Raw genomic sequence first — 142273 nt, 5'->3', positions numbered from 1 at the left:
AGGTGTGTGCGTGTTTGTCTGTGGTGTTAGCAGACTCTTACATTGGAAATCCAGTGGGCTGGCAGTGTGGGTTAAGAGAACTCATTTGGGGAGATGGTAAAGGAGAGAGCTCTCCAGCAGCACTTCAAATCCCTCGTTCGAACATGTTTCTCATGTGATGTCTTTGGCTTAACACATGAAGTTAAGTTCACTGCAAGAAGTTACAGGGAACCAGGCGGAGGGCCTTCTTGGTGGTGGTGCCCTCCGTGTGGAACGCCCTCCCATCAGATGACAAGGAGATAAAGAACTACGCAACTTTTAGAAGACACCTGAAGGCAGCCCTCTATCAGTCAGGAGGTTTTTAATGTTTGATGTTCTATTGTGTTTTTATATGTGTTGGAAGCCGCCCAGAGTGGCTGGGACAACCCAGCCAGATGGGCAGGGTGTTGTTGTTGTTGTTGTTGTTGTTATGAGTCCTCCACACCCAGCGACATTATTATCATCACAATTACCATCTTTCCGCCAAGGAACTCAAGGTGACATGAAACACATGGTTCTCCTCCCTCTTTATTTTATCCTCACACATCCTGTGAGGTAGGCTGGGCTGAGAGTGAACAACTGGCCCAAGATCACTCACTGACCTTCATAGCTGAATTTGAACCCTGGTGTCCCAGGTTACAGTTCAACACTTAAACCACTACATCACACTAGCTCCCTGCCAGGTGCCGGCCATGGACACCAGGTGGCTTTCAAAGGGATTTGACAAATTCATGGAGGAGAAGTCTATCAGTGGCTTCAAGTCACAATGGTCATATACCGTCTCCAGGAAACAGAGGCAGGAGAGGACAGTTGCCCTCATGGCCTGCTTCTGAGCTTCCCAGAGGCATCTTGGGAGCCACTGTGGGCCACCGGGTGATGCACTAGAAAGTCTTTTGGTCTAACCCAGCAGAGCTTCTCTCACATGGTCACCATTAGCTCAGAGGGCTTTTAAGAAAGCCTTGCTAAAACAGGCGCATGGAGGTCTTTGCAATGGCTCTTTGCTGCAGTAGCAAGAAGCGGAATGGGTAGCACATCTTTGATTGCCCCTGAGTTGCATGATGGCCAAGCCAACAGCAGCTCTATCCATTTCGCTGCTGCTTAAGCGTTTCCTGGGGGCAGCTGGCTGGCCTCTGCCAGAGACAGCATAGACTCGATGGCTCCTTGGCCTGCCATCTTTCTCCCTTTCTCTTTAAAAATTGGCTGGGACAGGAGGCACGGGTGACAGAAGGGCAGGGGAATGAACGAGGAGAATGAACAGGGGAATGAACGAGGAGACTCACGTCTCCTCTCTGCAGCCTTGGAAGTGGCGGAGGCAAAACCGGTTGTCTCGGGTGTGCGATAAAAGGCTAATTTTTCACATCATGAGCTCGTCACCATACAAGGGGGTGGCGTGAAGCCTTTGTTGCACGCTCCCTTGGGATTCGTGAGAGGCACGCGATCTATAGAGCCTTCATGTCACTCCCTCGTGTGGCGATCTTCTTGCCGTTCTGTGGGGCTCCTGCACCTTCAAAGGGGTCTCTCTGACTCCTCAGACAGGACGGGTGCTAATTTGAACATTAACTAACAGGAGGGGCTGTTTAAGCTCCAGCCTCCCAGCTGCTGCCCTGCTCAGTCCCATCAGCCCTTGTGTGGCTACTGGAGCTCAGGCCCTCATGCATTTTTAACAGAAAACACAATTAGATCATGATCGACAGGCGCTCACAAGTGCCGTATTAATGGCCAAGGAGGCTATTACACACTTCCTTTGTCTGGGACCGTAATATACTGGGCTAGTTAGCTTGTGATGCATTAGGGCTGTTCCCCTGCCCCTCGGGCTCACACTCCCAGCTTCTTCCCTTCCTGCCGGCATTTTTGGAGAGGCCTGACGGTGACAAATTGTTTCTTGTTTCCATTCATCCCTCATTGACAGCCTGCCAATGGTAAATCTGGCTGTTCTGCTGATGTTTCAAGGACTGGCTTGGCGCTGGCATTTTATCACTGCTGGAAGCGCCCTCCTCTCTCTCTCTCTCTCTCTCTCTCTCTCTCTCTCTCTCTCTCACACACACACACACACACACACACACTTTGCTAGCTGCAGTTCGCAGCAAAGAGCTGGTGTACTTTTCCACTGGGCTGCCGAGAAGTCGTTTCGCGGAACCCGGGAAACCAGCATCAAGGGGACAGTATTTGCAGATGGTTAGCCATGCAAACGGCTGCCCCAAACCAGTGGTGTGAGCTTCCAGAGGCAAAAGCCCTTTATGCTTCAGTCAATGCGTAAAGAGCACAGGGAAGGGTGGTGTGGAATCTCTGCTACGGTGTGTGGTGTCCAGTTCATATCCCCATGCCCTCTTGTGGAGTGGGCGTAGCTCAGTGATGAGAGCATCTACCTTGCAACCAGAAGGTCTCAGGTTTGATCCCCACTGGAATCTCCAAGGGTTTAGAGAGATTCCTGCCTGAAATCCTGGAGAGCCGCTGCTTCCAGTCAGTGTAGGCAGTACTGAGCAAGATGGAACAATGGTCTGACTAATCATATGGCAGCTTCAGTGTTCCCGTGTGCACATTGTAGGAGTGGCCACTGAGACCATGTAACACTGGTCCTGAAAGACCTACACTGGCTCCCAGTACGTTTCCGAGCACAATTCAAAGTGTTGGTGCTGACCTTGAAAGCCCTCAACGGCCTCGGCCCAGTATATCTGAAGGAGCATCTCCATCCCAGGTCCAGTACTGAGGGCCTTCTGGTGTAGGGTTACCAGACATCCTCGGTTTCTGGGGACAGTCCCCGGATTTGCAAATCTGTCCCCGGGAAACGTGGCAGCGGCAGCCTCAGCAGCCTGGAGCCAGCCTGGTAGTACAGTTGGCTCTGGCTGGCTTCAGGAGCAGCTCGCTGCCATGGCGCCCACCATTTTTCGTCTCCGGAAGTCCCCATGTGATGTGTCTTGTGCGCAACACATCATATGGGGACTTCCAGAGAAGAAAAAATGGGCAGAGGGCAGCGAGCAGCTCCTGAAGCCAGCCAGAGCCAACTGCTGCTGAGGCTGCCTGCTGCTGCCACTGCCAAAGGGGAACCGGGGACGTCCAGCAGTACAGATCTCCTACTCCCTGCCCCCTTTGTTTTGACTAATCGGGGGAGGCTTGGGAGTTGCGGGTGGGTGGTGCGCTGTTGCCCAGTTTTTAAAAAACTCTGCGAAAAAAGGGCTTTGCACGTTTATACAATATGCATGTGTGCTTTTGCCCAGGGTCTTTTGCCTCACCATCCCCACTACTGACTCCCTGTTGCTACTCAGCTTCAAAAAAAAAAGTGTCCCCGGATTCATTGAAAAAAATCTGGTAACCATATTCTGGTGGTTCCCTCACTACAAGAAATGAGGTTACAGGGAACCAGGCAGAGGGCCTTCTCGGTGGTGGCGCCCGCCCTGTGGAGTGCCCTCCCATCAGATGTCAAGGAAATAAACAACTATCTGACTTTTAGAAGACATCTGAAGGCAGCCCTGTTTAGGGAAGTTTTTAATGTTTAGTGCTGTATTGTGTTTTTAACATTCGGTTGGAAGCCGCCCAGAGTGGCTGGGGAAACCCAGCTGGATGGGTGGAGTATAAATATTATTATTATTATTATGGTCAAGTCAATTTCTATGTGAGAATGGAGGTGTCTCATTTGGATTAGGAACCCTCGATCGCCTCACTGATGCTACTCAGACCTGCGATAATGTCACCAGAGGAGCTATGGGGACAGCCCCAGCTCTGACCCTAATCCTGCTGAGATTCACCCTTCAGCCCCCTGAATGATTTGGCAATTGGCTTCCCTGCACCACCAGGGAGCCATCAGATCGTGCTCTGCGTAACCAGGCCTGGCTCTCTCTCTCTCTCTCTCTCTCTCTCTCTCTCCCGCCCTGGATCCCCCTGAGCCATTCGTCCCCCTTCATCTCCCTTTTTAGCAGCTGTTGACTGCCATGCAATTTGTCAGAGGCAATTTAGCATTCCAGAAGTGCCTCGTGAGCCTCCCCCCCCCCCCCCGCATAAAGCTGCTACAGAGCAGTCATTATTATCCCCTTCCTCTGCCATTCCAGCCCTGCTTCTCCTGATTAAAATCATACCGTTCCACATCACCCACAGATTTCCGAGGGTCAAGTGGGGACCGGAGGGGAAGGGGGAGGGAGAAGCAGGTGCATTTCAAGAAGGCTTCGTCCAGTCCTCTGTCATCAGCAGCGGAGGTAATGGGAAATAATTTTGGTCCGAAAAAAGGAAGTCTCAGCCATCAGTCTCTCCCCAGCTGCCTGCTTGGCAAAGGCTGTTTGAAATCCTGAACTCTTCAAAATGGGAGATTTTCCAAGCAGTGGTGACATGGCATGAGGAAGTCGGGCTTTCAGTATTTTGGTCCCTTTAATGGACAATTCGTTATTATCTATAGTACAAGGCATGCTCTGACAATCCATTATTTCAGATACATGCTTAAGACTTAAAAATAAAACAAAACCCTCAGCCTCTTCTAGAAAGAACGTTTTAATTGTTGTCTGTTGACCATTTCATAGTGTTTACCTGTCATTTTAACTCTATTTACTTTGGCATATAATTTCTACCTTGTGCTTCGTTTTTTTGTGAACGGCTCGGTGCTGTGGGCTAAACCACAGACCCTAGGACTTGCCGATCAGAAGGTTGGCGGTTCAGATCCCTGCAATGGGGTGAGCTCCCATTGCTCGGTCCCTGCTCCTGCCAACCTAGCAGTTCGAAAGCACGTCAAAGTGCAAGTAGATAAATAGGTACCACTCTGGCAGGAAGGTAAACTGTGTTTCCGTGCGCTGCTCTGGTTCGCCAGAAGCACCTTAGTCCTGCTGGCCACATGACCCGGAAGCTGTACGCCGGCTTCCTCGGCCAATAAAGCGAGATGAGCGCCACAACCCCAGAGTCGGCCACGACTGGACCTAATGGTCAGGGGTCCCTTTACCTTTACCTGGTATACAGAATGGTCTGTACATTTCATAAGACAAATAAATCAGAGGACCCGATGAAGCTCAACATCCCCCTTGAATACCTGGAGGAAGCATCCTCATTTTAGATGAACCAAGAGTTCACCCTGTTTCCTCTCTTAATTTCAGGGAACAACCTTTCATCATGACCCAATAAAATGGCATGTACTCAGATGGTTCTGCGGTGCTCATGTGAGATCTCGCATGGCTATCTGGGTTCCTGCAAGATCTCACATGAGCATCCCAGAGGCTGGGTGACCCACCTTGCTTGGGTTCAACTTGCACAATTTCAACCAGCCTACCTTCAGCCGTGTATGGTTGAAATTTTGCAAGCTAAACATACATAAGATGTGATCGTACTGTACAGAATCATTTCCATTCCTTTCTGAGCAAGTAGTTCACCTGGTGTGCACCCATAGAAGTCTAAGGTGCAGATTTTCCAGTTCGTAGAGTGGATATTTCAACCTGAAACGCTTTGGGCTCTGTTTGTGGGACACCCAAGGTAAAGGGGCAATATGATGGACACCACTGCCTAGTTGGCTTTTAGAAACATAGAATTGTAGGGTTGAAAGGGACACAAAGGGTAATCTAGTCCAACACCTGCAATGCTGGATCCTTAATTTGAGAGGACAAGTGAGCAAGAAGCAAAACACAGATGGGGAGGACAAGTAGAGATCGATTCCAGGAAGAAGGTGAGGCTCCATAGGAAACAGAACTATAAGGAACAAAGGACTAAAGTTTGGTTTGGAGGGACAAGCATTTACTAGTACCTAGGGGAAAGGGGTCAAACATTTCCCCCTGCACATTTCCCTTTATTTTATTTTAATAAAGTTTGAAAAGATACACAAAAGATATACAGTGGTACCTCTGGTTATGTACTTAATTCGTTCCAGAGGTCTGTTCTTAAACTGAAACTGTTCTTAACCTGAAGCACCACTTTAGCTAATGGGGCCTCCTTGTTTCTAAATGGGAGGTTTTCAAAGAATAATAAATATAGTAGTTTAAATTCTGTTGCAGCATTCGAGGAACTTCAGTAATAGTTGCTAGGTAGATAGAAGAAATTAGATTTATTGATAATAAGTTTAATTATGAAAAAAATGTGTATTGGCAATAAGTAATATGAATTTGAAATATGGAATAGACAGGAAGTTGGGTCTTTAGTGTTAAGACCAATAGATGTTTTATTGTTTGCCAAGAAAATTATGTGTCTATGGTTATTTTTGTAATTTGTGTGTAATTTGGTATTTCTGGTTTTTTGTGTGGTTTTTTTCTTATTGTATAAATAAATAAAATAAAATAAAATAAAAAAGCTAACGGGGCCTCCTACCCCTGCTGCGCCGCCGGAGCACAATTTCTGTTCTCATCCTGAAGCAAAGTTCTTAACCTGAAGCACTATTTCTGGGTTAGCGGAGTCTGTAACCTGAAGCATATGTAACCTGAAGCGTATGTAACCCGAAGTACCACTGTACAAAAGTTAATATCCAATATCTTTTTAGGACATTAAAGAATCTCAATAAAAACCCAAACCAAAAAGAGGAAAAGAGAAAGAAAAGGAGAACATTTCTTTTTCTTTTGGTATAATCTCAGACCACCACCACCACTGTACCTTTTCCCATAAGGCTCCATGAGGTCTAGGAGCTTACTTTGTTCAGAATAATCACTGAGAGCCTAGAGAGGAATTCCGTTTCCCAAAACAAAGCCTGTTCACATGTAGTGGTATCGTGCAATCACAAAAGATCCATGGGGCATGAATCGTAAAACTGCCCACTGCCACGTTCACGTCTGATCTGGGCCAAGCCAAAAGGTCAAGGAGTCCTGCTGTTTCAACAAACCATCCTCTCGAAGGAAAGGCACAGGCCTCTCCTGCTAAATGAAGTTGTCTTCATCTATAAGGAAGAGAAGGTGCAGCACACAAGGATTCTCGAAGGCAGGTCCTTAACCACCAACCCGAAGAAAGCTTTTATCACTCATCCTGAGTGTCTCTAAGCATCAGCTGAAAAACTTATCATTCCTTCCTCTGAAGGAAATGGAAAAGGGAGACAAAGACTCTCTTTAGCTTTGCCAAAAGCCATCATTCTTCTACATTAAAGAGGCTGCAGTAGTCCTGAAGTTATGATCCTAGGGCAAACGCCATCTGAATTATAGGCAGAGCTGTGTGCATCAAACAATATTCTGAAGTGCAAGGAAAGGATGGGAGCAAGGAAATTCTGCAGCCTGAATGTGTGTGGGGTTTTTTTGAATTTGCATAGCTTATTCTGCTGTTTTGCATAATTTATTTGGCCTTGGGAAGGGGCAGAGAGCTCTGCGTGACCCTGAAGCTGCACATGCATCTCAGCCACTAGAAATCTCCTCCTCCTACCTCTTTGATCTCTGAGAAAAGAAAGTATTGGCCACTCACTTTCAAGCTCACCTTCATAGCCACAAGGACTAGAAACTTGAAAGTCATTTTAAAATCTTTTTGTAAACCACTTTGGGAGGCTGTGTACTTGAAAGGCACTACAAATCCTAGAAAGAAAACCAAAAGCTTAGTCTTGAGGATCCCAATCCTACCTAGACTTCTCCTTAATTCCCTCTCAGCAATAAGAACTTTTAAAAAATATCTGGACTTTGCAAGACTCCTTCTGCCATTTTCTAATTCCATCACAGTGGATTCAGTGCCAGGCTTAGGCTACCCTTGTTCCTGAAAATACCTATCCATTATCCTTAACACGGGATGACAGCCAGCCAGGATATGTCCCCATTGCCCATCAAATAGCCCAAGGCAACAGGTACTCCCAAAGCAGTAACAATACAGTTTTGTTTGGATATAATCTCTTCTGAAAGATTACCTCTAAATTGGAAGATTATGGGTCATCATCACATAAGGCTATTTGTTCTAGTTAGCTTGAGATGCCACACTGACAAGCAACAGGATGCGCCAGTGAGACGGTGCTGCAAATGAGTGCTGTGCCCTGCAATTCCCAATGCTTACGTTGCCCAAGGAACAGGCACACCAAGAACTCGCTGAGATCTCTTTCCCCGTTTTTGTTGAGCAGAAGTTCAGCACTCGGCAACCTGATCCAAAACATCCTTCATTGTTTGCTGGGGGTGAGGGGCTGGTTTCTGTACCAGCTGGAAAGCAACATTTCACCCATGAGACTGTGTAGTCAGTCCAGTGAATGAAGCACTGGGCTTAGAAAAATTGAGTCGAAAACTACCCTTCCTCATTAAGCCCTCCTGCAAAGTATTGCAAACAAAGCTGAGTGTTCTCTGCACCAAGCCCTCCTCCTAATTCCGCACAAAGGGATGCTAATTCTGCAGTTTGAATAAATTATGCAGATGTGTGTGGTCCTTTGCCTAGTGCATTCTGCTTCTACTGGCTATTAAAGGGAAGCGAGGAGCTGCAGGAAGCAATTCGGGGGGGCAGTCAGTCTGCCTCTCCCCCCTCTGGCTTCCCAGATTTTACCAGGCATTGTCCATATTTTCAAACTTTTCCAATTCAAATTGGAAGTGAAGATTCTTTGATAGCTAGTGTTCTGAAATCATGCTCTTTATTCAGCTCATAGTGGTGAGGAGGAATGAAAGTCCCCTCAAAGTATCTGCTTTATATAAATTATTTACACAATGGGCTGCACGTGATTGGCTAATTCCGGAATTCTCCTGTAGGCCAATCAGGTTGCGGATTCACTTCCATCTGGAGCTGGATTGGGCGGCTCCTGCAGACCAATCATACTGCTGCATTGTTCTAGGACCAATCAGACTGCTGCATTCTGAATCCTGCTGTTCTAGGACCAATCAGACTGCTGCATTCTGGATCCTATTCAACTCAGTACATAACATGTTCCAATCCATATTTGGCAGAAGTGAATGAGAAAATTCCCACGGAATACTGTGGTTCTGAGTGGCACTGTAGGGTTCTCCCCACCCCCCTCGTAAATAAAGAAATGACAAAACATGTTCCAAAGAGCACATGCTGGGAGAGCAGGGAAGGGTCATGCAGAGGGGCAAGCCATGTTTGTGCATGTGTGTTGCCTTCATTACCTGCTTGTAAGCTTTCCTGGGGGGACGCAGGTGGCGCTGTGGGTTAAAGCCTCAGCGCCTAGGACTTGCCGATCGAAAGGTCGGCGGTTCGAATCCCTGCGGCGGGGTGCGCTCCCGCTGCTCGGTCCCAGCGCCTGCCAACCTAGCAGTTCGAAAGCACCTCCGGGTGCAAGTAGATAAATAGGGACCGCTTACCAGCGGGAAGGTAAACGGCGTTTCCGTGTGCGGCTCTGGCTCACCAGAGCAGCGATGTCACGCTGGCCACGTGACCCAGAAGTGTCTCCGGACAGCGCTGGCCCCTGGCCTCTTGAGTGAGATGGGCGCACAACCCCAGAGTCTGTCAAGACTGGCCCGTACGGGCAGGGGTACCTTTACCTTTACCTTTAAGCTTTCCTGGAGCATTTGGGCAGCCAGTGCAAAAGACAAAATGCTAGTCCTTGTAGCTGTAGCTGTTTATTATGCCCTCAGAGAGATTGCGATCTACCTCAGTCGGTCATGGAACAGTTTTTCTCCCTCTCTTGTAACATTAGAGCTCATGGGCATCTAACATGGGCTCCCAGTACGTTTCCGAGCACAATTCAAGGTGTTGACCTTTAGAGCCCTAAACGGCCTCGGCCCAGTAGACCTGAAGGAGCATCTTCACCCCCATCGTTCTGCCCGGACACTGAGGTCCAGCGCTGAGGGTCTTCTGGTGGTACCTTCACTGCGAGAAGCCAAGTTACAGGGAACCAGGCAGAAGGCCTTCTCGGTAGTGGCACCCACCCTGTGGAACGCCCTCCCTTCAGATGTCAAAGAGAAGAACAACTACCAGACATCTGAAGGCAGCCCTGTTTAGGGAAGCTTTTAATGTTTGATGGATTACTGTATTTTAATATTCAGTTGGAAGCCACCCAGAGTGGCTGGAGAAACCCAGCCAGATGGGCGGGGTATAAATAATAAATTATTATTATTATTATATGTCTGGATTGCTTTGAAAGGGAAAACTTTGATTTGGTTTTAAATCTTAAAACGTTGATGGTTTTATTGTGTATATTTGATGCTTTTACTATCTTGTGTATATTTGATGCTTTAACTGCCTGGGATATATCGCCTTGAAGGGAAGTTTGGAAATAATAGGAGACGGCCTTTTTGTAAGGGTGAGTTGGCCCCCTAAAGCTCTGGGAGGAGGCTGTTGTAGTCCTTGAGTCTAAGTCCCTAGGAAATAAAAGCATCCAGTGCTCTAAACTCTCTTCCCCCGTCATCCCACAATTCTGTTGCATTGCTATTTTGACTGCCTGAGATAAAAGGGTCAGAGAGGGCCTGGTAAAATTGTTTTCTCAGGACACCGTGTCCTGGCTTCATTAGGCCTGTCAGCAGATTCAGGATTGCAAAAAATGGAATAAGTGCGTCCTCAGAGTTCAGCAACGCAGTTGAAAATGTGGTCCAGCGATGATCACCTCTCGCCTCCAAGGGAGGAAGCAATGAACCAGCGAAGCCCGTGGAAAAAGATGGGATGACTCACAACTGGCCTCAGACTGACTGTGCCCCACTTGGAAGTTCCTCACATCTCTGTCAATGACACAATCAAGGAGATCTAGCAGGAAGGGACCACTCTTCTGAACGAGGCCGGGAAAGTGCCAACAGAAGTTCCTTGAGGAGGACCAATCACGAAATGTTAAGAGAGAGTCCGTAGTGGAGCAGTGGTTAGAGTGTCATACCAGTCAGACAAGCAGATTCCAGCAGAACTGGCAGTGCAATGGGGACCAGACACTTGAGTTTGCGTAAACTTATAATCTCTCAATTGGGACGCGGGTGGCGCTGTGGATTAAACCACAGAGCCTAGGACTTGCCGATCAGAAGGTCAGCGGTTCAAATCCCCGCAATGGGGTGAGCTCCCTGCTCCTGCCAACCTAGCAGTTCGAAAGCACGTCAAAGTGCAAGTAGATAAATAGGTACCACTCCAGTGGGAAGGTAAACAGCGTTTCCGTGCGCTGCTCTCGTTTGCCAGAAGCGGCTTAGTCATGCTGGCCACATGACTCGGAAGCTGTACGCCGGCCCCCTCGGCCAACAAAGCGAGGTGAGCGCCGCAACCCCAGAGTTGGTCATGACTGGACCTAATGGTCAGGGGTCCCTTTACCTTTACTATAATCTCTCAACATTTAGGACCTGGGAGACCAGGGTTCAGATCCCCACTCAGCCATGAAGATTGGGCCAGTGCAATTGACTGGCTTCCTGCGGAGCATCCGGAAGCTTCCACATTAATGCCTTGTGCCACGTTCCCAGGCAGTCTGCTAAAGCTCCCAGCCCTTCCTTGATAACTTGAAACTTCATTGTTTCTCATCTGGGCCTTTTACTGATGAGGGTGAGTCAGCTTCCTCGTATGGGGTTACTGTGTTATTGGTGGTTTAAATATTTCAGCAGATGCATTGGGAAGTCATGAATAGGAAATGAGGGTCCTTATTCAAAACCAGCTCGGTGCTGCCACAGTTCAATGGCGTCTGCAGGTCCAGAGGCCAAAGGAAATGCAACGCACCCTCCACAAGAATCCCTCACAGCATTGCAGGAGATGTTGGGTGGGTAGAGGCTGCAGCTGTCAGATCGCATGCAAGCAGGGGATGATGGGAGTTGTAGTCCAAAGCATCTGGAGGGCACCGGGTTGGGGAAGGCTGGTGTGGCCACTGCTTCTCTTCTGCAAAACAGCCATGGGAAGGTGCTTCTGGAAAACAGTGAATCTATTCCTACTTCACATGGTCCAAGATTAAGCCAAGTCGTGGAAAACATAGGCAGTGGCTCAGCCTTGCTGCAGATTAAGCCCTGAACCCATCACCAAAGACAAACCATTATCTCTCCATTGGTGTCCCGCCCCTTTCATGTGGGGACCTACCTCACAGGGCTGTTGCATGGATTGTTGAGATATTGTACATAAATCACTTTGCAAATGGCACCATATATATTCTAAGGATTATTATAGAATTGTAGTTGAAAGGGACCCATGGGTCATCTAGTACAACCCCCTGCAATTGAGGAATCTCATCTAAAGCATCCCTGACAGATAACCTTCCAACCTCTGCTTAAAAACCTCCAAGGAATGAGAGTCCACAACCTCCCGAGGGAGACCGTTCCACAGTCCAACAGTTCTTGCCATCAGAAAGTTTTTTCATATGTTTAGTCAAGACAATAAAGATATTTCGTATATCGTAGTCGGAATCTTCTTTCTTGTAATTTGAAGCCATTGGTTTGAGTCCCACCCTCCAGAGAAGGAGAAAACAAGCTTGCTCCATCCTCCATGTGACAGTCCTTAAGATATTTGAAGAGGGCTATAATATCCAGGCTAAATATGCCCAGCTGCTTCAACCGTTCCTCATAAGACTTGATCATCCAGACCCTTGACCATCTTGGTCAGCCTCCTCTGTACACCTTCCAGCTTGTCAACATCCTTAAACTGTGGTGCCCAAAATTGGACACGGTAATTCAGGTGTGGTCTGACACTGCACACACACCTAATACACACCACGCTGTGGGTTAAACCACAGAGCCTAGGACTTGGGCCCAGAAGGTTGGCGGTTCGAATCCCCATGACGGGGTGAGCTCCTGTTGCTCGGTCCCTGCTCCTGCCAGCCTAGCAGTTCGAAAGCACGTCAAAGTGCAAGTAGATTAATAGGTACCGCTCCGGCAGGAAGGTAAACGGTGTTTCCATGCGCTGCTCTGGTTTGCCAGAAGCAGCTTAGTCCTGCTGGCCACATGATCCGGAAGCTGTACGCCGGCTCCCTCGGCCAATAAAGCGAGATGAGCGCCGCAACCCCAGAGTCGGCCACGACTGGACCTAATGTTCAGGGGGCCCTTTACCTTTAATACAGTGGTACCTCGGGATGTGAATGGGATCCGTTCCGGAGCCCTGTTCACATCCTGAACATAACGTAAGACACGTTTGTGTGTGCACGGGTCGTGGGTCACATTTTGCCACTTCCGCACATGCACGTGACGTAATTTTGATCGTCTGTGCATGCGCGAGCGGCGAAACCCGGAAGTAACATGCTCCTTTACTTCCAGGTCACCGCGGAGCGCAACCCGAACACGTATGACTGTACACAACAACTCATAAAAATTGGAGACTGCTTGTGGTTGTGGAGGAAGACGTGGCACTCTTCTCATGCTTAGTGGCACTCTTACCTTTATATTATCAGGTAACCCTACTTAGCAAGCCCTGCCACCACCTAGCAAGCAAGCAAGGAATACCTGCAGGGCTCCCCACGCTGCGGATAGCAGCCTGCTTCCCGGAGCGCAGGGCACGCTGCAAGCAGAGCGCCCGGCACTTCGGGCAGACATCAGGCAGCCCCACAAGCTCGGGGGACAGCAGGGAGGCGCGGCGCCGCCATCCCGCTGTTCCCCAACCTGGTTTGAATTCCCCGACCAAAAAACTAGGTGCATCCTATGGGACGAAAAATACGGTACCCACCTCTCCAGCTGGTTTGAGAAGGAAATTGCTTGCCAAATGATGGATGTGGAGCAGGATGAATGCTAGAGAGGCCTCAGAGGACCTCAAATGAAGGTTGTCTACTCCATTCCTTTAACAAGTTTTATCCAGCCTCCAGGAATCCTCAGAAAACAGCCGTAACTCAGTGGCAGAGCATCTTCTTTGCATCTGAAGGTCCCAGGTTCAGAGAGACCTCTGCCTGAAACCAATGGCTTAACTCATAGGCGGCTCCTTATAATACCTGGGACCAGGTGGTCCTAGTCAAAGGACTTCTTGCCCTTGTCTCTACCGGGATGAATCACAGACTTACAGGGAGGGTTTTTGCATCCTGCAGAGTGCTTGCCATGGACTTCCACTGCTATCAGACTCATCTTCTTCCTTCAGTCTTTCTCTGCTTCGAAACTTCTGCCTCTCCATAGGTTTCCAAAGATCTCCGCTGAGCTGACTGGCCAAATGTATTTGAAGGGTGAACTTGAAAGCACCCATTAATCAGTGGCTTTGCCTTCTTGCCAAGACCCACTGAGATAATTGAGTATTAATTGGTGGCAAGGCTTTGCCCAGGAAGCTTCTCACTAAGAGCCTGGGGCCTTCAGCACATAAGATGCAGTTTCTACCGCTGAGCTGAGAGACCTCCACTTTGGGCAGCAAAGCGACTTGTGTCAGCTCTGCTTACCATTCCTTCTCATACCCTACGTCTGTTTTGTTCTTTAAATGGATTGTGTGGCAGGTTAATCATGGGGGAAGCTCTTACACAGAGACGGCTGCCTTCTCATCCCTTCAGGCCTTGGAGTCAGTGTGGAAAAAAACACCCACCACTCTGTAAGATGCCATGGTTGCTCCTAGGATGAGCTGTTTACCGAATATTCCAGCTGATTTGTTTGCAAGGAGGTGATAGAGGTGGCTGTTTATTGGATGTTTGTTCTGACTTGTTAGTGGGGAGAATAATAATAATAATAATAATAATAATAATAATAATAATAATAATAATAATAATAATAAATTTTATTTATATCCCGCCCTCCCCAGCCGAAGCCGAGCTCAGGGTGGCTAACAACAATAAAATAGTACAACATTCTAAAATCATTTCATTATAAAATTAATTCAACTCAAATTGAGGGCAACCATTAGGCTAAAGTTCTGTGAAGATTGCCAAGGCCTGGTGGAACAGCTCTGCCTTGCAGGCCCTGCGGAAAGATGTCAAATCCCGCAGGGCCCTAGTCTCTTGTGACAGAGCGTTCCACCAGATTGGAGCCACAGCCGAAAAAGCCCTGGCTCTAGTTGAAGCCAGTCTAACGTCTCTGTGGCCTGGGACTTTCAGGATGTTTTTATTTGAAGACCGTAAGTTTCTCTGTGGGACATACCAGGAGAGGCGGTCCCGTGGGTACGAGGGTCCTAGGCCATATAGGGCTTTGCAGGTGTTGTGCCAAGCAATTGTCAGCCCACACTTCCCAATCCGTTTCCCCCCTCACTTTCCTTCTTGCAAGACGTCTGATTTTTCTTTCCTTACTTTGTATCTTTATATACTGATTAATATTAAGGCAATTGCTGAGCAGTTTACAAAATAACAAATATCGCACAGAGAGAGAGAGAGGCAGCATATAAAACAATAAAATCCTCCCACCTGCACAACAAAGCAAAAATACAGCAGCACAATTTTGAAGTGAGTTCATTTCCCCTCAGTGCCAACACCACTTTAACTGCCCGATCTGAATGTGCTGGTATGCAACTGAATCTCACCTGTGAAACCGTGACAGTCTGAAAATGGCCAAGCGCAGCCTTCGCCAACTTGCATGTTTCAGGCTGCCATTCCCATCAGCCCCAAAGCCGGCATGCTTGGCTGGTAAAGGCTGTCCAAGAGCATTTGCAACCTTAGGAACCTGCTTTCTGCCCACTTGGGAAGAAAGGGAACAGAATTGCCACACTTTGTACAGAAAGAGCAGCCAAGACACACAAGCCTCCTTAAAGGTAAAGGTAAAGGTACCCCTGCCCATACGGGCCAGTCTTGACAGACTCTGGGGTTGTGCGCCCATCTCACTCAAGAGGCCAGGGGCCAGCGTTGTCCGGAGACACTTCCGGGTCATGTGGCCAGTGTGACATCGCTGCTCTGGCGAGCCAGAGCCGCACACGGAAACGCCATTTACCTTCCCGCTGGTAAGCGGTCCCTATTTATCTACTTGCACCCGGAGGTGCTTTCGAACTGCTAGGTTGGCAGGCGCTGGGACCGAGCAGCGGGAGCGCACCCCGCCGCAGGGATTCAAACCGCCGACCTTTCGATCGGCAAGTCCTAGGCGCTGAGGCTTTAACCCACAGCGCCACCTGCGTCCCTCCTTACACTGAGTCAAACCAGGGTTTCATATCCCCTGGCAGTGCCTACTCCGACTAGTGGCAGTTCCCAAAGGGCCTCTATTATTATTATTATTATTACACTTATTAAATTTGTAGATCACAGTGCAGTTCACAGCATTAAAATGCAAAATGAGGACACAAAAGACATGACAAAAAACAAACCTGTAACCTTCTCCAACAAACATTTATTATTATTATTATTAGTAGTAGTAGTAGTAGTAATAATAATAATAATAATAATAATAATAAATTATTTATATCCCGCCTTCCCCAGCCAAAGCTGGGCTCAGCATTCTAAAATCAATTCATTATTATTATTATTATTATTATTATTATTATTATTATTATTATTATTATTTCCCAAGCCTCTCTGCTGCTCCCTGAAATTCTTGAACTAAAATGACTGCAGATGAAATCTGGGTCCTTCTAGATAATGTACAAAGCATGCGCTCCAAAGCAAAAGTCTTCTGCACACCTCCTCCTGTGACATTCCATGTGCTCTTTTAGCACATAGGTGTTCAGAATCAGGGGTGGGGAATCTTTGTATAGCTGCAGCTCATCTCTTCTCCCTTTTCTTATGGCGGCAGCTAGCTCTTTCTTCTCCCATAAGTCTCTTTGCTCCCTGATCCTCTACCAGCTCCTGGCACCAGCTCCCAAGCTTGGCACTGCTGCCCGGGCTGAACGTTGGCCAAGAGAGCAACTCATCATGAGTCAGACAAGCGCGCCTGCCTGCGAGCGCCTGATCTGACCGTTTCTGACAAAGTGCACCACCGGCGTCAGTGAAGCATTTCCATTACAGGAAAACAACAAACAGGCAGGCAGGCAGGCAAACCCCAAAGTGCTAAATATAGACTTTGAAGCTGGCTCTTGACCTGTCTGTCCCCTCACCTATGACTCCCACTGTGCACTGAGCAAATCAGAGAACTGTAGAGTTGGAAGGGACACCCCAGGGTCATCTAGTCCAACCCCCTGCAATGCAGGAATCTCAGCTAAAGCATCCATGACAGATGGCCATCCAACCTCTGCTCGAAAACCTCCAAGGAAGGCGGTTCCACTGTCGAACGGCTCTTACCGTCAGAAAGTTTTCCCTGGTGTTTAGTTGGAATCTCCTGTCTTGTAACTTGAAGTCATGGGTTCGAGTCCTACCTTCCGTGGGGTCTAGGAGGAACAGAGGGGCCGTGTGCCACGGGCAGCAAGTGCAGGTGGCAACAAGCAAAAGAGCTTGGGAGGTGGAAGAACTGTGTGAGAAGGAGAGAGAACCAAGAGAGGCAAAGAAGACAAAGAGGTATAGGGCAGAGAGGGTTCTCTCTCTCTCTCTCTCTCTTTTTGTGTGTGTGTGTGTGTGTGTGTGTGTGTGTGTGTGTGTGTGTGTGCCTGCATGCCTGCAATTCACACACTGATCACCAGTAAGCATTCATAATACAGTGGTACCTTGGATTAAGAACTTAATTCCTTCCAGAGGTCTTTTCTTAACCTGAAACTGTTCTTAACCTGAAGCACCACTTTAGCTAATGGGGCCTCCCACTGCCGCCGCCCCGCCGGAGCACAATTTCTGTTCACATCCTGAAGCAAAGTTCTTAACCCGAGGTACTATTTCTGCGTTAGCGGAGTCTGTAACTTGAATCGTCTGTAACCTGAAGGATATGTAAGCCGAGGTACCACTGTATTTCTGGATTAGCAGAGTCTGTAACCTGAAGTGTCTGTAACCTGAAGCATCTGTAACCCGAGGTACCACTGTATTTCTGGGTTAGCGGAGTCTGTAACTTGAATCGTCTGTAACCCAAAGGATATGTAAGCCGAGGTACCACTGTATTTCTGGGTTAGCAGAGTCTGTAACCTGAAGCGTCTGTAAGCCAAGGTACCACTGTACTGAATTGCAGCTCTCAAGTTCTTCATCACTTCTTAGTTCAAACTGTTCCACTCCCCTTTTCTGAGGTTTCAGTGCCAGCGCTGGTCAATAAGCAACCAATCTTGTGGAATATGGAAGGAACATTTCGGACTGAAGCCCTGGGGCAGATGACACAGTAAGGGACCAGTTAAAAAGCAGATTGCATGATGGGTGTTTAACTACGTTTATTAGGCATGTGGGGGTGGGGCTATTATTGTGATCACATTATTTATTTTGTGTTTTTATGCTGTAAACAGTCCTATTATCTTTGCCTGAAGGGCAGTATATAAATGTCATACAACAACTATAATGGCGGTACCATTTAATGTGCGCTTAGGTCTCTGAGCCACGAGAGATTTCAGGGGTTCCTGCAGATACCTTTTGAATGAAGTCACAGAAGACTTAAAGCATTCTGTGATATATTTATTTAGACATATCCATTGGTTGCGCATAGGTGGAAATTCGCGGCATTAATGGCACATCAGATTTCTAAGAGGGCCCTTGGGTAGCAGTGTACACAACTTAACACCACAATCCATAGCTATCCAGTCATTTATTTATTTTTAGAAAAAGCTGGCTTTTGGTGTGCTTCCCCAAAAACTAGCATTGATCCAAGCTGAGGGAAAGAATGACCTAGCTGCGTTTTAAGCCTCAGTGCAGATCCACCACAAAAATCCTGGGAATTGTAGTTCCCACCTCACAGTACTATAACTCCCAACCGCCTTAACAAGATACAGCTGCTGGGATTCTCTGGGAGAAGGTATGTCCTTTAAATGTGTGTTGGGTGTGCCTTAAATGTCTGGGGTGGATTTGCTGCCATTCTGCACATTGCACAGGTGGTCAGCCCCCTTCCCCAAAGGCCCTGGCCAGGGACTGACCACAGGTGGCTCCTGTCTTCAGTCTTCTCTGGCCTCATCGAGGCTGAATGTAAACAGGGTCTGGCTGGAAATGATTGCCTCAGTTTCTACCAGGACAGGGATGGGAGCATCCGCCCCTCCCTTATCACTGTATAAACTGTCAAACAAACAGTGAACAATATACAGAGCAGCTGGAAGCGTGGGAGGAAGGCTAAACTAAGTATTTAGGAATTTGGGAGAGAAGTCAGGCAGCGGCTGGGTGTGGAGGAGGGAGGGAGAAAGTACACTTAAGAGAACATCAACGAGGTGGAAAAACATTATTTGGAACATGTGTTCCTTGGGTTGAGTCTGGGACAAAAAGAAATAGAACTTTTAGTGTCATTGGCCTGCTCCTGTGGAACTCTCTGCCACTAGAGAAATAGCTCAGGACTGCAGTATCCCCAAGGACCACCTCTCTCCATATGAACCTGCCTGGACCATCATCTGAGGCCTTTTTTCATGTGCCTCCTCCACGTGAGGTCCAGAGGGAGCAACACGAGAATGGGCCTTTTCTGGAGTGGCTCCCCATTTGTGCGATCCCCCCCCCCGGAGGGTCACCTGTCACCTTGGTTATACACTTTTGGGCACCAGGTGAAAATATTCCTCTTCTGCCAGGCCTTTGGCTGATAAACACCCAATACACTTTAAAATGTGGCGTGGGTGGGGGGTTATTAGTTTATTTTTTCTTCCTGTTTTCATTACGTATTTTGTGTTCTTACCTGTGCATCTCCTCCTTGCTGCCAGACCACTACCCCTTTTGGTAGCCCCAGATAGACCTGACCCAGCCCAGAGTGACCAGGGGCTGCCTCAGCTTGACCCAGCCACATCCCAGGCAGACCCAAATTCATCCAGATGGTTCCTGGTACACAACGTTACTGCAAACCTTGATGTTTCCCTCTCATCTGCTGCCCCCCACTTTATGCTCTGGGGTGCCAATTTGGCTTCACAAACATCAGCAGTCACAGCCTGAACATCGGCTATAGAGTAGACGCTGCAAGCTAGCAGGTCGAAAAAATAAGTCCAGTCGTGTACGACTCTGGGGTTGCAGCGTTCATCTCGCATTACTGGCCGAGGGAGCCGACTTTTGTCTGCAGACAGTTTTTCTGGATCATGTGGCCAGCATGACTGAGCCTCTTCTGGTGAAACCAGAGGAGCACATGGTAATGCCGTTTATCTTCCCACTGGAGCGGTACCTATTTATCTACTTGCACTTTGATGTGCTTTCGAACTGCTCTAAGAAGAAGAAGAAGAGGAGTTTGGATTTGATATCCCACCTTTCACTCCCCTTCAGGAGTCTCAAAGCGGCTAACATTCTCCTTTTCCTTCCTCCCCCACAACAAACACTCTGTGAGGTGAGTGGGGCTGAGAGACTTCAGAGAAGTGTGACTAGCACAAGGTCACCCAGCAGCTGCAGGTGGAGGAGCGGGGAAGCGAACCTGGTTCACCAGATTACAAGAATACCGCTCTTAACCACTACTCCACACTGGTAGGAGCTGGGACTGAACAACAGGAGCTCACCCCATTGCGGGGATTTGAACCGCTGACCTTCCAATCAGGAAGCCCTAGGCTCAGTGGTTTAGACCACAGCGTACAAGTAATGAATTATTATTAGGAAGTTAGAAGTCTGTGGGGTGGGGGTGTGGAATGGAGATGTCTTCTCCAGCCTACTCTCTTTGTACCCATAACAGATCTTGGCAGGCAGGAATGAGCAGGGGGATGGTGTGTTGTTGTTTTTTGCAGCATGGAATAAAAGTATGATCACCAGCAAATGCCTGCACATTGGACATAAGTGTTCATCGAGGGACCATAACTCCATGGCAGAGCACATGCTCTGAATACAGAAGCGCAGTCCCTGGCAGCAGGTAGGGTGCATAGCCACCACCAGTGACAGCAGATAGTAGTGGCCTGGCTGGACCAATAGTCTGACCCGATGTGAAGCACCTGCAATGCCCAGTGGGAAACTCAAGCCCTCCTACTTCCCCACCCATCCCTTCAAGGGTTTTAACCATGCTCAGCGCTGCATTACTCTGTAGTCTCATGTAATAATATAAGAAAATGCAATGAGGGTGCTGGATCAGGCCAGCAGCTCATCTCGTCCACCAGATCCCTGTGCAAAGCCCACAAGCAGGATCTGAGTGCAAGAGCAGCTCTCCCCTCCTGTGGTTTCCAACAGGTATTCAGAAGCATCGCTGCTTCCAGTTCTGCAGGCAGGTCCTAGCCATCATGGCTAAAAGCCATCAGCAGCCCTCCCAAGTATGAATTTGTCTAATTTCAAGCCATCTCGGTCTGTGGCTGCTTCTGCCTCTTGTGGAAGTGAGTGGACATAGTTTAGCTATATGTCCGCTTTTCGAAATATACAGAATTGAGGGTGAGGTTGAAAAACACGTCCTCCCTGCTCTGTTGACTTGCTCTGCTGTAAGCGCAACACAAAGGCTAGCTGGGTGGAAAGGGTCCTTGACAAGCGATGCCCCATGGCTGTCAGGGGCTAATTAACCACGATGGGCACAGTCCATGCTCTTGCGCAACACCTGTTCCTTTCAGTGGGGCTTGAAGGGCCATAGCATGCAGAATGTCCCAGGTTCAGTCCCTGAAGGCATCTCCAGGTACAGCTGGGACAGACTCCAGAAAGCCTCTGCCAGTCTGTGTAGACAGTACTGTAGCAGACGGACCGATGATCTGACTCGCTATTAGGCAGCTTCTGACCTTCCTTGTGTAGAAGAACCCCACCCCATCAAGGATGGTGTCCTGAGAATTGCCCAGGGCCCTAGAACACCTGGTTAAGCTAGAAGAGCCTCTTTTCCTTGGCCTTAGCAATGTGCTGATCCAGGCCAAATATTTGTGAGCATTCACAACACCTGCGGCGCCATTCATGCGCTGCAGCTGTGACACAATCTCGAAACCGCGAGTTGCTGGTGCCATTCCACAGCCCGCTCTCCCATCCTGCTGAAGAAGACACGACATCCTGCAGATCCAGTTTTTGCTTGAGAGCGAGAATGACAGACAGTTAATCAAATGCCCAATCTCATTCAAGCTGCTTCCCTTTAGCCCTTATCTCTCCTGTTCGGAGGCTTCAAGGCTTGCCCTTTTGCTAGGTTTTCTTCCTCTGGTTAGCAGAGAAAAAGCGTCTTTTTCTCCCTGCTTACGCTTAATTTCTTTTACATCCTGCAGGAAACTTGTAGAACCTATTGCCTACTGCATCCTTTCAGTTTCGGCTCAGGGGATCTGGGCAGCCTCTGGAGAGGACTAAAGATTACTGGGAAATTATTTTCCCATCATTTCTGCAAACCCCCCGGAGAATCCCCTTTGAAACCTTCACTTCACGGTCCCTGAGAAGCAGAAGTGACATGACGAGGGAGGCCCATTTGGGTTAGGGGGTCACACAGGCCTGCAATGATGACAAAGATGAAAACAAAGGCAGAGGAGGAAAGTAAAAGAAGGCAATATTCTGTTCTCCTTTTATTTGATTTCTTGCTCTGCACTCTCCTAAGGCTCCGAGTGGGTTACTAAACGGCAGCATAACAAAGGCTGAAAATGCATCTTGTGTGTGTTTTAAAACACATCATCTTTATTAAGACACTGGGAGGACTGATCATCTGTCTCCTTGGTGTGCCAGAATTATTAAGGCTGCAATCCCATGCACATTTAACCTGGGAGTAAATTCTATTGAATACAATGGGATTTATTTCTGTACAGAGAACACCCTGTAAGGCGCATATGTATGAGTTTGAAATCTGGCATTTGGTGGGCACATAAGGCAAGGCAGTCTAATTGCTAGTATTATTTTTTTTCAAAGGACATTTATGTATCTGTCGCTTGAAAAAGAAGGGGCATGAAATGTTCCCACAAATGTTTAAAGACCTTTCACACTAGCTAGGCAGCTGAAACACTGGGGGATTGGGAGGGATGGGATTCAAGCATAAGAACCTAAGAGAAGCTCTGCGGGATCAAGTCAATGGCCCATCTACACCAGTATCCTGATCTCACAGTGGCCAACTAGATGTCTCTTTTGGAAAACCCACAAGCAGGACTGGAGCACCAGAGCATTCTCCCCTGCGGTTAGGCACTCAGTAGCCTTAGAGCACAGCCATCATGAACTGTTGTCAACGATAGCCCTATCATCCCTGGACGGGTCCAATTCTCTTTTAAGGCAACATGGAGGCAGGGTGAAAGTGGCTTGAGAAGATCGGTAGTCACCAATCAACAAAAGTACCTGACAGTAGCCAGGAAAGGGAGGTCTCCTCAGAAAGAGCATCGTGCAAGTCACAGGAACCCTAGACTGGAGGAAGTCCAATCTCCCAACGCCAAGCATTCTCTGTAACATTGGCAAGAACCTACCTACTTACCTACCTACCCTCCCTGTATGTGGAACGGCGCAATCATTGGGGTTGGCGGTGATGACTCCAGACATCCTGCTGGCTCCCCAGTTTAAATGGCTAAATCCCCAGTAACCTTCTTACCTCCGAGGAAAAACTGGTGTGATTTGCACAGCACCGAGCACATGTGTGGCCAGGGCTACAGCAATCTGAACTGAACGGTCAAGGCAGCGGCAGGAGCCCCACCCAGGAGACTCTTAGCCTTTGTCAAGCCCCCCACCCTCCACACCTGCACGGGGAGATAGACCCCCCCCCAAAAAAATGATAGAAGAGTCTCCGAACCGGCATGAGGTGGGAGGGGCTGCATTCTTCCAACATCATGCATGCTCTAGATTGGGGCGGTGGGGGGGGGGAGAGCCGTGGCCCGTTGCCTCCCACCTTTGAAGAGGGGAGCAGGGAGTCTCCGGCAGGATTAGGCGAGGGGAGCAGGGAGGCGTGGCAGGCCGGCGGTGGGGAAGAGGAGGGAGAGCAGGGGCCGGTCTGGGACCCCTGGAAGGCGGCGAGGGAGAGGGTGGAGAGGGCGCCGCCCGAAGCAGCTCCGGAGGGAGCGCGTGAATGAGCCGTTAGAGGAATGAATGGGGGGCGGAGGGAGGCGGCTCTCGTGCTCCTCCAGACGCCCCCTTCTCCTGATCTAGGGAGGTGATCGAGAGAGGAGGGAGAAGGAGGGCGCTGCCTGCCTTCTTCCCTCCCTCCTTCCCTCCCCCACCTTCTCTCCTCCATCACCTCCTCCCCTTCCTCCCCCCACCCCAATCTGGCCACTCTCCTCCCTCTTTCCTCCCTCCCTCTCTCTCTCTCTCTCTCTCTCCATCCCTCTCTCCCTCCATCCGGAAGTCTCCGTCTCTCCCTCCTTTCTCCCTCCGCCTCTCCTCCAACATGGCCGCGAAGTCGGATGGAGGAGCGGCAGGCGCCGCCGCCGCCGCCTCCGCCTCGTCGTCGCTCGTGCGCCGGGAGGGATCCGGCGGCGGCGGCGGTGGCGGTGGAGGGAGCGGCGGCGGCGGAGGCAGCGGCGGCGGCGGCGGCGGGAGCTGCAGCTCGAGCTTGGCCCGGGGGTCCCGTCGAGGAGGGCCGCCGCCCCCTCCGCTGCCCAACCCGGGCAGCCCCGCCGCCTCGGGCTCGGCCGCCGCCGCCGCCCCGTCGTCGCTGCTGCTGCCGGGCCGCGAGTACAGCCTGCTGGACTGCTGCTGGGTGCTGGGCGCCCTGCTCGTCTTCTTCTCGGACGGCGCCAGCGACCTGTGGCTGGCCGCGCACTACTACCTGCGCGGCGAGTACTCCTTCTTCGGGCTCACGCTGCTCTTCGTGCTGCTGCCCTCGCTGGTCGTGCAGCTGCTCAGCTTCAGGTGGTTCGTCTACGACTTCTCCGCGCCCAGCCGAGCCTCGCCGGGGCCGCCCGCCGCCGCCTTCAGCACCAAGGACAGCGCCAGCACCAAGGACAGCGCCCGAGCCGGCCTCCAGCCCCCGCCGCCGCCGCCTCCTTCTCCGCGGGCTTCCTCCGGCGGTGGCTGCTGCCGCCTCTGCGTCTGGATCCTCCAGTCCCTCATCCACCTCCTGCAACTCGGCCAGGTCTGGAGGTGAGCAAGGCGAGCCCGGGGGGCTGCGAGGGGCTGGAGGAGGGGGCTGCGAGCACAAAAGGCAGGCCGAGCGGTGGGCTCCCTCCATGTGCGCACCGGGGGAGCGGGGCGGGAGGCGGAGGCAGATCGGGCTGGGATGGGAAGCCCTCCGGCTTATTCCCCCGGGCGCTGCTCCCCATCAGGGGAAGTTTTAGGGTGGTGGGGGACCGCGCCTCGTGAACCTCGGGGAGCAGAGGAGACTCGGCCGGCCTGGAGGGGGGCGGGGGCTCCGAGCCAGAGGGAGGGGGGAACCGTCCCCATGGCAGGAGGGAAAGAGAGCAGCCATGCAGCCCTCTGGCACGCCGGCAGTTCCTGGGCAAGCCGGCCGCCGCCTCCCTGCCTCTTTTCCCTTGCCCTGCCCAGCAGCACCCCCACCTCCTTCCCTTCTCCCCCAAAGGGCCTGATTCAGGCCAGGGAACCTCGGTGCTCCGTCTGCCCATTCTCTTGTTCAAACCAGGTAGTAGGAAATGAGCCTGTGCTTTCTTTAAGCTACAGTCCCTAAAAGGTGGGCTAGAAATCTAATGCATAATTCACTTTATTCTGCCAGGCCTCCCAGCTCTAATTTGTAGCCTGAGGCTTTAAGGGCTCCTGGACATAGAGAGACTTATCAGCCCTTTAGCCCTGCAAGGCAACAAATCTGAGGCATTTGCTGAACCATCTGGCTCCGAGCAGGGGCGGGGAGGTTAGCAGCACCTGGCTGGTCCCTATTATGTGTCTGAGGGACAAATCCCACTTCCAAGACCAGCTTCAAGGATGCTTAAAGGGGACTTGGCACCCTCTTTCTCTTCAGGGCCAAGCCTTGGCTTGGTACCGGAGAGCAGCATCGATTTTGTTAAACGAATTCTCACCAATGGGGAAAGGAAGGCGACAGTGGAGTCACTCTGATTTGGTGCTCTGTGTGGAGATGTTTTAAGTGCTGTACTAAATATGATTTATCTAAGGTACTGCAATGTGTGGTGGGGGGGGGGGAGGGGAGAGAGAAGGAGAGGAGAGAGAAGGATTGCCATGACATAACTGGGTGTCTCTGCTGTTAAACTGTATCCGTGCATCTCATTGACCAGAGGGAACGGGACCCATGAAATGAAAGGTTAGAGGGCAAGGCAATCACGGGTTCTTTCAAGGGGAGAAGGTGTCAGAAATAAAATTAGATTCTTCACCCCAGGAGACACGCGCGGGAGGGGGTGAGGAGAAGGTTAGAGGGTGCATCCCAGTCATACTTCACCGTCAATGACAGCCCTGTTAGGCAGGCATGGCAGAGAGAGGGAGGGGACCAATGCAGCGTCCACCGTCCCATTCTGCTCCCCAGAGAAACCCGAGAAGCGCTGCCTCCTCCTTTACTCCACGCCTCCGACTTTCTAAGAATCCACCAGAGTGTGCTGAGCTGTCCTGTTCATAACATGGTCCCCAACCCCGTCGGCTGCAGCCCTGGACGTTTGGAGGGCACCAGGCTGAGGAAGGCTGATCCGAGACGTTGTTTGCTTCCTTTTGCTGGCACTGGTGGTGGGGGGGGGGAGTGGCATGCCTAACCCGCCCCTCCCCCTCAACATCTGAGACTAGCAGATCATTGCTACATGGGAGCTGCTCTCAGACAACCGCTGCCTGGTTTGTCACAGTGCCTGTGATTCCATTGAAATGAAAGGCCCTCTCCAGTTGGAGACGAGGGCAGAAGCTGTGCGCGTGTTTTCCAGCCAGAGCTCTCCTCTTCACCCCCTCCCCGTCCCGCCCTCCTCTTCTTCCCTGCGTTTTATCCACAGCCCCACTCCCCGAGACCACCTTCAAAGGATCTGAGACCGGGGAGGAGCCAAGTAGGCCCCTGGGAGCCGGCTTGAGAGTGAGAGCGCAGATGGAGTAGGTGCGCTGAATGCCTCTCCAGCAACCACCTCCACTCCAGGGCTCTTAGATGATCATTTCCTGGCAGGTCTATTTCCTCAGGCCAGACTATTGAGCTGACCTTTCGCTCCCCCCACCCTCCCGCCCACTCCAGACAGCTCTCCTTTTCCTGAGCCTCACAGCTCCCTCCCTCCACACGGCACAACCGGTCTGTAATGGATCTTCCTGCAAGGGAAGTTGGAGCTGGGCTGGAGACAATGGTGAATTTCTGAAAGAGCCTGCTTAGCTATTCATCGATCGCTGCAAATTGGAGCTGCAGAAGGGAGTTCTCGCCCTTACGCTCCAGTGTAAGGTGAGGTCTCGTCTGGCTCCCAGGGATGCCATGCGGTGGGTGTTTTCCCCGCTCCTGCTGCCCGTGGCCTTACTCAGGAGAAGGGAGGAACGCAGAGCGCACATCCTTCATACGGTACAGAGCTCTGCCTCCTTGGCCGCTCCTCTCCCCATTCAAAAGAAGGCGAGCCACGTCCCCTCCCATTCATGATTCCAGCCCATTCTCATCGCAGCTGTTGACACGGGGAATTGACAAGGGAAAGCGGCAGAATGTGCTCTTCATGGAGAAATGCAGCCTCAGTGGATTTCATCGGTTTGCAACATCGCGCCAGTCTGAATTTTCCCTGACACTGGGGATTGCCACGTGTGGAGCTTGCAAAAGGCTCTGGCAGATTTCCTTTTGTGCAGCTCACCATTGAAAGCTTTTTGTGGTTTTGCTCTGTGCTGCTTGGACGTTGAGGAGCCCCACCCCCACCCCCCCACCATTATTCAGCTGCTCTAAGGACGGGCTCAAGTTGTTGCAGATTCATGAAGTACAGCTTGTCGGTTATGAATGGAGGAAATTGCTGATTGCTAGCTGAAGAAAATTACTGGGGGGAGGGGAGCATGATGATTCAGTTTGGGCATGGAGATGTAGCTGGGCCTTGACTTGAGCTGCAGGTCTTAACCCTGAGACCCCAAAGCATTTGTGATGCATTTGAGTGAGTTGCAATGAAGGTTGCTACAAGTGGTTTCAGCACAGAGTACCAGGTATTTATTGGGAGGGGGCTGGAGAAGGGAAGGGAAACACCCAGGGGCTGAAATCTCCTGAATTTCTTCTCTCTTGTGACTTAGTGGGTTCAGTCTGCATACAATGTACTGGCTTCAGAAAATCGTGTTGGTGCCCTTAGTCCCAGCTACTTCACACAGCCTGGCCTGGCCCCCCTAATCTGTTTTACTGCCACACCTGTGGTGCAGGATACGACCCCCCTCCAAAGTATCAATGGCAGCCCAGTTGGCTTCCATACATGGAATAGCGAGTGGGAGGAATCTGGTCCTTTGCTTCAAGCAACAAAACGCCTTGGGCTGGTCCTGTGTGTGCCCTGGTGCAGGATCCACCAGACTCAGACCACTGCTTTGGCATGGGAGCGCTGGTCAGAAAATAAACAGAACGGTGTGTACCCTGACCATCTGCAGGGCACAGCATGTGATATTGGACACTGGATTCAGCTTCCTATCTCCACTGTATGTCCAAAATATCTTAGTGGCCGCAGAGCTATGCTAGAAAGTGGGCGCGCAATGCCCACCGAAACCTCAAAAGCCAAAGGAGTGGCTGGATGAGACTCCCGTTTGCCAGGGGCAAAGCTTCAGTGCCTTTCTACAGCCCTTGGCCTTTCCTACAAACTATCAAAGCTGGTTTGAATCAGGCCAAAGAAAACAAACTGGACAAATCTACTCACTATTTGCAGGTTGCATAATTCAGCTTCTCTTGGATTGCCCAGGCCCAGGGCAATGTATTGTTTGTGTGGGTGACACTCAGCCCAGGCATGAATTGGTTTTAAGCCACTTGGGTTGATTATGTGGCATATTTACAATGCAGTCAAAGCAAGAATGCATGCTTGCTAGATAGGCACATGATAGGAGCTGAAGCTCAGGGACCTGTAAATTTCTGAGAGACTCTCACTGTGCCCTGTTAGGGGGAAGGCATAGCCATACATATACTGTAATCTCCTCACCTGGCCAGGCTGCTTCCTCTTTGCTCTTTGACCCCATTCCAGCAATCTGCATGTGCTCAGACACCATCTTAAGCTAGACTAAAGTATGTCTTTGTAACTGGGTTACCATTTTAAGCCTGCCTGAACAAAGCTGCTGTTCTCTGTTACTCTTCAACAAGTATTTTGAGAGAGTAAATGTTATTTTTACCTGTCTGTGTGATTATTGTTTTAAAGGGGGGGGGATACCAGGAGAATCCCTTCTGCTTTATTGCATCCTGGATTACTTAAACTAAAAGGCTAAAATTAGCCTATCAAAGCTTTCCTTTTAAACTGCAAAGGGATGAGACTCAGCTGAACTCAGGGTGAGGAAGGAAGGGTAATATCAAATAAATATATCCTCTCCTAGCATCTATACACATCTCTACAAATAAACCCGCTGAACTGCTGGATTATAAACAGGCATGGGAATTGGTACAGAAGTTCCCCATTTCTATTCTTCAGCCTGGCCCTCTCCCCTCCCTGATCTGCTCCACCAGGCAGGGCATTAAGCCAATTAAAGCTGTCCCTCTCAGAGAGGCCCTCCTGGCCACTGATGCTCTTGAGCTGTGTATCAGTCTCTTCCTAATCTTGGGATTTGTGGCACTTGCTCCACTGACCAGTTAAATGCGGTTTGCTAAACCCATTAGCAAGGCTGGATTTGGTGCAGGAAGTAGACAGTTGTTTCTAAGAAGTGATGAATTATTGCTAGATGAACTGTGCCCGGGAAGAGGAGAATGGGAGCCTGGGCTTCCTCCCGACCCCCTCCCCCTCCCCTTGCACCTCATAAGCTCCTTTATAGCACGGTTCTGGAGACGGCGCCTGTTGTGCGCAGCAGATATTAGGGCTGGTGCCACAGTTCTGTGACGAAAGGCATCCCTTGCACACCAGAGGTCCCGGGTTCAATATCTGGCATCTGATCATAGGAACTTTGGCTTGCAAGGCTGTTGCCTGCTAGCATGTACTGTGCTTGGCTAGATGGACTCATGCTTTGACTTCGTAGGAGGTGGCTTTGCTCAAACTCTCCCCAATTTCATCTCTGCAATTGCATGTGTGCGTGTGTACCTGTGTGCACCTGTGTACAAGGCCTGGCATCTTGCCCCTGAGCATAATTTTGCACCAAAACATTTTTCCTTCTTCAAAAAAATCGCAGAATCTGTTTCCACGCAAAACCAGCTATAGTGCTTGTGGGTTTACCTGGTTGCTGAGAGGCTGCATTTGTGAGGAGCCTGCAATTCTGAAATGAATTTTCTTAGAGGCTAATGTTGAGCCTCCCTGGGCCAAGTCACGCCTTGCACAATTCCTCCGTGCAGTCATTGTAGACCAGTGGTTCCCAAAGTGGCCAGTGTTGCCCCCTGGTGGGAAGTGGAATTACCTAGTGGGGCGCTAAGAGAGAAAGGAGCCGCTGAGGGGTTCTGGAGGTGCAAAGGACTATCAGAGTTTGAGAAGCTGGTATCACTGGATCAAGTTCATAAATTACTTTGAATTAGCTAAACTAGTTTCAATTGGGTTTTGAATAAATGTGCAATTAATTGTCACGCTTTTGAATATTATTGCGTTGTTATTTTCCTTAACGGATCGTGAAAACTGATGTTCTGAATAATGCTTTTTATAGGGTAGGTGAACAAGGGGGCCGTTGCCCCTTTACACTGGGTAAAGACGACACTGAGCTAGATGGGCTGACTCACTTCAAGGCAGTTCCCTATGTTCCTATATAGCTTGGTTCACGTGGGACCTTCTGTGCAGACTGATCACTGAACAGGCAGGTTTTCTGTCCATGGTACCGCCTTGGAACAAAAAGTGATGTTGAGCCATTGTCACATGCAATGATCCTCATAGAAGCTGCATGGAAATTCCTACAGGAAAGTGCCTTTCATGAAAGGAGGTGGTCTGCCTGCCTTGCCTTGCGTTCAGAAGCCTCTGTCGCACCAATGTGATGTGCTTGTGAAGATATAATTAACAACCTTAACATGATGAGCCCGTCAGCATCTGTCTGGGGCTGATAAGATTTCCAAGGTGGGGAGATCCCTTGTGCCTTGTTACAAGAGGTCAAAGCCCTGTTCTCATCATGTACATTGTAGAACTGTCAAGAGGGAAACAAAGATCCTCCAGGCATAGTCGGATGTTGGGGGACAATTTTTGCACAGGTTTTCAGGTGCTTTTCACCTATCACGTATCCCCAGTACACACACACCCCGCCGCCAATACTCAGTTGCTCAGGGAACTAGAAAGTTTGCAATCCAACTTCTGCAAGGGAAGCAAACATTGTCATCCTAGCTGGAATTAGATCTCACACTGGGGTTGGCCAAGGGGTGGGAATAGGTTAATGTTACAGAAGCCCCCCCCCCCCCACACAGAGCAATTTGAATTAGAAACAGGGTCCCATTTAGAGGAATAGGAGCTTTCTTTGTAAGCCAAATTGCTGTGCAAGGGTGATTTGAAGGGGAAAGGGCAGCATGCAAGGAGCATTATCCTTCTCTAGGTGTCACCAGCCCCCAAACTGCACGCTCCTGCAGCAATTAGGCTGGAGGGGGGAAGCTCACACTTGCATGAATGGGAGCTAAGCCTAATTGCTGTGTGTGAGCAGGGCTAAAGAGGGGAGGCCCCGCCAGAACTAGACACACCATGGTCCCTTCATTGCCACTCCAAATTTAAATAGATGGGGGGAGAAAATTTCCCCAGGGGGAGCTTTCTTGCCAACATAAAATAAAGCAGAGAGCTATAATTTTGGATATCTTATTAAACAGTGAAGGTGCCTGCGTTATGTCAATAGGCAGGGAGTTCCAGAGTATAGGTGCTGCCCCACTAAAAGATCCAGTTTTTTACAAATGCAGAATAGCTGTTATGTGGCAGTATTGACTCTGGATTCGGATTAGTGCTTTTGCTCTGACATTTTGTGGGTTGTATGTATTGACCTTTTTGATTGTGACCGCGAGTTTAGATTGCATATGTATCATTTTAGAATGACACCTATCTTGTAAGGGCACTGCTAGGAAGCAGAGCGTACCTTGAAATAATACAAAAAAGGAGAGCAGATCCAGGTTACAGCTGTACGGGAGTCTCTATCCAGTTCAAGAGCTCTTGAAACTTTGCGGGCCCAGCTGGAACAAATGGGCCATGAGCAAGAATCCGCCATGGGCCATTCGAAGCAACTACAGAGGTCCCCTGGGATGCCAAAGCGTCTTGTGGCAGCAGCCCTGACGGGTTGGTCAATCTGCGTGCAGTTGCACAGATCAAGCACTTCTGAATTGTTTCCCCCAGACATGCATTTCATGGTGTGAACAAGCACCCCCTGTCCACATACATGAGAGAGCCGTGTGAGAGTTCATAAGGGTTGCTTTGAGCTGTAGCCCTTGGTTGTCAAAGGCTTGGAAACTTAATGGGGGCTTGCAGGCTGCAGTCCTGTGCACACTTCCTAGGGGGTGAGGCCCAATGAGATCAGTAAACCTGCCTAGGACTGTGCTGTAGGAAGAGCTTCCACAAAATAAATAAATGAGTATTTTGCACAGCTTGCTACCTTTCCCTTCCAGTCCTTATCTGCTTTTTCATGCTATCCTTTGCACACACATACACACACACACACACACACACACACACACACACACGCACCCTCTCCCTCCCCTTCCTTCCTTCCTTCCTTCCTTCCTTCCTTCCTTCCTTCCTTCCTAGTTTACATTTCTGCAAAACCCAAACAGTACACTCTAAGCAGATCTTGCAAATAATGATGCACATTTATGCAGCAAAGGATGGCTGCACAGCTAATTGTGACTTCACATGGCTACTAAGAGTGTATTAACTTATGGTCTCTGTGTGTGGTTTGGGAGCTGCATGGTCAGGGAAAAAACAATACTGTCCAGGGTTGTAAAGACTGCGGAGAGAATAATTGGGTGGACTCTTCCCACCTTGGATCAAATCTACACTTCCAGGTGCCATAAGAAAGCTGCAGAGATAGCGCAGGATAGTGCGCACCCCGGAAATGTTCTCTTTCAGCTTCTGCCTTCTGGAAGAAGGTCCAGGGTTATAAAGACCGGACAAGCCGCCTGAGAAACAGTTTCTACCCAAATGCGATTTTGGTTTTAAACGCATTGTAAGGAGACTGTATGGGAGTACAGTGGTACCTCTGGTTAAGTACTTAATTCGTTCCGGAGGTCCGTTCTTAACCTGAAACTGTTCTTAACCTGAAGCACCAATTTATCTAATGGGGCCTCCTGCTGCTGCCGCGCCGCTGGAGCACAATTTCTGTTCTCACCCTGAAGCAAAGTTCTCAACCCGAGGTACTGTTTCTGGGTTAGCGGAGTCTGTAACTTGAAGCAAATGTAACCTGAAGCATATGTAACCCGGGGTACCACTGTATATTGTATTTAAAAATGGGGTGTCAGAGTTTTTAGGGGGCTAACCAGGCTGGGATAGCTGGGATAGCAGGGTTGTTGGGTTTTGAATGTCTTATGTAGATTTTTTTCAATTTTGTTGTTCTGTATGGGACAATGACAATAAAGATTATCGTATTGTAAGATAAAATCATGGAATTGTAGAGTTGGAAGGGACCCTGAGGATCAAACCTGCAACCTTGGCATCATCAGCACCACACTCTAGCCAACTGAGCTATCCAGGCCGATAGCCACAATGGCTACCATCTCCCTCCACAGTTGGAGGCAATATACCACTGAATACCAATTGCAAGGGAGGAGAGAGGCTGCTGAAGTGCCCAGGTCTTGCTTGTGGGATCCCCACTGGGGCCTCACGTTGGTCCTTGTGAGAATAAGACGCTGGACTAGATCCTTGGGTCTGATCCAGTAGGATCTTCTTGTGCTCTTCTGTCCATAAGGTGCCAAGATGCAAAATAGGACCGGATTCCCCATAGTTGTTCTGTACAGAAGAGGAAATTTCACTGAGTGTGGCTTACAATGCAAGTTGCACCTGCTGAGAGTCCCTCTTCTGCTCAGCTGTTAAAGGTCCAGACATCCTGTTGTCTTCTGCATGTGTGGCAACTCTTTGATGTTCAGGGTCTGATTGTAGTGGTGCAGGAGCTAAACTACTGCCAGTGTGAGAGCCAGTGTGGTGTAGTGGTTCAGAGCGGTAGTCTCGTAATCTGGGGAACCGGGTTCACGTCTCCGCTCCTCCACATGCAGCTGCTGGGTGACCTTGGGCCAGTCACACTTCTCTGAAGTCTCTCAGCCCCACTCACCCCACAGAGTGTTTGTTGTGGGGGAGGAAGGGAAAGGAGAATGTTAGCCGCATTGAGACTCCTGAAGGGGAGTGAAAGGCGGGATATCAAATCCAAACTCTTCTTCTTCTTCTTCTTCTTCTTCTTCTTCTTCTTCTTCTTCTTCTTCTTCTTCTTCTTCTTCTTCTTCTTCTTCCTCTTCTTCCTCTTCTTCCTCCTCTTCTTCTTCTTCTTCTTCTTCTTCTTCTTCTTCCTCTTCTTCCTCTTCTTCCTCTTCTTCTTCTTCTTCTTCTTCTTCCTCTTCCTCTTCTTCTTCTTCTTCTTCTTCTTCTTCTTCAGTGCTTTGACCACCTGCTGTGCCTCTGCCTCCCACCTGGCTAGGGCAAGAGTAGAACTGAGCAGAACTCGTCCTATATAGCAGGTGGGAGTGAGCAGAACAGTTGTGGAATAAGGCAGCAGCTGAATAAGTACACTACTATCTGGGAGTATTTTAAAAGGCAACAAGGAACTCCAGGTGAGGATCTGGCAAACCTATGCACTTTTACTTTCCAACGACTTTGTACCCAAGGCAGCCAATTTTGTGCACCACAAAAGGCAGCAAATTGTGAGTTATTTAAAGTATAATAATAATAATAATAATAATAATAATTTATTATTTGTACCCTGCCCATCTGGCTGAGTTCCCCAGCCACTCTGGGCGGTTTCCAACAAAGATGAAAAATACAGTGGTACCTGTGGATGTGAACGGGATCCGTTCCAGAGCCCTGTTCGCATCCTGAGTTGAACGTAACATGTGACTGCGTGTCTGTGCATGCGCGGGTCATGTTTCACCGCTTCCGCGCATGCGTGTGACATCATTTTGAATGTCTGCACATGCGCGAGCGGTGAAACCCGGAAGTAATGCGCTCCGTTACTTCCGGGTCACCGCAGAGAGTAACCTGAAAATGCTCAACCTGAAGCATATTTAACCCGAGGTATGACTGTACATTAAAATGTCACACATTGTGTTATTGTTGGGTGAGGACAATTTGGGTTTTCTATCTCATCTCCCAAGGGGGCCATATGCAAATTGTCCAGATTTCTATCTCCTACTGCAGGCTTCCTCAGCCTCGGCCCTCCAGATGTTTTTGGCCTACAACTCCCATGATCCCTAGCTAGCAGGACCAGTGATCAGGGATGATAGGAATTGTAGTCTCAAAACATCTGGAGGGCCGAGGTTGAGGAAGCCTGTCCCACTCAGTTCACAATTTCTCAAGTGAGAGGTGTCGGGATTTAGACCTGTTTGCAGATCAGACCTTGTGTTTCCACAGGCCCTGTGCCTTTAAGAAGCTGTGCAGCAGACAGAAATTCAACAGGTGCAATCTAGCTTCCTGCAGCCCCTCCAAATTGGAAAAGGCTTGACCTGCTGAATTTCTGCCTGATGTGCAGTTGTTAAAGGCATAGGACAGGAAACCTGCTAGGTGGGGAAATGGTGACGACCTCAGTCATGCCATGGAAGCATTTATCTCTAACCCCTTGACATTTGGCAGACTGGTAAGGGAAAGGTTCTCTGCACATGCACTGATGACACCCTGTGTCTGCTCCTTTACACTGCAAAAAAGAGGGCAAATTGTGGGGCACGTGTGAAAGAGGGCAAAGCTCTTGCATCCTTAACAGCTGTAAAGAAGAGGGCATTTCAGAAGGCATGGGTTGGCATACAAGCCTTTTGGCAGACAGGTGGCATAGAAATAAACTACATAATGATATGCATCCTGGTGATATCCTGGCTCAAATTAAGCTCTGCCACTGCTGCCATCTGAAAGAAAGTGCCACTTTCTTGCCTTTGCATGGAAATCGTACTGCTAGCCTGTTATTATGCTTGCCCTCAGTTTCCCACAAGGTGAGAAGTTGGAGACTGCCCAGACGCAGTGCTTGTGTGGGTTTGTTTTCTTTTCCCAGATCACTGGAAGCTCATGGTGTTTTGTAATGTTTTATTAGCAAGCGTTACATGCAGGCAAAAGGTGAAGTTGCAGCTTAATTCGCCAACAGATAGCTGACTTCATTGTTGCACATCAGATCTCCAGAGCGAGACACAACCCTATATCTCCCGATCCTCTCTTTCTCCCCCAAACTACAGCTGCCTGTCTCCTTTCCCTCCCTTTCAGCTGTATCACAGACTGAAGTCACCTCCGAACGAACTGTTTATTGAACATTCATCCTGACTCGTTGCACAAAGTTTGCAGGGTGGTTGTATAATGCCTGCTGTTGACTGATAATTCATTTTGATTGGGTTGCAAAGAGGTTATGTACACACCCTCACATCAATTGCTATCTCATATTTGCATTGCATTTCCTCTTTGCTTACAGCAAAATCCCCCCCCTTTTTTTAGGGAAGCAGGCTTGAGGCACAAGAGTGTCAGATCCGCTGTGTAACCTGAATTTGCCATTATGCAATTGAATCCCATCTGCAAAATAGTGGGAATCTGGAAGCAGTCTACAGATTACATCATTCTTAGCTGGGATGAGGGGAAGAAGACTGCGTAAGACCCTTTAGGGCCTCCAGGGATTTCTTAGTCATTTAGAAAGCACCCACTCCCTGTTTAAAGCTAGCAGTCTCCCTAACAAAAGGTGCTCTGCAACTTTGCCACCATCTAGTAAGGAAGTTTCAGCAATGCCTCTGGCCCCATTAACCTTCTCCTGTACAATGGCCCCATCTCCAACACAATGCACTGGTTTGAAAGCCTGTAAATTATAGTATTTGGAAGGCAGATCTGTATGGTGCACAGGAAAATATATAGATTTGGGGCAACTTAAATGTTTAAAAATGCATTTGCTAGGTGGGTAGTAAGGAGATCCTTACCCTCTAACCATACGTGCCGAATGGCTACAGTGCCTATTTTCTCACAGGGTGCTGGAGTGAACTGAATTTGTTCCGAAAAATGGGACTCACCTGCCAAGCGTTGCTGTTTGATCTCAGATACGTATCATTCTGTACTGAGCTGAAATACAGTCATACCTCATGTTACGTTTGCTTCATGTTACATTTTTTCAGGTTGCATCCTGTGGCGACCCGGAAGTACTGGAAAGGGTTACTTCCGGGTTTCGCCACTCGCGCATGCGCAGAAGTGCTAAATCATGCTGCGCACTTGTGCAGATACGGCGCTTCAGGTTGCGGACTTTTCATGTTGCAAACGGGCCTCCGGAACGGATCTCGTTCACAACCAGAGGTACCACTGTACTGAAAAGTGTAGCATTTGGGAATCATGGAATCATGGAATTATAGAGTTGGAAGTGACCCCAAAGGTCGTCTAGTCCAACCCCCTAAACTGCAAGAATCTCAGCTGAAGTATCCCTGGCAGATGGCCGTTCAACCTCCACTTAAAAACCTCCCAGGAAGGAGATTCCACCACCTCCCAAGGCATACCGTTTCACTGCTGAACAGCTCTTACTGTCAGAAAGTTTTTCCAGATGTTTCGTTGGAAGTGAGATATGGCAGTATATGAAGCTTACCTGACTTGCACGACTCCACTCAGGCTGCCGTTTTCATTGTGTATTGAGAATGATTTGTGCACATGACGGTTTCAGGACGGAATAGGTTTGACCCGGCTTTCAATACAGTCGTACCTTCGAAGGTGAACAGAATCCGTTCCGGAAGTCTGTTAGACTTCCAAAACTTTCGGAAACCAAAGCACAGAACCCACAGAACCCACATCGGACGTTTGGGTTCCAAAAGAATGTTAAAAAACCGGGACACTCACTTCCGGGTTTTGATTGTTCAGGAGCCGATTTGTTTGGGAGTCAAGGCGTTTGAGATCCAAGGTACAACTGTACTGTTTCGCTCCTGCAGAGGTTTTAGGGAGGGCATAGTACTTCATTTCCACATAGCTCACGTCCCACAACTTCCTGCTTGTAACTTTTCCTACCACAAATATTCTGTGTTTTGTTTCTTGCACTATAACAGAGGTGGATTTGTTGTTGTTGTTTAGTCGGTTAGTCATGTCCGACACTTCGTGACCTCCTGGACCAGAGAACACCAGGCACTCCTGTCTTCCACTGCCTCCCTCAGTTTGGTCAAACTCATGCTGGTAGCTTCAAGAACACTGTCCCACCATCTCGTCCTCTGTCCTCCCCTTCTCCTTGTGCCCTCCATCTTTCCCAACATCAGGGTCTTTTCCAGGGAGTCTTCTCTTCTCATGAGGTGGCCAAAGTCTTGGAGCCTCAGCTTCAGGATCTGTCCTTCCAGTGAGCACTCAGGGCTCATTTCCTTCAGAATGGAGAGGTTTGATCTTCTTGCAGTCCATGGGACTCTCAAAAGTCTCCTCCAGCACCATAATTCAAAAGCATCCATTCTTCGGCGATCAGCCTTCTTTAGGGTCCAGCTCTCATTTCCACACATCACTACTGGGAAAACCATAGCTTTAACTATACGGACCTTTGTTGGCAAGGTGATGTCTCTGCTTTTTAAGATGCTGTCTAGGTTTGCCATCACCTTTCTCCCAAGAAGCAGGCGTCTTTTAATTTCGTGGCTGCTGTCACCATCTGCAGTGATCATGGAGCCCAAGAAAGTAAAATCTCTCCCTGCCTCCATTCTTCCCCTTCTATTTGCCAGGAGGTGATGGGCCCAGTGGCCATGATCTTAGCTTTTTTGATGTTGAGCTTCAGATCATATTTTGCGCTCTCTTCTTTCACCCTCATTAAAAGGTTCTTTAGGTGGATTTAGGGCAGTGCAACTGTTTCCCCTGCACTAGGTGCCAAGCTAAGTGGGGACACCCCAGGGGGCTACATCTATGACACAGCATGAGCGGAATAGAAGATGAGAAGCGGGGGCATGTCAGATTTTAGCCTTGTGCAGGGAACTGCTGAAATTTGAAAAACCGAAGTCTGCCCCTGCACCATAGCAAAATGCAATAGCAAACCATAGCAAATGGCAATAATGACGTTACATTGGGGAAGCGTTGCAGAACAATTGCCAAATTGGAATTTTGTGTAGACGGTCCAGTACAAATCCACCACTATTATTGTGTGCAGAATGTTGTTTTGCAGAATACACCCACACAAAAATGGGCAACTGCTTGTGAGCTGAGGATTTATTTTCTTTTCACAAGTTTGGCAAACTTAACATCTCTGTATTCTGCTCTAATGTATCTGGGACGCAGAAGCGAGATGTTACGGGATAATGCACATGGCTGTCTAAAGTGTGTGTGTGTGTGTGTGTGTGTGTGTGTAGCTAAGTCTGTGAAGTCCAGGCCCCATAATTACCCAGCTGCACCATGCCTGGCTGAGGCTGATAAGAAATGTTGTCTGAAGCACATGAAGGGCACCAGGTTGGAGGAGGCTGTTTTAACATCTGCACATTATACTTCCACATTATGGGCTTGCCCACATTTCTTCTTGTCCTGGTCCTAGGAAGCATGGGTCTGAGCAGTTTTCCACTTCCCCTGTGTTTTCTAGGCACAGGGCCAAGCTGTTTTCTGTTTGCCTCACTGCCTCCCCAGGGAAAACCTGCTCTTTACTGCTGAATCGGAGCAAACATCAGTCCGTGGAAAACCCGATAGACATTGGCTCCGATCCAGCGGTAAAGATCAGGTTTTCCTGGGGGAAAGTGGTGGGACTGGCAGAAGTCAAGATGAGTCCTAAGAACTGTAATATAAGCTGCTGCTCGTCTCCGGTCAGAGACGGGCAGTAATTTTGGTTTTGTCATCGCGCCAGGGAATAACCGTCAACCAGCTCAGCAGTGGGACTTCCGAGAATGATTAGAGGTTATAGTGGACAGCAAACTGAAACTGAGTCAACCGTGTGGCTTCAAAGAAGGGGTGAGACAACCTCGGGGAGAGGGCTGGGAGTCTGTTAACTCTTCCTAGCCATGACAGCTAAATTGAAGCTGTATGGTCAGAGACAATGTAGCTCTCTCTGTGTGTCAGGTGCTGGAGAGAAGCAGGAGATTCACATTCATCACAGTCAGGCCTTCTTGAGAGATTCCTGAGGAATCTGGTTGGCTGACCTTGGAAAGAGAAGGGGGGGGACTAGATGGGCCTCTGATCTGCTCCATCAGGACCCTCCTCCTGCCTTTGTTTTCACATTTGAATAATGGGAAAGGCCAACCAAGTACAAAGTATAATGCCTGCAGGTTCCATAGAGTGCTTGCCCACTCACTCCTTGCTTGGACACCTCCAAACAACCTGTCTTCCTGATTTGTTTGCAGGGAGATTAGACATTGCCGGCTATTCAATTAGCATTCACTCTGATTTGTTTGCAGAGAGCCTGCATGGCCATTTCATCATAGAAAGAGCTATCTTGTACTTCCCCGTCGCTTTCCTAATTGCAAAAGGGCTGATCCTTTGAGGAAGTGGGCGTGTTGCACAAACTATAAATTGTGGAGCCTCAACTTGCTGGCATGTGACCGATTCCCACCCTGAAGTCTGCAAGTGTTCCTCTTAGGTGTTGACACTGTGCTCCCACAAGATATAAAGGTAAAGGGACCCCGGACCATTAGGTCCATTCGTGGCCGACTCTGGGGTTGCGGCACTCATCTCGCTTTATTGGCCGAGGGAGCCGGCGTACAGCTTCCAGGTCATGTGGCCAGCATGACTAAGCCGCTTCTGGTGAACCAGAGCAGTGCACAGAAACGTCATTTACCTTCCCGCCGGAGTGGTACCTATTTATCTACTTGCAATTTGACGTGCTTTCAAACTGCTAGGTTGGCAGGAGCAGGGACCGAGCAACGGGAGCTCACCCCGTCGCAGGGATTCGAACCGCCGACCTTCTGATCGGCATGTCCTAGGCTCAGTCGTTTAACCCACAGCGCCACCCGCGAGGAGTAGACAAATTCATGGGGGAGGAAGCGGCTGTTGCAGGCTGCATAGAGCTGCTCAACGTTGATGGAAGTTGTAGTCTAAAACATCTGGCGGGCACCAGGTTGGCAAAGACTGTAATCACCCTCCTCATCTGCCTTTTGAAAGAGTAACGCTCCTAACCGTGTGCAGTGACATTTCAGGTGCCTGAGCCTTTTGCTGCCTCTCCACAGTTCAGAACGGTATTGCTGTTTTCTTTCTACGAATATAGCGTGCTGAAGCTCATTGTCACTTGCCTGTCCCTGCAGCCATGTGGTGTTCAGCAGTGTGGACAGAACACAAGAGGGATGAGCATGTTAAAAAAAAAAATACCGTGCCCCATGAAGTGTGTGAAAAGAGCCTGCAATTCCTCACGTAGCTTACAGTGGTAGAGCAAGGAGCGTGTCTGCAAGGGGGGCGTTCAAAGCTGCGAGGCTGGAAGCATCATGAGCAAAAAAAGAAGAGCTTGCAGAATTAGGAAAAAGGGCCATTTTGTCCAGCACCTTATCCTTACCAGGTGCCTAAGGGAAGCCTAGAATCAGGCCCTGAGTGCAACAGATCTTTCCCTGCTTATGATTCCCTGTTATAATAATAATAATTTATTATTTATACCCCGCCCATCTGGCTGGGCTTCCCCAGACACTCTTGGCGGCTTCCATCAAAATATTTAAATACCATAATGCATCAAACATTAAAAACTTCCCTAAACAGGGCTGCCTTCAGATGTCTTCTAAAAGTCTGGTAGTTGTTTATCTCTATGACATCTTGTGGGAGGGTGTTCCACAGGGCAGGCACCACCACCGAGAAGGCCCTCTGCCTGGTTCCCTGTAACTTGGCTTTTTGCAGTGAGGGAACCACCAGAAGCCCCTCGGAGCCGGACCTCAGTGTCCGGGCAGAACGATGGGGGTGGAGACGCTCCTTCAGGTATACTGGACCGAGGCCGTTTGGGGCTTTCAAGGTCAGTGCCAACATTTTGAATTGTGCTCAGAAACACTTCAACCACATGCTGCCTCCAACCTTGGACATAGTCTTTGTGGCTGGTAGCCTTTGATAGCCTCATCCAACTTCAGGGCTGTCCCATGGAATAGGGAGCAAGCTTGTTTTCTACCACTCTGGAGGGTAGGACTCGAACCCACGGCTTCAAGTTACGAGAAAGGAGATTCCGACTAAACATCAGGGAAAACTTTTCTGACGGTAAGAGCTGTTTGACAGTGGAACAGTCTTGGGAGGTTGTGAACTCTCCTTCCATGGAGGTTTTTAAACAGAGGCTGGATGGTTTTACAACAATGGCCATTTGTCATGGATGCTTTAGTTGAGCATTGCAAGGGATTGGACTAGATGGCACTTGGGAGCCCCTTCCAGCTCTACAATTCTACAATTCCACGTTTCTATGAATTTGTCCAGTCCTTTATTAAAACCATCTTAGCTCCATCACAGTTGGAGACAGCAATGCTTCTGAAAGCCAGTGAAATAAATAAATTAAAGTCTTATATATACCAAACAAACACGTACATAAATATGTGAACCACATGTCTGAAGCAGCACAGGAGGGCAGTCCTGGAGCCATTTTGGCTCCCAAACTGACCAAATGTTTTCTCTGCAAGGTCAAAGGGAAATGGAAAAGGCTCCCCATTGTCTTTTCCTTCACAAATCCTGTCTAAAGGGTATGTCTGTGTATGAATAGGGTGAGCCTATTCAGGAACTGGGTATTTGTCACTACAAAAGACTGGCCAGGCTCCCCAGGGTATCCAATCAAGTGAGCATTAACAGGTAGCGTGCCAGACAGGAGATAAACCAGGACAGGAGATAAACAACGCACTCAGATTTCTGCTGTAGACCGCCCTTTCTGTGATGTAGGTATGATGTGTCTGGGGGTGGTCTTGGCCTCCAGGGTGGGCAATTTAAAATGTCTACTTCACACCTTTGTTCTGGGTTCCTCCTCCCTCCTGCGTGTGAGGGGAGCACCCTGTTGCAACAGATCAATAAAGATCAGGCTTATGAGCTGCTTTGCTTCTCAATATTCTCTGGTTGGCCTCTGTTCTTTTCTCCGACCGATGGAGAACCTACAAAGGACTCTACAAGGGATCTTGTGTCCCCCATAAGGGAATCAGGGCAGATTTTCGTTTATTACACCAGTTGCTGGAAACCACAGGAGGCGGGAGTTGCTCTTGTGCTCAGGTCCTGATTGCAGGTTTCCCATAATGGGCATCTGGTTGGCCCTGTGAGAACAGGATGCTGAGATGGGCCATTGGCCTGATCCAGAACTGTTATTCGTATAATCTTAATCTGAATGAATAACCATCTCTTTCAAAGTGCAAGCTGCCGCAACACCCTCCGTTTGCCACAAAGCAGACAATCATGGGCTTTGAATCTGTGGGGCTTTTTTTTACATATATTTTGCCACCAGCACTTCTCACTTTACCCCAAGTGCCATTTTAAACGTTGCATTCCAGAATAGACCTGTTGAAAAAACAAAAACGTTTCGTATTCCAGCCACTGCCTGGAGATGAGCCGCACAGCGAGTGGCCAGTTAAAGACCCTCATTATTAACCTTCTTCAGAGCGATATAAATAATCCAAACCAATCCAAGCATCTCTCTCCACAGCCAGCCACGCTCTTAAGTTGTTCCAATTACAGCCACCCATTTCTTAGTGTCGGGAAGAAGAAAAGCAAGCCCCCGTTGTAACTAAATTCATTAATCATCATCTAGGATTCCCTCCCCCTCCCCCGACTTCTGCTAAAAAAAAGAGAGAGACAGAGAAAAGGTGGTGGAGGTAGAGATAAAAACCTGCAGATCTAAACCTAATTGATACGGAGTAGAATTTTTCCTAAAAAGTAATTTGGCGATATTAGTCTATAATCCTTTATTTAGAACAAGGAGAGGAAAAATGGCCTTTGGGAGGGGGGGTGGGCTGCAGCCGTTTAAATCCATTATGCATCGTGCAAAGTCAGATAATTAGACAGGCCTCCGAGTGGCAAGTCAGTCTGAATGATGTCACGTCAAAGAGCATTGATTAAAGGCTTAGAGACCTCCCCCACTTGTCTCTCCCCCACCAACACCATCATAAAACAGGCAGCTGTGGGTTTGTTAGATCACACTTGTCAGCATGCAGACCAGAGGGAAGGTGATGGCTTCAGCACTAGATTTAGGGTGGTGCAGGTGGTTTCCCCTCCCTCAGGGCTTTGAGCAAAATGATAATATTATTTATGGTGAAAATAAAAAATATTTGGCGGTTCCAAATTTTGTGTAAAGTACCAAACTCCACCCCTGAGGGGTGAGGGCAGCGGGATTAAGTGGCCAAATCCTTGGAGGGTCTTGTTTTGTTATTTTTCTGTTATTTATTTTCTTCTTGCTTTGATGTCCAACCTTTCCTTCAAAAAAACTCAGCATGGCACAGATGGGTCTCTTCTCCCGATTCCATCCTCACAACCTTGTAAATTAGGTTCAACAACAACAACAGCAAAGAATTGTAAAGCTGCAAGCTACACCCCAGGGTCAGTATAGTCCAACCTCTCATAATGCAGAAAATGAGCTTGCTCCATCTTCCATGTGACAGCCCTTCAGATATTTGAACATGGCTGTCACATCCCCCCCCCCCCACTTAGTCTCCTCTTTTCCAGGCTGTTGTTGTTGTTGTTTAGTCGTTTAGTTGTGTCCGACTCTTCGTGACCCCCTGGACCAGAGCACGCCAGGCACTCCTGTCTTCCACTGCCTCCTGCAGTTTGGTCAAACTCATGCTGGCAGCTTCGAGAACACTGCCAACCACCTCCTCCTCTGTCGTCCCCTTCTCCTTGTGCCCTCCATCTTTCCCAACATCAGGGTCTTTTCCAGGGAGTCTTCTCTTCTCATGAGATAGCCAAAGTATTGGAGCCTCAGCTTCACGATCTGTCCTTCCAGGGAGCACTCAGGGCTGATTTCCTTCAGAATGGAGAGGTTGGATCTTCTTGCAGTCCATGGGACTCTCAAGAGTCTCCTCCAGCACCAGAATTCAAAAGCATCCATTCTTCGGCGATCAGCCTTCTTTATGGTCCAGCTCTCACTTCCATACATCACTACCGGGAAAACCATGGCTTTAACTATACAGACCTTTGTTGGCAAGGTGATGTCTCTGCTTTTTAAGATGCTGTCTAGGTTTGCCATCACCTTTCTCCCAAGGAGCAGGCATCTTTTAATTTCGTGGCTGCTGTCACCATCTGCAGTGATCATGGAGCCCAAGAAAGTAAAATCTCTCACTGCCTCCATTTCTTCCCCTTCTATTTGCCAGGAGCTGATGGGAACAGTGGCCATGATCTTCGTTTTTTTGATGTTGAGCTTCAGACCATATTTTGCGCTCTCCTCTTTCACCCTCATTTTCCCAGGCTAAACATACCCAATTCCCTCAACTGTTCCTCATCAGGCTTGGTTTCCAGACTCTTCATCAAGGGTCTGGTCAAGGGTCAGAAAACCAAGACATATGAGGAACAGTTGAATGAGCTGGGTATGTTTATCCTGGAAAAGAGGAGACTGAGAGGGGATATAATAAAAAAGAATAAAGGACCCCTGACCATTAAGTCCAGTCAAGAACGACTCTGGGGTTGCGGCACTCATCTCGCTTTACTGGCTGAGGGAGCCGGCGTACAGCTTCCGGGTCATGTGACCAGCATGACTGAGCCGCTTCTGGAAACCAGAGCAGTGCATGGAAACACAGTTTACCTTCCTGCCAGAGCGGTACCTCTTTATCTACTTGCACTTTGACGTGCTTTTGAATTGCTAGGTTGGCAGGAGCAGGGACCAAGAAACGGGAGCTCACCCAGTCACGGGGATTCGAACCGCTGACCTTCTGATCGGCAAGCCCTAGGCCAGGGGTCCGCAATTTTTTTCAGCAGGGAGCCGGTCCACTGTACCTCAGACCTTGTGGGGAGGACGGACTATATTTTTTTGGGGGAAATGAACAAATTCCTATGCCCCACAAATAACCCAGAGATGCAATTTAAATAAAAGCACACATTCTACTCATGTAAAAACACGCTGATTCCTGGACTCTCTGCGGGCTGGATTTAGAAGGCGATTGGGCCGGATCTGGCCCCTGGCCTTAGTTTGCCTACCCATGCCCTAGGGTCAGTGGTTTAGACGACAGCACCACCCACATCCAGGGGGATATAATAGCCATCTTCAAATTTTGTTGTGAACTGCCCTGTGATCTACTGAGGAAAAGCATAATAATAATAATAATAATAATAATAATAATATCTAAAGAGCTGCCACATGGAAGATGGAGCAAGTTTATATATACACCCACACACCCACACCCACATATATAGGCATTTTTATTACATTTTTTAAACATATCATTTCCAACAATCATTTAACATAACTTCTTATCTTATACAATATTTTAGGCTTCCGTCAACACCTCTGAAGATTTTTCATTCTTTATCACTTATTCTGCATTTCTTAATTTCTCTATTACTCTTAATTATCATTAACTAATAATTCTCCTCATAGTCTTTCTTGCAATATTTCAAATAGTCCTCCTTACAGAGCTTCTTGCAGTCCTACTAGCGTAATCTGTTCGTCACAATTAGTTCATATATTTACTCCAGTCTTCTAAGAATCTCTGGTCCCGTATGTTTCAAATCTTTCGAGTTAATTTATCCAATTCTGCATAGCCCATTAATTTCATCCGCCATTCTTCTTTCGTCTTCTTGCTTCCATTTTTGTGCCAATAATATTCTTGCTGCCATCATTGCATATAAAAACAACTTACAATCCTGTCTATTAATGTCATCTCCTACAATGCCAAGTAAAAATCCTTCTGGTTTCTTAATAAACGTATATTTCAACATCTTTTTCATCTCCTTATATATCATTTACCAGAAGTTTTTCCACTTTTTTACATTCCCACCACATGTGATAGAAAGTTCCTTCCTTTTCTTTACATTTCCAACATTTATTACTTATTTTATACATTTTAGCAAGTTTGTTTTCTCCTGCTTTCGAGGTTAAAACCCGAACCAATGGACTCAACTTACAAGAAAGGAGATTGCGACAGAACATCATGAAGGACTTTCTGATGGCCAGAGCAGTTTGACGGTGGAAGAGACGCCCTCAGAAAATGGAGGCCTACCCTTCCTTGGAGGTTTTTAAGCAGAGCTTGGATGGCCATTTGTCTTGGACTATCCTGAGCCTCCTGCATTGCACGGCGTTGGACTAGATGACCCTTGGGTTCCCTTCCAGCTCTGACCAAGGCAGAATAGAGAGCAGCTTTTACTTCCCTCGCAGCAGTTCAGTTTTAAATTCAGAAGCATTGCACCAACAAAGAAGTCATAAGCTAGCTAAGACCGTAGTGGCTAAGCCAACAAGCAACAGTGGTCACCAGCGCTGCAATTTTTTTTAAAAGAACCAGCGTCTGATGACCCCACTGTTTATTCCAGGGAAAGCGCTCGCCATATCTGTATTATACCTTCAGCCTTTATGTTAATTGTTATAATTAAGCTCCTTAGCCTCTGCCACCCCAACCACCATCCTTAATATGGAGGCAGCAATTAGCGGCAAGGGTCTTCTCTGTGGGATTCTGTTTGATCATCAGCTTTGGAGAATTAAATACTTTTTAAAGGGTTATTTTTTGTTTGTTTTTGAGAGAGAGAGAGAGAGAGAGAGAGAGAGAGAATGATTTGATTCCTTATTGTTCATGGAGCTGAAGCGGCCTTCATCATCCCACACAATATACTGTTGCCCTGTCAGCTTATTATTATTATTTAGGGAAGCTTTTAATATTTGATGCATTACTGTATTTTAATAGTTTGTTGGAAGCTGCCCAGAGTGGCTGGGGAAGCCCAGCCAGATGGGCGGGGTATAAATAATAATAATTTATTATTATTATTATTATTATTATTATTATTATTATTATTGCTGGTGGTGGGGGTGGCAGTATTATTTTGGATTGAAACGCAAACCGTGGGATCAAACACATAGCAAAATAGGGATCCGCTTCCCTTTCTGGTGAGCTGATGGGCAATGTAATCTTCTTCAGATGCAAGCTGGGCACCTGAAAGAGAGAAGATTTGTTCCCTGCAATGAAAACAGAATTGGGGTGGGGAAGGAGAGAGAGAGAGACAGGGAGCTAGCTACCTGTTAGATCTGTGATGTGTCAGAGACCGAACTGAGAGACCACGTGCGGATTTTCCCTAGGGGCTCCTTTTATGATTTCTCTCTTTCCCAACTTTCTTGTTGGAAGATTCAGGATGAATCAAATAAAGTCCTGCTTCATAAACTGTGGAACTCACCTCCACAGGAGGCAGGGATGGTCTCCAGCATTAAAAGATTAGCCAAATTCATTGAGGGATGGCTATTGGTGGCTACTAGCTAGCATGCCTGTTGCCTTTGTCCATGGAGTTTTCTTGGCAGGGATACTGGAGCGGCTTGCCGGTTCCTGCTCCAGGTGGATCACGTTTGGTCAAAACTCTCCACTATGACCTGTTCATCTTGGGTGGCCCTGCACGGCATAGCTCACAGCTTCTCTGAGTTGTTCAAGCCCCTTCGCCATGACAAGGCAGTGATCCATGAAGGATCACCATGAAGCCTAGACAGCATCTTAAAAAGCAGAGACATCACCTTGCCGACAAAGGTCCGTGTTGCTAAAGTTGCTAAAGTTATGGTTTTCCCAGTAGTGATATATGGAAGTGAGAGCTGGACCATAAAGAAGGCTGATCGCCGAAGAATTGATGCTTTTGAATTCTGGTGCTGGAGAAGACTCTTGAGAGTCCCATGGACTGCAAGAAGATCCAACCTCTCCATTCTGAAGGAAATCAGCCCTGAGTGCTCACTGGAAGGACAGATCCTGAAGCTGAGGCTCCAGTACTTTGGCCACCTCATGAGGAGAGAAGACCCCCTGGAAAAGACCCTGATGTTGGGAAAGATGGAGGGCACAAGGAGAAGGGGACGACGACAAGATTGTTGGACAGTGTTCTCGAAGCTATGAACATGAGTTTCACCAAACTGTGGGAGGCATTGGAAGACAGGAGGGCCTGGCGTGCTCTGGTCCAGGGGGTCACGAAGAATTGGACATGACTAAACAACTAAAACAGCACTTCAGGGACGCAGGTGGCACTGTGGGTTAAAGCCTCAGCGCCTAGGACTTGCCGATTGAAAGGTCGGCGGTTCGAATCCCTGCGGCGGGGTGCGCTCCCGCTGCTCGGTCCCAGCGCCTGCCAACCTAGCAGTTCGAAAGCACCTCCGGGTGCAAGTAGATAAATAGGGACCGCTTACCAGCGGGAAGGTAAACGGCGTTTCCGTGTGCGGCTCTGGCTCGCCAGAGCAGCGATGTCACGCTGGCCACGTGACCCGGAAGTGTCTCCGGGCAGCGCTGGCCCCTGGCCTCTTAAGTGAGATGGGCGCACAACCCCAGAGTCTGTCAAGACTGGCCCGTACGGGCAGGGGTACCTTTACCTTTACCTTTACCTTAAACAACTAAACAACAACAAAGCTAGCATGATTAAGCTCTGCCTCCACAACTGGAAACCTGTGCTGGAAACTACAGGAGGGGAGAAGACTCTTGAGCTTAGACCTTCTTGAGGGGCTACCACAGGCACCTGGAGGGCACCAGGTTGGTGAAGGCTGGTCTAGGGTCCAGATATTTTCCCTTGTAGGCTATCTGATCCTGTAAGACGCTGGCAAGTCAGTGCGGTGAAACAGTTAGGGGATCGGACTAGGACCTGGGAGAGACCAGTGTTTGAATCCCCACTGGGCCTTGACGTTTCTCTGCAGGGCCCTGGCCAGTCACAGTCTCACAGTCTAACCTACCTCACAGGGTTGTTGTGAAGGTGAAAGGGAGGGCAAGCCCATATATGCCATCTTAAGCTTGCAAAATGCAAGATGGTTCTTTTAAAATTAGATTCAGACGCAATACAAACACAAGTGGGTGAGATTACAGATTTTATTCTGAACAGCAAGTAAAATATACATTACCAAACAGCACTTCAATCTGCCACTGTGGAGCCCTGAAGAAGTGACCCCCAGGTAGCCTTCGATGCACAACACTGCGGCCAACTTCTGACTGCAGTGCCCCCAAACTAGGTATTTTATAGATCTGTGTCGTTAGGGCCAGTACAGGTTCAGCTACGAGCAGCCATACATCAAAGGCTTTTACTGACCAATGCTATTTACCAACAGACCACACATCAAAGACCTTTTTACAAGGGACATAGAAAGTAATAAAACACAGATCCAGGAAGAGTTAGGTAGATAACCTTCTGTCTGGAAAGTGTGGTCTGTTTCCCTGTTCTGCATGCACACACACAATGCAAACCTATCCCATTTTTAAGACTCTTTCCACCACCTGCTGTATCACTGGGTCCACTTAATCTGCAAGAACCGAACTTGCGCTGGCTTCTGAAAGCAGCTGTGTCGACAAAGGGACCATCCTCCCTTTTTTAAATGAAAAAAGTCCACTCTTAAGAATGTTTCATCTCGTAGCAGACATTGTTGTCCTTCTTACTGAATAGCCGTGACTCATGAGCTGACTCGGCAACATTTATTATCTGAATAGGCACTTGCAAAGTAGTATGGAAGCCAGGGCAGAATCCTTGCGCATTCACAAAATGGGCTTTGTATACATGAAGGAATGGGTTTCCCAAACCCAAGACTGACTGTGCAGGCAGTTTGAAACTGCACCAAAATCCCTATTTTCCCTTAGCTAAAATCCATTAACTTGAGCTCTGAGTCAATGTATAAAGAAAAACCCGGCTGTGCTCAAAGCCTTTATCTCCTTTATCAGTTTGTGACAGCAGGGATGACCCTGACTGCACCAGCAGAACAGAGAAGACACGTCAGTGTCCTGACCACAAAAGACGCCCAGACCTAAGTCCAGGAACAACGCCAGAAGCGTGTTCTCGGAGATGATGACCTCTTCTTCCAAGATAAGAGTAGGAAGAGGAAGATCCTTTTATGGTCAGAAGTACAGGAAGGAATTCCCTTTTATGGTTAAGAATACCAGAGCAAGAACATACATGATGTCAACCTGGGTACATAGGCTGACATGGTTGGATTTATATGGGAAGGAGGGAGAGGGTTCCTGGAGGATATATATATTGCACGGAACTTCTCATTTCTTTGGACTCACCACGCAAGTGCCTTCTGCTATCCGGAGAGCAGAATAAACTCTTGGAATCAACCTCGGTGTCATTTGACTTTCTTCCTCCTGTCCCGGAGCAACGCAGACCCAGTCGGTGAACTCTAATAAGGCTACAGTCCCTTTCCACTCTCCCCTGAGTGGTGGAATGATAGCCATCTTCAAATATCTCAAGGGCTGGTGATCTTTGCTTCATCCAGTACACTGATATGAGTTTGCATGTCTTCCCAAGTGATGTGTAAGATTTTTCCAAGACACTATTGATGAAATCTTTCGAGAAGTTGGAGATGGCATTTGTAAGTGGAGACTCAGCCTGATCCACCCCATACCTGAGCAGCATCACCTTTAAAAAAACACTTCTGTGTCATTTGGACTCTCACTGCAGTCTCGGTGATCTTAGGTCAGCATTCTCCAACCTGATGCCCGCCAGATTTTTTGAACCAACAACTGTCTGCAAGTGACCAAATCGATGGCTGCCATACGTCCAGATTTTTCCGGACGTTACCAGGATTTCAAAGGCGGAATTAACATCCAGGGGGAATTTTCCAGAAGGCGGCATTTTGTCCTGGATCAATCCAAAAAAAGCTGGAAAACTTTCAGCTTTTCCAAACAAAAACCCTCAACAAATGCTACCCGAAAATCACAACAGTCTGGAAGTGGCCTAGATAGGAGAAGCTTCCTGTGGTTAGGAAGATGTGCTCTGTGCATGATTCCAGGCACTTTATTAATATTTCACATGCTCCAGGGCATAGCTTGGGCATTGAAAGGTCACATGAAGCTGCAGGTTACGCCAGCTGCTAAATTTAGCAGCTTGAGCCAAACTCTGTATTAAATCTTAAGAGTTGGTTCCCCCACCCGCTACAACCTATCTGCTAAAGCCAGAGAAACTGGCCACTGGGTTTCCAGACCTCCACATGGCAGTAATTGGGACATAATGACACTGGAAATGTGACTATTAAAATCACATTATTTGCTGACAAGGCAGGCCCTGTTCACTTGTCAACACTAGCTGGGCCCTTTCGCGATTCACAGCAGGAGAGACTTGAAACCATCTCAGGAAAAGAGAGAAAGGGGTGTGGGGGGGTGACTGAAAGTTGGCTTATTAAAGCGGGGAGGGGGAAGTTAAAGGGGTTATTATGGGCTGCTTGCAAGGTGTCCCTTTTGTGCTTGGGGAGAAAACACCTTTCACTTGCTGCACGAATCTCTTGCTAAAAGCCATCCCAAAGCCGGAAGAAAAGGCTGGAGTTGTGTGTGAGCAAGAGCTGGAGAGGGAGAAATATTTGGCAGAATTTGCACAGAATACTCTGCAGTTAGCACATGCCATTATACGGCTCTGCAGATCACAGCCCAGTGTCATAGTTTCCCTTAAGAACATGCCTCTTCTTTTTCAATTTGTTCCTGGGTTTTCCGGACCATGTTTTCCTGTTCGTTCCTCCTATAATCAATAGGACGGCACTTTTCATGTGTCTCCACCTTCAGTCCTGCCCACTCAGAACAGGGAGCCAGAGAATCAGAAAACCAGATACAATCAGAAAACTGGATGAACAGACAATTGTTTGACAAATACAAAAGGAGCTGGGACATTTCCAATGCATAATATTAAAGGCAGAAAATAAAGCTGTGATTGGAGCCATCACAACCAATCAAAACAAATGAGTGAGACACACACACACATTTAGCTCATATATCGTTGAATTGTAATTTTTATACGAGTGCCAAACAGAAGAAAACAAAATAAGCACACAGAGAAAACCGGAAGCGCACTGCTTGGAGTTGGAGAGCCAACTGGGAAAAAGATTATGCAGGGGGAGGTAAGCAAAGGAACAAAAGAAGTTTGAGAGGACCATCCACAACACAGTTCCTGGGAAAGCAAATCCTGTTCTGGAGCTATTTTAGGACTGATTCGGAAGGGGGACAAATTTTCCTTTTGGTTTTCTATGGATTGACATTTGTTCCAATTACTGTAAGCAGTAAGCAGTCGGATCCCACCTGGAGGCCTGTGGCCAGTTCTAGGCAGCACAATTTAAGAAGGATAATGATAACCTGGAAGGTGCGCAGAGGAGGGCGACCAAGATGATCAAGGGTCTGAAAACCAAGCCTGATGAGGAGCAGTTGAGGGAGTTGGGGATGTTTAGCCTGGAGAAGAGGAGGCTGGGAGGAGATAATGATGTTGTTGTTGTTGTTTAGTCGTTTAGTCATGTCCGACTCTTCGTGACCCCATGGACCAGAGCACGCCAGGCCCTCCTGTCTTCCATTGTCTCCTGCAGTTTGGTCAAGGTTGGTGGTCTCTACAAATATCTGCCACCGACAGAAATTGGGAATCATGTCGGAGCCGCACCAGCTGGCAGCTCCCATTGCCTCTGTCTTTTATGTATCCCTGACCTCCTTATTAGATTACCACCATGACCTCTACATAGGGCAGCCCTTGAAGACTGTTCATGGCATATTGTGCATTATGCTGCAGCCGCCCTCTTAGCTAGAGCCGGCTGCAGAACGCAAGTTACAGGCAGTGCTGTTTCTCTGGAAAAAGAGGTGCTGGAATTCACCATGAACACCTTCCTTGTTCTCTTGTAGTAGCAATGGCTCCCACCTGAGAGGTGCCAGAACTGAGTTCCAGTGAGTTCCTGCTGAAGGAAAGGTCAAGCTGCAGCTATTTTGCTCCTCAGCACAGACTTCCAGTTAGCTTTGTTGTTGTTGTTGTTGTTTAGTCATTTAGTCGTGTCTGACTCTTCGTGACCCCCTGGACCAGAGCACGCCAGGCACTCCTGTCTTCCACTGCCTCCCACAGTTTGGTCAAACTCATGTTTTTTTATATACTCTTTAGCACATCCCCATTCTTTTAATAATTTCTGGTCCGATTGTCCCCTTATGAATGCTGTGAGTCTTGCCATATTCATATATCCATATATTCGCTTTTGTTGTTGTTGTTTAGTCGTGTCCGACTCTTTGTGACCCCATGGACCAGAGCACGTCAGGCACTCCTGTCTTCCACTGCCTCCCACAGTTTGGTCAAACTCATGTTCGTAGCTTCGAGAACACTGTCCCACCATCTCGTCCTCTGTCGTTCCCTTCTCCTTGTGCCCTCCATCTTTCCCAACATCAGGGTCTTTTCCAGGGAGTCTTGTCTTCTCATGAGGTGGCCAAAGTCTTGGAGCCTCAGCTTCAGGATCTGTCCTTCCAGTGAGCACTCAGGGCTGATTTCCTTCAGAATGAAGAGGTTGGATCTTCTTGCAGTCCATGGGACTCTCAAGAGTCTCCTCCAGCACCAGAATTCAAAAGCATCCATTCTTTGGCGATCAGCCTTCTTTATGGTCCAGCTCTCACTTCCATACATCACTACTGGGAAAACCATAGCTTTGACTATATGGACCTTTGTCAAAACAAAAAAATTCCTTCCAGTAGCACCTTAAAGACCAACTAAGTCAGTTCTTGGTATGAGCTTTTGTGTGCATGCACACTTCTTCAGATACACTGAAGCTCATACCAAGAACTGACTTAGTTGGTCTTTAAGGTACTACTGGAAGGAATTTTTTTGTTTTGACTATGGCAGACCAACACGGCTACCTATCTGTAACTGGATATATGGACCTTTGTTGGCAAGGTGATGTCTCTACTTTTTAAGATGCTGTCTAGGTTTGTCATTGCTTTTCTCCCAAGAAGCAGGCGTCTTTTAATTTCATGGCTGCTGTCACCATCTGCAGTGATCTTGGAGCCCAAGAAAGTAAAATCTCTCACTGCCTCCATTTCTACTGAGCCCAAATCAAAGGGATGACGAATGCCTGGAAAGTCCTGTCTGGTCTGAACTTTGCAGTCCAGCAGGAACATCTCCTGCCACCTCTTCCTCTGAGGTTTGGTAGCAGAGGTCCTTCCTGCCGTTGTGGGGGTTCTTGCCTTTATGGGGGTGAGATGGGGAGCTTAAAAGAGGAGCTCGGCCTTTATAGGACTCAGCACCAGCTCCTTGCAGACCAGAAGGCCCGCCTGGGATGGAGGAAGGCTCCTCCTCCCCAAGCCATTACCTCTCTTGCTTCCCCAACGTAACCTGTGCCTTGAAAAGCAGCTGTTGAGCTTGGCATCTTCCTTGGTGGCGACGGGCATGCCCTTGGCGCATCTCATCCAGCTGCTTCCTAGAGCACTGTGCCGCTGCAGCGTTCTGGACATATTTGAATGCCTGGGAAACTGTCCAAAGCCCATTAAATCCTCAATCTCCCCCCCCCCCCATTTCTCTCTGAATATTTGAAGTCTGGGATTAACAGTGTCTGTCACATGTCAGTGTCCTTGGTAATGCAGCCGTCCAGGGCGCCAGCTGACAGCTCAAGAGCAGGGCTTGCAGGCTGCCTCAGCCGCTCTTGACCCCGCAGCGGTTTTGAACCTGCCTTGCTGGTCCTTTTCTGTGCCTTGACTCTAGGGGGGAGGCTCCCCCCCCCCTGCCTTTTGCTGCCTCCCCTTTCCACTCCACATCCCCCAGCTGCTATGGGGCTATTCTGTTGCTGAGATGTATCATCTGGGTGAGATGCCCTCAGTTGGGTGAGGTGTCATGCAAGGACATCCGCTGCGGACCATTTTTCTATCGGATGCTCAGGAGTCACAATGGGAAGTAGCTGATTGTCAGGAAAGAGAAAAGGACCTAGCAGTACAGTGAAAGGCAGTGTGGTATAATGGTTAGAGTGTTGGGCTAGGAGCTGGGAGATCAGGGTTCAAATCCCAACTCACTGGGGGTGACCTTGAGGGCCAGTCAGAGCCTTTCAGCCTAACCAACCTCACGGGGTTGTTTTGCAGGTTAAATGGGAAGAGAACCACACGCCCCCCCCTTGAGCTTGTTGGAGGGAGAAAGGCGGGAAATAATTTCCATAAATAACACAAGTCTTTTTTAGCATTCCTGACATCGATTCTGCTTCTATCGCCCTTTGCCAACCTGATACCCTCAGTTCTATTACCCTTGACAGTGATGTAGAGTGGGTAGAGCTCTGTTGGAGCAGAGTGTGCAAAAGTACCTGTTCCGAATCTCCACCTTAAAAGTGCTTTGGGATCTTGTAGGTTCCAATGTAAAATAGGAATGGAAATGGACCAAGAGGAGTTTGAAAGGATTTCTTTGAAAGGTAATATAGGTGATCTGGGGGTCTTCCGAGGCCTCCCTTCTGTCTCCTGTGAAAGGTGCAAAATATGTTCATCCGTGGGAGAATGGTGGGAGAATAGGCATTTTTTTACCATGTCAATCATTAGATCGTCAACTCGTACCTCTGTTGGCTTGAAGAAGACGCATCCTTAAAGGGGGAGAAAATGATGGATTTTGTGCCCTTTCTTATTGGGGGGTCAGTTATCTCTGGAGCCAGGATGTCAGCTCTTAGGTTCCCAGAATCACAAGTGATTTCAAGGTTACAGGGGGACTGTTTCCCACAATGCAACACGAGCAAGACAAGTCCGCTCTCATGAACCAGAGAAAAAAGTCAGGTCACTACACCATGCTGAGGACAGGGGGAAACCAGTCTTTAAAAATGTAGCAGCAGCAGCAGCAGCAGCAGCAGCTGTTATACTAGGAACATGGCCTCATCTGTGGTGGCACCCTTGCAGGTGAAATGCTCTCCTGCAGAGAGGCTTGTAGATAATTTTAGCCTATTACTCCTTTTAATCTAAGCAGTTTTGTAGCCATGAGATATTTACAGGGTTTATTTTAAAGATTCTTTTAATCTATACTAGTGTTCTCATTGTTCCTGGGACACCCTGAGAATGTATTTGAAGGGTGGGGTATAAATCCCTGCATTTAATTAGTTGTATGGGAGGAGATGATTGGTACAACAATGGCAGATAGCTTTCCTTTAAGCCTTCCTCCTCTAGTTCTTATTTCAGTTCTAGTTCCTAACAGGCACACACACAAAAAAAAAACTAGCAGCAAATTAAGCCTCTCTGTTTATCGCCTTGTTTCTTTGATCCTTTTGGATACGCAGATTACGATATGCATCTTTACAGATTAAAATTTGCAACTCAAGTTTGTGCCTGCTTTCTTGGAAGAAAGTATCACTTACTCTCTGGTAGGGCTGCAGATCTGTGCTTATGCCATAAAAAAAGTAAAGGACCCCTGAAAGTTAAGTCCAGTCACAAATGACTCTGGGGTTGCGGCGCTCATCTCGTTTTACTGGCCGAGGGAGCTGGCGTTTGTCCGCAGACAGTTTTTCCAGGTCATGTGGCCAGCATGACTCAGTCGCTTCTGGTGAACCAGAGCAGCGCACGGAAACACGTTTTACCTTCCTGCCGGAGCGGTACCTATTTATCTACTTGCACTTTGATGTGCTTTCGAACTGCTAGGTGGGCAGGAGCTGGGACTGAGCAATGGGAGCTCACCCCATCGCAGGGATTCGAACCGCCAACCTTCCGATCAGCAAGCCCTAGTCTGAGTAAAATAAAAATGTGTTGGTCAGCCAAATGCAGCCAAAACCAAACTTTAGTCGTGTATGAGATGAATCCCACATGTATATTGTTGTGTGCGACAACCCTCCATGCGTGTAAAATTGCTACATAAACACGCAGCAATTTATATGCATAATTGCTACTTAATTTCCCTCGAGGATAACTCTGGCGGAGGGGATTTGTCATGCTCGGGATCTGTCTGCTTATTTAAGGTACTTATATCCCACCTTTTATTGTATAAGCCTCACAAGGCAGCTTATAGCAAGTAATAAATACTATGCTTATCGAACGCTCAAAACAAACAGATGAATTAAAAACTAAAATAAGAAAGTAGCATAAAACCACCAGTCAATCCCTCGCGACGTTTCAAAAACAGTTTTTTAAATGCACATGCCACACAACTTGCATAAGAGTCATGTGTGAGACATGTCATCATGTTGTATGACGCCGGCCTCCTCAATTGTGGGAACAAGCTGTTCTGCCTGGACTGTAGAGACCAATAGGGGAGAGACATGTTTTGTTGCAGCTGGGGAAGATGAAGGTGTCCAGTTGTTCTGATGCAGATGCATTTCTTTTCTCTGTGGTCATTCCCAGTGGTCATCCCTCCTCAGGTCACTGCTATGGATGCACGACCTGCCTGTCTCCAGGCACTGCAGTCTTCTGACGTTCTTATGTTACATTAAAAGCGATTATGACAAACCTAGACTGCATCTTAAAAAACATCACCTTGCCAACAAAGGGCCGTATAGTTAAAGCCATGGTTTTCCCAGTAGTGATGTATGGAAGTGAGAGCTGGACCATAAAGAAGGCTGATTGCCGAAGAATTGATGCTTTTGAATTATGGTGCTGGAGGAGACTCTGGAGAGTCCCATGGACTGCAAGTAGATCCAACCTCTCCATTCTGAAGGAAATCAGCCCTGCGTGCTCACTGGAAGGACAGATCCTGAAGCTGAGGCTCCAAGACTTTGGCCACCTCATGAGAAGAAAAGACTCCCTGGGAAAGACCCTGATGTTGGGAAAGATGGAGGGCACAAGGAGAAGGGGGCGACAGAGGACAAGATGGTGGGACAGTGTTCTCAAAGCGACCAGCATGAGTTTGACCAAACTGCGGGAGGCAGTGGAAGACAGGAGTGCCTGGCGTGCTCTGATCCATGGGGTCACAAAGAGTCGGACACGACTAAACAACAACAACAAAAGCAAATATATGGATATATGAATCTGGCAAGACTCACAGCATTCATAAGGGGACAATCGGACCAGAAATTATTAAAAGAATGGGGATGTGCTAAAGAGTATATAAAAAAAATTGTTCTGGAGTAAGCTTATTGATATGTAATGAATGATGCTTTGCAGGGTTAAAGAAAAATAAAAATGGTGTAAAAAGTATAAAGATAGAAGTAATCTACATTAGACACGACAATTTAGAAAGAGTAAAAATTTTGAGGTCTTAGAACAAAGGAAGGAAGTCAATATGTGTATATGTATGTAATGACTAGATTAGAAGATATGGTTTTATTTAAGGGACGCGGGTGACGCTGTGGCTCCATGTCACACCGACTAAGGAGCCTTGACTTATGGTGGCAGGCGGGAAAATGATCCCAGCTGACTCCTGTCTTGCCGGAGGCATCCAGACCCTCTTGCGGAGAAGGCCGTTTGGCAGGCCCCCTTGGTGTCTTGGAGCTGTGGGGCTGACAAGCTCCTGCAGCCCTCTTTAGAGCTGATGTATGGGGCGAAAGTGCTGGAATAAGGTTTTTCTCCTGGCCCTGGGTGGCTAATGGAGTCAACCGGGAGCGTTTTATGGATCTGATATAAAAGCCATCCATTTGGGTGACAGGTTTACTAGGTCAGGAGGGAGCTTTATAGCCCCTCTTGCTTAATCCTTCTCCTTTCGCAGTCATCATCTCTCCCCTTTCACAAAGGCAGGAATCCCTTTCGGTACAGAAGGGGCGCAGGAAACGAGGCTCTTTCCCTCTCCTCCTCCTCCTCCCCTTTCTCTCTCTGCTTCACAAAGTGCACAGTGAAACAATTCAGCTCACCCCCAAGAGGCAGTGAAGGCTACCAACCTGGGTGGCTTTTAAAGAGGAGGAGACAAATTCATGGAGGAGGAGAGGGCGATCAATGGCTTCGGCCTCAAAGGCCCAGTATACCTGAAGGAGCATCTCCACGCCCATCGTTCTGCCCGGACACTGAGGTCCAGTGCTGAGGGCCTTCTTGCGGTTCCCTCACTGCGATATGCAAGGTTACAGGGAACCAGACAGAGGGCCTTCTTGGTGGTGGCACCCGCCCTGTGGAACGCCCTCCCACCAGATGTCAAAGAGAACAACAACTACCAGACTTTTAGAAGACATCTGAAGGCAGCCCTGTTTAGGGAAGCTTTGAATGTTTGATGCATTACTGTATTTTAATATTTTGTTGGAGGCCGCCCAGAGTGGCTAGGGAGGCCTGGCCAGATGGGCGGGGTATAAGTAATAAATTATTATTATTATTATTATTATTATTATTATTATTATTATTACATGGAACCTTCCTTACACCAATAAAGAGAGGGGGGGGGAGAGAGACTGTTTGTATGTACAATGGCACCTCGGGTTACAGATGCTTCAGGTTACAGACTCCGCTAACCCAGAAATAGTACCTTAGGTGAAGAACTTTGCTTCAGGATGAGAACAGAAATCGGATAGTGGTGGCGCAGCGGCAGCAAGGGGAGACCCCATTAGCTAAAGTGGTGCTTCAGGTTTAGAACAGTTTCAGGTTAAGAACGGACCTCCGGAACGAATTAAGTTCTTAACCTGAGGTACCACTGTATTATGCGATGCTGGACTGTGCAAGCATAGGATTGGGTTCCTAGTGGCTTCAGGGGGTGGCTAAAATTTCCCAGGCCAGAGGCATTCATATTTATATGCATATGTGCAAATTTACAAAGAATCGGTAGAATTTACATTTCACAGCATGCGAACACATTGATTTCCCCTCCAAATCACACTAGATACATTTTCCGATTCATTTGCACTGCTTCCCAGATCACGCAGAATCAGTTCAATTTATTTAACCATTACTCCCAATTAATTCCCCATGCGGATGATCTGGATCCTGCTCCGCAATCAATTTCTCTTCATTTGCCCCCCGTTTGTGGATATTGCATCATTACCCCTCCCCCTAATTAAATTAAAGTCACAACAAATCGGGTGCTCACTGAGATTTCCTGCAAGTGGTGGAGGGGTTTTGTTTTATTATTATTTTACTCTGAGACAAGGTGGCCAGTGGTGGCCTTTCTTCTTTGATAATAAGAAGGACTTAAACCAGAGAGGGAAAGCCAGGCCACCACCATTGCTCTTCCCATGTACTTGCGGTTTTAGCGCTGCAAAGCACACGACAACGACAGCTCAGCAGCGCACTTGCCTTTGCTAAAGAGTTTAAAAGAAGAAGAAGAGGTGTTTTCATCACACAGCTGATGTGTGCTGTTAGCACTTGGCTCACACACAGAGAGAGAGTCACTGACAACAGGATTTAGGCAAGAGACCCAAAAGACCCAGGGCATAGATTCCAAGGAAGTTGCCTTGTTGTTTGGTTGGTTAGTTGCATTTATATATCACCTTGCTGTGGGTTAAACCATAGAGCCTAGGGCTTGCCGATCAGAAGGTCGGCGGTTCGAATCCCCGCAATGGGTTGAGCTCCCGTTCCTCGGTCCCTGCTCCTGCCCATCTAGCAGTTCGAAAGGACGTCAGAGTGCAAGTAGATCAATAGGTACAGCTCCGGCTGGAAGGTAAACGGCGTTTCCGTGCGATGCTCTGGTTCACCAGAAGCGGCTTAGTCATGCTGGCCACATGACCTGGAAGCTGTACGCCGGCTCCCTTGGCCAATAAAGTGAGATGAGCACTGCAACCCCAGAGTCGTCCGCGACTGGACCTAATGGTCAGGGGTCCCTTTACATTCACCTTTATCTTCCAAGGATTTCAAGGTGGTCGTTCTCCTCCTCCCCATCTCATCCTCACAACAACCCTGTGAGGTAGGACAGGCTGAGAGACGGTGACTGGACCAAGGTCAAGTCACCCAGTGAGCTTCATCGCTGAGTGGGGATTTGAACCCTGCATCACACTCAGTATTGTCTACACTGACCGGCAGTGGCAATTCAGGGTTTCTGGCAGGAGACCTACTTGGAGGCGTCATCAGCGATTGAACCTGGAACCTTTTGCTTGCAAGACTCGTTTGTTGTTGTTGTTTAGTCGTTTAGTCATGTCCGACTCTTTGCAACCCCATGGACCAGAGCACGCCAGGCCCTCCTGTCTTCCACTGCCTCCCGCAGTTTGGTCAAACTCATGTTCGTAGCTTCGAGAACACTGTCCCACCATCTCGTCCTCTGTAGTCCCCTTCTCCTTGTGCCCTCCATCTTTCCCAACATCAGGGTCTTTTCCAGGGAGTCTTCTCTTCTCATGAGGTGGCCAAAGTCTTGGAGCCTCGGCTTCAGGATCTCTCCTTCCAGTGAGCACTCAGGGCTGATTTCCTTCAGAATCGATAGGTTTGATCTTCTTGCAGTCCATGGGACTCTCAAGAGTCTCCTCCAACACCAGAATTCAAAAGCATCCATTCTTCGGGCAATCAGCCTTCTTTATGGTCCAGCTCTCACTTCCATACATTACTACTGGGAAAACCATAGCTTTTACTATACGGACCTTTGTTGGCAAGGTGATGTCTCTACTTGCAAGACTCATAGTCTACCACTAAGCAATGGTGCCCAGCCCTCCTTTCGTAACACCCTTGCACCAAGTCCTTGCTCATGCACACCTCTCCTTTTCATAGCCAGACAAGTTTAGTGTCAACTGAATAATTCAAGAGCTGCTGTTTGCCAGGAGCTCCTTGGCTGTCCAGAATGGAGAGAAATTCTAGCTAGGATTGCCCCACAGAGAGGGAATGAGGACTCTGTTGGCCACAACACCCCATTGGGTTGAGTGACCTTGGGTCAAGCTTTAAAAAGTCTCGGGTTAAGAACTTACCGGTAATTCGTTCCAGAGGTCCGTTCTTAACCTGAAACTGTTCTTAACCTGAAGCACCATGGGGCCTCCCGCTGCTGCCGTGCCAGTGCCGCACGATTTCTGTTCTAATCCTGAAGCAAAGTTCTTAACCCGAGGTACTATTTCTGGGTTAGCAGTGACTGTAACCTGAAGCGTCTGTAACCCGAGGTACCACTGTATAGTGGATGCTCGGGTTGCGAACGTGATCCATGTGGGATGTACATTCGCAACCCACAGCATTCGCAACCTGCATCTGTGCATGCGCAGGTTGCGATTCAGCACTTCTGCGCATGAGCAAAGCATGATTTAGCACTTCTGCGCATGCGCAACCACTAAAACCCGGAAGTAACCCGTTCCAGTACTTCCAGGTTTCGACGGTCCATAACCCGAGAAAACACAACCTGAAGTGGCTGTACCCCGAGGTATGACTGTAAAGTCCTTCTTAAAGTATGGAACTCCATTGTTAGACTGTGGAACTCCCTTCTGGGTGGCTTTAAAAGAGGATTAGACAAATTCATGGAGGAGGAGAGGACTATTGATGGCTACTAGCCAGGACGTCTATGCTCTGCCACCACAGTTGAAGGCAGGAGTGCCAACCTGGCCCTGCGACTGTGGGTACCATTGCACTGTGGAGAGCGTATTAACTTATGGTCTGTGCGTGTGGTTTGGGAGCTGCACGGCCAGGGGAAAAACAATGCTATCCAGGGTTGTAAAGACTACAGAGAGAATAATTGGGTGCACTCTTCCCACCTTAGATCAAATCTATGCTGCCAGGTGCCATAAGAAAGCGGCAGAGATAGCGCAGGATAGTGTGCACCCCGGAAATGATCTCTTTCAGCTTCTGCCTTCTGGAAGAAGGTCCAGGGTTATAAAGACCAGACTAGCCGCCTGAGAAACAGTTTCTACGCAAATGCAATTCTGGTTCTAAACGCAGCATAAGGGGTCTCTGTAGTATAGTGTATTTTAAAATGGGGTTTCAGAGTTTTTAGGGTTTTTTGAATGTTTTATGTAGTTCTCTAGTAGTTTTATGTAGTTTCTCAATTTCATTGTTCTGCATGGGACAATGACAATAAAGATATTGTATATCGTATCGTATATCTTATACCCAGGGCCATGGGTGCCATGCAGCGTGCATGGCCCTGGCACCAAATATTTGTGGGTGCCTGGCCCCTTCATGGGGAAGGTTGTGGGTGCTTTGGCCCCAGGGAGTTGGCACCTATGGTTGGAGGCAGTGATGCTTCTGAATGCCAGTTGATGGAAACCACAAGAAGGGAAGAGTTGTTCTTGTGCTCAGATCCTGCTCGGATCCTCCTTTCCCACAGGCAGCTGGTTGGCCATTGTGAGAACAGAATGCTGGACTCGATGAGCAATTGGCCTCATCCAGCAGGCCCTTCTTATGTTCTTAGTTCATGTACAGCCTTGGTGTTTTATGGCAAGAATTGGGGAGTCAGGGGTCCTGCTAAACTGGTGAAGCAACATGGAGAAGTCAGCTCTCTCCGGCAGAAAAACTGTTAAGAGGATGAGGCTATCAGGGGAAAAAACAAAACTTGAATCCATTCCAAACATGCCCTGAAACAAAATCTCCCCCAGTGCTCTCATTTGGAAATGTACCTTAGCTCAATCAAAACATGGTTTAATATTCACAGGACGAAAATAGTTCCTTGCTGGAGCGTAAATAGAAAGTTCAACCTGTTGGAAAATGCCCCCCTCCCCCTTCATATGTGCTGCAATCCACGCTTCACTGAAGTCAAGAGCAAAACCCACACTGGTTCTAAATTACAGTTTTCTGATGGCTTTTGTTTGTCTGTACGTCGTCCCCCCCGTCCTGCAGTCTGAAATGTTCCATTGTGTGTCCATCATGACAATTTAGAAAATCTGCCCACCCCACACACTTTTCCTCCCCAGTCCTTCCTCTTTTCTCTTATGCTGGCAGAGAATTCAGATTATTTTTTTGGAGAGAGAGAGAGAGAGAGAGAGAGAGAGAGAGAGAGAGAGAGAGTGTGTCTTCTAGTGGCACCTTAAAAACTTTCAAAGTTATTATGGGATGAGCCTTTGTGGATTACAGCCTGCTTCATCAAAAGCATTCAGTGCTGTCCTGCAGTACAAATATCTGTGTCTGGGTGGGGCAGAGGATGATAAACCATGAGGTCGGGGGGGGGACGCCAAAAAGTACAAGCCGGGATAGAATTTAATGCATCTGGTGAAGTGGACTGCAGTCCCTGAAGTCTTATGCCATTATCATAGAATCGTAGAGTTGGAAGGGATCAACAAGGGCTGTCTGATTCAACCCCCTGCAATGCAGGAATCTCAACTAGATCATACATGACAGATGGCCGTCCAACCTCTGCTTAAGAATCACAATCTCCCAAGATAGTCCTTTCCACTATCAAACAGCTCTTACTCTCAGAAATTTCTTCCTGGTGTTTAGTCAGAATCTCCTTTCTTGTCACTTGAATCTGTTGATTTGGGTCCTACCATGCAGAGTAGAAGAAAACAAGCTTTCTCCATCCTCCACATGACGATCCTTTTGATAGCTGAAGATGGCTATCATATCTCTGAAGAATAGATGCTTTTGAATTCTAGTGCTGGAGGAGACTCTTGAGAGTCCCACGGACTGCAAGAAGATCAAACCTCTCCATTCTGAAGGAAATCAGCCCTGAGTGCTCATTGGAAAGACAGATCCTGAAGCTGAGGCTCCAAGACTTTGGCCACCTCATGAGAAGAGAAGACTCCCTGGAAAAGACCCTGATGTTGGGAAAGATGGAGGGCCCAAGGAGAAGGGGACGACAGAGGACGAGATGGTTGGACAGTGTTCTTGAAGCTACCAGCATGAGTTTGACCAAACTGCAGGAGGCAGTGGATGACAGGAGTGCCTGGCGTGCTCTGGTCCATGGGGTCACGAAGAGGTGGACACGACTAAACGACTAAACAGCAACATCATATCTCCTCTCAGTCTCCTCTTTTTCTAGGCTAAACAAACTCAATTCCTCAAGCATTCCTCCTCATAAAACTTGGTTTTCCAGGCTCTTGATCATCTTAGTTGCCCACCTCTGCCCATGTTCCAGCTTGTCAGCATCCTTTCTAATATGTGATGCCCACTTCTGTGGATGCAGCCTAGAAGAGCATTAGCTTTTTTTGCTGCTGCACCACAGTGCTCCCTCAAAGACCTTAGAGCCCAGACAGATTTGTATGGGAGGTTTGGGATAATACAGTCCTTCGAATCTCTCTCCCTGCACTGCACTGGGCTCCAGGATCAGGTATAAATCTCACTTCTCTTTTTCTTTTTGTGGGAGAATGCTGCTGTTTAGAATGTTGTTGTTTAGTCGCTTAGTCGTGTCCGACTCTTCATGACCACACTGGACCAGAGCACGCCAGGCACTCCTGTCTTCCACTGCCTCCCACAGTTTGATCAAACTCATGCTGGCAGCTTCAAGAACACTGCCCAACCATCTCGTCCTCTGTCGTCCCCTTCTCCTTGGGCCCTCCATCTTTCCCAACATCAGGGTCTTTTCCAGGGAGTCTTCTCTTCTCATGAGGTGGCCAAAGTCTTGGAGCCTCAGCTTCAGGATCTGTCCTTCCAGTGAGCACCCAGGGCTGATTTCCTTCAGAATGGAGAGGTTTGATCTTCTTGCAGTCCATGGGACTCTCAAGAGTCTCCTCCAGCACCAGAATTCAAAAGCACCCATTCTTCGGCGATCAACCTTCTTGATGGTCCAGCTCTCACTTCCATTAGCCTGGGCCTAACCCGTACATACATGAAATGGTGTTCACCCCATCAGCTGTCACAGCGCCCCAAACAGTGACTTGCGACATGCAGATGGAGCAATATGTCGCTTGCAGAGAGCGTGCGGCTGAACTGGCCTGGAATCTTTAGCACTGTGACGACAACAACAGAATATTTGCACTTGACTCTGTGGAACCTTTTCGGGTTTGGGGAACCGTTCAGAAAGATGGGGTGCAGGGAAAGCATGGCAGCAGAGGTGCGGTGGAAGCAGGGGTGAGTGTGTCAGCATTTGCAATAAACACCTAAAAGAAAAGCCTTTTTTGGGTAGCAGCAGAACTACGTCTCCCCCAAACACCTACACGAAGTGCAGATTGACAGGCAGATGGTCGACACAGTCGTTGGCAGCAGGAGCCAAGGATCTTGTCGTCATCCGGCCCTGCGAGGAGTACAATGCTACAGCTCCATGTGGCTCTGGGAGACCAGCTGTTCCTGCCTCCTTCTCTTGCACATTTGATCAGTGCAATGAGCTGTCTATAAAATCTCCTCCCCATCACAGCACCCATTTGATGGGTGTTTCACTAGAAGTCGGGTGAAGGTTGGTTCTGGAGCTGGCAGATCTAGAGGGAGACAGGCAAACGTTCTACAGACGTCCTTCCTTCTCCACGCAAACTAATTTTCCGCCTACAGCTGGCCTGAGGGAGGATGTACCTGCAACAGGTATGAGTGCCCCCTGGAGGACAGGAGACAGCAGTGCAAAGGAAGTGCAGGGTGACCAACAGACACAAGCCTGATCTGTTGGTAACAAGTGATCGGAGCTGCCTCTTTCGCCACCTCCTGGAATGGCTCTTGTGCTTTTAAAGATGGCGGACTCTCCTTCACTCGAGGTTTGTAAACAGAGGCCGGATGGTCACCTGGCAGGGAAACTTTAGCCACGATTCCTGCATTACATTGGGCTAGATGACCTTTGGGGACATTTCCAACTCTATAATTTTATGATTCTAAAAGTGAAAGGGATGGTGAAAAAAAACACTCCTGCTTGTTGATTTTCTTAAGGAGAAACGGACCTGTCTCCCTGCCCTTCTGCCACCACTGCTGAAGCTGCTGCGGTGGGAAGTGGCGGCAGTTTGGGGTGAGATCTTGTGAGATTTGGGGGCGAGCTCGTGAGATCTCACTGGAAATGATGGGAGTAAACTCCTAGGAGCCAAAGTTCCTTCACACGCCCCTCCCCCCAAAAAACCCCCACAAGGTTTACTCACATCAAAAGTCTTGCTAGGATGCATATACATATACAGTGATGAAAATCAGGCAGGCAATAATCCTAAAATGTTACAAATAACCATAGTCCAGTTCAAAATGGCAATTGCTCTCTGGAGGAGAACAGAGATACTGTCTTCACCCATCGCAAATAGGAAAAAGTGAGTGGCAGGGAGGGATTAACCCATTGTATTTTCCCCCACCACCAGGTTTGGAAGTATGATGTCAAAGAGTCCCCTGAAACAGCAGGCTACCTTTGTCCCGGTTTGCGATTGTCTAGCAATCATGCCTTTGTGATTTTGTCTGCAAATCCTCCCACAGGGAGTTCGAGTCGGTGTCAGCAGTACGAAGCTAGACAAATCAGTGTTCTGTCTCATCATAAGGCACCTCTGTTGGCGCTGCTTCTTGTGGGAATGTTCAGAGATGCGGGAGAGGATATACTGATTATAGCCTTTCCAACTTGTGTTAACAAGTTCACAATTTAGCAGAGTAACATTCCCCCTTTTAAACTTACAGCAGATGCATTGGCTTAGACTCGCTAAAGCCTCTATAAGAACTGTTCTGGTATTTCCCCCTTATTCTCTTATAAAAGATAAGACACAACACAGTCTTCTACAAAAGTATAAAAAGAGTTTACTCACACATCATTCTGTTCACAATAGGATCCCAGAAGGCAGACTTAGTTTAGAAAAGTAGCATACACCTGGCAACTATCTCATAAGGAGACAGTCCCTTTGTCCTCTCTTGGCTGCCAAGAGAGCATCTTTGGCTAAACGGATGTTGCTTCTTCATTGCATGTAGTCACAGATAGAGAGATGGCTGCCCTGCCCTGTGCTTTTGTCATTACCTGCACAGGTGAGGCCACACCCACCTCTAGTCACATGCAGAGGAAGTCTGTCCCAGCCCAGAAGGAAACAGGAAGTTTACCTGCTGGCTGGACAAACATTCCTCCCCATGTGTAAACATGTTCACTCTAGGAATGTTGTACTTGACTGCTCTTGTGTTTCACATCCCCAGGGCCCGCCCAATCATCCAACTCAACCAGGATGCAGCTTCAGTACCTGAGAAGGCATTGGCTCACATTAACCCTTTGTTCCCTGGGCACTTCCCATTCCTCTTCTCTTACTCCTAGTAAACTCCTAGGGCAGGGACCCGGTCTACTTGCTTATGGGATTCGCATAGTGGTGCTGTCTGAACAATTGTGCAATAATTACCCAGAGTATAAATTGTTGCTATCTTGTGAGGGCTTTGTGTGACCGTGGAATGGCAGGATGTCCATTTACTTATTTATTTGAACCAAGATGAGCAGAAACGTGACCCCACCCACTTAGAAGCAAAGCTGGAGCTTCTCAGACAGCCTGGTAGAGCAAAGGTGAGGAACCTGAGACCCTGCTGGACTACAACACCAATCATCCCTGACCATTGTCCCATGTTGACTGCAGGGGCTGATGGGAGCTGGAGCCCAATGACACCTGAGTGTAACAGGTCCCCCACTTTTGCAGCAGACTTTCAAGGAGGGCTCCAACTAGACGGATGAGAGCTTCTTGCTCAGATTGAGCAACCAAACAGAAGTGGTAGAGGAAACTTCTCTGGCACCTGGGGCGGGGCAAACCTCCTGGCGGTGCATGCGCAATGCCCATACAGACGGCACACGTGCGGTGCCCAAATGGACGATGCTTGAGCTGCATGCTCATGCAGCAGCAGCCCGTATGGGCACTGCGCACCCTCTGTTGCTCTACAGCTGGGGGGGCAGCGGTCCATCTTGTAACACACACCCGGGTGGCACCCGGGGCGGACCCCCCCCCGCCCCCTTCATACGCCCCTGCCAAGCAGGAGCCAGCAGTTATCCGAGGCCAAATGCAACCATATTGGCTTAGTGCGATCACCCAATCCTTGCTGGGATGGGAACCGCACTACACATTCCAGCGAGCCGCCGTGGTGGCGCTCTGTGTCCCTGGACATCAGGCCAGCATCTCCCTCTAGAGGTGCAAGGAATAAGACTCCCGATCCCATTGCAATAATTTGCAGTTTGGTCCCCTCCAGGCTTTCTGTTCTCCAGTCTTCACCTGCTGTCTTCCGCATGCCCCCTCTCTCTTCTGCGCAGGTACCTGCGGACCCTGTACCTGGGTCTCCAGAGCCGCTGGCAGTCGGAGCATCGCCGGCGGCACTTCTACTGGAGGATGATGTTTGAAAGCGCCGACATCAGCATGTTGCGGCTCCTGGAGACCTTCCTCAAGAGCGCCCCGCAGCTGGTGCTGCAGCTCAGCATCATGGTGCAGCAGAACAGGATCGATCCTTTGCAGGGTGAGTGTAGCCTGTGGAGAAGCCCCCTCAAAGCCCATCTGAGGGCAGCAGCCCTCACCCAACTGGTGGTGATTTAAGTAGATTGCACCTAAGTACAGGGATGCCGGCAAAGCTGATTTGGAGGCCTTGTACTACAAACCCACTTTTCCCAAAGATGCGGTGTTTTTTTGTTTTTTTGTTTTGTGATAAGGAAATTGGAAAATGCGCTAGGAAAATGAAATATACTCGGAGTCGAGAGTGGATTTCATGCTCTTTATTCAGCTCATAGTGGTGAGGAGGAATAGAAGTTCCCCCAGAATGTCTGCTTTATATGCATTATTTATACAATGGGCCCCAAGTGATTGGCTAATTCCGGGATTCACCTGTAGGCCAATCAGGTTGCGGATTCACTTCCACCTGGAGCTGGATTGGGTGGCTCCTGTGGACCAATCAGACTGCTGCATCCTGGACCCTATTGTTCTAGGACCAATCAGACTGCCGCATTCTGGACCCTATTGCTCTAGGACCAGACTGCTGCATTCTGGATCCTATTCAACCCAGTACATAACAGAAAGTTTGGCTTTGATGCAATCTCATGGTGTAATTAATTAATTTAATTAAATTTATTTATTTACGGCTATTAGCCCATAAAATATGTACAAACATAAAAGCACAGAAACATAAAAACCAATACATCTAACAACAGAAGGGGAACACCACGATGCAAGGGTGGGTCATTGAGCAGTGACAAATAACAGCTTGGGGCCCGGAAAGATCCAAGGGACGGTTCACAGAAAAAGGAGAACTGGAGACGAGATCCGTCATGCACTCTCATCAAAACTGTCCGATTAGTTTTTGTTGTTGATGTTGTTTTTTGGTGGTTTTTGTGTGTGAGATAACCGCATTCAGGAATGCAGAGTTACAGAATGCAGAGTTAAAGAAGGATCTGTATCCTGCAAAAGCAGTGCGGCATGTGACTCAACAGGCCTGCCAACCAAGCGCAGTAAAGCAGGACCCAGGAATTTAGTCCTAGCTATGCTATGTAAGGGACAGTTGAACATTATATGTGGAAGAGATTCAAATGTTTTCCCGTCACACTCACATAGCGGAGACACCAAACCCTTGGAAAATCTGTGGCTCAGCAGGTTCGATGGAAAAACATTGAACCTTGCACGAATAAATGCAAGTCGATCTCATCTAGTCTCCCTAAAAACAAATCAGAACACTCTGTGAGCAACTTGTCTGTTGCTCCCGTTAATAGATTCACGACCAAGTGATGGGAGGAGGATTTGATTCAGTAACTGGGGAGCACAGCATCACTTTTGCCTTCCCCTAATTATGATAGGAACTGCGTGTGCTGAGGCTTATTTCTGAGCAAACATGGCTAGAATTCCACTCTTTCCCCCAGAGCCCTTTGCACAAATCCAGCTATCGTTTTTGGGCAGGTGATGCGTGACTGTAACAGCATTTGCACCTGAAATTGAGATTAACAATCAAGTCAATGCTGCGATTATTTCATTTCACCCCAAGCATTACCGTATTTTTTTAAAAAAAGAAAGAGAGAGGTAAAAAAATGTTATATATTCCACACCTTCAAAATTTTCAGAAATGTTGTATCTCTTCCTGTCCCTCGATCCTTTACCCTGTAGTACTCACTTTCTCCACCTTGCTGTTGCACCTGCAATTGTACACCTGCAATTTTACCTCTTTCTTTCCATTTTCAGGCTGTCACCTTCTTTCTTTTCTCTCTCCATCTTCCCCGCACCCTCTACTCATGCTTCCTGTTTCCACAAAAAAAATGACTATGCTGGGCCAGAGCATAGAATAATAGAAATGTAGGTTTGGAAGGGGTCCCCCAAAGGCCATCTAGTCCAACCCCTGCAATGCAGGAATCTCAGCTGGAGCATCCATGACAAATGGCCATCCAACCTCTGCTTAAAAACCTCCAAGGAAGGAGAGTCTTATTATTATTATTATTATTATTATTATTATTATTATTATTAATACCCCGCCCTCCACAGCCAAGACTGGGCTCAGGGCGACTAACAGCAAATATAAAAACAATTGATTAAAATACAACTTAAAAACAAGATTAAGTACAACATTAAAATGCAGCCTCATTTCAGTAGAAACTCAAATCAAAAACTTTTGGGGGATGAAAACGTTAATTCTTCAACAAGGCCAACTATCCAGACTGGTCCATGTGGGCCAGAAAAAAAACCAGGGAAGTCCCCATATAGGAGTTCCATCACAGAAGGAGAAAGGAAAAAGGAAAGAGGAAAGAGGGGAAAGGGATCAAGTTGATTCCAAGCCAAAGGCCAGGCAGAACAACTCTGTCTTGCAGGCCCTGCAGAAAGAAATCAGATCCTGCAGAGCCCTGGTCTCATGAGGCAGAGCATTCAACCAGGCCGGGGCCAGTGCTGAAAAGGCAATGGCTCTGGTTGAGGCTAATCTGACTTCCTTAGGGATCTCTAGGGTGTTGCTATTTATGGACCTTAAGGTCCTCCGTGGGGCAGACCGGGAGAGGTGGTCCCGTAAGTCTCTGAGGGAGGCTGTTCCACTGTAGAACAGCTCTTACTCTCAGAAAGTTCATCCTGATGTTTAGTCAGAATCTCCTTCTTGTCATTTGAATCCATTGGTTTGGGTTCTACTCCCTGGAGCCGTGGAAAACAACGGTCTCCATCAGCAGTTACCAGTCTCTTTCGTTTTAGGAAATGGGAAGTCCGGTGCAGTGCAAATGCACCTCTAGTGGATGTTTTTAAGAGGAGGCAAAACACAATGCTCTCCCCATACTTCCACAAATCTCTCCTGTGCTCCTCAGCTCCTCCACCCCTCGCCCTAAGCAGGTCAAATGCTTCCTAAGGAACAGATTCCTTCTCCCAGCAGTGGTCCGTCACAGGGAGGAGAGGGGCATGATGCTGAAGGTGAAAAAAGAGGATCTCCTGCCAGCATGTTTGCACCGCACTGGCTTCCTGATCATTACAGGGTGTCCCCCCTCTTTTCTTTCCAAACTGCTCCACCCTCCTACAGCTCGTCTCTCTCTGTGTGTGCTATAGATTTCCTTGAGGTGAGCATGATCAGCGTTACAGACGCAGCCACAAAGTTGTCACCCAATCCCCTCTTATCTATTGATTTCCCTGTATCCCATGTTTTCTCAAAGGAGCTCAGGGTGCACACACAATTCTCTCCCTCTCCGTTTGATCCTCACAACAACCCTGTGAGGCAGGTTAGGCTGGGGAGCAAGGACTGGCATCCAAGGTCACTCCCAGTGAGTTTCATGGCCAGCAGGTGGGGATCTGAACCCCAGCCTCCCCCAAACCCTAGTCCAACGCTCTAACCACCACACCACGATTGGCTCCTGTTCTTGGGATTTCCTCAACCACGACTCCGTTCTTCCTGCCTGTGTGCCTTTCTCACATGCACACAGGCTCAGGCTAGTACCAGCATCCTCCTGCTCATCCTTCCATGACTCCAGTCTCTCTCCATGACCTCTGTCTCCTGTCCTCCTCTTAGATCCACCCCTTTTCTCCTCCTGCCTCCACCTCCCTCTCTCTCTCCCCCTGCGATCCCTCAGTAAGACCATTTCTCTTCCCCCTAATTCCCGGCTTTCCCTTTCTCTCTCTCTCTCTCTCACCTGGGCAGGTCTCTCGGCTTCCGCCTCGCTGGTGTCCCTGGCCTGGACGCTGGCTTCTTACCAAAAGGTACTGCGGGACTCCCGGGAAGACAAGATGCCCATGTCCTACAAGGGGGCGGTGACGCAAATCCTCTGGCACCTCTTCACCATCGCCGCCCGGGCCATCGCCTTCGCCCTCTTCGCCTCCGTGTTCCACCTCTACTTTGGGATCTTCATCGTCACCCACTGGTGCATTATGACCTTCTGGATCATCCAAGGCGAGACGGATTTCTGCATGTCCAAGTGGGAGGAGATCATCTACAACATGGTGGTGGGCATCATCTACATCTTCTGCTGGTTCAACGTCAAGGAAGGCCGCAGCCGCTGCCGCATGTCCATCTACTACGTCATCATCCTGTCGGAGAACGCCGCCATGACGGGCCTCTGGTACTGGTTCAGGGACCAGAGCGGGGTCCCCGAGTCCAACGCCTTAATTATCGTCTGCGTGGTCACCTCCAGTTTCGCCTTAGGGGTCTTCTTCATGTTCATCTACTACTGCCTCTTGCACCCCAACGGAACCATTTTCGGGCCGCGCGGCGGGGGCTGCGTGTGCGGCGAGGAGCCCACAGCGGTCCCTTGTGGGGCAGGGCCCCCGGCCGACATCGTCACCAGCCCCCCTCGCTCCTTGCCGAGGACTACAGGGGCCGAGAGGGAGGGCGTGCCGGGGGACAGAGACAGCTGCGTGCCGGTCTTCCAGGTGAGGCCCAGTGTTCCCCCCACGCCCGTCGCCCGGGCCCCACGGACAGAGGGGCCCGTCATCCGCATCGACTTGCCCCGCAAGAAATACCCCGCCTGGGATGCCCACTTCATCGACAGGCGCCTCCGAAAGACCATCCTGGCGTTGGAGTACACCTCGCCCGCTACTCCGCGCCTCCAGTACCGCACCGTGGGGGTCTCTCAGGAGCTGCTGGAGTATGAGACCACCGTGTAAAGCGGAGTCCCCCCCTCCCGTGGGGGCCTGGAGCCACACCGCAGGGGCCCTTCCCAACCCCAAGGGCCATGCCTGGCTCCTCAGCAGCCAGAGCGAGCTGGCCTTGTGGTCCTCTCCCCGCCAACTTTAGGGCGAGGCGACGGAGGCCCAGACAGCAGCATCCTGACCCCAATGTCTCGTCAGCAACTTTGATTTGGTCTTTCTTTCTGTCCCCCCAACTTACACACACACAGCACTGACAATTCCTGGCCCCCAACTCCTCCAGAGACAGGGGTGAGCTTGATTGAGGCCAATTGGTGCTATCTCTTCTCCCCAAGCTCGCTGCCCAGCCGTAAGTTTGCTTCTCACCTCCCAATCCCCCTACCCATCCCTCAGGCAGGGTGTGCTGTTTCTCCTCCTGCCTTGAATGGGGGGGATGCCACCCACCCCCTTGATGCACCCCTGTGAAGGAGGCCCTGTGGTCTCTCTCAAAATACCTCACCTGTTCACCTGAGCCCAGGTAGCTAAGGCCTATCGAGTCCGTGGATTATTTGCTGACCTCTGGTTGTTGGGCAATGGGGAGAATAGGCCGCCTAAGAGTGGCTGAGCAGTGATGATGGGGTCAAAGTTAACCTGTGGGCAGGTGGCGGCGTTGATTCTGGGGATGCTAAGGGATGCTGGATAGTCAAAAGATGGGAAGGGGATAGGAGTGGCTCATAGGGGCTGAGAATGAGCCTTCAGGGGCTGTGTGATACCTGCTGGCATCCGTGTGGGTTTGATGTGAGGGTCCAGGGCCGCCTTCTCTTTCTGGTGCCCTCCAGAAGTTTTGGGCTACAAATCCCATCAGCCCCAGCATGATGGGAGTTGTAGTCCAAAACACCAGGAGGGTACCAGAGAAGGCTGGTCTGGGGCACATTGGTAATATAAACAGACCCTTCTGTAAACAGACCATGGGGCTGAAACGAGAGCAGATTTAGCCCTCGAAAACATGACCGCCCGTCTCGTTCCTCGTCCATCTCCGTTGGGTGTCCGGTTTCTCGCGACACGCGTCCCCTCATTTAAATATGTGTAGATTTGACATTGACAAGGAGGGCTTCCAGGAATGAATGGGTCTTCTTCCAAGCCCTGCGGGCATAAAAGGTGGGGCACACGCACCGTTAATACGCCAAGCCAAGGAGCCGGTCTCTAAGGACATGTTACCTACATTGCAGTCCTATCTTGGTTTCTATACCTCTTTTTCACTTCCCCCTCCCCAAAGATCCCTGGGGATTGTAGTCGAGTCAAGGTCACCGACGACCTTCTGATAAAGAGAGCACCAGCTTCCCCCTCTCGGAACTACAGTTCCCAGGGTTCCTTGGGGGAGGGGGAGGGGCCATTGCACCACTTTAGTCTGTAGTGTAGATATATATGCCTTAAAGGAGATGCTGTGAGTGTTCTAGCCAGGATCAAATGGGCTGTCGTCCCCCCCACTCAGCCCATTGAGGAAAGGGGTTCTCACCTGAGTGGGTTGGTAGCAGCAGCCGCTGCTTTGTGGCTTCCCAGATGATGTATTTTTTCCCAGCTGCCCGACAAAAAGCTCTGTTCAGGCCGATCGCAGCAGTGTTGGCCCCGTGGGTTGAGTGACCCAGAGCAGAAGTGTATACATTAGGTGGGTCTTCTTCTCCATAGCGCTATCAGTATACATTGGTGCTTTTTTTGGAATGACATGTAGAAAAGAAGAAGCGTCTATCTGTCATGGATGCTTTAGAGCCAGTGTGGTGTAGTGGTTAAGAGCGGTAGTCTCGTAATCTGGAGAACCGGGTTCGAGTCTCCACTCCTCCACATGCAGCTGCTGGGTGACCTTGGGCCAGTCACACTTCCTTGAAGTCTCTCAGCCCCACTCACCTCACAGAGTGTTTGTTGTGGGGGAGGAAGGGAAAGGAGAATGTGAGCCCCTCTGAGACTCCTTCGGGTAGTGATAAAGCGGGATATCAAATCCAAACTCCTCTTCTTCTTCTTCTTCTTAGCTGGGGCTCCTGCACTGCAAGGGGTTAGACTAGATGAACCACGGGGTCCCTTCTGACTCTATCATTTCATGATTCCAAGGGAAAGCTAGCAGCCACATGCTTACAGAATAATGTGTGCAAGACTTGATCGGGCTGGATGGTAAGCAGATAATGACATAAAGAGTCCCACTGGCCCGTCAAGTCCAGCACCCTGTTTTCAAAGCAGGATTTGAACCCAAGACCCCTCTCCCCTCCTGTGGTTTCCAGCAGCTGGTATGCAGAAGCAATGCCGTCTCCAACTGTGGAGTCAGAGCAGAGCCATCATGGCTTAATAATAATAATAATAATAATAATAATAATAATAATAATAATAAATTTTTATTTGTACCCCGCCCATCTTGCTGGGTTTCCCCAGCCACTCTGGCCAGTTTCCAACAAAGACCAAAAATACACTAAAATGTCACACATTAAAAACTTCCCTTCAGATGTCAGGTAGTTGTTTATCTCTTTGGCATCTGATGGGAGGGCATTCCACAGGGTGGGCGCCACCACCAAGAACGCCCTCTGCCTGGTTCCCTGTAACTTGGCTTCTCGCAATGAGGGAACCACCAGAAGGCCCTCGGAGCTGGACCTCAGTGTCCGGGCAGAACAATGGGAGTGGAGACGCTCCTTCAGGTATACAGGACCGAGGCCGTTGAGGGCTTTAAAGGTCAGCACCAACACTTTGAATTGTGCTCGGAAACGTACTGGGAGCCAATGTAGGTCTTTCAAGACCAGTGTTATGTGGTCTCGGCTCCCAGTCCCCAGTCTAGCTGCCGCATTCTGGATTAATTGCAGTTTCCAAGTCACCCTCAAAGGTAGCCCCACGTAGAGCGCATTGCAGTAGTCCAAGCAGGAGATAACTGTCTCTGGCGAGACAGTCTGCGGGCAAGTATCCCTTGATATTCGTTTCCTCCCTGTTTACCCGTTCCTGTCAATGTTTACCATCTAGCCTGATAAATGAGTTCTGTATTCTTGCACCATGCTGCTGGCCTAGTAAACCATCTGCCCTAATGAAGATTTGATTGTAAGCTGCTCAGGGCAGGGGAATGTCTCTTCCGCCTGTTCCAAAATGTCCAACAATGTGCATGGAGGGAGGGGGAGGCAACGGGGGAAAGAGGGGAGGAGAAATAAGCAAAATAGCAAATTGTGATGGTTCCCACATATTTAAGTTGGGGGCATGAGTTTTCTCCAAAGGCTTTTGGGGGGCAGAGGTTTAAATTTGAAACTCATGCCTGACCCCAAACCCGGACATACAGTGCAAATAAAGTGATCCCTTTTATTTGACTAAATTTCAATGCAGTCCTCAGCGTGGCCATTCAGCAGTCTGTCCCACTGAGAGCTGTAGCCTCAAGTCTGCAATCCTGAACATCAAGGGTAGAGAACCTTTGCCCCTCCATATGCTGTCAAACTATAACTCCCATCAACCCAGGCTGGCACGGCCAATGGCCGGGGTTGATGGGAAATATAGTTCAACAATAGCTCTTCACCTGCAATGCGTACTTTACTGGGAGCAAGCCCTACTGAATCCAGTAAATATGTCAAGGATGGTTCCAAATACAGCCGTTGAGCTGTACAGTGGCACCTCGGGTTACATACACTTCAGGTTACAGACTCCGCTAACCCAGAAATAGTGCTTCAGGTTAAGAACTTTGCTTCAGGATGAGAACAGAAATCGTGCTCCGGTGGCACGGCCCAAGCAGGAGGCCCCATTAGCTAAAGTGGTGCTTCAGGTTAAGAACAGTTTCAGGTTAAGAACGGACCTCTGGAACAAATTAAGTACTTAACCTGAGGTACCACTGTACATCATTCTTTGTCAAGTGTACATACAGTATTCGACAGCAGAAAAACAAAAACAAAAACTATATGAAAGGACCTGGCCAGACTGATATGAACCTCAGCAGGGTGTGGGAAAAGAATAAAAAGGCAAATGTAAAGGGACCCCTGACCATTAGGTTCAGTCGTGGCCGACTCTGGGGTTGTGGCACTCATCTCGCTTTACTGGCCGAGGGAGCCGGCGTACAGCTTCCGGGTCATGTGGCCAGCAGGACTAAGCCGCTTCTGGCGAACCAGAGCAGCGCACGGAAACGCCATTTACCTTCCCGCCGGAGTGGTACCTATTTATCTGCTTGTACTTTGACGTGCTTTCGAACTGCTAGGTTGGCAGGAGCAGGGACCGAGCAACGGGAGCTCACCCCGTTGCGGGAATTCGAACCACCGACCTTCTGATCGGCAAGCCCTAGGCTCTGTGGTTTAACCTACAGCGCCACCTGCGTCCCGGGAAAAGAATAAGAGATCTTTAAAGGAACTAATTTGATTTGAAGTGCTAACCTTGCTCTTTGGGTTCCTGTTGAACCTGTGTCATCCTTGGTACAGGTCACATACATGATTAAGTATGCTTAGGTCTAGGCAGTGATTGGACTGGCCTCAGGGGGGGGGGAGGAAGAATGTGGAATGAGGGGCTGTGCATTTTGGTCAGTAGAGAAGGTGACTTGGATGAAAAGGGTGGGAGGAAGCTATTTTAGCAGGGTCAGGGATGAGGCCTGTCAGCTGGGGGGCAGGGATATTACTGATGACAGGAATATGGCTGGTAAAAGATGGGAAAGGGGCACATTCCGGTTTATTGAGTTGAAAATATTCTGTGCTGCCTTTTATGGCTGCTGAGGCTTTGAAGGATGAGCGGGATATTTTTAGAAACTGTCCATCAGTCCTACCGCTGACAAAAGAATTAGTAAGCGATGTGTGGTGCAAAAATTGTTTGCGGGCATTTGCTGGGTGTGGAATTTGATTGTCCAGCCCATTTAAATTTGACTCTAAACTTTCCTTAACTGGGTTAGAAAATTAGTCTCCAGCTCTAACTGAGCCTTGTAGGTTCAGTGCTCACACATCCATATTTCTGTGATGAAGTAGCTTGAATTTTCTGATGTGGATAGATTATGTAAATAGGAACCACTGGTTCTGATGGGGATATGGAGAGCACTCGAACCCATTCAGCCCCTGAGATGCCACCAGCCATTGCGCAGCCATTTCCGAGTTTATCTCTGGCTTCTATAAGGGCTAGAAACTTGTTTTGAAGAGGTGACAACCTAGGGCCAATATTAAATTCTGCACTGCCGTGGCTCAGGCGCATGGAATGAACATGACCCTGCCTCTAACTGTGCAAGACCAAAGGGCAGCTACACAGCAGCCGCTTAGAGTCCCCTGGTGCTACATTTACTGCAAAAATATCTGCAGCTGCGAGGGCAGGGATAGGAGCAAGAGAAAAGCAGATTTGTTGCAGAGATCTCCCTGGCCCCACCTTAAACCTCCCTGCAAGAACAATGGCTGTGCAAAAGGCCCGGATCCGTTCAGCTGAAAACAGTTGCCCATCGCTTTGCTTCCGCCCGATGTGAAAAACTATCTACCTCAGGCTGTGGTTAGCAGTGTCCATCGAAGCTCTCCCACTACCAGCAGCAACAGGAGGGGGGCTTAGGAGGGGGGGCGTGTCTGCATTCTCCCTCCCCTGAACAGCTTGTGCCATCATGCGCAGTTCGGACGGTGCAATTAGCAAAGCATTCCCAGCTTCTGTGGCAGATTGCAACCCATGCCATCCGATTCCTGCAGGCTGCAGCTGAGGCCCCCAACGCCTGCCAAGGTGCCGAGACAAAGGGGGTCATTTGAAAGGGACAGTTTTGTCCCGGTTGCTCTACCCCTTGAGTCTCGGCTATCAGGGAGCCTTCCTTGCTGCTAGGGCTATTTCGGGACTGGGAAAGGGTCTGAAAGGCTGGCTCTCAAATCCAGCAGCAGCAGCAGCAGAACGGAGGGTGTGATTGTGGAATAACCTGTGTTGCAATGTCATCCCCAGGCGTGTGTGTTCCCACCTGTTAGGAGAACAGCAGACAAAGTTTGCCCTCTTCTGCATGTGGCAAGCAAGATGCCTTTGTGGCTACTAGCCAGGAGGGCTAGGCTCAGTTGGCAGCAGCAATGCTTCTGAATACCAGTTGCTGGAAACCCCAGAAGGGGAGAGGGCTCTTGTGCTTGGATCCTGCTTCCTGGTTTCCCATAACAGGCAACTGTTCAGCCACTGTGAGAACAGAATGTTGGACTAGATGGGCATTGGCTCTTCTTGTGTTCTCTGGAGATGTAGGCGGTGGTGTTTTGCTTTTCAGCTTAGCAAAATAAGTGATGCTGCAAAGAATATGGGAGCCTCTGTGTTCTTTATTACGAAGCGGCAAAATGCACATTGTCGGAAGGGTGGGGTGAAGGCAGGAGCCAGGCATTGAAGGCCCACGATCTTCTCTCCTGTCTCTGCGAATGTATCCTGATTTATTCTCAAAGCAGCCAAACTGGATCAGGACTACAGCTGCAGGGGAGAGGTGGAAATAGAGAAATGAGTTGAAAATGGAGAAGTGGAAGGGTGCCCGGGGGAATAATTATTATTTATTTATTTATTTATTTATTTATTTATTTATTTATTCATTCCCCGCCCATCTGGCTGGGCTTCCCCAGCCACTCTGGGCGGCTTCCAACAAAATATTAAAGTACAGTAATGCATCAAACATTAAACAGGGCTGCCTTCAGATGTCTTCTAAAAGTCTGGTAGTTGTTCTCTTTGGCATCTGGTGGGAGGGCGTTCCACAGGACGGGTGCCACCACCAAGAAGGGCCTCTGCCTGGTTCCCTGTAACCTGGCCTCTCGCAGTGAGGGAACCGCCAGAAGGCCCTCAGCACTGGACCTCAGCGTCTGGGCAGAACGATGGGGGTGGAGATGCTCCTTCAGATAGACTGGACCGAGACCGCAGATATACAGGACCGAAGCTGCAGTGGGACATCTGTAGGCTCAGGGGCGCTGGCATTTGCCAGACCATGCCAGGTGCAGATGTTTGTCCTGATGGAAGATCCAGTTCTCCTGTGAGCCCTGGGCTTTTTGTGCCTGCCTGACTTGCACTGACACCTCCAGTACAGTTGATAGAAGCCTCTTAGGAGATCACTCAGCTAAGCTAGGCCAAACAGCACAGCAAAGGCTAAGGCTGAGGCAGGTTCTTTCCTTCTGAGAAAGGATAAGGGCCATAGCTCAGATGCAGAACTTTTGCTTTTCGTGCAGGAAGTCCCCAGCATTGCCAGGTAGGTCTGGGAAAGTCCTCAGGCTGAAGCCCTGCAGAGCCAGCCCAACACTGAGCTGGATGGACCAATAATCTGGTTCTGCAGAAGGCAGCTTCCCCTCTCACTGAGGTCCATGGTGCCATTTGGCAGCGTCCTGGAAGGGCTCACCCAGCTGGAGTTTGTGATGGGGCTGGTGGCTTCCTCGCCACCACGGAATCATAGAATGGTCGAGTTGGAAGGGGCCCTCCAAAAGCCATCTAGTCCAACCCCATGCAATGTAGGAATCGCAGCGAAAGGATCCCTGACAGATGCCCACCTGACCTCTGCTTTGACTCTTCCATTGAGGGAAAGTTCACTTTCACCCATGCGAGTAGGACACCACCAAGCAGATGTGGGCATTTAAAAATGACCAAACTGGTTGTCAAAGGGCTTACAGTTTTAACCGAGGTGTGAAGGAAACAAACTGCTGGATGGGGCTGATGTGAGCTGTAGGGCAAAACATCTGGAGGGCGCCAGGTTGGCAAAGGAGCTTGCTCAGTCATGTGTTTGGCAACTTGGTGATGGTTTCATTGGCAGCTGACATTGCTTTCTCCAGATGTCCACTAGATGTCTTCTGGCTGCAGCCCATGTGAGCCGACTTCCCCTTGTTCTGTCTGAAGAAGGAAGGCTAAAGTCATTGGCTAATCCTCTTGTGTGTGAAACAAAATTTTAAAAATTCCTTCCAGTAGCACCTTAGAGACCAACTAAGTTTGTTATTGGTATGAGCTTTCGTGTGCATGCACACTTGTTATCTGAAGAAGTCTGCATGCACATGAAAGCTCATACAGATAACAAACTTAGTTGGTCTCTAAGGTGCTACTGGAAGGAATTTTTAAATTTTGTTTCGACTACGGCAGACCAACACGGCTACCTACCTGTAACTAGAACCTCTTGTATGTGTTAAGGGCGGGCAGGGGGCTGGTTGTGGTTACACAGTTATTGGGAAAGGGATTTGGCGTAGGATTTGGCACAGGATTCTGGGAGCTCTCCAATGCTTTGTCCAAGGGCTGAAACCTAGTGCTGAAAACGAGGTCCAGATCATAGCTCTGAATCAGATCACAGCTGCCTGCCTGCACCTTCCTCAGCAGCTGAGCTTGATTTCGCTCCCTAGGAACCGAGACTCTATGGGGAGAGCAAGAAGGAAGCAATATTGGGCCATGTAGTCATAAAGGCAAATGGGACCGGCAGTATGGGGTGGTCCCGTTCACTGTGCCAGCCAGCCAGCTGTGCCCTCCTGCGGATGACTCCATTCCATTCCTTTTCCCTCCTGGTTTTCTGTCGCTTCACCCCACCTGCAAACATCAGTGTACACTCCATAGCTACTCGGCCCTCAATGGGCTGTTTTCGGAGGTTCCTCCACCGTATTCCTTCCCCGGCCCCCAGATTATTCTTTGTACCTTAGCATTCCTCTGAAGCTGCTGGTTCCTGCTGTCCATATCCTGTTGATCCAAAGAGGTGCCTAAAAGGCCATCTGGCAGCATCTATCAGAACTGCTTCCTCTGCAAGGCTGGGGTAACCAATCATTGTCTCCTGCCTGGTGAATTGGACCAGCTCTTGATGGTCTGGTCTTTTGCCCAAGACGTGCAGTTGTTGATCTGAGGTCTTGCCACGGGTCTAATTCAAAAGGGCAGGATTCTGCACTCTTTCTGAGGAGGATGAAGTAGCTCAACTGCAGAGCATTTGCACTGCATGCAGAAGGTCTCTGGGTCAGGCCCCATTGGCATCCCTATGTGGGGCAGGAAGAGAGTCCTCCTGGAGAGCCACTGCTGACAGTACTGAGCTAGAAAGACAATTGTTCCAACTTAGTTTAAGGTGACTTCCTGTGTTCCCGGAGTTTCAGCTTCTGTCTGCAGGCTTACGGTTGAAAAGACACGACACAAAAGGGAAAAGGAACAGGGAGGGAAGAGGAAAAATAGCAAACTCGGGCGCCAATCCTTTAAGTAAATAGTAGCCCTTCTAAGCACTTGGGATGCTTACGCAGTCAGGCTGGTTCTTAAAATGCAGCAGATGTAATGTCTCCGCAATGCTACTTGTTCTGTTGGGGGGGGGGGTTTGGACGGGCAAATAATCATCTCCTTCATCCCCACCACCACCAGAAATCCAGGAGGGCTGGAAAGAACAAACCAAGGCAGCTTTAGGTATCTGGTGCTACAAGCCTTTGTCACCCAAACCAAAGGCACCATTTCCCCTGGTGACACATCTCTTGGGTGCCCAGCTGCCCCCCTCCCCACATTGGCTATGGGTTTTGATAGGGACTGAAGCTTCTGCCTGCTGGGCCTTTCTGGGAAGGGGAACATGAAGGACTGGACAGTCCTGAGCATGAGCGTGCGCGTGTTTTGCTCCCTCTCCTTGTGGGGAAAACGGCACAATTAGCAAAGACCTTGAAACGCCCTTCTGTGGGTCTTTCAGAAGGGCTGGGGGGAGCCTCTGAGAGCTGAGCAAAGCCATTATTTTAAGATGCGCAGCATCTTTGCAGCATCCTCTACATGGGGAGCTCTTGCTGGGGGAGGGGGAGATCCTGCTGGCAAAAGGAGGGGGGGGTCTACTCTCTATGCACTCTCGCCACGGTCTTCTCAGCCTCCGGGCTGCGAGCTCTCTCAACCTTTGCAATAATCTCAGAGTAGATCCCAAGCAGACCCTCCTGCAGCCGGCCAGCGTCTTCTCTCCCCCGGTGATGTGTACAGGTGCGTGAGTTTGGTGTGGGTGCCAGCACATGTCTCTGCATGCAAAAGCCAGTGGTGGAAGGGAGATTAAAAGGAGAACACAATAGCATCCACCCTCTCTCCCCAGACTGAGGGGTTCCCTTTCTGAGTTTCTGTAGCTCTGCCCTACAGCTCTCCTTGACCTGGGACAGGGAGATAGAGATCTGCAGATGGACTGGAGCAACCCAGCTGGGTGGGTGGGGTATAAATAATAAAATTATTATTGTCATGTTGGAACATCCATCTGAGATTATGGGATGCAGCTGGGGAATTGGTGGGGATCGTGGGTGGCCAAGGAGCTTTGGAGCGAGAGAAAAAACAACTCCCATCATTCTGAATTTTTTCCCATTACCGTTTTCGGTGTTTCATGTAAGTTGAAAATAGGGCTGACTTAACAAAACGGAGAGTGAAACCTTTGAAAAATGTATGCTTTGCTGTAACCTGGATCCTGCACGAGGGATGCCACAATTCCCACAAAGTGCATCGTATCCATGAGGAAATCTGTTTTAAAAACCAGACCTTGTTTTGCTTCGCTCTTAAGCCGTCTCTCCCCAGTTAAAGGCCACCGTGCAACCCAGAAACGAGGATTTCTGGCCCACGTGCCGAATTTTGAACCTGGGTGCTTCCGTATAGATTTAGGTCTCCCTGGGATGTTGGCGCGTGTAGAAGGAGAGTAGCTTTGCTTTTTAAGAGAAACACTGGTTTGGGGTGAGGGGCAGGGCAGGTGTGTCTTCAGAGGTGCTACACACACACACACACACACACAAACACACACACTTACTTTTCAAAATGAGGATGCTGAACTCCTGGCTTACCCTGGTGCAAATTAGAAGCAGGACTGCCAGCTCAGACTTTCCAAAAAGAGGAAAGGGAGGACAAGGATGCTCTGTGGCTGTGATGTTCTGAGATAAGAGCCATTCAGTATCTTCTATGGAGTTATGATGCTCAAGGAAAAGCTGTTTTAGAATCCAGAGCCCTGTTTAGGCTTTTTTGGCGGGGCCACTCTGATCTATGCTAGGCCAAGAAACAGGCTGACTTGGGCCAGCCGCTGACCATGGAGGAAGGGGCGGAGGACCCCACATGGACACATTCTCCCCTCCCCATCCGTGCCTCCCTCCCCTTCTCCCTCTGCCTTCCTGGGATCTGGTCCTCTCCACCACGTTCTGTACATACATCAAACGCCTCTTTCTTCTCTTGACTCTCCCACGCAGACACATGTCGGTGGGCGGGAGGAGCCGAGGATCTGTACTGAGACTCTTTTGTATACCACAAACTTTTTGTATATTTTTAATTCTGCTGCAACATGATATTAAAATTCATTTCAATAAAGGCCTGCCTGGGTGAGGCTCTTTCTTCTCCTTCCTCCTGCCTGCTTTCTCTTCTCCTCTGCAGGCCAACCACGCTTCTAATTGCCATTGGGGAATAGCATGCAATTCACTTGTGGAACTCACTGACACAGGATATGATGAGGATTACTCACTTAGATGGTTTAAAAACAGATCAGACTGGGGGGGGGCTGTGGACAACCTCTTTATTGACAATTCGCCCTGATTTATTTGCAGAAAACTTGCAGGGAGATTATACTCCACCCAGTGTTTATTGAGCATTTATTCTGATTTGTTTGTGGGGAGGTCATACTGCAATGAGCATTTCTCCAGGTACAACCTCTTGTTGATCATTCATTCATCCCACACATGCATCTTGGCATCACTTTCCTAACTCCAAGAAGCACATTTGGGGAATGGAGAGCTTGCTTGTTTTAAAGTGGATTATTGTTATGTTGTGGGTGAACATATCAGACGACACAGCGATTCTTCAAACAGCTCTTGTTTATTCACAGGCCAGAACAGTTCAGCCAGCCTGCTTATATAGAGCTCCACTACAACGCATCAGTAACCATTTTCTGTAACTATCCAATCACTGAACGTCACTTTCGATCCTTTATTTGCATATGTGGACCTGAACTATCTACAGTATCCCCCTGCTGGCCCAGGGTGAGAACTTCAGTACATAACAGATATATTTTGCTAAAGTGCTTCAATCTATTTTAATTGCACAAAGCTAAATTTTTGATATGCACTTGGCCCTGATAGCTGAGAGCCACAATGGCTAAAGGTGAACCTCAGTGGTCCTAAGCAGGTTGGTCCTGAGGGCAGGTTGACACACGCAAGCAGGATCCTAAATGCAGTCCGCAGCTCCACAAGCCAAACAGCCAATTCAATGTTGGCCTGAGAGAGCCAAACAGTTGCTTGCAGGGGCATTCAGAATTTCAAGGTTCTCAGAAGTTTTAACAAGGTTTAAGGAGCACCCCCACAAACAAACCTCCGTTCTCTTTCAAAATCAAAGACATGGTTCCCCACTTTCCACTCTGTAATAGTCTTAAGAGGGTCTCTGAAAGTGGAGAAGCAGAAAGGGGTCCTCTTTTCCCTTCCACTCTGGATTCTCTGCCCCCCACCCCACAGGGTGTAGGTCAGGGGTCCCCCAACTAAGGTCCACGGGCCGGATAAAGCCCAAGGGACTCGTTCATCCGGCCCACGGCGACCCCTGCTGCCGCCACCCGCTCTTACCGGCTGCCCACTTCCGGGTCCGAAGAGCACCAGAAATACTTTGTGCGCATGCGCAAGCATTATTTGGTCATGCGCAAGCGTTATTTCCGGTGCACATCTGGGTCGGATGAGGCCCGTGCACATGTGCACAAGCTATTTCCAGTGCTCCTCCGACCCAGCAGTGCGTCCGAAATAGTGTGTGCGTACGTGTATGGGCACACACTCCCCTGCCCTCCGGCCTGCCGTGCCAGCAGACTGGAGACACCGGCCCGAGGCGCAGTAAGTTTGCTGACCCCTGGTATAGATCTTTCTGGTGCCACCATAACGGAAGAGAATGCAAAAGGGGGGAAAATACAATAAAACATAAGAGGCTGCTGGATCTGCCAATGGCTCGTCCAGTCCAGCATCATGTTCTCAAATGGGACAGCCACATGCCTGTAGGAAACCTGCAAGCAGGATGCGACCACAAGAGCCCTCTCGCCTTCTGGGCTTTCCAGCAACTGGCCTTCGGAATCATTGCTACTAACATGCCCAGCAGCTCTCTCCAGTCCCCTCCTCCTCTGCAAATGAGTTCTAGAGTTTAAGTATGTACTGCATGAAAAGGTAGTATAATAATAATAATAATAATAATAATAATAATAATAATAATAATAATTTTTATTTATACCCCGCCCTTCCCGGTTCAAAAACCGGGCTCAGGGCGGCTAACAACAAATTTAAAACAAAAAAAATTCCTTCCAGTAGCACCTTAAAGACCAACTAAGTCAGTTCTTGGTATGAGCTTTCGTGTGCATGCACACTTCTTCTGTATCTGAAGAAGTGTGCATGCACACGAAAGCTCATACCAAGAACTGACTTAGTTGGTCTTTAAGGTGCTACTGGAAGGAATTTTTTTTGTTTTGACTATGGCAGACCAACACGGCTACCTATCTGTAACAAATTTAAAACACTTAATTGTATTAACAATTCTGTCATAAGACAAACAAGCAGGACTACAATGACAAAAATTAAAGTTTCCAATTTAAGCAGATGCCTGGGTTAAAAAAGCACAGAACACTTTCAAACAGATTAAACCACCAATGGTTTTAGCAGCAGCTCCCATATCATTTTTCACTTACGGTATGCAGCTTGGCAGATTTGCCTTTGGTTTTCCTTTTTGGGGCAAATCCAAAGTCACTAGACAAAAAAATGTGAGATTGGTTCTGCCTGAGGGCAACATCAATGAGAAAGGTGCCCAGAGATCTTGGAATCAAATCACCTCTGCAACTTACGGTCAAGCCAAGTTTGGACAAGTCCTTCTGACTCCCAGCTGCCGGGAGCTCCCTTGCCGTTACGTCCTGCTTGTGGGAAGTGATGTGCTCTTTAAACAGTCATGGCTTCCCCCAGAGAATTCTGGGAGCTGTATTTTGTTAAGGGCACTGAGGGTTGTTAGGAGATCTACTATTCCCAGAATTCCCTGGGAAGAGGGCTTGATTGTTAAACCGCTCTGGGAATGGTAGCACCCGGCAGGGAATAGGAGGGACCCTAATTACTCTTTGGTGGGACGCAGGTGGCACTGTGGGTTAAACCACAGAGCCTAGGGCTTGCCGATCAGAAGGTCGGCGGTTCGAATCCCCGCGACGGGGTGAGCTCCCGTTGCTCGGTCCCTGCTCCTGCCCACCTAGCAGTTCGAAAGCACGTCAAAGTGCAAGTAGATACAGTAAATAGGTACCGCTCCAGTGGGAAGATAAACGGTGTTTCCGTGCGCTGCACTGGTTTGCCAGAAGCAGCTTAGTCATGCTGGCCACATGACCCAGAAGCTGTACACCGGCTCCCATGGCCAATAAAGCGAGATGAGCGCCACAACCACAGAGTCGGTCACGACTGGACCTAATGGTAACGGGTCCCTTTACCTTTAATTGCTCTTTAGCACCTTTAACAAACTACAGCTCCCAGAATTCTTAGTGGTAGCCGTGGCTGTTCAAAGTGGTATCATGGTACAGTGGTACCTCGGGTTACATATGCTTCAGGTTATATACACTTCAGGTTACACACTCCGCTAACCCAGAAATAGTGCTTCAGGTTAAGAACTTTGCTTCAGGATAAGAACAGAAATTGGGCTCTGGCGGCACAGCAGCAGCAGGAGGCTCCATTAGCTAAAATGGTGCTTCAGGTTAAGAACAGTTTCAGGTTAAGTACGGACCTCCGGAACAAATTAAGTATTTAACCTGAGGTACAATGTACTTTAAATGCATGGTATGGCTTCAGCCGGAGCCGACAAGGCTGTTTTTATGGTCTTCCTTCTTAGGGGTCATTTGCAAGGTTGCCGGCCTTTATTCCAGATTAATGCAAAGATCAGATGCCTGCGACGCAGGAGAGGTCTCTTGGTGGCTACTAGCCATGATTACGCTTGTCATCTGACCGGCTCTTGGCCGGCACGCTGTCGTTTCTCATGTCCAGGCTTCCTGCCATTTCACGCAATTAAAAAGAAAGAGAGAGATAAGTTACCAGCTGCGTTCGGAGCTGTTGCCATTTCTGGACAAAGGGACAGTGCCGATCTGTTGCAGGAGGGGAGAGGAGGTGCCGATTTCCAACATTTCTCCCCAAGGCAGAGAAAAACAAAATCATCTCTTGTTGTAGGGTGGGGAGGCAAGTGCTCAATGCCTTCTCGCATTCTGCCTCAGCGCTGTGAAAGAAGTCCCTGGATGAAATCCGAATGTGCTCTTCACATTGTCACATCGCTGGCTCTTTGGCAGGGAGGGAGAGCAGAGTAGGGCCGTGGCTCAGGAAGGAAGGCTTTGCATGCAGAACATCTCCTTCCTGCACTCCCGTTCCCTTCCTGGTACTGCTGCTTAAAAAAAATGAGTTCAGGTAAGAAGGCAGGGAGCCAATGTCAGACGGAGTCGACAGCATTCCAAGCTCGTTTTTGTTTGGGACCTTTATAATAATAAAGAAAGAATAAATTTTTATTTATACCCTGCCCTTCCCGGTTCAGAAAACCGGGCTCAGGGCAGCTAACAACAAATTTAAATTGATGCAATAAAAACCAGCATAAAACGTGAATAACAATCATTTCAGAATTCAAAAATCAATTTAGGGGGGAAATCCATCCAATAAACATTAGATTATCACCAGGGCTAGCTGGCTAAATTAGTCCTATTTGGGCCAGCGGGGAGACCAGGGGAGAATTAGCTGTGGGATCCCAGAGCAGGTAATCTTCATAAAAAGGGGAGGGCGAGGGAAGGAAGGGGAATAAAAGATTTGGCAAAGTTCAAGTTGAAAGCCAGGCAGAATAGCTCTGTCTTACAGGCCCTGCCTGTAAGGAAGGAAGGAAGTTAAATTCTTCAGTACCCTGGTCTCCTGGGACAGAGCATTCCACCAGGTGGGAGCCATCACTGAGAAGGCTCTGGCCCTGGTGGAGGATAATCTGACTTCCTTAGGGCCTGGGAACTCTAAACTATGATCACTGCCTTCCCACCACATGCACGAAATAAAGGTGTGCAAGGCAGCTTATAATGAATCAAATCATAACAAGGGAAATAAGGGGAGATAGGCGTAGCTTAGTGCGGCATTCGCCAACCTGGTGCCCTCCAGCTGTTTTGGACTACAATCCCCATCAGCCCCAGCCAGCAGAGTGGATTCCCATGTACCTCCCACACCCAGGAGATTCCATTCTTCCTGACTTTGCATTGTAGGAGGGTTGGACTAAATGACGCTCAGAACCCTTTTCAACTCTACAGTTCTGTGACTCTGTGACTTGACCGGTGTTCTGATCCCACTGGAAAACTTGTATTTCTTGTTTCCAGGCTCGTCCTCACTTCCACCCATCCCATACCTAGAAGGCACGGGTCTAAGTAATTTTGCTTTCTCCTGGAAAGCCCATTCTTTAGCACTAAAAAGGTAAAGGTAAAGGGACCCCTGACCATTAGGTCCAGTTGTGGCCGACTCTGGGGTTGCGGCGCTCATCTCACTTTATTAGCCGAGGGAGCCAGCATACAGCTTCCGGGTCATGTGGCCAGCATGACTAAGCCGCTTCTGGCGAACCAGAGCAGCACACAGAAACGCCGTTTATCTTCCCACTGGAGCGGTACCTATTTATCTACTTGCACTTTGTTGCTTTCGAACTGCTAGGTTGGCAGGAGCAGGGACCGAGCAATGGGAGCTCACCCTGTCGCGGGGATTCGAACCGCCGACCTTCTGATTGGCAAGTCCTAGGCTCTGTGGTTTAACCCACAGTGCCACCCGCGTCCCTCTTTAGCACTAAATCAGAGCAAATGTCAATCTGGATAAAACATAGTTGGCATTTGCTGTGTTTCAGCAGTAAACAGTGGGTTTACCTTGGGGGAAAGTGCCAGGGCAAGAGGAATTGTGGATGAACCCAGAAATTTGATCCTACCTTGTTAGTCCGCCCCCCCACCCCCCACCCTGAGGTTTTTGAACAGAGGTTGGGTGGCAACCCAGCAGGGATTCTTTAGCTGTGGTTCCTGCATTGCTGAGGGTTGGTATGGATGACCTTTGGGGGTCCCTCTCAATTGTACACTTCGATCCTTCTCTGACATCCAAGAGCCCCTCCGAGCCCCTTGCAGTTCCACAGCAGCTCCCATCTGCTTATCAATCCCAGGAGGGGCAGGAACTTGGCAATTTGACATCAGGGCCGGTCGCTTGGTGGAGTTTCCGACACAGGATGGAGGAAACAAAGGATGGCTGGCGTAAAGGAAAAGCCGCCTTCCTGGGGCAGGAGCAGAGCGAGGACGAGGCATGGAGCACGAAGCAAAGAAAGGCAAGAAGGTGAGTGCGGGGGGGGACGCCGTATGGGGGTGCTTTTCTGTGAGTGGGTGCTTTATGGGGTGAAGGGATGACACACATCAGTTTCCACCTCTCCAACCTGATGAGGAAGGCTGAGTTGTGTTTCTGGGTGCAAAACAGATCCTTAAGGGTCTGTTTGGTCAAACTCATGCTGGTAGCTTCGAGAACACTGTCCCACCATCTCGTCCTCTGTCCTCCCCTTCTCCTTGTGCCCTCCATCTTTCCCAGCATCAGGGTCTTTTCCAGGGAGTCTTAAGGGATCCTGCAGCAGCCAAGTGTATAGACCAGGATATGGGTAGGCAATTAAGGCCCAGGGGGCCGGATTCGGCCCAATCGCCTTCTTAATCCGGCCAGCGGACAGTCCGGGAATCAGCATGTTTTTACATGAGTAGAATGTGTCCTTTTATTTCAAATGCATCTCTGGGTTATTTGTGGGGCATAGGAATTTGGTCATTTCCCCAAAAAATATATATAGTCTGGTCCCCCACAAGGTCTGAGGGAGAGTGGACCAGCCCCCTGCTGAAAAAGTTTGCTGCCCCTGGTCCAGGTGTTTCAGACTAAAACTCCCATGTGTTGTAGTCCAAAACATCTCACACCCACCAGGCTGGCATGGGCTGTGTAAGGTGTTCGGGGAACCCCAACTGCCCTATGCAAACGCCACACAGCCTTTTTCCTAAACCACAAAAAGGATTCGGCCCTTAGAAAGGGGGAGGAGCCAGCAAACAATGGTGCCACCACTGTCAGCATGCCGTGAAACGAGACAGCCGTGCACCACAGAATCTATTTTGGAACTGCCGTTTCCATCACTGTTTTCTGCCCATCCCCAGCCCCATGTCGCTATCTGGTGACTCCCAGAGCTTTGATTGAGCTGGCCCCAGAATTCCATCCTGCATGTTGAGTGCCAGGGTTTGCAAAAATAAGTGCAATGCATCAGAGCAAACTGAGTAATTACCTGTGACTTTAATCAGGGGCGTAGGAGGGGGGTGGAGGAGGCGGTCAACCCTGGGTGCCACTCCGGGGGGGGTGACAAGATGGCCCCTGCCTCCTCCCAGCTGTAGAACTGCCGAGGGCGCGCACAGTCCGTATGGGTGCCGCTCACACGGTGTCTGTACGGGCTGCCACTCTCGCACGCCATCCATATGGGTGCCCGTACGAGCCACCGTGCGTGTGCACTCCATACGGGATGCTGCACATGCGCAGTCCGTACGGGATGATGCTCACCCAGCAGCCAGTACAGCCACCATGCAAGCAGCAGCCCGTACAGAGTGTCACGTGTGGCATTCCGTACGGACTGCGCATATGCAGTATTCCACATGGAGTGCGCACGCATGGGATGCCGCACATGCACAGTCCGGATGGGATGCCGCATATGCAGGTCCAGTCAGAGAAGGGGTCATATAGGCCACTTGGCCCGGGCCTCCGATTCCAAAGGGGGCCTCGGTCAGCATATTCACAATCGCAGGGGATGCACTGGGGCGAATGCAGAGGCGCAAAGGTGTGGCGGCGGTGGGCGGATTCCCTGGGGCCTTGGCTGGCAGCACGAGAGAAAAGCTTCCCTGGTGTATAGGACTTCAGTTATCCCCAGGGTAAAAAAAAGAGGGGTACATTATCTACCTGGCCCGGGCCTCTGCCTGGCTCTGCAAGGCCCTGCGCACATGCGCACTCCGTACGACACGCTCCCGCCCCAGGTGCCAGAGAGGGTTCCTCCGCCACTGACTTCAATCAATCTTGGGTTAGGTGGCCGGTCTCTGCTGCTGGTGTTGGTGCCCAGCACATTCACATTTTAGAAACAAACTGTTACACATCAGAATGTAGGATGCTGCCTTGGACTGAATCAGATCATTGGGCCATCTCTCCCAGTACTGCTCACACAGGCTGGCAGCAGGTTTTCAGGGCTGCAGACAGCCTACATTCCCAGCCCGGCCTTGGGAAGTAATAGTCCTACTCTATTTTTCCTGGGTCAGACCACACCTGGAGTCCTGTAGCCAGTTCTGGGCACCACAATTTAAGAGGGATTTTGACAAGCTGGAAGGCGTGCAGAAGATGATCCAGGGTCTGGAAACCAAGCCTGATGAGGAATGGTTGAGGGAGTTGTGTATGTTTAGCCTGGGAAAGAGGAGACTGAGAGGACACAGGATAACCATCTTTAAGTATCTGAAGGGCGGTCACACAGAAGATGGAGCAAAGTAGCTTTCTCCTGGTCTAGAGGTGGGCACGCGAACCAATGGCTTCAAGTTACAAGAAAGGAGATTCCGACCAAACCTGAGGAAGACCTTTCTGATGGAAAGAACTAGAGAGAGATATGGGGGTTATGTTCTTACGTTTTATTGCATGGTGTTTGTGCAGGTAATTCTATGAACCGGGATTCAGCCATAGACTCCTTCAGAATCACCTGAAAGCTGTTCACACCTTACTTACCTGGCATTGACAGTCTCACTTTGTCACTCACCGCAATTGAGATGCCTTCAAGGTAGAGGAGCACTGGAATGGGGTGGGCGGATGTGCTCTCTGCACATGATCAGAGGAGCTCCCCAAATAATAATAATTAATAAATTTTTATTTATACCCCGCCCTTCCCGGTTCAGAAAACCAGGCTCAGGGCGGCTAACAACAAATTTCGTCGTTTAGTCGTTTAGTTGTGTCCGACTCTTCATGACCCCTTGGACCAGAGCCAACCAGGCACTCCTGTCTTCCACTGCCTCCTGCAGTTTGGTCAAACTCACGCTGGTAGCTTCGAGAACACTGTCCAACCATCTCATCCTCTGTCATCCCCTTCTCCTTGTGCCCTCCATCTTTCCCAACAGCAGGGTCTTTTCCAGGGAGTCTTCTCTTCTCATGAGGTGGCCAAAGTCTTGGAGCCTCAGCTTCACAATCTGTCCTTCCAATGAGCACTCAGGGCTGATTTCCTTCAGAATGGAGAGGTTTGATCTTCTTGCAGTCCATGGGACTCTCAAGAGTCTCCTCCAGCACCAGAATTCAAAAGCATCCATTCTTCGGCCATCAGCCTTCTTTATGGTCCAGCTCTCACTTCCATATATCACTGCTGGGGAAACCATAGCTTTAATTATATGGACCTTTGTGGCAAGGTGATGTCTCTGCTTTTTAAGATGCTGTCTAGGTTTGTCATTGCTTTTCTAAAACACGTAATTGATGCAACAAAAAACAGTATAAAATACAGTATAAAACATGAATAACAATAAATCCAGAATTCAAAAATCAATTTAGGGGGGAAATCCATCCAATAAACATTAGATGATCACCAGGGCTAGCTGGCTAAATTAGTCCCACTTGGGCCAGCGAGGAGACCAGGGGAGAATTAGCTGTGGGATCCCAGAGCGGGTGATCTTCATAAAAAGGGGAGAGGGAGGGAAGGAAGGGGAATAAAAGATTCGGCTAAGGCAAACAGGCATTGAATTGGCCAACAAGTCCCAGGACTCAGCCCAGGCTCATCTCAAGCCTTGCACAATCTTTTCAAGAGAAGCGAATGTGCTTGCCGTTCTTGGTTTAGCTTTGGGAATTGGGGGCGGGCAATGATGTCTTCTCCCCCGCCCTGCCCACATCCTGAGCAGATGGGCCTGGGTGGCCTTTCCCCACCCTGTCACAGATCCAGCAGCATCCGAAGCCTCTGGGGATACATTTCCCCTCCAGCTGCCCAAGGCGAAGCCCAGCTGTCAGCCTGGGCTCCTGCCCGAAAAAACAGCAGCAGCCGATCCCGAGACCGGCATGTTAAATTGGTTTGCTTGGGCATCACCCATGGGGCAAAGAGAAGGCAGTTGTTGGGGGCCTGAAGCAGGTGATCTCAATGTCCCCCCTGCCTCCTCTCTTAACTGTCTAGAACAGGGGTCCCCAAACTAAGGCCTGCGGGCCAGATAAGGCCCAAGAGACTCATTTATCCGGCCCACGGAAACCCTAGCCGCCCACTGCCACTGCCTGCTCTTACCAGCGCTGCGCAGCTGCCCACTTCCGGGTCGGAGGAGCACCAGAAATAGCTTGTGCGCATGTGCAAGCATTATTTGCACATGCGCAAGCGTTATTTGAGGTGCACATCTGGGTCAGAGGAGGCCCATGCACATGCGCACAAGCTATTTCCAGTGCTCCTCCGACCCAGAAGTGCGCCGAAAATAGCGTATGCGCACACGTATGGGCACGCACTCCCCCGCCCTCCGGCCCAAGGCGTGGTAAGTTTGCTGACCCTTGATTTAGAGGCCTCCTGATCCATCGTTAGGTTTCCCAGTTCAAGCCCCACAGAAGTGAACGGGAGCTGCAAAAGATCCCACATCAGTGAGATTTTTGCACAGGGAAATTTCCCCAGGGGTGTGTGTCATATCTGCAAACCCCTGCACCTGAAGGATCCATCCACCTCACTTTGTGGCCAGGTGACCTGTTGATGGAGAATCCATCCTGATTTCTTTGCAGGGAGTTTGGGCAACACCGACTGTTTAATGAACGTGCATTGCAATTTGTTCGCAATGACTATCTTAATGCAGTGGTTCACATACTTTTCGGAGCTGCCTCCCGCTTGGCTCCATAAATGCCGTGGACCCCGGTGCCCTCTACCCTATAGAAAGCACCATCCAGAATAGTGGTTTGCATGTTATAATAATAATAATTTATTATTTATACCCCGCCCATCTGGCTGGGTTTCCCCAGCCACTCTGGGTGGCTTCCAACAAAGTATTAAAATACAGTTGTCTGTCAAACATTAAAAGCTTGCCTAAACAGGGCTGCCTTCAGATGTCTTCTAAAAGTCTGGTAGTAGCTGTTCTCTTTCACACCTGATGGGAGGGCATTCCACAGGGCGGGCGCCACTACTGAGAAGGCCCTCTGCCTGGTTCCCTGTAACCTCTCAGCAAGGGAACCGGCAGAAGGCCCTTGGAGCTGGACCTCAGTGTCCGGGCAGAACGATGGGGGTGGAGACACTCCTTCAGGTATACTGGACCGAGTCCCTTTAGGGCTTTAAAGGTCAGCACCAATCCTTTAATTGTGCTCAGAAACGTACTGGGAGCCAATGTAGGTCTCTCAGGACCGCTGTTATGTGGTCTCGGCGGCTGCTCCCAGTCACCAGTCCAGCTGCCGAATTCTGGATTAGTTGTTGTTTCTGGGTCACCTTCAAAGGTAGCCCCACTAAAGAAGATAATAACACAGTAAAATTCAGAGCAGTAACAATTAATTGCACAAAATCCAATTAAAACAATTAAATTAAATTAAAACTAATGATTTTGAAGTCTGATGGTCATTGACCTCTTATGCCCCCTGCCTCTTAGTGTCCCCCACTGCCCCCCCCCCAGGAGTTGCTACTACCCACCTGAGGAAACCACAGGCTCTTTTTAAGGAAAGGGCTGGTGCTGTGATGCTTTTATGATGATCTGCATGTTTCAATAGATTATAGATAAATTCTATTGATGTTTAATTGTTGCCTGGAAAGCATGGGGCGAAAGGTCAATGTGGATGAGCCCTTAACATGTGGAACTGGATGAGATTAGCTGGAAACTGAGGCAAAACCTCTGGAGAGAGGAAGGGGCTACCTAGCTGCTTTCTGGGAATGTGAGAGGAGAGTCTGTGCGGAGTGACAGAGCCTGGGCTTCCTTGCCCAGTGTCATTTCTTCTTCCTCCCTGTTGATTGCTGTAGCAGGAGCAAAGATAAATAATGCAAAATAGCAATGATATGCAAATTGCATTCAATTAGGCTGCAGGCTTTTTATTTCCTTGATACAGAACTTAATTTGGCCTTCTGGCAGAGAGCGTGCTTGGAGCCATCTGCATTCATCACCGAGTCTGGATGAAGCCATGGAATCATAGAATTGTGGGGTTGGGAGGGACTCCCAAAGGTCATCTATTCCAACCCCCTGCAGTGCAGGAATTTCAGCTAAAGCATCCCTGACAGATGGCCATCCAACCTCTGCTTGAAAACCTCCACCACCTTCTGAGGAAATCCGCTCCACAGTCCACGGTCAAACCGCTCCTAGTGTCAGAAAGTTATTCTTAATGTATAGTCGGAATCTCCTTTCTCGTCATTTGAATCCATTGATTTAAGCCTTACTGTGCTGGTCCCGTGAGTCAACCGAGATGCGAGGTCCAAGTCCGGTCCGGGGTCAAAGGTGCAATGTGGAGGCAGTCCGTAAAAGCTGAACCTGGGTGCAGGGCAGGGAGTCAGGTGAAGTCAGGAACAGGCATGCAAGCCGGGAGCCAGGGCGGGTCAGGAGCTCAGGCAGGAAAGCAGGACAGGGTTCATGCAGGAACTAGCAACCAACAATGTTGCTCCCACAACTTGGGACTGGGGCTGGCTGGCTTTTATCTGCCCCGAGGCATAGGGTGGCCCTGATCCTCTGATGACTCGCCTCTCCTGGCCTGGAGGCGAGCACTCCTCCTGCGGGAACTTAGTTCCCTCTGCCTCTCTGCCCTGAGCCTCTGCAGCTCAGGAGAGGCTGGAGGGTTACTGGACCCAGAGGCAACCTCAGCTTCCCCTGACGGGGCTGAGAGTGGAGCACCTGCAGGTAATGGGTCCTCCATCACCTCAGAAGCCAGAGCAGGCTCAGCTGGTGCCGGCACCTGAGGATCCAGCACAGGTGAGGACCCTTCAGGCTCAGGCCCCAGCCCCAGCTCAGCTGGATCTGGAGGCGGGGAATCTTGCGCAGGCTGGGATCCCTCAGGTTCAGCATCCGAGTCCGAATCCCAGGCCATGACACTTACCTTCTGCAGCAACAGCAGCAGCAGAAAACAAGCTTGCCCTATTTTCCATGTGATTGCCCTTCAAATATTTGAAGACGGCTACGTCTCCTCTTCTCCAGGCTAGCCATACCCAGCTGCTTCAACCGTTCCTCATCAGCCTTGCTTTCCAGACCCTTGAACATCTCAGTCTCCCTCCTCTGCACACCTTCCAGCTTGATCTAAACCAGGGTTCCCCAAATTTGGGTCTCCAACTGTTTTGGGACTACAGTTCCCATCACCCCTGGTCCAGTGGTCCTGCTAGCTAGGGATGATGGGAGTTGTAGTTCAACAACAGCTGGAGACCCAAGTTTGGGGAATCCTGGACTTCTGTTTATGCAGCCTGGGATTGCATCGGCTTATTTTGCTGCTGCATCGCACTGTTGGCTCATGTTTGCAACGAGGGCATCTGCCAGCATCTGGAGCCCGTTCTCCATCACCCTCCTGTTGTGACTTTACTGACGGGGCCTCTGCTTCTGCCTGCTTCCCCAACAGGGCTTTGTGTCACCAATCAAGAGGCTCGTCTTTCCAAAGGCAGCCCGAAGGCAGGCCCTCAAGAGCAGCCTCTGCCGCCGCCCTCTTCACTCCGTCCCGCTCTACCCTCCCGACTATCTCATTGACCCTCAGATCCTCTTGCACGACTACGTGGAAAAGGAAGTGAAGGTGAGGGCGCCCAAGGGAGTGCGGAACTTGCTGGTGTCAACGCAGCAGCTGAGGACCGCGTGATACATTTTCTGCCGGTGTGGATTTTGAGCGGAGGGTTTTCCCCTTGGTTCTGCATTTGTGAGAACTCAAGCTTTAAGTGTGCTATACCTTATGTTCCTATGCAATTAAAACTTCCAAACTATTTGACAGCCTAAAATGACGCAAAGTGTGTTCTGGATCTGCGTTTTATACACACACACACACAGTATATATATATATAGATATAGATATATTATTATTATTATTATTATTATTATTATTATTATTATTATTATTTATTACTTATACCCTGCCACTGGGCGGCTTTCAACAAAATATTAAAATACAGTAACGCATCAAACATTAAAAGCTTCCCTAAACAGGGCTGCCTTCAGATGTCTTCTGAAAGTCTGGTAGTTTTTGTTCTCTTTGACATCTGGTGGGAGGGCGTTCCACAGGGCGGGTGCCACTACCGAGAAGACCCTGTGCCTGGTTCCCTGTAGCTTTGCTTCTCACAGTGAGGGAACCGCCAGAAGGCCCTCGGCGCTGGACCTCAGTGTCCGGGCAGAACAATGGGGGTGGAGACGCTCCTTCAGATACATTGAAGGCCGTTTAGGGCTTTCAAGGTCAGCACCAACACTTTGAATTGTGCTCAGAAACGTACTGGGAGCTGTTGCTACCAAAGGTTAAGAGGTAGCAAGATGCTCTAATCACTGAGCAGCTGGAAGTCATTAAGCTTCCAGGAATGTGAGTTTGTATAAATAGTCAGTTCACCCATGTGTTTGTCCTTTTGGGCGTGTTTGCTGATATGTGTGGTTCGTCACCAGGGTTTTTTTTCTTTTGTAAATAAACCTTTTCTTTGAGTTCCAAACCGCTTGCTCCAAGATTCCTCTTTGAAAAGATACTGCCTCTCCTGCCCTTCTTAAACCACTGCGCGAAATGCTCTGCTGTAATGGGACTTGTGACGATGGAAGCGCACTGGACATTTACTTAGCATTAAACTAATTAAAGTTTAATGGGACAGGAGCCAATATAGGTCTTTCAATCTGTCCTCCTCACCACAGATCTATCCAGACAGACCCCTCTGCTTTCAGCATGGAACCATCACTTAGGAGATTCCTGCCTTAGCCTTGTCCCACTTTATCGTGGCTTCTTATCTCTTTATCTCCAGTTTTTAGGTCACCTGACTTGGGTAACGACTTCCTTGAACCCCTCCAGCCGTGACGAGCTGTTGCAGCTACTGGACACCGCAAGGGTAACCTTCCAATGTACTTCAATGCGCTTTGGTGTTGTTCAATTAACGGTCATATGCTTGGAACGGAAACTGCCCGCTTGGGAGGACGTGAAGGGGTGCAGAGGTGCTGAAGAGACTTGCGACAGGCGCCACTAGGGAGAACCCCTAGGATGAATAAGTTATGAGGCCATGTCTCGGCTGCCAAAATAACTTGGGCGTCTGGGATGCTATAAATCCCAGGTGCTCCACGCCAGATGACAAAGCATCCGGGGCCAATCCTTCTAATCCCTTTCTGAAGCTACCTCTCAGGTGGTCATCATCAGCACAACATAAGCATGTATGTTTAGGCTCAGAGACTATTCTGCCTTTCCCTGTGGTGTGTGGCTTGGCTGACTTGCCTGAGTTATCCGAGTCAATTTCATAGAAGTGTGGAGTTGGGAGGAACCCCAAGGCTCATCTAGTCTAAACCCCTGTGCTTTTCTGCATTGATGGGATGGCCTCATAGTCCAGTTTCCCCCAACTTGGAGTCCTCCAGGGGCTGATGGGAGTTGGGGTCCAGAGCAGCTGGCCTGGAGGACTACAGCTTGGGAAAGCCCTTCCCAGGGATGCGAAACTGGGCACCATTTAACGGGCTCCCACCCCCTTTTTGCTCCACCTTTCCTGCAGCAATTGAAGGAGCTTCCTCTGAAGACAACCGCAGAGCAGGATAGCATCTTGAGCCTTTCGGCCCGCTGCCTGCTTCTTACCTGGAGGGACAACGAGGAGCTCATCCTGAGGATCCCCACCCATGAAATTGCAGCTGCCTCCTACCTGCGGGATGATGCCCTGCACCTCCTGGTACTCAAAACAGGTGTGGCTCAGTTCAGGTAACCTGGAGGATTCCCGACTAGAGAATTCCCACCTGGTTCAAAATGGATCAGGCCACTTGCAAGCCATGAGCCTTAGGACAGAATGTGTGTTTCTGCATGTGCTGGCTCAGTTGGTACACACTATTTGCAATATCTTTCCCCTTTTCTCTTGCAATGTTTTTTTATACCTTATATACATTTTTATTTTAAAAAAATTAACATATCACTTCCAACAGTCATACTTCTCACTTTATACAGTATTTTGGACTTCCATCAACACCTCTGATGAGTTTCCGTTTTTATCACTTATTCTGCATTTCTTACATATAATTATCCTTAACTAATAATAATAATAATAATAAATTTTATTTATATCCTGCCCTCCCCAGCCAAAGCCGGGCTCAGTGCGGCTAACAACAATCAAATAATGCAACACTCTAAAAACATTTCATTATAAAAATTAATAAAAATCAAATTGATGGCAACCATTAAGCAAAAATTCTGTGCAGATTGCCTAAGGAGGTCCTCTTCTTGCAATATTTCAGATAATCCACCTTAGAATCATAGAATCATAGAATCATAGAGTTGGAAGAGACCACAAGGGCCATCGAGTCCAACCCCCTGCCAAGCAGGAAACACCATCAGAGCACTCCTGACATATGGTTGTCAAGCCTCTGCTTAAAGACCTCCAAAGAAGGAGACTCCACCACACTCCTTGGCAGCAAATTCCACTGTCAAACAGCTCTTACTGTCAGGAAGTTCTTCCTAATGTTTAGGTGGAATCTTCTTTCTTGTAGTTTGGATCCATTGCTCCGTGTCCGCTTCTCTGGAGCAGCAGAAAACGACCTTTCTCCCTCCTCCTCTATGTGACATCCTTTTATGTATTTGAACATGGCTATCATATCACCCCTCAACCTCCTCTTCTCCAGGCTAAACATGCCCAGCTCCCTTAGCCGTTCCTCATAAGGCATCGTTTCCAGGCCTTTGACCATTTTGGTTGCCCTCCTCTGGACACGTTCCAGTTTGTCAGTGTCCTTCTTGAACTGTGAGAAACTTCTTTTCTCTTGCAATCATTTTTATTTGGGTTTTATGGAATTGATACAAAGAAGTAGCAAGAACAAGTCTAAACATTTCTCTCTAATTTCTCCTGAGTTCAGGCGTTCGGCCAGGATAACCGGCTCTCCTTGTGAACGCCCAGGATTTGCTCACCTGGTTACTTTTAGCAGCATGGGTCTTCCATTCCCAAAACGCAGCCTTATTTTGCAAACGAGCTGTTGCCAACTTGAAAGCAAATGAGCATTGCTATCTCCCAGCCTAACCTGCTTCACAAGCTATCTGAAGAAGTGTGCATGCACACGAAAGCTCATACCAAGAACTGACTTAGTTGGTCTTTAAGGTGCTACTGGAAGGAATTTTTTTTGTTTTGACTATGGCAGACCAACATGGCTACCTATCTGTAACTGCTTCACAAGGTTGTTCTGAGGTTAGACCAATAGAAATCCATTCACTATTATCCTGACAGGTTGGAAATAAGCAAATACAGCCTCTTCTCCATTGGAGTTCCCTAAGCACAACCGCTTGTCGTGCATAAAATCGGATAATTGCAGAGGTGGACGGGACCCAGAGGGTCATCTAGATCAACTCCCCTACAATGCAGGAAAACTTAAAAACCTCTGCTTAAAAACTTCCAAAGGAAAGAGAGTCCACAACCTTCCGAGGGAGTCTGTGTTAGAGTTGTTCCCTGATCTGGATCTTGTGTACGAATGGTGGGTCTCCACTGCAGTAAAGTGCTTCAAAGTTTTACCGCGGTTCAATAAACTTTCCTTGCTCTGGTCCCAAAAGGGGATCCCAAATTGTTCTTCCTTTCAGAACTTCAACAGCATTTAGTGAGCTTTTCTTGGACTCTGTACTTCTGCTGATGCAGCCTAGAATTGTTGCTGTTTAGTCGTTTAGTCATGTCCGCCTCTTCGTGACCCCCTGGACCAGAGCACGCCAGGCACTCCTGTCTTCCACTGCCTCCCGCAGTTTGGTCAAACTCAGTGGCGTAGCGTGGGGGGTGCAGGGGGGGCCGACCGCACCGGGCGCAACATCTGGGGGTTAGGGTTAGGGGGCGCAATCCATGGGTTAGGGGGCGCAAATTACTTGCCTTGCCCCGGGTGCTGACAACCCACGCTACGCCACTGGCTTCGAGAACACTGTCCAACCATCTTGTCCTCTGTCATCCCCTTCTCCTTGTGCCCTCCATCTTTCCCAACATCAGGGTCTTTTCCAGGGAGTCTTCTCTTCTCCTGAGGTGGCCAAAGTCTTGGAGCCTCAGCTTCAGGATCTGTCCTTCCAGTGAGCACTCAGGGCTGATTTCCTTCAGAACGGATAGGTTTTGTTATGTACTATGTTGAATAGGATCCACAATGCAGCAGTCTGATTGGTCCTAGAACAATAGGATCCAAAATGCAGCAGTCTGATTGTTCTTGGAACAATAAGATTTAGAATTCAGCAGTCTGATTGGTCCTAGAACAATGCAGCAGTATGATTGGTCCGCTGGAGTCACCCAATCCAGCTCCAGGTGGAAGTGAATCCACAACCTGATTGGCCTACAGGAGAATCCCGGAATTAGCCAATCACATGCAGCCCATTGTGTAAATAATGTATATAAAGTAGATATTTTGGGGGAACATTCATTCCTCACTACTATGAGCTGAATAAAGAGAATGAAATCCACACTCGACTCCGAGTATATTTCAGGTTTGATCTTCTTGCAGTCCATGGGACTCTCAAGAGTTTCCTCCAGCACTGTAATTCAATTCTTTGTGTTGTTGTTGTCCTTATTATTTCCAGGCTTGGGAGTGGACCCGGTCCCTGCAGGAGGTAGCGCGGATGTTTACCCTGGAAGCACCCAAGAGAAGAAAGGAGGGCCAGCTGAGAAGAGACTGGCAGAACCCCGGCAGCTGGGGGGCACGATGGAGCGACGCCACACCATCTGCAGCCTGGACTGGAAGATGGCCCGGGGCGGGCCGGAGGGCAGGCCCAGCGGAGGGGGCAGCCTGGAGCGGAAGCAGGGCACGGGCAGCTGGGAGAAGAGGCAGGGTCCCGCAGGCGGCAGGCCCTTCGGGAGCTGGGAGCGCAGGCAGACCTATAGCGGCAGCTGGGAGCGCCGCCCCACGGGCAAAGCTGGGGGCAGCTGGGAGAGGAGGCGGCAGGCCTACAGCGGGAGCTGGGAGAGGGGCAAGACTTGGGGCAGTTGGGAGCGCCGGTGGCACACTGGAAACAACCCCCTGGACCCCAAAGAGCCCAGCCCCGAAGCCTATTGCAATCTCATCATCCTGGCTGTGGCTAACAGGGTGAGCGGCCAGAAGCCCGGTCTCGTCCACTCTTCAAGATAGACAATCTCTCTCTCTCTCTCTCTCTCTCTCTCTTTCATATTTTTGAAAGCTTTTTTTATGAATCAGCAAGATGGAAAAAAATGATCTGTATAAAAACAAAAGCAGAAAAAGAAGGGGGGAAGCATGTATATGAAAACAAAAAAGGAGAAGAAAAAGAAAAAGGCAGGCCTAGATAGGGATGTTTTTTAATGTTTTATTATTTATATATATATATGTTAGAAGCCACCCAGAGTGGCTGGGGCAGCCCAGTCAGGTGGGCGGGTTAATAATAATAATAATAATAATAATAATAATAATAATAATGGAATAAAAGGTAAAGGTAAAGGTACCCCTGCCCGTACGGGCCAGTCTTGACAGACTCTGGGGTTGTGCGCCCATCTCACTCAAGAGGCCAGGGGCCAGCGCTGTCCGGAGACACTTCCGGGTCACGTGGCCAGCGTGACATCGCTGCTCTGGCGAGCCAGAGCCGCACACGGAAACGCCGTTTACCTTCCCGCTGGTAAGCGGTCCCTATTTATCTACTTGCACCCGGAGGTGCTTTCGAACTGCTAGGTTGGCAGGCACTGGGACCGAGCAGCGGGAGCGCACCCCGCCGCAGGGATTCGAACCGCCGACCTTTCGATCGGCAAGTCCTAGGCGCTGAGGCTTTAACCCACAGCGCCACCTGCGTCCCTAACAATAATGGAATAGGACATCCCTATTTTCATCGGAAGGGACTCGTATGGCGCTGTGGGTTAAACCACAGAGCCTAGGACTTGCCGATCAGAAGGTCGGCGGTTCGAATCCCCATGACGGGGTGAGCTCCCGTTGCTCGGTCCCTGCTCCTGTCAACCTAGCAGTTCGAAAGCATGTCAAGGTGGAAGTAGATAAACTGGTACCGCTCCGGAGGCAAGGTAAATGGCGTTTCCGTGCGCTGCTCTGGTTCGCCAGAAGCGGCTTAGTCCTGCTGGCCACATGACCCGGAAGCTGTACGCCGGCTCCCTCGGCCAATAAAGTGAGATGAGCGCCGCAACCCCAGAGTCGGTTACGACTGGACTTAATGGTCAGGGGTCCATTTACCTTTTACCTATTTTCATTGGAGGAATGTTGGAGGGTATGATATACCACCTAAATAACCACGTCCTTTAGTCTGGTCACAAATGATGAAGCAACTCTGGAACTTTCTCCCTTGGGTGCAGGACATGGCAGAGGAATCATGTGCTCTCATCTGCCAGGTTTTCCAGATAATCTACGGGGACCAAACCATTGAGTGTGTGGACCGTGCTGGCTATCACTACACATCCACCATGAAGCGTCCTTGGCTGTCTAGCCGGAGTGAGTACATTTAGGGAAGCTTTTAATGTTTGATGCATTACTGTATTTTAATATTTTGTTGGAAGCCACCCAGAGTGGCCCAGAAAGCCCAGCCAGATAGGCGGGGTATAAATTATTATTATTATTATTATTACGCAACCACCTTTGTCTAAGGCGGTTAAATGAGTCAGCTCATTTATTTATTTATTTATTTGAACAATTTATATACCGCTTGACTGCAAGCGTCTTTAAGCAAATTACAAACTTGCAATGGTGAAAAAATCAGTTGAAACTATTCAGAGAAATATAAATGCTTGCTGGAATGAAGAACTTGAGTCAAGAGGGGTCATGTCTGACCTCAACTGGAAATGAGCTCCACAAAACTGGGTGCATGATACTTTTGCTTTTGCTTTCTTTGCCGATCCCTCGTAGCCGAGTAAGATTGTCTTCTGTGAACACGGTCTTAACGGTGTGTCCATAAGTGACTGTGGAGGCCAATTCTGGACCCACACGTCCTTCCACAGTGGGGACATTGGTTCCCGGGCGGGAGTTGATCACGGTGTGGATTTGCCAAGCATGCCTTCCTCTTAGCACGTTTCTCCCTTTTGTCTTGAGTTCGAGTGACACCTTTGGTAAAGGCTGTTCTCCAACTGGAGCACTTGCAGGCCAGTGTTTCCCAGTTGTCGGTGTTTATACTACATTTTTTTTTAGATTTGCCTTGAGAGAGTCTTTGAACCTCTTTTGTTGACCACAACGCTTTGCATTTTAAAGTTCGGAATAGAATGGTTGCTTTGGAAGACAATAATCAGGCATCCGAAGAACATGACCAATTCAACAAAGTTGACGTTGAGAAATCAATACTACCCCAGTATTTTCTGCTGTGACCAACAGTGACTGAACTGTTGTGCCCAAAACTACTGTATTTTTTGCTCTATAAGACACACTTTTTCCCTCCTAAAAAGTAAGGGGAAATGTGTGTGCATCTTATGGAGCGAATGCAGGCTGCGCAGCTATCCCAGAAGCCAGAACAGCAAGAGGGATTGCTGCTTTCGCTGTACAGCGATCCCTCTTGCTGTTCTGGCTTCTGAGATTCAGTATATATATTTTCTTGTTTTCCTCCTCCAAAAACTAGGTGTGCCTTGTGGTCTGGTGCATCTTATAGAGCAAAAAATACAGTAGGTATGGGTCTTCAGATGAGTAGAACAGTGCCATTGGTTCCTGAATCTCATTGCAAGCAAACATTTTTTAGCAATGCAAACACCCTTTGGTTAGTGATTAAAAAAAAACTGGTGGAAATAGTTTTATGGGTGCCTTCCATATACTTTAGGCCAGTGTTTTTCAACCTTTTTTGGGCAAAGGCACACTTGTTTCATGAAAAAAATCACGAGGCACACCACCATTAGAGAATGTTAAAAAAATTAACTCTGTGCCTATATTGACTATATATAAAGTAATTCTCTTGAATAGGAATCAAATAAACACAAAGAAAGTATTTTATAATTACTTTATTATGAAATAGTAAGTAAACAGAAATATGAAGAATTATAAAATACTTTATTTTAAAATCTTTTGAATTTTTCAATTTTTCCCACGGCACACCAGGCAACATCTCGCGGCACACTAGTGTGCCGCGGAACAGTGGTTGAAAAACACTGCTTTAGGCTACGACATGCCTCATCCCTGACCACTGGGCTTGGCTGACTGTGGATAATGGGATTTGTAGTCCAAAAAATCTGCCAAGTACTGCATGGGCTGCCCCTCGGCCACCTGATGGTTGCAAAGGGTGGAGGTTTGAGGTCTGACAGCACAGAAACCTGTTTTCTAATACCCCGTTTAACCCCTTGTGCTGTCTTCTTCCAGGTGAGAGCTGTCGGACGGATGGGACGTACGGCTATGATGCTGATTTCAGCTGCTGTAGCTCTTTGTGAGTCCTGCCCCCCCCCCCCACTGGTAGCAAGCGGGATGTCTGGCTGGGGCTTATGGGAGTTGTAGTCCAAAATGTCTGCTCCGGCTGGGGACTGCTGGGAGTTGTAGTCCAAAATGGCTGCACTGGCAGTGGGGGCTGATGGGAGTTGTAGTCTAGAATGGCTGCACTGGCAGTGGGGACTGATGGGAGTTGTAGTCCAGAATGGCTGCACTGGCAGTGGGGGCTGATGGGAGTTGTAGTCCAGAATGGCTGCACTGGCAGTGGGGGCTGATGGGAGTTGTAGTCTAGAATGGCTGCACTGGCAGTGGGGACTGCTGGGAGTTGTAGTCCAGAATGGCTGCACTGGCAGTGGGGGCTGATGGGAGTTGTAGTCCAGAATGGCTGCACTGGCAGTGGGGGCTGATGGGAGTTGTAGTCCAGAATGGCTGCACTGGCAGTGGGGGCTGATGGGAGTTGTAGTCTAGAATGGCTGCACTGGCAGTGGGGACTGCTGGGAGTTGTAGTCCAGAATGGCTGCACTGGCAGTGGGGGCTGATGGGAGTTGTAGTCTAGAATGGCTGTGCTGGCAGTGGGGACTGCTGGGAGACGTAGTCCAAAATGGCTGCACTGGCTGGGGACTGCTGGGAGTTGTAGTCCAGAATAGCTGCACTGGCAGTGGGGGCTGATGGGAGTCGTAGTCCACAATGGCTGTGCTGACTGCAGGAGCTGATGGGAGTTGTAGTCCCAGGGCACAGTGGGGAAGGCTGACCTAGTCCAACCCCTCCTTGGCAATTGGGGAGTGGGGAGGAGAAGGAGACCTTCTTGACAACATGAGATGGGAAGGTGTCCCATTAAACTTTAATTAGTTTAATGTAAATGCCCAGTGCGCTTCCATCGTCACAAGTCCCACTACAGCAGAGTATTTCGCACAGCAGTTGAAGAAGGGCAGGAGAGGCAGTATCTTTTCAAAGAGGAGTCTTGGAGCATGCGGTTTGTAACTCAAAGATAAGGTTTATTTACAAAACAAAAACAACCCTGGCGAAGAACCACACATCTCAGCAAACACGCCCAAAAAGGAGGAGAGAAAGGGAAGAACAAACACACAGGAGACTATTTATACAAACTCATGTTCCTGGAAGCCTAATGACCTCCAGCTGCTCAGTGATTAGAGCGTTTCTGCTACCCTTTAACCCTTTGATAGCAACAGAAGGGTTACTGATCCGCTTGCTCCCTTCTTCCCTCAGCGATGGTTCCCACGACACCTTTGAGGCCTGTTGCAGCGACACTTCGTCCCCCTCCTTCCATCAGTCCCATCACAGCCTGGCCACGGCCTGCAGTGGCAGCGATCAGAGCAACATTGGCCTGGAGCAACTACAGGACTACATGATCACAGTGAGCGGAGTTTGTGGGGGTGGCCTGGGGGGGGGGGGGAGATGCGCTTTGGGTGCCCTGAATCCATGAGCCTTGCAGTCACTGGGTGCTTCTAAAACCTCCTCCTGGGAACTGTCCGTTTGCATTATTACTGCAAAAATCAAAATTACTACAAAAGATACGATTTCACCTATAGATGTAAACATAGGCAGCATGATAGTTTATAGCACTACATAGGCATGGAGCAAGTAGATAGAAGAAAGATACACACACACACACACACACACACAGTGCTTTTGGGGGGGACGCAGGGGTACACATACCCCTAAACATTTTGTGAATCTAAGTTTGGCCTCATTGAAGGGCAGTATTTCAATATGAGTAGGAAAATGAGAGTACCCCTAAACATTTTTCTTAGAAAAAAAAGCAGTGTATGTGTGTTTTTCTGTTTTACAATTTACAATACTCATTTTACATCCTTAAGATATCAATTACTTCCTTTATTCTCTTTCCATGGTCCATTTTACATATCATAAATCCCTGCATATTTTGCAAAAACTATACCAATCAGTATTCCATTGTTGCATCGATCAAAACTTATTTACACCATTTTCAGGTGTACACAATTATTTCCCCTATATTCAATACGTTTTCCGAAAGAGGTGCAAGACGTCTGTTTTTACAGTTCCCTCCTTGCAAATGATAAATGTTTGTCGTTTGGTGTGACTGTCCTGCCTGTTTGTCTCGCCCCATAGCTCAGGAACAAACTGACGCCGCAGGAGATCCAACAGTTTGCCTTCTTGCTGAGAGAATACCGGATGGGTCTGGCGGTGGAGGGATACTGTGCCGGCCTCCTCCAGCTCTACGGAGAAAAGCGGAAGTTCCTGCTGCTGGGTAAACCTCTGTTTTTGGTGGGGCAGAAGAGGGAAGAGATGGGGAAATTGCCGCTGGGGGAGGTCAAGTCACTTCCATACATCACTCCTGGGAAAACCATGGCTTTAAGTATGCGGGCCATTGTTGGCAAGGTGATCGGGTGATGTTTTGCCCTTTGGGGGATTGCAGGGATGGGCTCCTGGTGGACCAAGGAGCCTTCGCCCATTCTCCCTGGCACCTTTCTCTGTTCTGCCTCCACAGGGATGCGCCCCTTCATCCCTGACCAGGACATTGGCTACTTCGAGAGCTTCCTGGAAAACATCGGTATCCGCGAAGGAGGGATCTTGACGGACAGCTTCGGGCGCATCAAGAAGAGCATGAGCAACACCTCGGCCTCCGCCGTGCGCAGCTACGACAGCTGGTCCTTGCGCTCGGAGTCAGAGTCCTTCAACCGCATGATCACGGACATCACCCACGACATCGAAGCCCTGGCGAGGGATGAGGAGGAAGAGGAGGAAGACGGCGAAGACGACAATGGCAGCAGTGGCAATGATGATGAAGACAACTACCTGTGAGGAGGGGAGACCACTTGGGCCTCAGGAGAGCCAGGAACACTGAAAGCTCTTGAAAGCGCTTGAATATGAAGTCAGACAATTGGTCCAGATGGCTCAATATGGTCTATACCCACTGACATCAGCTTTTTAGGGTGGGTCTCTCCCCACCCTATTTGGAGAGGCTGGGGGTTGAATTTGGGTCTTTCTGCAATTAAAGCAGATGCTCTACCATTGGGCTGCAGTCGTGGGGCAGCCAATCCTTATTTCAGCCTTCTACTCAATGAATGAGGGACAGCACAGGGTGGTGCTGTGGTTTAAACCACAGAGGCTAGGACTTGCTGATCAGAAGGTCGGCGGTTCAAATCCCCGCGACCGGGTGAGCTCCCGTTGCTCGGTCCCTGCTCCTGCCAACCTGGCAGTTCGAAAGCACGTCAAAGTGCAAGAAGATAAATACGTACCGCTCCGGCGGGAAGGTAAAGGGCGTTTCCGTGCGCTGCTCTGGTTTGCCAGAAGCGGCTTAGTCACGCTGGCCACATGACCCGGAAGCTGTAGGCCGGCTCCCTCGACCAATAAAGCGAGATGAGCACCACAACCCCAGAGTCGTCCGCGACTGGACCTAATGGTCAGGGGTCCCTTTACCTTTTTACTCAATGAATATCTGGATCCTGCACACCCTCCAATTGCCCCTATTTGCCAGGGACAGTCCCGGATTTACAGAAGCCATCCTGGTTTCTGATTTGATCCCAGAATGTCCTGCTTAGCCTTAGGATGTCCCTATTTTCATCAGAGAAATGAAAATAAGTACCAAACCAAAGAGATAAGTCACTATACGGCCTTTAGAAGACATTTGAAGGCAGCCCTGTATAGGGAAGTTTTTTAATGTTTTCTGTTTTTATATATGTTGGAAGCCTCACAGAGTGGCTGGGGCAGCCCAGTGTGATGGACAGGGTATAAATATTGTTGTTGAATAAGACATCCCTATTTTCATCGGAGAAATGTTGGAGGGCATGGATCCTGGCGAGCAAAGGTGAGCCACACCTTTCTCTCCCCACCTGCTCCCCAGTTGCGAAACTGATCTGCGTTGGAACATCCATGTTCCGAGGCAGTCTACCATTCAATATTGTAATGGTTCTAGGGGTTGCTCGTGCGTAAATCGATGCCACACCTGGCTGGGTTACCTGGGTGAACCCTTTCTGTCCAGACAGCCACCCATCCGTGGCTGTCTCAATCACTGGCAGAATCCGTCAGTGGGCGTTTCTTGAACTTCTTCCAGCAAAGAAGCTCTTTGACGCCTAGTTGCCGCCTACTCTCCCTGTGCGGAAGCTTTCTGCGCAGGGAGGGTGTGGGCAGCGGAGGACCCGTGCTCTCCCCGCTGGTCTCCGGCAAGGAGTCATGGAGCCACCTCACCGATTCCCCCATCTGCCCCCCTTCTCCACTGGTGCTACGATGAATTCCTTCCCCAGAAGATGGGCTGCTTCTCTCCCTCCCGGGACGCTCTCCGGAACCCCTCTGGAGCCCTCCCTCTCCCTCTGGCTCCAATGGCAGTTCCCTGACAAATATCATTTGCTGAGCGGTGGGGTTGAGAGAAGCCTGTGGAGCTCATGTCCTGCCTTTGAATATCCCAGAAGGATCTGGTTGTGCAATGTGAGAAGCAGGATGCTGGACTAGAAGGACACCTGGCCTGATCCACCAGAGATCATAGAATTGTAGAGTTGGGACCCGAGGGTCATCTAGTCCAACCCCCTGCAATGCAGGAATTCTGCCTAGGTTCTTGCACCTGTCCCACCCCATGGCTTGCTCTCTGCAGCTCGAGTTCGTCCTACTGGTCTGCTAGGTTCAGGAGAGTCGCCTTCAGATGGACTTCCGATGTCTTGTCTTGTGAAGTTGGTCAAGCGCCAAGCAATTTTTAATAGAGCAAGACTGCCCTCTGCTGGTCTCTTGCAGGACGTATGCAGTGAGCTTATAACGTGATAACCAAGACAGGTATCACATTGCCGCCTCGTTTGCAAGAGACTCAAGCTTTTACAATCAGTGCAACGGCAGGGTTTTTATGTTGCTTTTGAAATGAGGTTAGAACCTCTTTTAGGAATTGCAATATTTATTTGTTTTCATACTAACAGAAGCCTTTCTGGGCTGGTTTCCAGCCCTGTGCAATGGCCCTCCCACAATTTGTTGTTTAGTCGTGTCCGACTCTTCGTGACCCCATGGACCTCCCACAATAAAATCATTAAAAACTTAGGCGGAACCCAACACTTCTGCAAGTGGACCTCCACTCGTGCAATGGGACTTCCTCCATTCTATCCTTTCCCATTGCCCTACCTCTAACGCAGGGAGGGGAAACTGGGGGTCCCTGAAACATTGCTACACTCCAAATCCCATCGTCCCTGCAAACTGGGCCGTTCTGGCAGGGGCAGATGGGAGATGGAGTGCGACAACATCTGGGACCCCCTGGGCTCACCATTCCTGAGGTCTCTGCAATGGCTGCTTTGCAGCTCTGTGGACAGTCCTTGGTTGAGCAAGAGAGTCCAGAGTTCTTTGATCTTGGATCTCCTGGCATTGTTGGACTACATCTCCCATCATCCCAAACCAGCTAGTGAAACCTGGGGACCAAAGGTTTTCTCTGACCTGCAGCAAAGCAGAGCAAGGGTCAGTATGAGTCCGTTTGGTGGTGCTTTGAGAAACCACAAGAGGGTGCTGTCCTCTCTTCGTAATGCCCTTCCCTTTTAAGGTTTGCGCAAGGCAGAATGGTTTGCCCCTTGCGGAGCTACAATTCCCAGCACCCTTAGCAAACTACAACTCCTGGGATTTTTTTGCTGGGCAAGTCATGTTCTTTCAGTGAGTGGCTTGTGTGCTACCTGTGCTTCTCGGCTCAGCAGTGGCCCTTATAACTCGTGGAAATCATTTCTGTAAGGTGTTTTCCACATCAAGGTCTGTCCCTGGGAAATGTGAAGGGCAGGAGAAAAGCCCTGTGGCTGGATCAGGCCCAAGAGGGTCCACCTCGTCCAGCACAGATGCTGGAGGCAACAATGAGCTCTGATGGCTAAGTACTTTCCCTCTGTCTCCTTCTTCCTCAATTCTCAGTTGACTGAGCAGCAAAAGAAAGATTCGCGGGTTGCATCAAAGTGTAAACATGGAGCAATTTGCATTTCAGAAAAGGAAGTTCCCCCTCTTGCAATTTCCGAGAAGAAGCCCAGGCCTCCTGCCAGCTGGGTGGGGCTTCTCGTTTGGTACCTGCTGGCCCCACAGATGCCCCTGACCAGGCTGGAGGGTGAGTCACCAGAAGGACTCGGTTGTTGTGACATCATTCCGGAATCTGCACCAACTTCCTCTCACCATTTCGGGCAAAGCTTTGCATTTTTTCAACGTGGTAAATACCACGTCTTGCAGGGAAACTCCGCAGAACTGCTTAACAAAATATTAGTAAAAGTCCCAGGTCTTGAACTCTCATTCCATTGGATCATCACCCCACTCTCCACTCCCCTGACAAAAGTCTTAAATCCCCCTTTTAAATCTATATTGTTAAAAAATGCCTGAATCGCTCAGGCAGTAGAGCTATTAATCTAAAAGTCGTGGGTTCAAGCTCCACGTCAGGTGAAAGGATCCTACGTTGCAGAGCAAACACTCTGTGATTCTATGAAATCCTAGGTTAAACTGGTCTGGCTAAGCCTAGCCTGGCAGATCTCCTTTGTGAGTCGATCCCTGGCTTTTTGGGTGTTTTGGGGTAGCTAAGAGACCATTCATCCACACTGATTCCCAGACGAAGGCATCTGTAAACCCCAGTGTCTGTGGAAAAGAATTGCAGACCAGCAGTTTTGAGTCAGAAATTGAGGACCAGGACATAGCTGAGTTCTTGAGCTCTGCAAGCAGACTTGGAGGTGCTGGCTGGTCCTGTCAAGCAGGGATGGGAAGTTTGCTTGCCTCCATTAGATGTTGCTGGACTCCAGCTCCCATAAACCCCAGCTTGCATGGCCAATAGGAAAGATGGGAGTTGTAGTCCTGCAACCCCTGCCCTAGAAGACCTGATGTCGGACCAGCAGACTTCAGGTGTCTGTTGAGTTCTTCGGCCGTGTTCCTCCAACTACGCTCAACCTGTTAGAATTCCTGCTCCGTGATTGCAGTCATGGGACTGTTGTCTTTCACATGACGGTGTATGTTTTGACTCCACAGAGTGGGAAGTGACAGAGACAGGATGTTTGTGTTACTGTGTTCCGTGAAGTGGGACTATTGTCCTTTGTTCTTTTTCTCTTTGCTGTCTGATGCTAGAGAGAGGGAGCCATGTTGCAGTGCTCCGTGTGTGTGTGTGTGTAAATAAAGTAGATTAGCCAAAATGCTGAGTTGTTGGGGTCTGTTATGCAAAACTGCGAAGACTCTGTGGATCCCTAAGTGTGCCGATGTCTGTTGGCATCGGTCGCTGTGATGTTTGGGCAGAAGAAAGCTTTTGAAGCTCCCGAACGATCAACCAGGAGGGAGAGAACATACCAGTGGGGCATCTGTCTCTGCCAGGGTCCTACTCAAGTGTTGGATAAGCTCCTGACACAACCTGTGTGCTTGCAAATTATTTTTTTAATAAATATTTTTATTCATTTTCCAATATAAAATTATACAGTCAAAACATCTTATTTATCACTGATTTCTCCCTTTTGACTTCCCCCAGCTTGTCTGATAATCCTCCATTTTATTTACTTGTTCCACATTTCTTAAATTAATATTGCACTATATTATTATATTACTTTTTATCTTATTTTTTAAACATTATTTCAAACTTGTCTGATCACAAAACTTCTTTAAAACTTACAAACGTTATCTGATTATCACTTAAATTTTGCATATATTCTGTAAATTTACTCCAGTCTTCTGTGAATCTCTGGTCACGTCAATTCCGGATCCTTCCTGTGTGCTTGCAAATTAAAGTCAATGTTGGAAGCAAAACACCAGCAAGCCTCCAGTGACCTCCTCCCAAAGGAAAGAAAATCTGGGTAAACGCTGCACTCCTGTAGCATTTCACAGGAGAAGTGGGCCGTGCAAAACGGCACGTTCGGTCGATGGTGCAGGTGGGTGTAGCATTCAGTGAAGAGAGAAAAATCCACCACCTCATTTTCTGCAGAAGTGCAAAGACTTTCTGTTTAAACCTTGCATTCAGAGGCCTTGCTAGTTCCTTCTTTTAAACAGAAGAAGGTGTGGGTACGTGTGGGGGGGGTGTATTTATAGAAGTAGTCCATGAAAATAATAACCAGATTTCAGCAAGAAGGGCTTGACAGGGCTTCTCTCGCAGTGGGGAAGTGGACGTGGTTTGCATGGCACCAGCCTCAGCTGAGTTCTTGCAGGGAACTGATAATAATAATAATAATAATAATAATAATAATAATAATTCTTGCAGGGAACTGATAATAATAATAACAACAACAACAACAACAACAACAACAACAACAATAATAATAATAATAATAATTTTTTATTAATACCCCGCCTATCTGGTTCCCCAGCCACTCTGGGCGGCTTCCAACAAAATATTAAAATACAATAGTCTGTCAAACATTAAAAGCTTCCCTAAACAGAGCTGCCTTCAGCTGTCTTCTAAAAGTCTGGTAGTTGTTTTTCTCTGTGACATCTGGTGGGAGGGCGTTCCACAGGGCGGGCGCCACCACTGAGAAGGCCCTCTGCCTGGTTGCCTGTAACTTGGCAGCGTGGGAACCACCAGAAGGCCTTCAGGTTCCAGACAGAACGATGGGGGTGCAGACACTCCTTCAGGTATACTGGACCGATGGCCTCCTCTTGTTGGATCGCAGGCAGGAAGGTGTCAGGCACAAGGGATGGGGAAGAAATCTGGCTCACTTCACATTTAAAGACAAACTAACCTCGTTGACACTTTCTGAAACAATATGCAAACCAGTGCAAACCCTTCAAAATGCACACTTCTCTGGGTTTTGCAGCAGAGCTCTCCAACGAGGTGAGTTGAGTTAACCTCTGTCTGCCTTTGGAGACAATCGAGTGCACCTTCTGGCATGAAGTCAAACCGCTGTGTTAGCAGCACCAAAGCAACATCCCCAGGGCATGAACACAACACCAAGCCAAACCCCATGTGAAAGATTACTTCTTTGGTGGTCACTCGTAGCCAAGTAAGATTGTCTTCCATGAACACCGTCTTAACAGTGACTGTGGAGGCCAATTCTGGATCCACATGTCCTTCCACAGTGGGGACATTGGTTTCCAGGTGGGAGTTGATCATGGTGAGGGATTGCCAAGAGTGCCTTCCTCTTAGCACGTTTCTCCCTTGCGTCCTGAGTTCGATCATCTTCAAAGCCCATGACACCTTTGGTAAAGGCTGTTCTCCAACTGGAGCGCTCACAGGCCAGAGTTTCCCAATCGTCGGTGTTTATACGACAATTTTTAATATTTGCCCTGAAAGAGTCTTTGAACCTCTTTGGTTGACCCACCAGCATTACGCTTTCCATTTTTAAGTTCGGAATAGAGTAGTTGCTTCGGAAGACGATAACCAGGCATCCACACAACATGACCAGTCCAACGAAGTTGACGTTGAAGAATCATTGCTTCAACACTGGTGATCTTTGCTTCTTCCAGTACACTGACATTAGTTCCCCTGTCTTCCCAAGTGATATGTAAACATTTTTGAAGACACCGGTGATGGAAACTTTTGGGAATTGGAGCTGACATTTAAAAGTGGTCCATGTTTCACAAAGGTTACTACCACTTAAGAGCTATGCCTTGCCGATAAGGGTCCGTATAGTTCAAGCTATGGTTTTCCCAGTAGTGATGTATGGAAGTGAGAGCTGGACCATAAAGAAGGCTGATTGCCAAAGAATGGATGCTTTTGAATTATGGTGCTGGAGGAGACTCTTGAGAGCCCCATGGACCGCAAGAAGATCAAACCTCTCCATTCTGAAGGAAATCAGCCCTGAGTGCTCACTGGAAGGAGAGATCCTGAAGCCGAGGCTCCAAGACTTTGGCCACCTCATGAGAAGAGAAGACTCCCTGGAAAAGACCCTGGTGTTGGGAAAGATGGAGGGCACAAGGAGAAGGGGACGACAGAGGACGAGATGGTGGGACAGTGTTCTTGAAGCTACCAGCATGAGTTTGACCAAACTGTGGGAGGCAGTGGAAGACAGGAGTGCCTGGCGTGCTCTGGTCCAGGGGGTCACGAAGAGTTGGACACGACTAAACGACTAAACAACAACAACAAGAGCTATGCAATGTTTGCAGGTTGAAGAGAATTGGACAACATTCCAAAACTGCTGATAAAAATATGGCCCTGAGTTTGCCCCACGGCATAATTGAGATGAGATTGAGTAGAGTTGATTTAATATTTGCATTCCTCTTTCCCAAGTGGCTGACAAGAACCCTAGAATTGTAGAGTTGGAAGAACACTGCGATCACTGTAATATCAAACACAATATTATATAAAGCAGACAACAACAACAACAACAACACCTTCATCAACACAATCAGTACAATTTAAATAAGGTCAAAGTAACTGATCGTATTGCCAGGATACCTCCCCCAGAACAACAAAGAAGTGGACTAGCTGTGGTTATCAGACGCATTCACTGTACATGAATTATAGACACTTACAAAGAATTATGGGGATGCGGGTGGGGCTGTGGGTTAAACCACTGAGCCTCTTGGGCTTGCCGATCAGAAGGTCGGCGGTTCGAATCCCCGCGACGGGGTGAGCTCCCATTGCTCGGTCCCTGCTCTTGCCAACCTAGCAGTTCGAAAGCACATCAAAGTGCAAGTAGATAAATAGGTACCACTCCGGCGGGAAGGTAAACGGCGTTTCCGTGCGCTGCTCTGGTTCGCCAGGAGCGGCTTAGTCATGCTGGCCACATGACCCAGAAGCTGTACGCTGGCTCCCTCGGCTAATAAAGTGAGATGAGCACTGCAACCCCAGAGTCGGCCACGACTGGACCTAATGGTCAGGGGTCCCTTTACCTTTACCTTTCTACAAAGAACTATAGATTTAAAGAAGCATTTTACGTGGGGGGAGGGGAATTCAATGAATCCATGGAGGTTTGTCAGCTTCAGATGGGTTTGTAGGGAAAGGATTACAGTATTCTGGACCTATTTCAGTCTGGTTTGCCCCTGTAGCAACATGGTAGAGATCTCAAGGAAGCACCACATGGACTGAACTTTCACTGAGAAACCTTGAACCAGTTGCAATTTTTGAAGGTAAAATGGGTCAGGGTGGAGAATTGTGTGTGCTACTCAGAGGAAAAGAGGAATTTATAAATTTATAAATTATAAATTGAAGTCCAAGTCAGTTTCTTAACCTTTTGCAATGCCAGGGGCCTCAGCTCCGTTATCTGAAGTAATAATCAAGTGAGTGCATCTGAACATGTGTGAAGTGCCTTTCCCTCACCTCCAAGCAACCACAGACAATTGTGTGTGATTTGCAGACAGCCTCTTGAGCGACTTCCCTTCTAGGAATCGAGGGCATGTCTCTGGTCCAACTGGACTGGCTCTCAATTTTTAAGGCAAACTCAAGAGCTAAAGGCAGCCCTGCTTAGGGAAGCTTTTAATGTTTGATATTTTATTTACAGATAGGTAGCCGTGCATGCACACACTGTGTATCTGAAGAAGTGTGCAAGCACACGAAAGCTCATACCAAGAACTAACTTAGTTGGTCTTTAAGGTGCTACTGGAAGGAATTTTTTTATTTCGTTTTGATATTTTATTGTGCTTTTAATAATGTGTTGGGAGTCGGACTGGATGATCTCTGGGGGTCCCTCCCAACTCTACCATTCTATGATTGTAAAGAAAAATACTTGTGGCCAGTGGGCAGTTGTTTCACATCAGCGAAGTGGCACAGTTTGTGATGGGAACCTTCTTCAGCTCGTCGTAATCAGGGCAGTGACCACACAGAGGCGTGGAGGGACTGAGAAAATAACAAAATTGGAGAAGTGCCTTCTTTTTCATGCCAGTGCCTTGTCAAGAGGAGAAAATGACTCATGATGCTCTCAGACGATGACCCCCATACCGTCCTGTTATGAAGTGTGGGAACTTGAAATAATAGAATCCCAAACTCATCTCTCACACAGTGCCCCTTACCTGTTTATTCAAAATTCAATTTACACCATACCCTCCAACATTTCTCTGATGAAAATAGGGGCATCCTATTCAATATAACAACAACAACAACAACAACAACAACAACAACAACAACAACAACCCATCCATCTGACTGGGTTTCCCCAGCCACTCTGGGCAGCTTCCAACATATATGAAAACATAACATCAAACATTAAACATTAAAAACTTCCCTATACAGGGCTACCTTCTAAGATGTCTTCTAAAGTTTGCTTGGTTACTTATCTCCTTGGTTCACGGGTCACATAACTCCATACCTTCCAACATTTCTCTGATTAAAATAGGGATGTCCTAAGGAAAATAGGGACACGGGTGGCGCTGTGGGTTAAACCACAGAGCCTAGGGCTTGCCGATCAGAAGGTCGGTGGTTCGAATCCCCGCGAAGGGGTGAGCTCCAGTTGCTCGGTCCCTGCTCCTGCCAACCCAGCAGTTCGAAAGCACATCAAAGTGCAAGTAGATAAATAGGTACTGCTCCGGCGGGAAGGTAAACGGCGTTTTTGTGCACTGCTCTGTTTCACCAGAAGCAGCTTAGTCCTGCTGGCCACATGACCTGGAAGCTGTACCCCAGCTCCCTCGGCCAGTAAAGCGAGATGAGCACCACAAACCCAGAGTCGGCCACGACTGGACCTAATGGTCAGGCGTCCCTTTACCTTTTTAAGGAAAAGAGGGACATTCCATGATCAAATCGGAAAATGGGAAGACTTATGTAAATCTGGGGCTGACCCTGGAAAATTAGGACACTTGGAGGCAGGGCCATCTTACCCATAGGTCCTAGGGGTGTGGGGCAGCCGGGCGTCAGGCTCTCTGGGGCGCCAAGCCGAGAGTCCAGGGCCGAGATTTGGAGTCCAGGTATTGGGAAGAGCCGACAGCCGCTGCCAAGCAAAGTAGAGCCCTCAGAGCACCCCAGCTCTTCTGATGCAGGCAAGGGAGGCGCTGAGGCAGCCAGCCAAATTTGCCCTCCTGCACACCTGGGATTGGCGGGCTGCCAAAAGGCCTACCCAGCTTAAGACAGCCCGGCTTGGAGGGTCCGTTTAGGCTACTTAGTTTGATTAATTCAACAGTGTTAACGAACTTGATCCAGGGATGCCAGCTTTTCAGAGAATGATTGTCATTTACTCCTCCAGCAGCCCTTGAAACTCTCTTGCCTCTTTGCCCCCCCCCCCAGGAATTATTAGCCCCCCATAGCTATGAATATATATCCTTTGGGCCACAGCAGCGAGGCTGAGGGGGGGAGGTCTTGTCGTCTGGGCAGCCCAGGAGCTCCAGACACCCTGCCCAGTCTTGCACCCGGGGAGATCACGTCAGTGCTGCAAACACCCCCAGAGGTGCACTCCATTATCTCTTGAGACGGACAGATGGCAACATTCGTAGCTACATAAATGTAAGCAAAATTGCATTGAGAGGCCGTGTTGACAGCCAGCCAGCCAGGAGCTGCCGTTATGCACCGGTGCGATACTTCAACCACATTCTGAGTTTCAGTCAGTTAAAAAAGAAATGCTTATGTCGCAGGTCCTTTGCAGGGTTCAGCTCAGAGCAAGACAATCCTCTACTTCTCCAGCTTCCAGCACCAGCCACAAGCCTCACACATTGCCCCCTCTTGGCCTATTGCTCTCCATTCTAGGATGAGTTGTGAAAAGTCCCGTCCATTTGCCTCTATGGCAACAGAGCTCACTCTCTGGCCATGTAAACATCCGTCTGTGCTTAACTGACCAGCTAAGGCCATTGTCTTACCAATAAACCAGTCTGACCGATTCACCATGTAGAATCTAGACTCACAATGCCAGGCTCTCAGGTGCGCAAGGGACTCACGGGTTATGACCCGTGACTGGCCAGCCCACAACCTTTAACACTATTTTCAATGTGATTGGCTTGTGCATTTCCTTTCTGTAAAAGGTGTTGTTGTTGCACAGTTAGAGGAGAGATGCTTGTGAGGGTTTTTCGTTCGCTTTGTCTTTTCTTTTTCTTTTGTCAACCACGTACCCTGGGGCTTATTTTGGTATAATCAGCACATAAGGAACAAATAATGAGCCCTTAAAAATGCATTTTGGTGGGGAGGTGGCCTGCAGGAAAGCAAGCAGCCCAGGCTTTGCTGTAGCTTCAAAATGCTACTCCAGAGTAATTCTGCTTCAAAGTGCAGAAGCCCTTAAGAGCAGCCTCCTCCTATTTTCTGCGTGTTCCTGTTTTAAACTTTTAACAGAGAAGCAAGCCAGCAAGGCTCCTTTTCTCGGTGACCCCGTGGGCGGGGGGTGGGTGGGGGGTGGGCGGGTTGGGCTCCAGAGATGTCATGCTTTTTTGAGCTAGAGAGGGAAGTATGGGGGAGAGGGATGTTTCCTCTTTTCTTCTCCCCAGAGAGTGCAAGGTTACTTGTTTATGCAGTAGAAATAGACTGAAAGAGCATCTTCACCCCCATCATTCAGCCCGGATACTGAGGTCCAGCTCCGAGGGCCTTCTGGTGGTTCCCTCACTGAGGGAAGTGAAGCTACAGGGAACCACGGGCGGCCGCCGAGACCACATAACACCAGTCTTGAAAGACCTACATTGGTTCCCAGTACGTTTCCGAGCACAATTCAAAGTGTTGGTGCTTACCTTGAAAGCCCTAAACGGCCTCAGCCCAGTACAGTGGTACCTCGTGTTAAGTGCTTAATTCGTTCCGGAGGTCCGTTCTTAACCTGAAACTGTTCTTAACCTGAAGCACCACTTTAGCTAATGGAGCCTCCCGCTGCTGCTGTGCAGCCACCACGCGATTTCTGTTCTCATCTTGAAGCAAAGTTCTTAACACAAGGTACTATTTCTGGGTTAGCAGAGTCTGTAACCTGAAGCGTATGTAACCCGAGGTACCACTGTATACCTGAAGGAGCGTCTCCACTCACATCATTCTGCCCGGACACTGAGGTCCAGTGCCGAGGGCCTTCTGGCGGTTCTCTCACTGCGAGAAGCCAAGTTACAGGGAACCAGGCAGAGGGCCTTCTCAGTAGTGGCACCCACCCTGTGGAACGCCCTCTCACCAGATGTCAAAGAGATAAACAATTACCTGACATTCAGAAGACATCTGAAGCATGTTCAGGGAGGTTTTTAAGGTGTGACATTTTAATGTATTTTTAATCTTTGTTGGAAGCTGCCCAAAGTGGCTGGGGAAACCCAGCCAGATGGAAGGAGTACAAATAATAAATTATTATTATTATTATTATTATTATTATTATTATTATTATTATTATTACCAGGCAGAGAGAGCTTTCTCCATAGTCGCACCCTCCCTGTGGAATGCCCTACTGTCAAATGTAAAACAGATAAACAACTCTATTATTTCCAGGAGACACCTGAAAGCAGCCCTGTACAGGGAAGTTTTTAATGTCTGAGGTTTTATTGTGATTTAAATATATTTTGTTGTGAGTCACCCAGAGCAGCTGGGGAAATCCAGTCAGGTGGGTGGCATATAAATAATAAAACATAAATCAACATATAGACGGTCATTAAATGAAGGATTATTAAAGAAGCCAGAGATATAGGGGAAAGGGATGAAAGTCCTAAAAGACTACTTTGAAATAAATTTAAGCAAAGGGACAGACTTAAATATGATACAGGATTCCGGTGAGGCAGTAACAAGAGGCTTCTTTATGTACAACAAAACGCTTTCCAAAAGAAATCAAGGGAAGCCAAGAAGCAAGAGATAATAAAAGAACCTACTATGAATGAAAATAAATGAACTGAAAAACTGGGAAACACGGTTGTAATGCAGACTATTAAAATGCTACAAACACAATTCTGACTCTACATGAAATTAAAATAACCTAAACGGAAAGAGTCTGAATTTGCAAACAAACCTGGAAGATTGTTGCTGTGGCAATTAAAGAAGGAAAAGAAATCTAATGTGATCAACCCATCCACCAGCCGCTGGCACTCTGGAGGGAGAAAAGAAAGTGACGTTTTGGTTTTAAGTGACGAACAAGGCAAAAATTGCAACACTGAACTGGGTATTTGGTGGCTGGATTGGCCGACCAGAGGTGGCCCATCCAGCGCAGCATATTGCTCCCAGAGTGGCGAACCTGATGCTCCAAAGGGAACACCATGAGCAGGATGCGGCCGCAAGAGCAGTGGAGGGAAATAGGAGCCTATGGTGGCCTCATCCTACGTGATTTGGGGGTGTTCAGAGGTAATAATAATAATAATAATAATAATTTATTATTTATACCCTGCCCATCTGGCTGGGCTTCCCTAGCCACTCTGGGCAACTTCCAAAAACAAAAAAATTAAAAGTCTGGTAGTTGTTCTTCTCTTTGACATCTGGTGGGAGGGTGTTCCACAGGGTGGGCGCTGCCACCGAGAAGCCCCTCTGCCTGCTTCCCTGTAAATACAATTAAATATTAAAAGCTTCCCTAAACAGGGCTGCCTTCAGATGTCTTCTAAAAGTTTGGTAGTTATTTTTCTCTTTGACATCTAGTGGGAGGGTGTTCCACAGGGCTGGTGCCACTACTGAGAAGGCCCTCTGCCTGGTCCCCGTAACTTGGCTTCTCGCAGCGAGGGAACCGCCAGAAGGCCCTCGGCGCTGGACCTCAGTGTCCGGGCTGAACAATGGGGGTGGAGACGCTCCTTCAGATATACTGGACCGAGGCCATTTAGGGCTTTAAAGGTCAGCACCAACACTTTGAATTGTGCTTGGAAACGTCCTGGGAGCCAATGTAGGTCTTTCAAGACCGGTGTTAAGTGGTCTCGGCGGCAACTCCCAGTCACCAGTCTGGCTGCCGCATTCTGGATTAGTTGTAGTTTCCGGGTCACCTTCAAAGGTAGCCCCATGTAGAGCACATTGCAGTAGTCCAAGTGGGAGATACCCAGAGCATGCACCACTCTGGCGAGACAGTCTGTGGGCAGGGAGGGTCTCATTCTGCGTTCCAGCTGGAGCTGGTAAACAGCTGCCCTGGACACAGAATTGACCTCTGCCTCCATGGACAGCTGTGAGTCCAAAATGACTCCCAGGCTGCACACCTGGTCCTTCAGGGGCACAGTGACCCCATTCAGGACCAGAAGGGGCAAAGTGCATTTTGGATAGCAGCTCCACCCCACATTTCTGAGAGATGAACAGCAGCACATTCCACACAAACATCTGACGCTTATTTTCTCCAAAGGAAGTCCTGTTGGGTTTTTTTCAGGAGTTGTTGGGTTTTTTTCAGGAGTTTCCAGTAAGTCTGGTTAAGGCTGCACCCTTATTTGAATGTGTAGTTTATGATTTGTGTAGTTTATGATTTACAAGTAACCGCAGGGGTCCAGTTGTGGAGTAGGGCAAGCAGAGAAATAAGCTGCTTGCCCAGGAGGGAAGGGAGGGAAAGCACCGTTCCCTCCTCCCCCCCCCCCCCCGCACCTGCCGCAACCCTTTAACCTCTTGAGAACCTCTATGCAGGGTTCACATTTCCATATTGCAAGGTAAAAACATAATAAAAGTTTACTGGGTCAGATGCCCCCATGGGAAACACACGAGCAGGACCTGAACACAAGACCCCTCTTCCCTCCTGTCATTTCCAGCAACTGGGATTCAGAAGCCATCATGAGTGATAGCCATCAATACCCTTTTCCTCCCACAAATATGTTGAATCCTTTTTCATTCTTAAAGGTATATCTCTAATCCCTCTTTAAAGCCATCTAAGTAGGTGGCCCTGTTTCCTGTGGAAGGGAGTTCCACAGATTTAATTCTGCCTTGCATGAAGAAGTCCTTCCTTTTCTCTGTCCGGATTCATCCAACCTTCAGCTTCATTGGATGCCATAGAATTCTAGAACTGTAGAGTTGGGAGAAGGTCCATATAGTTAAAGCTATGGTAGTGATGTATGGAAGTGAGAGCTGGACCATAAAGAAGGCTGATCACCGAAGAATTGATGCTTTTGAATTCTGGTGCTGGAGGAGACTCTTGAGAGTCCCATGGACTGCAAGAAGATCAAACCTATCTATTCTGAAGGAAATCAGCCCTGAGTGCTCACTGGAAGGACAGATCCTGAAGCTGAGGCTCCAAGACTTTGGCCACCTCATGAGAAGAGAAGACTCCCTGGAAAAGACCCTGGTGTTGGGAAAGATGGAGGGCACAAGGAGAAGGGGACGACGAGATGGTGGGACAGTGTTCTTAAAGCTACCAGCATGAGTTTGACCAAACTGCGGGAGGCAGTGGAAGACAGGAGTGCCTGGCGTGCTCTGGTCCAGGGGGTCACGAAGAGGCGGACACGACTAAACGACTAAACAACAACAACAAGAGTTGGGAGGGAACCCGAGGGTCATCTAGTCCAACCCCCTACAACGCAGGAATCTTTCGGCCATCAGGACCCTGAGATTGAGAGTCTCATGCTTCACCGACTGAGCTAAAGAGTTCTAGTGTTAGGAGGAGAGAGGAAAGAAAACGCTTCTATCCAATTTAGCCATGAATTTGCCTAGTCTCCATCCGAAGTGGTGACCGCCCTTTGCCTCTTGCGAGAGTGAAAGGTAACTACAGTATTTGCTGAGAGAGAGCCCTCTTTTTAAAAAGTGGAAGGGCTGGTGGGGACGGAGAGGCTGGGGGGCGAGGCCTTCGGGAAAGAGGCGCGGCCGCCGTGGGGCTGGGCGGTTCTTAAGCGCGCGGCTTCCCCATAGCGGGCGCGTCGGCTTCTGCTTCTGCTCGCGGACCGTGAAACCGTCGGGGAGGCGCAACAACTGCTGTTTTCCTGCTTTGCTGCAGCAACTGCGCGGGGCAGAGACCTTTCCCCTCCCCTTGCCGGGCATTTTTGTGGGGTGCGTCCCGCCCGAGGATTGCGTACAGGCTAGAGCCATTCTGGAGATGCTCCTGACCTCGGAAGAGGCACCAGCTAGCGCGCAGGAGCTGCCGGGCTGCTGAGAACGCGCCGTCGAGGGAACGTCGGAAGGCGGCAGGCAGGTGAATCCGGGGAGAGACGGCGGGGGCAGGGGGCAGCCGCGACCCTCCGCTCCCTCGGGAATGGCAGGATGGAGATGGGTCGTACGAGGGAAGCGTCAGGAATGCTTACCCCGGAGTCTTGTCTGTGTGTTTGTAAGAAATGCTTAACCCGGAGTTTTGTCTGTGTCTTTAATGCCCTGGAGCCCGTGAAATGATAAGGCAGCGGAGAGCCTGCTCTAGAGCATGTGCAGAGTTTGTTTTCCTCTTTCCCCGAGTCATCACTCACCTCCGCTTTCGGCTCATCTGGGTAGTCGTGAGCCAAGGTACTTCTCTGTTGCGAAGGCTCTGGGTACTTTGATCAGACGTCGCCCTTTTCAAGGGGGTTTGTAGGGGACATGCCCCCCCCCCCAAATAAACACCTCTATTGTTTGCATTGTATAGTTCATAAGTCACCCCACTGAATTTCAGTGGCTCTGCAGGAGCTGAACCTTGCAGTCTGAAACATCTGGAGCCTGGAGGGCACCAAGTTGGAGAAGGCTGCTGGAATACGTAGCCAGGTGGTGAAAGAAAGTAGTTTCACAAGGACTCAACTCACCCTTTCAACTAAATGTTTAGACCTCAACCGTGCTATTCAGTGTGCACCTGAGAACGTGCTGTACACTGCAATTGAACCGGAGTTAAGTCGCGCAAGCTCTGGTGCCCTAAGGCTTTTCAGCACATCATAGTTTGTAGAGGCACAGCGAAGATATTCTAAGGGTGGGAACAATGGAGGAAATCTAGCATCTTGATTCTGTTTTAATCTGTATCGCAGCTCTGTGGGAGGGGTGTCCAGCTCTGTCCTTCTGGTTGTTTATACACACCTCCCCCTGCAAAAGCTGCAATCCACGGCTCACTCAGTGGGGGTGGGGATACAAGCACCTGCTTTTTTTCCCAATAGTTGTGTGAGGAAAGGCTAACCATTAACCTGGCTGCCTCAGAATGTTAAAAAGGTAAAGGGACCCCTGACCATTAGGTCCAGTCATGACCGACTCTGGTGTTGCGGCGCTCATCTCGCTTTGCTGGCCGAGGGAGCCGGCGTACAGCTTCCGGGTCATGTGGCCAGCAGGACTAAGCCGCTTCTGGCGAACCAGAGCAGCGCACAGAAACGCCGTTTACCTTCCCGCCAGAGCAGGACCTATTTATCTACTTGCACTTTGACGTGCTTTCAAACTGCTAGGTTGGCAGGAGCAGGGACCGAGCAACGGGAGCTCACCCCGTTGCGGGGATTTGAACCGCCAACCTTCTGATTGGCAAGTCCTAGGCTCTATGGTTTAACCCACAGCGCCACCATGGTTTATTAAAATCACACACACAAACTTTGTCCAGAGGTATAACTAGGGTTTCCAACAAACCATGGTTTGTTATTGGTTTATGAACCTTGGTTTGTTTTAACTGCAGCTTGTCGTCATGCTTGAACTCGACACTCCCTCCTGAACCAAGGTTTGTTTGGCCACACCACCTCAGTTGCAGGAGCAACTGGAAAAACAACAACGAACAAACAAACTTTGGATAAATAAGCCATTGTTTGTCTGATTGTCTGTGCGGCAACTCATAGTGAATTTGTAGTTTGTCAAACCACAGTGTAGTGTTACATGGAAACCAGACAATTTTCTCCTCCAACACTGCTGCTTTTGGGGGTAAAAAACTGAGCCCACATCTCCACCCAGGGTCTCCAAGGAGTTTGGGCTGGAATGTGCACCTAATATTCCTATTGTTGTTTCCTTAGTTTTGGTATATTTGAAAATCATCTCTCTTCCTCTCTCATAAATAAAATGAAATATTGGTTTGCTTCTGTGACCCAGATAGCACGTCACAGTAAACCATAGTTGATGGTGGGTTGTCCTGTCCCCTCAATGCACAGAGGAAACAAACCATGGTTCCTAGTATCAGGCACATTGCACATAGGTCTAGGCCACAAATTTACATTAGCTATTGCATATGTATGAATGCTTCTGAGCAAATTGTGTAGAGTGTGTTGTGTGTGTCATAGACATATCTCCACCGAGCTACCCCCCCCCCCAACAACTTTCCTGCTGGGTCAAGTATGTCCATTGTGGTTGGTTTTGCTCCAACAGAGCACGAGGTCTCTTAGAGGCCGAGGGATGCTCAGCGCATGGGCTCCGGAAGGCCAGGGATGCTCATGTGAGCCCAGCAAGATCTCGCAAGAGCACTCCAGAATTGGTGCACCAACAGGGCTTTGCTCCCCACCCCATCCCCCCTCCTCCAAGCAAGGCAGAGAGCTGAAGAGCTCATACCACACTGTTTCTGCTTGGCTTACGTGGTGTGGAAAGAGCTTTCAAGCTCTCGGCTTTGCTTACATTAAACTTGCAGAATTCAACCAGCCAGCCCCTAGCCACATATGGTTGAAGTTGCTCAATCTAAATAGCCAAAAGATTTGATTGTACTGTATAGCACATTCTCTCTGCAAATGCAGGCAGCTTTAGAGTGACTCAGTAGGTTTGATGTTTCAGACAGGTGAGCCCCTGCTGTCACTCCTCAACTTCAGCACACCTTGAAAATATTCCCCGTCTCATCAGCACCATTTTATTCGAATTGATCTCATAATTTGTACTTGCACACACTTTTGCCAATTAAAAAATATTTCTGCAATGGTGCTTAAGTGGAAAAATGTGTTGGTGCAAGTTTTACACCGGTCTTGAAAGACCTACACTGGCTCCCAGTACGTTTCTGAGCACAATTCAAAGTTCTGGTGCTGACCTTTAAAGCCCTAAATGGCCTCGGCCCAGTATACCTGAAGGAGCGTCTCCACCCCCATTGTTCAGCCCGGACACTGAGGTCCAGCGCCGAGGGCCTTCTGGCAATTCCCTCTTTGTGAGAAGTGCAGGGGGCCTTCTCAGTGGTGGCACCTGCCCTGTGGAACGTCCTCCCACTAGATGTCAAAGAGAAAAATAACTACCAAACTTTTAGAAGACATCTGAAGGCAGCCCTGTTTAGGGAAGCTTTTAATATTTAATAGGTTATTGTATTTTAGTGTTCTGTTGGAAGCCGCCCAGAGTGGCTGGGGAAACCCAGCCAGATGGGCGGGGTATAAATAATAATAATATATTATTATTATTATTATTATTATTATTATTAAACAGATTTTCTTCTTTCTTTTAGAAAAATGCAACATGCGCCCTTTCCAACTGGGACAATTTCAGGCCACTTTCATGCCATACTTTTAAAGTTCTGTGATACCACTTTAGACAGCCCTAGCTTCCCCCAAAAGAATTTTGGGAGCTGTAGTTTGTGAAGCTTGCTAAGAGACACCCCCCCATTCCCCCCACAGATCTACAATTCCCAGAGTTCGCTATGAAGAGAGATTGGCTTTTAAACCGTTCTGGGAATTATAGCTCTGTGAGGGGAATGAACCTCAGTAAATTTTGGTCTTTTCAGACAGGCCCCCTGGAGTTAGAAAGTTTGAGAAGCCTTGGCCTAATCCCCTTTTAAAGTCACAAAGCTTATCTCATTGTGTGGCAGCGAATGCAAACAATTAAATTCCCCGCCTTTTTTTTTTGGCCAACAGACCCATTTGGAAACTTCAGAAGGCTCCGTGAGCGCCAGTCACAAAATGGCTGCCGTTAGGCAGGAGCGTAACACCTAATAGCTGCCCCATCTAAAAGATCAGGAAAAAAAGAGATTGGGGACCCAAAATGGAGCAAGCAGCTCCTACCCCCCTGTCTTGGGCATTGTAGATTTTTGAGGGTATATTTACTGGAACACTTGTGGCCACCATAGGAAAGAGGAGCTGGCAGGGCCCCTGAATCAAATTATGCACTGTGGGGAAAAGTCTTAAATTCCTGAGAAAGTTCTTCTTCCTCGTGCAAAAGCATGGTCAGTGCACAGGGGCTGCCTTGTCTGCAGATCTGATGAGCCAAAAGACAAGTTCTCTTTTTAAATTATTTTTAAACCACTGCTAGGAACCAGTGGGACGCGGGTGGCGCTGTGGGTTAAACCACAGAGCCTAGGACTTGCCGATCAGAAGGTCAGCTCCCATTGTTTAGTCCCTGCTCCTGCCAACCGAGCAGTTCAAAAGCACGGCAAAGTGCATGTAGATAAATAGGTACCACTCTGGCGGGAAGGTAAACGGCGTTTCCGTGCGCTGCTCCGGTTCGCCAGAAGGGGCTTAGTCATGCTGGCCACATGACCCGGAAGCTGTACGCCAGCTCCCTTGGCCAATAAAGCGAGATGAGCACCGCAATCCCAGAGCCGGCCACAACTGGACCTAATGGTCAGGGGTCGGGTCCCTTTACCTAGGAACCAAAAGTTGACCTGGCTCTCTTGAGACAGGAACACTGTGTAGCAGAAGAATGAAAGGAAGCTGCCTTATACAGAGGCAAACAATCTATCTAGCATCCCCTCCAACATTTCTCCAATGAAAATAGACATATCATCATCATTTTCATTTTATTTATACCCCAACCATCTCACTGGGATGCCCCAGCCACTCTTGGCACCTTCCAACATATATAGAAACACAATATAATATTAAACATTAAAAACTTCCCTATTCAGGGCTGCCTTCAGATGTCGTCTAAAGTTGTACAGTTACTTGTCTCCTTGGCTTGAGAGTTGCATAGCTCCATACCTTCCAACATTTCTCTGATGAAAATAGGCATGTCCTAAGGAAAAGGACGCGGGTGGCGCTGTGGGGTAAACCACAGAGCCTAGGACTTGCCTATCAGAAGGTTGGCGGTTCGAATCCCCGCGACAGGGTGAGCTCCTGTTGCTCGGTCCCTGCTCCTGCCAACCTAGCAGTTCGAAAGCACGTCAAAGTGCAAGTAGATAAATAGGTACCACTCCGTTGGGAAGGTAAACGGCGTTTCCGTGCGCTGCTCTGGTTTGCCAGAAGCGGCTTAGTCATCATGACCCGGAAGCTGTACGCCGGCTCCCTCGGCCAATAAAGCGAGATGAGCACCACAACCCCAGAGTCAGTCACGACTGGACCTAATGGTCAGGGGTCCCTTTACCTTTAAGGAAAAAGAGGAAATTCCAGGATCAAATCAAAAACTGGGATGGCTTCTGTAAATCTATTGCTGTCATTGCAAAATAGGGACACTCGGAGGGTCTGATCTAGCTCAGTTTGGTCTACACACTGACAGCTGACAGCTCAGGCAGGGCCCCCTGGAGATGCTGCTGGCCCTACATTTGCAAATGTGCAATACATTAAAATGCTTAATATTGAACTGTATTCGGTTTGGGGGGTCAGTCTGGATGATGTCCTGAGTCCCTTCCAGTTCTTGGGGTCAAATGCTTGCTTACAAAGCTGTTGTACTACCAACCTTACTGTATGCTTTTAAAACATGGACCACTTATAAATGCCATCCCCAACTCCTCGAAAGATTCCATCAACTGTGTCTCTGAAAAATTGTACACATCACTTGGGAAGACAGGCGAACTAATACCAGTGTACTGGAAGAAGCAAAGATCACCAGTGTTGAAGCAATGATTCTTCAACATCAACTTCATTGGACTGGTCATGTTGTGCAGATGCCTGATGATCGTCTTCCAAAGCAACTACTCTATTCCGAACTTAAAAATGGAAAGTGTAATGCTGGTGGTCAACAAAAGAGGTTTAAAGACTCTCTCAAGGCAAATCTTTAACAATGTAGTATAAACACTGACAACTGGGAAACACTGGCCTGCGAGTGCTCCAGTTGGAGAACAGCCTTTACCAAAGGTGTCATGGACTTTGATGACACTCAAACTCAGGATGCAAGGGAGAAACGTGCTAAGAGGAAGGCACGCTTGGCAAATCCACACCGTGATCAACTCCCACCTGGAAACCAATGTCCCCATTGTGGAAGGATGTGTGGATTCAGAAATGGCCTCCATAGTCACTTACAGACTCATTGTTAAAACCGTGTTAATGGAAGACAATCTTACGCGGCTACAAGTGATTGCCAAAGAGGAAGAAGAAGTGGAAGAGTCTAATCTAACAGAGGAGTTCTCCAAACTAGTCAGACAATTCTCTTAGGACAATGACCTCCGTAGGCCACTCAAGTGTCCTGGTCAGCACCCCAAAAAATGAGCTAGGTTGCAAGAACTACAACTGAGTGGTCGCACCATCTGGGCAGATAGGTGCCCCTCATCTCCTAGCTGCTAGGTAGGAGAACAACTAGCAGAGTTTTGGGGTGTGAGCTGAGCTGGAAGCAGGCAGGAAGCTGGATACACAGAGACCTGCTTGCTCTGTGCTGGGTCCAAAGCAGTGACTCACGGAGAAGCAAGATCTTTGGGGGTATTCATTCTGTCGGCCCCTCTTATCTTATGCTCAGGTTGTAGATACAGTCATACCTTGGTTGTTGAATGCCTTGGTACTCAGACGTTTTGGGTCCCGAATGCCGCAAACCCAGAAGTGAGTGTTCCGGTTTGCGAACATTTTTTGGAAGCCAAAAACCCATCACGGCTTCCGATTGAGTTCAGGAAGCTCTTGCAGCGAATCAGAAGCCACGCCTTGGTTTTCGAGCTGTTCCGGGAGCCGAACAGACTCCCAGAACGGATTAAGTTTAACAACCAAGGTACCACTGTGTGTGTAAATAAAGCCATATATGCAAAAGACTAGGGACACAGGTGGCGCTGTGGTCTCAACCACTGAGCCTCTTGGGCTTGCCAATCGGAAGTTTGGTGGTTCGAATCCCCATGACGGGGTGAGCTCCCATTACTCTGTCCCAGCTCCTGCCAACCTAGCAGTTTGAAAGCGTACAGTGCAAGTAGATAAATAGGTGGCAGGAAGGTAAACGATGTTTCCTTGCGCCCTGGCTTCCATCACGATGTCCCATTGCGCCAGAAGCGGTTGAGTCCTGCTGGCCACATGACCCAGAAAGCTGTCTGTGGACAAACGCCGGCTCCCTTGGCCTGAAAGCGAGATGAGTGCCGCAACCCCATAGTTGCCTTTGACTGGACTTAACCATCCAGGGGTCCTTTACCTTTTACCTATACAGTGGTACCTCAGGTTACAGACACTTCCGGTTACAGATGCTTCAGGTTACAGACTCCGCTATCCCAGAAATAGTACCTTGGGTTAAGAACTTTGCTTCAGGATGAGAACAGAAATCACACGGTGGCGGTGCGGCAGCAGTGGGAGGCACCGTTAGCTAAAGTGGTACCTCAGGTTACGAATAGTTTCAGGTTAAGAACGGACCTCCAGAACGAATTAAGTTCTTATCCCAAGGTACCACTGTATCCAAAATACACTGCAGTCTCTGCTGACCTTCATTCTGAGGAAATTGAACCCTGAGTAAGTGCCCGGAAAGCCTTGGAGTTTCCCCGCTTGGAGAGTGAGGTGGCGTGAAACAGCACTTTATAGCAAAAGAACTTCCCGTTTTGAAGTTCTGCTAGTGCAAACCCCTGCAGAGTGGCAGCTGAGCTAGATGGTCCCTGGCTCTGCTTGTGGAACGGCTTATGACAGTGCTGCGAACAGGGCTTAATTGCCCTGAAACACACAGTTCCACCCCAGCAGTGCCTTGGTCTATTGCTGCAAGTACCGTATTTTTTGCTCTGTAAGACTCACTTTTTCCCTCCTAAAAAGTAAGGGGAAATGTGTGTGCGTCTTATGGAGCGAATGCAGGCTGCGCAGCTATCCCGGAAGCCAGAACAGCAAGAGGGATTGCTGCTTTCGCTGCGCAGCGATCCCTCTTGTTGTTCTGGCTTCTGAGATTCAGAATATTTTTTTTCTTGTTTTCCTCCTCCAAAAACTAGGTGCGTCTTATGGTCTGGTGCATCTTATAGAGCGAAAAATACGGTATGTTCAGAGGCACTTTTGGCCTGTTATTGCATGTCACCCTTCCCCGGCTTCTGACCAGCATTCGAAATTAGCCAGGCGCCTAGTGCGTTTTGCGACTGGGAGTTGTCTGTTGCAAGCAGTTTGAGAAGTCTTGGCGACTGAGACTCAAGATTTAAAATTGCTGCCACTGGCACCGAGGGAACAAGAGAAGAAATGCCTCCTCGATGTTTTGGGAGCAAATCGCACCCGTGATGGCCGGAGCTGGCGCGAGTTGCCACGCAAACATCTGGAGGCCGCCATTGCAACGAATGCAATATGTAAAGATCGAAACCCAAAATGCTGGCAGGCGGAGGCCAATTGAAACCAGTAGCTTGTGTGTGTGCTTCTTCCTGTCCCCGGAGAGACAGAAGAAACTTTCTCTTCCTCCTAACCAACTTCCGCTGTGCTGAGGAAAGCTTATCTCATACCCTTGTGGCGCCGCTTTGGGCCGGTAGCCCAAATTCTGTTCCCTGTGTGCAATGCCTCTGGATCCACTGAGCTGAGAGTGCCTTCTGCTTTTCAGAGGCTGAGAGGGGATATTAAAAGTCTACAGGGGATCATGTCAGTGGGGAAGGAAATGGCCTTTTCCCACTTGCCTCCTATCACAGCTCTGTGGTTATTGTGGTGGCCATGGTTCATAGGGAGATAATGCTCTAGGGCAAGTGTTTTTCCTGAGAGCGTAAGGTATTAAGAATAGTCTGCTATTCATGATATGTGGTGGGAATGTAGAGAATTTTTTAAAAAATCTGGGAAATGATATATAATGAGTTGAAGAAAATGTTTAAATTAACATTTGTAAAAAAAACCAGAAGCATTTTTGTTAGGGATTGTAGGAAAAGGCCTGCCAAGGAAAATAAAGAATCTATTTACGTAAGAGACATTTAAAAATTCTGGGAAATGATATATAATGAGTTGAAGAAAACGTTCAAATTAACATTTGTAAAAAAGCCAGAAGCATTTTTGTTAGGGATTGTAGGAAAAGACCTGCCAAGGAAAATAAAGAATTTATTAATGTATGCGACAACGGCAGCAAGAGTCTTGATAGCACAAGGATGGCAGAATGAGCAAATCCCAACAAAAGAACAGTGGCAAGAGAAATTGATGGATTATGCAGAGTTGGCAAAATTGGCATGCAAGCTGCGAGACAAGGACAACTGTGACTTTAAAAAAGAATGGGAACTTTTTACAAACTACTTAAAAAGACAACAAAATGAATTGGACTCCTTGGCAGGTTTTGAATAAACATACACAAATTTGTTGATTGTTACCATAATAGACAGAGAAATTGAGGATCTTTACAATTTTACAATATGCAGAGAATAACATGTGTTGAAAAATCAGAGAGAGGAACTGAGGGAAGACTTGGGGGTTCTTCCTGGGGTGGGGGGAGGGGAAAAGGGGGAGGGGAACAATGAAGATGATATGTTTTGATAATTTGTTATGTTGAAATTCTTAATAAAATTATTTAAAAGAAAAAAAGAATAGTCTCCTGGATCAGGGTAATGGCTCATCTGGTCCGGACTCCAATTGTGCAAGCCGGATTCAAGCACAAGGCTGTAGCACCGCATGAGTGAAGGCCTCCACCTGAACTTCAAAAACAAACCATAAGCACACAGCCAACACTTCCCTGCACACAGAAAAGACATGGGGAAAAGTTGGAGGCAAGATCATCTTCCTGAAGGGCTTGCTTTCTGTGTGCAGGGAATTCGGTTTCCACTCCCGAATTTTTCACCTGCTGCGCAGCCTCACAACTCTGTGAGGAAAATTCCTGTCCCTGATAGCAGCAGGAGCACCGCCGCTGGGTTAGTCTTTTAAATATTGCTTTGCCTATTTCAATAATGATGGACGGGCCACAGAATTAGCTTGATGCTTCCAGAATTATGTTGGCTTGAGTTACAAGGACAGAAGAAGAAAGGGTCTGTTTGGGATGCAAATTGGATGCAGCTCAACTCGGGCGCTGAGGGTGCTGTGCTCAGGTGGTTTAGCCCGTGAATGCAAAATCTGATGCTTACGGTTGCCCACAAAAGCTCACAGTTACTATTGGTTTGTAAAGCCCTTAACGGCTTGGGACCAGTTTCCTTGTGGGATATGCCCTCTTGACTGCACAACATCATACTTGTTCTGCACTTGCAAGAAACCAATCTTTTAGTGTGGCAGCACCTGCACTTTGGAACTCCCTGCCTCTTGACGCCTTGGCTGTACTTTTTGACAGTTGCCTTAAAACATTGTTATTTAGGCAACCCTACAGACGTGTAGAGACACGGGTGGTGCTGTGGGTTAAACCACTGAGCCTAGGACTTGCCGATCAGAAGGTTGGTGGTTCAAATCCCCGCGACGGGGTGAGCTCCCGTTGCTCGGTCCCTGCTCCTGCCAACCTAGCAAGTAGATAAATAGGTACCACTCCGGCGGGAAGGTAAACGGCGTTTCCGTGCGCTGCTCTGGTTCGCCAGAAGCGGCATAGTCATGCTGGCCACATGACCCGGAAGCTGTACGCCGGCTCCCTCGGCCAATAAAGCGAGATGAGCGCTGCAACCCCAGAGTCGGCCACAACTGGACCTAATGGTCAGGGGTCCCTTTACCTATACAGACGTGTAGAAGTTACACATGTTTTATTTCTTTTTAGCTGCTGTTGATTTTAACAATCTTCTGAATATTTTAAACCACCTGCTTTTACTTGTTTTAATCAGCAATGTTAATGTTTTGTTTTATATCTCTGTAAACCGCTTGGAGATTTCCTTACCATCAATCGGTACATAAATTTTGTTAGATAAATAAAGAAAAACACATATTTTCGTCTAGAGCCTGGGCTTAGAATCTCTTCTCTCTCTCTCTCCCTCCCTTCTCCCAGAATGGGCTGCATGAAATCCAAAGAAATCAACCTCAATGAAAAAATCTCAGGACCTCCTCAGAGCTTGGGTGATCTGAATAATTACATACCAGACCCCACTAACGCTGTAAGTCTAAATTACTTGCCAGTCTCAAAGAAAAAGTCAGAAGAGATACCGTATTTTTTGCTCTATAAGACTCACCTTTTCCCTCCTAAAAAGTAAGGGGAAATGTGTGTGTCTTATGGAGTGAATGCAGGCTGCGCAGCTATCCCAGAAGCCAGAACAGCAAGAGGGATTGCTGATTTCACGGCACAGCGATCCCTCTTGCTGTTCTGGCTTCTGAGATTAGGAATATTTTTTTTCTTGTTTTCCTCCTCCAAAAACTAGGTGCGTCTTGTGGTCTGGTGCGTCTTATAGAGCGAAAAATACAGTATTTTACGAAGTGTTAAGGGTATTTAATGGAGTGTTAAGAACTTTCTGATGGTAAGAGCTGTTTGACAGCAGAACAGATTCCCTCCAAAAGTGGTGGACTTTTTCTTCCTTGGAGGTTTTTAAGCAGAGGGCTAGATGGCCATCTGTCATGGATTGGTTAGCTGTGATTCCTGCATTTCAGGGGGCTGGAACAGATGGCCTTTGGGGGTCCCTTCAAACTCTTGAAGCATTAGCTTTAAAGGCTGGTATATTTGTGATAGGATAAGCTTTTTGGGGGTTAGAGATCACCATTAGAGGAAGCAGTCTCTAACCCATAAGACCTGATGCCATCTTCCGTAAGGCCAAGAGAAAAGAGCACACCAAGAACTCTGGCCAATATAAGTTTGAATAGCGGGAGTGGTCTCTACTCGCAAATCAATAGTCAATTGTAACAAGAACTAATTCATTCAAAAGTATGTATTCTGACAAGAATTGCAAACTCAAATAGAGTTATGACGGTTTTACTATTTATGTTAACTTAGAATTTAAATGTACTTTCATGTAATATTATATACTTCCAGCTGATCGAAACAGGGCCCTGTCCTGTTTTCTGATCCATAACTGACTTCTGACTTCTGCTCAATGATTGAAACTAAGACCTTGACGTTGAATCTGACTTTGGGCTAACATGAACTTACTGGTTTCTGATCCATAATTGGATATACGTATCCTTATGAGTTTGAGTTGGTAATCTCTGTTTGAGTTTGTAATTCTTGTCAGAATACATACTTTTGAATGGATTAGTTCTTGTTTCAATTGACTACTGATTTTCGAGTAGGGACCACTCCCACTATTGAAACTTATACAGTCATAACTCGGGATAAATACGCTTCAGGTTGAGCACTTTCGGATAGCGCTCCGCAGCGACCCAGAAGTAACGGAGTGCGTTACTTCAGGGTTTCGCCGCTTGTGCATGCGCAGTCGAAATGACATCACAAGCATGTACAGAAGCGGCAAAACGCAAGCCACACATGCGCAGACATGCTGTCGCGTCTTATGTTCTGTTTGGGATGTGAACAGGGCTCTGGAACGTATCCCGTTCGCATCCCGAGGTACCACTGTATTGGCCTGAGTTCTTGGTGTGCTCTTTTCTCTTGGTATATTTAACAACAAGAACTCCATCTTCCGTAAGACCGGCAAGGATGTGACTTGTCTCCTGAAATAGCTGGAGGGCACCAGTTTGGCAAAGCGTGCAGCAGAGACTGTGGAGCAGGCTGAGGGTTAGAAATGCTGTATTGTGGAGATTCTGTTTTCCTGTTCATAAATTATTTCTGTTCTCTTGCATCCCAGCTTGGCCCAGCACCCAGCAAACCGAAGCCTTCCACAACCGATGGTATGTATGCCTGCCTCTATGGTCTGTCTTGGCGGGAGGGGGACCCATAGATCTGTGGCCCCTGGCCTACATCAGAGAGCTGTGTGCTGCAAAGACATACGTCCCCTTGTCAGCCATGGGCTCAGCTTTCCACATCCATAAAAAGGTAAAGGGTAGAGGGACCCCTGACCATTAGGTCCAGTCGTGGCCAACTCTGGGGTTGCAGTGCTCATCTCGCTTTATTGGCCGAGGGAGCTGGGGTACAGCTTCCGGGTCATGTGGCCAGCATGACTAAGCCGCTTCTGGCGAACCAGAGCAATGCACGGAAACGCCGTTTCCCTTCCCTCTGGAGCGGTACCTATTGATCTACTTGCACTTCAATGTGCTTTTGAACTGCTAGGTTGGCAGGAGCAGGGACCGAACAACAGGAGCTCAGCCCGTCGCAGGGATTCGAACTGCCAACCTTCTGATCGGCAAGCCCTAGGCTCTGTGGTTTAACCCACAGCGCCACCCACCTCCCTTGCTCCACATCCATACCTGCCTGTCAACGAGCTGGTTTTATTTGTTTTATTTCATAACGTTTATATACCGATTGCAAAAACAACAACAACAACAACAATTTATTTATACTCCGCTCATCTGGCTGAGTTTCCCCAACCACTCTGGGCGGCTCCCAAACGAGTGTTAAAAACAATAAAGCATTAAATATTAAAAACTTCCCTAAACAGAGCTGTCTTTAGATGTCTTTTAAAAATAGGATAGCTGCTTATTTCCTTCACATCTGAAGGGAGGGCATTCCACAGGGCAGGCACCACTACCGAGAAGGCCCTCTGCCTGGTTCCCTGTAACCTCACTTCTCACAGCGAGGGAACCACCAGAAGACCCTCAGCGCTGGACCTCAGTGTCTGGGCAGAACGATGGAGGTGAAGACCCTCTTTCAGGTATACAGGACCGAGGCTGTTTAGGGCTTTAAAGGTCAGCGCCAACACTTTGAATTGTGCTCGGAAACGTACTGGGAGCCGATGCAGATCTCTCAGGACCAGTGTTATGTGGTCCCAGTGGCCGCTCCCAGTCACCAGTCTAGCTGCCGCATTCTGGATTAATTGCAGTTTCCGGGTCACCTGCAAAGGTAGCCCCACGTAGAGCGCATTGGTTTACAAAAAAAAACAAAAAACAAAAAACAAATATAGAACAATAAAATTATCAATGAGGAAATTCAGCAACAATAACTTAGCAATAATTTAGCTGCCAGCGAAGTGAGGTTTGTCCCTGCGTCCAGAGTAAACACTGAGTTTGTGTGAATACAACCCTTGCTCATTCTCGCAGGAACAGAAGAGTTTATCGTTCTGGCTCTTTACGACTATGAAGCCATTCACAAGGAAGACCTGAACTTCCAGAAGGGCGACCGTCTCAAAGTCCTAGAGAAGTAAGTACAAGACCCCCTCTAGTGCAGCTGTTTATTGGGGGGGGTCTAATCTGGGAGTAAGTGGTGGGGGGCCCTGATCTGCTTTCTTTGGGAATCTGGTTGACCCAATTTGTTATATCCTATCTATGCTGGATCCTCATAAGTCTTAGGGCTGCGCTGCAGGGGTGCTTTTTTTGCCTGCTTTCAGTTTGGTGGGGCAAATCCACCCCCGCCCCTCGCACAGTGTTATCTATTAGCTCGTTTACGTTCTTGCTAAAAAGCATAAAAATAGGTTTGATATATAATACAGTATACTTCCTGTTGGCTATTTGCATATTAGTTGCACTGCAGAAGGCGTGCTAGGGAGACCACACATTCAAGAAACGCAAAATAACTTTTGCTAGGTTTTAGCAACAAAAACTCCTTTTACACTAAATTACAATATATCAATAAGCATGACCCATCCACCAGGGTACTGAGAGAGCTGCATGCTGCTCTTTATATACCATACCCAACAGCTTAATTACTACAACTTAGCAGCACCTGCTATACTGCTTCATGGCTGCAAAACTAGGTCACGTTATTTGCTCTGGCCTTTAAAGAAATACACATCTTGTGGAACCATAATGAACCTTCAAATTTAAACAGACCATTCAACACTTCCATGCTACAATTCTAAAACACAGAAAGCCATAGCTGTCAACGTTTTCCTTTTTTTAAGGGAAATTCCCTTATTCCAAAAAGGATTCCTCGCAAGAAAAGGGAAAAGAAAAGGGGAAAGGAAGCGGGTGGCGCTGTGGGTTAAACCACAGAGCCTAGGACTTGCCGATCAGAAGGTTGGCGGTTCAAATCCCCGCGACGGCGTGAGCTCCCGTTGCTCGGTCCCTGCTCCTGCCAACCTAGCAGTTTGAAAGCACGTCAAAGTGCAAGTAGATAAATAGGTACCACTGCGGCGGGAAGATAAACGGCATTTCTGTGTGCTGCTCTGGTTTGCCAGAAGCGGCTTAGTCATGCTGGCCACGTGACCCGGAAGCTGTACGCCGGCTCCCTCGACCAGTAAAGCGAGATGAGCGCCGCAACCCCAGAATCGGCCACGACTGGACCTAATGGTCAGGGGCCCCTTTACCTTTATGCAGAAAGCATGTAGAGGCGTTCATATCTCTACACTATGAAGCAACTTTGGTTGTATAGCTCTTTACTTGCTGTTGCTTCCTTCCAGGGTATTGTAGTTTGTTTATGGTACTGAGATGTCTGTTTCCAGCTCCCATCTGACAGATCCTAAGCTTACGTAGCAGAGGCATTTCCCCTGGGGACAAGGAAGGATTATAAAACCCGTTTAAATCCATAGCATAGGTAGACTTGCCCCCAGAGAATCCTGGAATTCCCAGCACCCTTCACAAACTGCAGTTCTCAGGTTTCGTTGGGGGGAGCCATGTGCTTTAAATATACAGGGTGAATAATAATAATAATAATAATAATAATAATAATAATAATAATAATAATATATTATTTATACCCCGCCCATCTGGCTGGGCTTCCCCAGCCACTCTGGGCGGCTTCCAACAAAATATTAAAATACAGTAGTGCATCTAACATTAAAAACTTCCCTAAACAGGGCTGCCTTCAGGTGTCTTCTAAAAGTCTGGTAGTTGTCATTCTCTTTGACACCTGGTGGGAGGGCATTCCGCAGGGCAGGTGCCACCACCGAGAAGGCCCTCTGCCTGGTTCCCTGTAACTTGGCTTCTCGCAATGAGGGAACCGCCAAAAAGCCCTCAGACCTGGACCTCAGTGTCCGGGTAGAACGATGGGGGTGGAGATGCTCCTTCGGGTATACAGGACCGAGGCCGTTTAGGGCTTTAAAGGTCAGCACCAACACTTTGAATTGAATGCAGCCATAGACCTTTGCAGCCCATTCAGACAACTACATAGACACGTGTTGGTGGACCTTGGGAAAGTCTGTGGCTCATAGCCCCTGAACCCTTGCCACACGCCCTTTAAGATGCATTTTAGCCTTTACCCAAGCACAGCATCTTATATCGTTTGGCAAACCTCAGCAGCAAGCGGCCTGCATTGCAGGGGTGTCGCTGCGGGGAATGCCTTTCTGGGCATCTGCTTTTGAACTTGCCATTTGGAGCGCGTGCTTGATGCTTCTCAGTGACAGAAGATTGATTTTCTCTACCTCTTTCTGCCCCCTTCCTCTCTGTTTCTTTCTCTCTGCAGCTCGGGCGAGTGGTGGAGAGCCAAAGCCCTCTCGACAGGCCAAGAGGGTTATATCCCCAGCAACTATGTCGCCAGAGTCAACTCGCTGGAGACGGAGGAGTGAGTCTGCTCTGTGGCTGGGGGGGGGGCAAAGGGGGTCTCCTCTGCACGTCGCTTATCTAGGACTGCAATTAAAGGGCCGTTTGTGCTTGGGGGTGGGGTGGGATAGTGAACAGGGGCAAATTACCCTCTCCACGTAGCCCTGCCAGCTTCCACTAGAGTAGAATTCCCTAGTATCAACCCCAGCGTTGATGGATTTTCACAAGGACTTTAAAAAATAAATAAGAAATTAAGAAAGCGGACCAAAGACTCTTTATGTACGCCACAGCAGCGGCAAGAAACATGCTTGCCCCAAAACTGGAAACTGCAAGAAATTCCTACTATTGCGGAGTGTCAGACGAAATTGATGAGTGATGCGGAGCTAGCCAAACTGACGGGA

At 48.6% G+C, this 142273-nt stretch overlaps 3 protein-coding genes and 1 long non-coding RNA gene across 9 annotated transcripts in view; all 4 read left to right on the top strand.

Annotated features, from left to right (window-relative positions):
* Nucleotides 1-24411: 24411 nt before the first annotated feature.
* On the top strand, nt 24412-75328 carry XKR7 (XK related 7). 2 transcript variants are annotated; one of them, XM_083744629.1, is made up of 3 exons: nt 24412-24502; nt 69007-69206; nt 72828-75328. In XM_083744629.1, the coding sequence occupies exons 2-3, from the start codon at nt 69083-69085 to the stop codon at nt 73787-73789; spliced, it is 1086 nt and encodes a 361-aa protein (XP_083600755.1). In that variant the 5' UTR covers nt 24412-24502; nt 69007-69082; the 3' UTR covers nt 73790-75328. The 2 variants fall into 2 exon arrangements, with proteins under 2 accessions (XP_083600755.1, XP_083600756.1); XM_083744630.1 differs by lacking the exon at nt 24412-24502 and adding an exon at nt 68240-68274.
* Nucleotides 41183-84943, top strand: LOC310847269. The gene is made up of 2 exons (XR_014565746.1): nt 41183-41328; nt 80573-84943. It is a non-coding gene; the product is annotated as an uncharacterized lncRNA (long non-coding RNA).
* Nucleotides 84944-90589: 5646 nt separating this feature from the next.
* On the top strand, nt 90590-110908 carry CCM2L (CCM2 like scaffold protein). Of its 2 annotated transcripts, XM_083744374.1 has the most exons (10): nt 90592-90927; nt 98146-98313; nt 99506-99589; nt 100235-100418; nt 103252-103754; nt 104975-105110; nt 106950-107013; nt 108240-108387; nt 109122-109260; nt 109501-110908. In XM_083744374.1, the coding sequence occupies exons 1-10, from the start codon at nt 90898-90900 to the stop codon at nt 109812-109814; spliced, it is 1770 nt and encodes a 589-aa protein (XP_083600500.1). In that variant the 5' UTR covers nt 90592-90897; the 3' UTR covers nt 109815-110908. The 2 variants fall into 2 exon arrangements, with proteins under 2 accessions (XP_083600501.1, XP_083600500.1); XM_083744375.1 differs by lacking the exon at nt 98146-98313 and having other exon boundaries at nt 90590-90927.
* Nucleotides 110909-125462: 14554 nt separating this feature from the next.
* The window catches only part of HCK (HCK proto-oncogene, Src family tyrosine kinase), a 37342-nt gene continuing 20531 nt past the window's right edge, over nt 125463-142273 (top strand). The window contains exons 1-5 of one of the 4 annotated variants that reach the window (XM_083744436.1): nt 125463-125779; nt 136408-136513; nt 138149-138191; nt 139497-139596; nt 141796-141894. In XM_083744436.1, the coding sequence (XP_083600562.1) occupies nt 136409-136513; nt 138149-138191; nt 139497-139596; nt 141796-141894 (347 nt within the window). In that variant the 5' untranslated portion in view covers nt 125463-125779; nt 136408. Of the gene's footprint in view, nt 125780-125987; nt 126082-136407; nt 136514-138148; nt 138192-139496; nt 139597-141795; nt 141895-142273 lie in introns of those variants that run through there. The other 3 variants (XR_014565651.1, XM_083744437.1, XM_083744435.1) reach the window with 3 other exon arrangements.

The sequence above is a fragment of the Podarcis gaigeae genome (assembly GCF_964106915.1).
Source record: "Podarcis gaigeae genome assembly, chromosome: 6".
Lineage (NCBI taxonomy): Eukaryota > Metazoa > Chordata > Lepidosauria > Squamata > Lacertidae > Podarcis > Podarcis gaigeae.
The sequence above is the reverse complement of the archived record's forward strand: the minus strand, read 5'-3'. Positions and strand labels throughout refer to the sequence as shown.

What these genes read in the sequence shown, in the direction of transcription:
- XKR7 (XM_083744629.1), top strand. Translation starts at nt 69,083, where the DNA reads ATGATGTTTGAAAGCGCCGACATCAGCATGTTGCGGCTCCTGGAGACC. An exon ending in CAGGATCGATCCTTTGCAGG is followed by an intron (nt 69,207 to 72,827) that starts GTGAGTGTAGCC and finishes TCACCTGGGCAG; the next exon opens with GTCTCTCGGCTTCCGCCTCG.
- CCM2L (XM_083744374.1), top strand. Translation starts at nt 90,898, where the DNA reads ATGGAGCACGAAGCAAAGAAAGGCAAGAAG. An exon ending in AGCTACTGGACACCGCAAGG is followed by an intron (nt 99,590 to 100,234) that starts GTAACCTTCCAA and finishes CCTTTCCTGCAG; the next exon opens with CAATTGAAGGAGCTTCCTCT. An exon ending in CCTCCTGGTACTCAAAACAG is followed by an intron (nt 100,419 to 103,251) that starts GTGTGGCTCAGT and finishes TATTATTTCCAG; the next exon opens with GCTTGGGAGTGGACCCGGTC.